General features: G+C 44.4%; 2 protein-coding genes across 3 annotated transcripts; both read left to right on the plus strand.

The window, feature by feature from the left end:
* Positions 1–20,576: 20,576 nt before the first annotated feature.
* palmdb (palmdelphin b) lies at positions 20,577–105,061 on the plus strand. 2 transcript variants are annotated; one of them, XM_079575916.1, is made up of 8 exons: positions 20,577–20,684; positions 38,738–38,788; positions 46,085–46,165; positions 46,684–46,808; positions 48,975–49,089; positions 95,253–97,509; positions 100,166–100,251; positions 104,164–105,061. In XM_079575916.1, exons 2-8 carry the CDS (start codon positions 38,744–38,746, stop codon positions 104,242–104,244), a joined length of 2,790 nt encoding a protein of 929 aa, XP_079432042.1. In that variant the 5' UTR covers positions 20,577–20,684; positions 38,738–38,743; the 3' UTR covers positions 104,245–105,061. The 2 variants fall into 2 exon arrangements, with proteins under 2 accessions (XP_079432042.1, XP_079432043.1); XM_079575917.1 differs by lacking the exons at positions 20,577–20,684; positions 38,738–38,788; positions 46,085–46,165; positions 46,684–46,808; positions 48,975–49,089 and adding an exon at positions 70,609–70,708.
* Positions 105,062–112,120: 7,059 nt separating this feature from the next.
* LOC306977834 (CBY1-interacting BAR domain-containing protein 2-like) lies at positions 112,121–137,946 on the plus strand. Its single transcript, XM_079576274.1, has 9 exons — positions 112,121–112,310; positions 113,093–113,327; positions 113,431–113,499; positions 118,210–118,311; positions 121,704–121,745; positions 121,807–121,911; positions 129,740–129,853; positions 134,997–135,167; positions 137,710–137,946. The coding sequence occupies exons 1-9, from the start codon at positions 112,150–112,152 to the stop codon at positions 137,866–137,868; spliced, it is 1,158 nt and encodes a 385-aa protein (XP_079432400.1). The 5' UTR covers positions 112,121–112,149; the 3' UTR covers positions 137,869–137,946.
* The last annotated feature ends 6,233 nt before the right edge of the window (positions 137,947–144,179 follow it).

Below are 144,179 nucleotides of genomic sequence, written 5' to 3' on the forward strand. Positions count from 1 at the left end.
CTGTTCCACCAGCACTGTTCCACCAGCACTGTTCCACCAGCACTGTTCCACCAGCACTGTTCCACTGTTCCACTAGCACTGTTCCACCAGCACTGTTCCACTAGCACTGTTCCACTAGCACTGTTCCACCAGCACTGTTCCACTAGCACTGTTCCACTAGCACTGTTCCACTAGCACTGATACACCAGCACTGTTCCACTAGCATTGTTCCACCAGCACTGTTCCACTAGCACTGTTCCACTAGCACTGTTCCACTAGCACTGTTCCACTAGCACCGTTGTTCCACTAGCACTGATACACCAGCACTGTTCCACTAGCACTGTTCCACCAGCACTGTTCCACTAGCACTGTTCCACCAGCACTGTTCCACTAGCACTGATACACCAGTACTGTTCCACTAGCACTGTTCCACCAGCACTGTTCCACTAGCACTGTTCCACCAGCACTGTTCCACTAGCACTGTTCCACTAGCACTGTTCCACCAGCACTGTTCCACTAGCACTGTTCCACCAGCACTGTTCCACTAGCACTGATACACCAGTACTGTTCCACTAGCACTGTTCCACCAGCATTGTTCCACTAGCACTGTTCCACTAGCACTGTTCCACCAGCACTGTTCCACTAGCACTGTTCCACTAGCACTGTTCCACCAGCACTGTTCCACTAGCACTGTTCCACCAGCACTGTTCCACTAGCACTGATACACCAGTACTGTTCCACTAGCACTGTTCCACTAGCACTGTTCCACCAGCACTGTTCCACTAGCACTGTTCCACCAGCACTGTTCCACTAGCACTGATACACCAGTACTGTTCCACTAGCACTGTTCCACCAGCACTGTTCCACTAGCACTGTTCCACCAGCACTGTTCCACCAGCACTGTTCCACCAGCACTGTTCCACTAGCATTGTTCCACTAGCACTGTTCCACTAGCACTGTTCCACTAGCATTGGTCCACTAGCACTGTTCCACTAGCACTGTTCCACTAGCACTGATACACCAGTACTGTTCCACTAGCATTGTTCCACCAGCACTGTTCCACCAGCACTGTTCCACCAGCATTGTTCCACCAGCATTGTTCCACCAGCACTGTTCCACTAGCATTGTTCCACTAGCACTGTTCCACCAGCACTGTTCCACCAGCACTGTTCCACTAGCACTGTTCCACTAGCATTGTTCCACCAGCACTGTTCCACTAGCACTGTTCCACTAGCATTGTTCCACCAGCACTGTTCCACCAGCACTGTTCCACTAGCATTGTTCCACCAGCACTGTTCCACCAGCACTGTTCCACTAGCACTGTTCCACTAGCATTGTTCCACCAGCACTGTTCCACCAGCACTGTTCCACCAGCACTGTTCCACCAGCACTGTTCCACTAGCACTGTTCCACTAGCATTGTTCCACCAGCACTGTTCCACTAGCACTGTTCCACTAGCATTGTTCCACCAGCACTGTTCCACCAGCACTGTTCCACTAGCATTGTTCCACCAGCACTGTTCCACCAGCACTGTTCCACCAGCACTGTTCCACTAGCACTGTTCCACTAGCATTGTTCCACCAGCACTGTTCCACCAGCACTGTTCCACTAGCACTGTTCCACTAGCACTGTTTCACTAGCACTGTTTCACTAGCACTGTTCCACCAGCACTGTTCCACCAGCACTGTTCCACTAGCATTGTTCCACTAGCACTGTTCCACTAGCACTGTTCCACTAGCACTAATACACCAGCACTGTTCCACTAGCATTGTTCCACCAGCACTGTTCCACTAGCACTGTTCCACCAGCACTGTTCCACCAGCACTGTTCCACTAGCACTGTTCCACTAGCACTGTTCCACTAGCACTGTTCCACTAGCACTGATACACCAGCACTGTTCCACTAGCACTGTTCCACTAGCATTGTTCCACCAGCACTGTTCCACCAGCACTGTTCCACTAGCATTGTTCCACCAGCACTGATACACCAGCACTGTTCCACTAGCACTGTTCCACTAGCATTGTTCCACCAGCACTGTTCCACCAGCATTGTTCCACTAGCATTGTTCCACCAGCACTGTTCCACTAGCACTGATACACCAGCACTGTTCCACTAGCACTGTTCCACTAGCATTGTTCCACCAGCACTGTTCCACTAGCATTGTTCCACCAGCACTGTTCCAACAGCACTGTTCCACCAGCACTGTTCCACTAGCACTGTTCCACTAGCACTGTTCCACCAGCACTGTTCCACCAGCATTGTTCCACTAGCACTGTTCCACTAGCACTGTTCCACTAGCACTGTTCCACTAGCATTGTTCCACCAGCACTGTTCCACTAGCATTGTTCCACCAGCACTGTTCCACTAGCACTGTTCCACTAGCACTGATACACCAGCACTGTTCCACTAGCATTGTTCCACCAGCATTGTTCCACTAGCACTGTTCCACTAGCATTGTTCCACTAGCACTGATACACCAGCACTGTTCCACTAGCATTGTTCCACCAGCACTGTTCCACCAGCACTGTTCCACTAGCACTGTTCCACTAGCACTGTTCCACTAGCACTGATACACCAGCACTGTTCCACTAGCACTGTTCCACTAGCATTGTTCCACCAGCACTGTTCCACTAGCATTGTTCCACCAGCACTGTTCCAACAGCACTGTTCCACCAGCACTGTTCCACTAGCACTGTTCCACTAGCACTGTTCCACCAGCACTGTTCCACCAGCATTGTTCCACTAGCATTGTTCCACTAGCACTGTTCCACTAGCACTGTTCCACTAGCACTGTTCCACCAGCACTGTTCCACTAGCATTGTTCCACCAGCACTGTTCCACTAGCAATGATACACCAGCACTGTTCCACTAGCACTGTTCCACTAGCACTGTTCCACTAGCATTGTTCCACTAGCATTGTTCCACCAGCATTGTTCCACCAGCACTGTTCCACTAGCACTGTTCCACTAGCACTGATACACCAGCACTGTTCCACTAGCATTGTTCCACCAGCATTGTTCCACTAGCACTGTTCCACTAGCATTGTTCCACTAGCACTGATACACCAGCACTGTTCCACTAGCATTGTTCCACCAGCACTGTTCCACTAGCACTGTTCCACTAGCACTGTTCCACTAGCACTGTTCCACTAGCATTGTTCCACCAGCACTGTTCCACCAGCACTGTTCCACTAGCACTGTTCCACCAGCACTGTTCCACTAGCATTGTTCCACTAGCATTGTTCCACCAGCACTGTTCCACTAGCACTGTTCCACTAGCACTGTTCAACTAGCATTGTTCCACTAGCATTGTTCCACCAGCACTGTTCCATTAGCACTGTTCCACCAGCACTGTTCCACTAGCACTGTTCCACTAGCACTGATACACCAGCACTGTTCCACTAGCACTGTTCCACTAGCATTGTTCCACCAGCACTGTTCCACTAGCATTGTTCCACCAGCACTGTTCCAACAGCACTGTTCCACCAGCATTGTTCCACTAGCACTGTTCCACTAGCATTGTTCCACCAGCACTGTTCCACTAGCATTGTTCCACCAGCACTGTTCCAACAGCACTGTTCCACCAGCACTGTTCCACTAGCACTGTTCCACTAGCACAGTTCCACCAGCACTGTTCCACCAGCATTGTTCCACTAGCACTGTTCCACTAGCACTGTTCCACTAGCACTGTTCCACTAGCACTGTTCCACTAGCATTGTTCCACCAGCACTGTTCCACTAGCATTGTTCCACCAGCACTGTTCCACTAGCACTGTTCCACTAGCATTGTTCCACTAGCACTGATACACCAGCACTGTTCCACTAGCATTGTTCCACCAGCACTGTTCCACCAGCACTGATACACCAGCACTGTTCCACTAGCATTGTTCCACCAGCACTGTTCCACTAGCACTGATACACCAGCACTGTTCCACTAGCACTGTTCCACTAGCATTGTTCCACCAGCACTGCTCCACTAGCATTGTTCCACCAGCACTGTTCCAACAGCACTGTTCCACCAGCACTGTTCCACTAGCACTGTTCCACTAGCACTGTTCCACCAGCACTGTTCCACCAGCATTGTTCCACTAGCACTGTTCCACTAGCACGGTTCCACTAGCACTGTTCCACTAGCATTGTTCCACCAGCACTGTTCCACTAGCATTGTTCCACCAGCACTGTTCCACTAGCACTGTTCCACTAGCACTGATACACCAGCACTGTTCCACTAGCATTGTTCCACCAGCATTGTTCCACTAGCACTGTTCCACTAGCATTGTTCCACTAGCACTGATACACCAGCACTGTTCCACTAGCATTGTTCCACCAGCACTGTTCCACTAGCACTGTTCCACTAGCACTGTTCCACTAGCACTGATACACCAGCACTGTTCCACTAGCACTGTTCCACTAGCATTGTTCCACCAGCACTGTTCCACTAGCATTGTTCCACCAGCACTGTTCCAACAGCACTGTTCCACCAGCACTGTTCCACTAGCACTGTTCCACTAGCACTGTTCCACCAGCACTGTTCCACCAGCATTGTTCCACTAGCACTGTTCCACTAGCACTGTTCCACTAGCACTGTTCCACTAGCACTGTTCCACCAGCACTGTTCCACTAGCATTGTTCCACCAGCACTGTTCCACTAGCACTGATACACCAGCACTGTTCCACTAGCACTGTTCCACTAGCACTGTTCCACTAGCATTGTTCCACTAGCATTGTTCCACCAGCATTGTTCCACCAGCACTGTTCCACTAGCATTGTTCCACCAGCACTGTTCCACTAGCACTGTTCCACTAGCACTGATACACCAGCACTGTTCCACTAGCATTGTTCCACCAGCATTGTTCCACTAGCACTGTTCCACTAGCATTGTTCCACTAGCACTGATACACCAGCACTGTTCCACTAGCATTGTTCCACCAGCACTGTTCCACTAGCACTGTTCCACTAGCACTGTTCCACTAGCACTGTTCCACTAGCATTGTTCCACCAGCACTGTTCCACCAGCACTGTTCCACTAGCACTGTTCCACCAGCACTGTTCCACTAGCATTGTTCCACTAGCATTGTTCCACCAGCACTGTTCCACTAGCACTGTTCCACTAGCACTGTTCCACTAGCATTGTTCCACTAGCATTGTTCCACCAGCACTGTTCCATTAGCACTGTTCCACCAGCACTGTTCCACTAGCACTGTTCCACTAGCACTGATACACCAGCACTGTTCCACTAGCACTGTTCCACTAGCATTGTTCCACCAGCACTGTTCCACTAGCATTGTTCCACCAGCACTGTTCCAACAGCACTGTTCCACCAGCATTGTTCCACTAGCACTGTTCCACTAGCATTGTTCCACCAGCACTGTTCCACTAGCATTGTTCCACCAGCACTGTTCCAACAGCACTGTTCCACCAGCACTGTTCCACTAGCACTGTTCCACTAGCACTGTTCCACCAGCACTGTTCCACCAGCATTGTTCCACTAGCACTGTTCCACTAGCACTGTTCCACTAGCACTGTTCCACTAGCACTGTTCCACTAGCACTGTTCCACTAGCATTGTTCCACCAGCACTGTTCCACCAGCACTGTTCCACTAGCACTGTTCCACCAGCACTGTTCCACTAGCATTGTTCCACTAGCATTGTTCCACCAGCACTGTTCCACTAGCACTGTTCCACTAGCACTGTTCCACTAGCATTGTTCCACTAGCATTGTTCCACCAGCACTGTTCCATTAGCACTGTTCCACCAGCACTGTTCCACTAGCACTGTTCCACTAGCACTGATACACCAGCACTGTTCCACTAGCACTGTTCCACTAGCATTGTTCCACCAGCACTGTTCCACTAGCATTGTTCCACCAGCACTGTTCCAACAGCACTGTTCCACCAGCATTGTTCCACTAGCACTGTTCCACTAGCATTGTTCCACCAGCACTGTTCCACTAGCATTGTTCCACCAGCACTGTTCCAACAGCACTGTTCCACCAGCACTGTTCCACTAGCACTGTTCCACTAGCACTGTTCCACCAGCACTGTTCCACCAGCATTGTTCCACTAGCACTGTTCCACTAGCACTGTTCCACTAGCACTGTTCCACTAGCATTGTTCCACCAGCACTGTTCCACTAGCATTGTTCCACCAGCACTGTTCCACTAGCACTGTTCCACTAGCATTGTTCCACTAGCACTGATACACCAGCACTGTTCCACTAGCATTGTTCCACCAGCACTGTTCCACTAGCACTGTTCCACTAGCACTGTTCCACCAGCACTGTTCCACCAGCATTGTTCCACTAGCACTGTTCCACTAGCACTGTTCCACTAGCACTGTTCCACTAGCATTGTTCCACCAGCACTGTTCCACTAGCATTGTTCCACCAGCACTGTTCCACTAGCACTGTTCCACTAGCACTGATACACCAGCACTGTTCCACTAGCATTGTTCCACCAGCATTGTTCCACTAGCACTGTTCCACTAGCATTGTTCCACTAGCACTGATACACCAGCACTGTTCCACTAGCATTGTTCCACCAGCACTGTTCCACTAGCACTGTTCCACTAGCACTGTTCCACTAGCATTGTTCCACTAGCATTGTTCCACCAGCATTGTTCCACCAGCACTGTTCCACTAGCATTGTTCCACCAGCACTGTTCCACTAGCATTGTTCCACCAGCACTGTTCCAACAGCACTGTTCCACCAGCACTGTTCCACTAGCACTGTTCCACTAGCATTGTTCCACCAGCACTGTTCCACTAGCATTGTTCCACCAGCACTGTTCCACTAGCACTGTTCCACTAGCACTGTTCCACTAGCACTGTTCCACTAGCACCGTTGTTCCACTAGCACTGATACACCAGCACTGTTCCACTAGCACTGTTCCACCAGCACTGTTCCACTAGCACTGTTCCACCAGCACTGTTCCACTAGCACTGATACACCAGTACTGTTCCACTAGCACTGTTCCACCAGCACTGTTCCACTAGCACTGTTCCACCAGCACTGTTCCACTAGCACTGTTCCACTAGCACTGTTCCACCAGCACTGTTCCACTAGCACTGTTCCACCAGCACTGTTCCACTAGCACTGATACACCAGTACTGTTCCACTAGCACTGTTCCACCAGCATTGTTCCACTAGCACTGTTCCACTAGCACTGTTCCACCAGCACTGTTCCACTAGCACTGTTCCACTAGCACTGTTCCACCAGCACTGTTCCACTAGCACTGTTCCACCAGCACTGTTCCACTAGCACTGATACACCAGTACTGTTCCACTAGCACTGTTCCACTAGCACTGTTCCACCAGCACTGTTCCACTAGCACTGTTCCACCAGCACTGTTCCACTAGCACTGATACACCAGTACTGTTCCACTAGCACTGTTCCACCAGCACTGTTCCACTAGCACTGTTCCACCAGCACTGTTCCACCAGCACTGTTCCACCAGCACTGTTCCACTAGCATTGTTCCACTAGCACTGTTCCACTAGCACTGTTCCACTAGCATTGGTCCACTAGCACTGTTCCACTAGCACTGTTCCACTAGCACTGATACACCAGTACTGTTCCACTAGCATTGTTCCACCAGCACTGTTCCACCAGCACTGTTCCACCAGCATTGTTCCACCAGCATTGTTCCACCAGCACTGTTCCACTAGCATTGTTCCACTAGCACTGTTCCACCAGCACTGTTCCACCAGCACTGTTCCACTAGCACTGTTCCACTAGCATTGTTCCACCAGCACTGTTCCACTAGCACTGTTCCACTAGCATTGTTCCACCAGCACTGTTCCACCAGCACTGTTCCACTAGCATTGTTCCACCAGCACTGTTCCACCAGCACTGTTCCACTAGCACTGTTCCACTAGCATTGTTCCACCAGCACTGTTCCACCAGCACTGTTCCACCAGCACTGTTCCACCAGCACTGTTCCACTAGCACTGTTCCACTAGCATTGTTCCACCAGCACTGTTCCACTAGCACTGTTCCACTAGCATTGTTCCACCAGCACTGTTCCACCAGCACTGTTCCACTAGCATTGTTCCACCAGCACTGTTCCACCAGCACTGTTCCACCAGCACTGTTCCACTAGCACTGTTCCACTAGCATTGTTCCACCAGCACTGTTCCACCAGCACTGTTCCACTAGCACTGTTCCACTAGCACTGTTTCACTAGCACTGTTTCACTAGCACTGTTCCACCAGCACTGTTCCACCAGCACTGTTCCACTAGCATTGTTCCACTAGCACTGTTCCACTAGCACTGTTCCACTAGCACTAATACACCAGCACTGTTCCACTAGCATTGTTCCACCAGCACTGTTCCACTAGCACTGTTCCACCAGCACTGTTCCACCAGCACTGTTCCACTAGCACTGTTCCACTAGCACTGTTCCACTAGCACTGTTCCACTAGCACTGATACACCAGCACTGTTCCACTAGCACTGTTCCACTAGCATTGTTCCACCAGCACTGTTCCACCAGCACTGTTCCACTAGCATTGTTCCACCAGCACTGATACACCAGCACTGTTCCACTAGCACTGTTCCACTAGCATTGTTCCACCAGCACTGTTCCACCAGCATTGTTCCACTAGCATTGTTCCACCAGCACTGTTCCACTAGCACTGATACACCAGCACTGTTCCACTAGCACTGTTCCACTAGCATTGTTCCACCAGCACTGTTCCACTAGCATTGTTCCACCAGCACTGTTCCAACAGCACTGTTCCACCAGCACTGTTCCACTAGCACTGTTCCACTAGCACTGTTCCACCAGCACTGTTCCACCAGCATTGTTCCACTAGCACTGTTCCACTAGCACTGTTCCACTAGCACTGTTCCACTAGCATTGTTCCACCAGCACTGTTCCACTAGCATTGTTCCACCAGCACTGTTCCACTAGCACTGTTCCACTAGCACTGATACACCAGCACTGTTCCACTAGCATTGTTCCACCAGCATTGTTCCACTAGCACTGTTCCACTAGCATTGTTCCACTAGCACTGATACACCAGCACTGTTCCACTAGCATTGTTCCACCAGCACTGTTCCACCAGCACTGTTCCACTAGCACTGTTCCACTAGCACTGTTCCACTAGCACTGATACACCAGCACTGTTCCACTAGCACTGTTCCACTAGCATTGTTCCACCAGCACTGTTCCACTAGCATTGTTCCACCAGCACTGTTCCAACAGCACTGTTCCACCAGCACTGTTCCACTAGCACTGTTCCACTAGCACTGTTCCACCAGCACTGTTCCACCAGCATTGTTCCACTAGCATTGTTCCACTAGCACTGTTCCACTAGCACTGTTCCACTAGCACTGTTCCACCAGCACTGTTCCACTAGCATTGTTCCACCAGCACTGTTCCACTAGCAATGATACACCAGCACTGTTCCACTAGCACTGTTCCACTAGCACTGTTCCACTAGCATTGTTCCACTAGCATTGTTCCACCAGCATTGTTCCACCAGCACTGTTCCACTAGCACTGTTCCACTAGCACTGATACACCAGCACTGTTCCACTAGCATTGTTCCACCAGCATTGTTCCACTAGCACTGTTCCACTAGCATTGTTCCACTAGCACTGATACACCAGCACTGTTCCACTAGCATTGTTCCACCAGCACTGTTCCACTAGCACTGTTCCACTAGCACTGTTCCACTAGCACTGTTCCACTAGCATTGTTCCACCAGCACTGTTCCACCAGCACTGTTCCACTAGCACTGTTCCACCAGCACTGTTCCACTAGCATTGTTCCACTAGCATTGTTCCACCAGCACTGTTCCACTAGCACTGTTCCACTAGCACTGTTCAACTAGCATTGTTCCACTAGCATTGTTCCACCAGCACTGTTCCATTAGCACTGTTCCACCAGCACTGTTCCACTAGCACTGTTCCACTAGCACTGATACACCAGCACTGTTCCACTAGCACTGTTCCACTAGCATTGTTCCACCAGCACTGTTCCACTAGCATTGTTCCACCAGCACTGTTCCAACAGCACTGTTCCACCAGCATTGTTCCACTAGCACTGTTCCACTAGCATTGTTCCACCAGCACTGTTCCACTAGCATTGTTCCACCAGCACTGTTCCAACAGCACTGTTCCACCAGCACTGTTCCACTAGCACTGTTCCACTAGCACAGTTCCACCAGCACTGTTCCACCAGCATTGTTCCACTAGCACTGTTCCACTAGCACTGTTCCACTAGCACTGTTCCACTAGCACTGTTCCACTAGCATTGTTCCACCAGCACTGTTCCACTAGCATTGTTCCACCAGCACTGTTCCACTAGCACTGTTCCACTAGCATTGTTCCACTAGCACTGATACACCAGCACTGTTCCACTAGCATTGTTCCACCAGCACTGTTCCACCAGCACTGATACACCAGCACTGTTCCACTAGCATTGTTCCACCAGCACTGTTCCACTAGCACTGATACACCAGCACTGTTCCACTAGCACTGTTCCACTAGCATTGTTCCACCAGCACTGCTCCACTAGCATTGTTCCACCAGCACTGTTCCAACAGCACTGTTCCACCAGCACTGTTCCACTAGCACTGTTCCACTAGCACTGTTCCACCAGCACTGTTCCACCAGCATTGTTCCACTAGCACTGTTCCACTAGCACGGTTCCACTAGCACTGTTCCACTAGCATTGTTCCACCAGCACTGTTCCACTAGCATTGTTCCACCAGCACTGTTCCACTAGCACTGTTCCACTAGCACTGATACACCAGCACTGTTCCACTAGCATTGTTCCACCAGCATTGTTCCACTAGCACTGTTCCACTAGCATTGTTCCACTAGCACTGATACACCAGCACTGTTCCACTAGCATTGTTCCACCAGCACTGTTCCACTAGCACTGTTCCACTAGCACTGTTCCACTAGCACTGATACACCAGCACTGTTCCACTAGCACTGTTCCACTAGCATTGTTCCACCAGCACTGTTCCACTAGCATTGTTCCACCAGCACTGTTCCAACAGCACTGTTCCACCAGCACTGTTCCACTAGCACTGTTCCACTAGCACTGTTCCACCAGCACTGTTCCACCAGCATTGTTCCACTAGCACTGTTCCACTAGCACTGTTCCACTAGCACTGTTCCACTAGCACTGTTCCACCAGCACTGTTCCACTAGCATTGTTCCACCAGCACTGTTCCACTAGCACTGATACACCAGCACTGTTCCACTAGCACTGTTCCACTAGCACTGTTCCACTAGCATTGTTCCACTAGCATTGTTCCACCAGCATTGTTCCACCAGCACTGTTCCACTAGCATTGTTCCACCAGCACTGTTCCACTAGCACTGTTCCACTAGCACTGATACACCAGCACTGTTCCACTAGCATTGTTCCACCAGCATTGTTCCACTAGCACTGTTCCACTAGCATTGTTCCACTAGCACTGATACACCAGCACTGTTCCACTAGCATTGTTCCACCAGCACTGTTCCACTAGCACTGTTCCACTAGCACTGTTCCACTAGCACTGTTCCACTAGCATTGTTCCACCAGCACTGTTCCACCAGCACTGTTCCACTAGCACTGTTCCACCAGCACTGTTCCACTAGCATTGTTCCACTAGCATTGTTCCACCAGCACTGTTCCACTAGCACTGTTCCACTAGCACTGTTCCACTAGCATTGTTCCACTAGCATTGTTCCACCAGCACTGTTCCATTAGCACTGTTCCACCAGCACTGTTCCACTAGCACTGTTCCACTAGCACTGATACACCAGCACTGTTCCACTAGCACTGTTCCACTAGCATTGTTCCACCAGCACTGTTCCACTAGCATTGTTCCACCAGCACTGTTCCAACAGCACTGTTCCACCAGCATTGTTCCACTAGCACTGTTCCACTAGCATTGTTCCACCAGCACTGTTCCACTAGCATTGTTCCACCAGCACTGTTCCAACAGCACTGTTCCACCAGCACTGTTCCACTAGCACTGTTCCACTAGCACTGTTCCACCAGCACTGTTCCACCAGCATTGTTCCACTAGCACTGTTCCACTAGCACTGTTCCACTAGCACTGTTCCACTAGCACTGTTCCACTAGCACTGTTCCACTAGCATTGTTCCACCAGCACTGTTCCACCAGCACTGTTCCACTAGCACTGTTCCACCAGCACTGTTCCACTAGCATTGTTCCACTAGCATTGTTCCACCAGCACTGTTCCACTAGCACTGTTCCACTAGCACTGTTCCACTAGCATTGTTCCACTAGCATTGTTCCACCAGCACTGTTCCATTAGCACTGTTCCACCAGCACTGTTCCACTAGCACTGTTCCACTAGCACTGATACACCAGCACTGTTCCACTAGCACTGTTCCACTAGCATTGTTCCACCAGCACTGTTCCACTAGCATTGTTCCACCAGCACTGTTCCAACAGCACTGTTCCACCAGCATTGTTCCACTAGCACTGTTCCACTAGCATTGTTCCACCAGCACTGTTCCACTAGCATTGTTCCACCAGCACTGTTCCAACAGCACTGTTCCACCAGCACTGTTCCACTAGCACTGTTCCACTAGCACTGTTCCACCAGCACTGTTCCACCAGCATTGTTCCACTAGCACTGTTCCACTAGCACTGTTCCACTAGCACTGTTCCACTAGCATTGTTCCACCAGCACTGTTCCACTAGCATTGTTCCACCAGCACTGTTCCACTAGCACTGTTCCACTAGCATTGTTCCACTAGCACTGATACACCAGCACTGTTCCACTAGCATTGTTCCACCAGCACTGTTCCACTAGCACTGTTCCACTAGCACTGTTCCACCAGCACTGTTCCACCAGCATTGTTCCACTAGCACTGTTCCACTAGCACTGTTCCACTAGCACTGTTCCACTAGCATTGTTCCACCAGCACTGTTCCACTAGCATTGTTCCACCAGCACTGTTCCACTAGCACTGTTCCACTAGCACTGATACACCAGCACTGTTCCACTAGCATTGTTCCACCAGCATTGTTCCACTAGCACTGTTCCACTAGCATTGTTCCACTAGCACTGATACACCAGCACTGTTCCACTAGCATTGTTCCACCAGCACTGTTCCACTAGCACTGTTCCACTAGCACTGTTCCACTAGCATTGTTCCACTAGCATTGTTCCACCAGCATTGTTCCACCAGCACTGTTCCACTAGCATTGTTCCACCAGCACTGTTCCACTAGCATTGTTCCACCAGCACTGTTCCAACAGCACTGTTCCACCAGCACTGTTCCACTAGCACTGTTCCACTAGCATTGTTCCACCAGCACTGTTCCACTAGCATTGTTCCACCAGCACTGTTCCACTAGCACTGTTCCACTAGCATTGTTCCACTAGCACTGATACACCAGCACTGTTCCACTAGCATTGTTCCACCAGCACTGTTCCACTAGCACTGATACACCAGCACTGTTCCACTAGCATTGTTCCACCAGCACTGTTCCACTAGCACTGATACACCAGCACTGTTCCACTAGCACTGTTCCAGTAGCATTGTTCCACCAGCACTGTTCCACTAGCATTGTTCCACCAGCACTGTTCCAACAGCACTGTTCCACCAGCACTGTTCCACTAGCACTGTTCCACTAGCATTGTTCCACCAGCACTGTTCCACCAGCATTGTTCCACTAGCACTGTTCCACTAGCACTGTTCCACTAGCACTGTTCCACTAGCATTGTTCCACCAGCACTGTTCCACTAGCATTGTTCCACCAGCACTGTTCCACTAGCACTGTTCCACTAGCACTGATACACCAGCACTGTTCCACTAGCATTGTTCCACCAGCATTGTTCCACTAGCACTGTTCCACTAGCATTGTTCCACTAGCACTGATACACCAGCACTGTTCCACTAGCATTGTTCCACCAGCACTGTTCCACTAGCACTGTTCCACTAGCACTGTTCCACTAGCATTGTTCCACTAGCATTGTTCCACCAGCACTGTTCCACTAGCATTGTTCCACCAGCATTGTTCCACTAGCACTGTTCCACTAGCATTGTTCCACTAGCACTGATACACCAGCACTGTTCCAACAGCACTGTTCCACCAGCACTGTTCCACTAGCACTGTTCCACCAGCACTGTTCCACCAGCACTGTTCCACTAGCATTGTTCCACCAGCACTGTTCCACCAGCACTGTTCCACTAGCACTGATACACCAGCACTGTTCCACCAGCACTGTTCCACCAGCACTGTTCCACCAGCACTGTTCCACTAGCACTGTTCCACCAGCACTGTTCCACTAGCACTGTTCCACCAGCACTGTTCCACTAGCACTGTTCCACTAGCACTGTTCCACCAGCACTGTTCCACCAGCACTGTTCCACTAGCATTGTTCCACCAGCACTGTTCCACTAGCACTGTTCCACTAGCACTGTTCCACCAGCACTGTTCCACTAGCACTGTTCCACTAGCATTGTTCCACCAGCACTGTTCCACTAGCATTGTTCCACTAGCACTGTTCCAATTGGTGACGACAGATATTATTCCTAAATGCTGAAGTGCCCAATCACAAATACACGTTGAAATGTCAGCTGAACTACATTTTGACAACTGTATTTATATTGCATGTACACAGATTTTAAAGATAAATTATATGATTAAATCGCTTTGAATGTAAAATCAAACATCAGTCACTCCAGGGTGTCAAAACTAGGAAATCCAAATGATCCAATATGCAAATCCTCCACTGTGTCATCTCCACAGAACAGTGCTTTGTTTATTTCCACACCACTGTGCGGTGCTTCACTCTCCAGATTTGTGTAAACTGCCTGGTGCTAGTTCTATGTTTATCCAGAGCCCCGCACTGCTCTGGACCGGTTGTCATGGAAACCGCAGCGCAGCCTCTCAGTCAGCGCTGTGGTTCTCTCATAAAGAGCCCAACCACCCAAATGGCTTTCTCCCGTACCAGAGTGCACCTACATTTTGGGACATGCAGTCGACTGCCCTTCCACTCCGCCACCTGTGTGGAGTCAAACGAGGTCACATCCAGCGGGACAAACAGGACACTTCCTGTTGAGAGATAGGATTGAAACAATAATGAATTGCAAGGTTTTCAATAATCAGAGTCTGGTAAAAATGAATGAGGTGTAGTTTACTGTCTGTGTGAGGAGGAGTCCTCCACATTTGACCCATCCCTTGATGCCACTGGGGCAAAATCAGGAGCAAAATGCAGCGCCCAGGGACCCATCTTCCAGATCTTGAGCCAGGCTCATGGTCAAACATCACACTTGGAATATCCACCTTCATGTTCATGTTTTGGGTTGGAAGGAGGAAACCTACAAGACACCTGGAACTGAACCTGCTTGCTGTGAGGCATTAGTAAGTATTTGGATAATGGTTTAGGGGTTATCGCTGCTTCTGTGGGACAAAGGTAGCGCGCAGTTTGGTGCCGTATCTCCATAAATGTGGGACCATATCAAAGACGGGCCACCCATCTTTTTATTTACTGGCATTTAACACCAAGAAAGTAAATGGGATTTTGTTAAATCTAATTCCATCTCTAAAGCCAACGAAGCAGTGTGACCTTGTGTATGGATGAATAAATATCTGATGTAATGTACCTTGTAGAATGATAAGAGCCATTGTTAGTGTGGGCCAGTTTGGTAAATGGGTCAGACAAGCTGCTAAATCACATGTACCTCCCCCTTGTGCCACATTAATGACAATGAACAACCTGCAGTGAATTCTCATTTCAAAATATGTGCCCATTCACGGTCCTTCCATTTTGACTCATTGGTTTTGATGACAGAATCCCCCGTGTCTCCAGCTCTTCATCACACGGATCTGGAGTGAGAAGTGTTTCTATGGCAACGGGCTCTTTTAGCTGCAGCAGCAGTAATTCGGCCGCTCTGCAGAAACACTGGGATTTGCTGGTCACGGTGAACGGTGGAGATGAGTGAGGCCTGACCTGACCCAGCGAGAAGGGGATCACAGAGAAGCGTATCATATCTGACTGAAGTCTCGGCTCATAGTTATTATTATTAATATTAATATTAATATTAATATTATTGAAGGATCACAATGACTCAAGCAGGAACTGCATATGAATAAAACAAATCACAGATCAAGGAATGTTTTGCCTTAAAGGAGGCTTGGTGGTGTGGCATCATCCTCCGGAGCCGGGGAAGTGTGTAGGCAGGCACTTAAACTTAGGAATTGACATGCAAACCTTTGGGACATTGAGCTACTGCTGCCCAGATGTCTTATGTCACACGGTTATGGATGTGCTTGTCTCCTCTGACCTCCAGACGACGGAGGTGCCAATATTACCCAGATCCCGGAGGTGTAGGTTATAGGGCATCATGCGAGATGATTTAATGTAGCCCTCTGAGGAGCTTGAATTCCTGAGCATGTCAAAAAAATAAAGTAAATCTCTAACTCATTCCTGTGCGGAGTTATGGATTTTTAACAAAATAACCAGTTTGCTCACCCCAGCCACTAGGGGGCATCTTAAATTTAAAAAAAGGAAAGAATTCCACACATGCCCAGCAGAGGGCACTGACATAATAATAGATCAGGCTATAAACAGCATATTATGACCATGTGGTAAATGGTCAGTCTGCCCCAGGGCGGATGTGGCTACAATAGTAAGTAACTTACTGCCATTGAGTGTGGAGTGAATGAATAATGACTTTATGTAACACACGTGACACAGTCTGATGAAGTGCAAGCCGTTATTCATGAGGCCACAGTCCTTTACAATATATGCGGCCCGTGACCCGCCGTGGGGGCTGAATTTCGTCCCTCAACCCAAACGAGTTTGACACCCCTGTTATAGGGTGTTTCCACTGGCAGGCCCTACCCAACGCAGTGCCTGGTCTACACGGATAGGTGAGTTGGAATTGGCCACTGTCCAGGCCAGGTCTAATCCGGGCTGACCAGGTATGAGTTTTGGGACTGACCTCAGGTCGTAGCCAAAATGCGCTGGTACTAATGTGACGTGAACAGACTGCTGCCGTCTGATTGGCCAACACGAGAGCGAGGACAGCCCTCACTATGAACATGCAGATCATACAGATTTCATAACATACCACTGTTGAAAAAGGTGATTTTGCCGATGATAGCATTTAGCCGCTGTTAGCGCAACTTTCGCCGGTGTTAGCATAACATTAGCATATCTTACCTTCATACTTGTCTTTCAGCTGCTTCTTCCCTTGAGTATTTGCCTTGGCACCTCAATAATTTATTGTCAGTGTGGCTCTGGTGTTGATGAGCAGTGCATACCTGTCGCTATGGGCGGGCCATAGGGGGCCGTGCCCGCCCCCCAAGATGGTTGTGCCCCCCCCAGACACAGCTCTCAAAGAAAAAGAAAAAAAAATGTAATACTAATTCTAATTTTTTGTTAGGAAATTCTAATTTTGCATTCTTTATCACCAAAACATTAAACACATTAAAAAAAAAAAAAAAAAAAGGTGTGATTTTGTTTTAGGCTACGTAGTACGTTACTTATGTCAACGTCAACAGTTCCCGGCATTTTTTGAAAATCAAGTTTGAGTTGACGCCAGCTAGTTTCTGTACTTAGATTCATTCAGTATGGATATACGTAAATGGTTCAAAACCCCAACTTCAGTAACCTCAAAAAATAATCCGACACATTCTGAAGAAGGAGGAGGAGGTGAGGGAGACCCTGGGCCTGAACACATCTCTGCGGAGCCTGACCCAGGCCAGATCTGCAGCGACCACGTAGCAGAGGAGGCTAGCACGAGCAGGTCAACTGTGGCTATGGCAGGGCCACCGCCACCCCGTGTTGGATCTGTGTGTGACCTCGGCACAGATAAACTCAACCAGGTTGTGTTAAAAAAATACCCAGTAAGATCCTTTGGTTCGAAGAAACGATCATTCTCCTCTAGCTGGTATTTGAACAGGGACTGGCTTGAGCACTCAGTTGAAAAGGACGCTGCGTTTTGTTATGCCTGCAGAAAATTTAAATCTGTATCATCAGACGAGACCTTTTCCATTAAGGGATTTAATGACTGGAAACATGCAATCGAAACAGGCAAAGGCTTAAATAGGCATGCCGTTTCAAAGGAACATCCAGCCTGTGAAGCAATGTGACGAGATTCAAAAAAACGCAGAGAGACAGGAAAAGAGATTTCCACTCTTCTAAATTCAGAGCAACTGGCTCGCAACAGATACTACATGTCAGCCATTATTGATACCCTGGAATTTTTAGTGGTGAACCAACTCCCGTTACGTGGAGACAATGCTGGTTTCGCCAGTGTGCTAGATCCTAATAACAGTTCCATGCGGCTGTTCTTGTCTCTTTTCGAATACTCCATGCGCAAAGATCAAGAACTGACACGGATTATAAAAACAATCCCGCAGAATGCATGCTATACCAGCCCACAGATACAAAACGAGATAATCGAAATGATGAGCAAACTTGTGACAGAGGAGATAGTGAGACAAATCGGGGATAACTGGTATTCAATTAAAGTGGATGGAACAAGGGATCCTTTGGGCCACGAAAATATTTCCATAGTGGACGAAAACTACAGTGTGTTTGAGCGACTCTTGGTAATGGCCACATCTGAGAAAGGTGATGCGGAGGCTCTGACAGGCGTCATCATTGATGAGCTCACTTGCGCTGGACTCAGCACTGATAAAATCCTGAGTCAGGTTTATGACGGCGCATCACTGATGTCTGGTAGGCACGGTGGTGTGCAGAAATTGCTCCAAAACAAGCTTGGTCGTAATATACCACATATTCACTGCTTTAATCACCAACTACATCTGGTTGTGATCCACGCCATGTCCAGTGAAGCAGCTGTCAATGATTTTTTTGGTGTATGCAACATGCTCTACAATTTCATCAGGAAGCCAACTGTTGCCATGCTGTACAAAGGCGAGACGCTGAAACGTCTCTTGGACCAGCGATGGACTGGCCACTTGGCAACGGTCAAAGTTGTGGTCAAGAGTTTTCATGACATATGCACATTACTGAGCGAGGTGGAGAACACAGGAGGCTTTGGAGCGGATGTGCGTGTCGAGGCTACGGGCCTGCCTCGTGCCATTACGCAGCGCAGTTTTAATTTCATTGCACGCCTTGTTATGAAACTGTTGTTGCTTTTCGAGCCGCCTAACAGACTGCTACAAGCCGAAGATACTAGCTCACTGCGGTTACACTTATCAACAGCGCTTCCAACTGCGTGAAGACACTGCGCACAGAGAATGAATTTTTTGCACTGTGGGATCTCTGCGTTCCTCAAGACACGGCCACCGAGGCTGTGTCGGTGACAGGTCCCGGGCCAAGCAAGAGAAGACGCACAATTAACAAGAACCTCCGTGGATTTGCAATTGAGGAAACGGTCGGGCAGCTACAAAATGACATAGACGAAAAGACCGAGTTCAAGAGATTATTTCACAGTGTAATTGATGCTGTGCAAGAAGAGATGGATGTGCGTTTTGGGGAGCGCAGTAGCACGCTCATTAAAGGTGAACCCTCTACTGGCATTAGCTGGAACTGATGTGGTTGAATCTGAGTATACTGTAGCTTGTGAGTTCCTATTAAAGAAAATGACTGACACTCCGGTTCCCCCCGAAGATGGAAAATGGACAATGGCCAACATCCTTTGCGCATTCAACGGTGCGCTCCAGGCTATGCCGACTGTTGTCACTGCCTACACCCTTGCCCTAACTTTAGGAGCTTCCACAGCAATGTGTAACAATTCGTTTTCCACTCTGAAGAACGTGTTTTCGGAGCATCGGCGCAGTATGCTGCACAGACGCAAGGCCCAGCTCATTCAGCTTGCGTTTGAAAAGGACCTTACTCATGAATTCAAGTCTGAGTGGAAGGATCTGATGATGAGGAGGTTCAGCTCAGAGAAACGCCGCCTGCAACTGTACTGACGTTTCCGCCAGGAGGATGAAACCTGCAGACCTGCAATGGTAACTGGTAACGCAACACACACACTTCGCACGCTGTTGACCTTGTTCAGTTTGACAGATCTAATATGTTGTATACTCAACTATTTTGTGAACACATACATTGGTAACATTGCTTCAATGCAACTTATTGCTTTTAATTCTGAGGTCTGATGTTGCAGACTGTAGTTGGTCTGGTCATATTTGATATTTGATTTGCGATGATTAGTGTGCGCCAGGGATGTGCATAGCGTATGTACTGATATTGCTAATAGTAGTGGTGCCCCCTCGTGGATTTCATATGCCCCCCTTAAGACTGACGTCTGGCGACGGGACTGGAGCAGTGGACACAAAAAGTGTGACAACAAGCCCCCGGTCTGCCCTAAACACATCATGAGAAAGTGACAGCCAAAACGATGACAGTTGTGGGTAAGTTGTCAACACATCTTATAAATAATCTACCTTCATTCCAAATCACTTGTAGCTGATTAAACCTAGCGTTAGCAGCGAGGGGAACACTTGTCCTTTGTCCGGCACTCTGCCCTTCCTCCTGCACTTCTCAGATGTCAGTCCACGAGCGCGCGCCGCACTGATCCCGCCAACTGTTTGTGGAGGTATTCTGAGCTCCTACAGTAGACACACCGAGGAAGGGAGGGAGGAGGGAGGAGGGAGAGCAGGGAGAGCAGGAGGGAGGAGGGAGGGAGGAGAGCGAGTGCCGGTCTGCCTACACACTTCCCCGGCTCCGGAGGATAACGCCACACCGCCGAGCCTCCTCAGCACAGCGCGCTTTGGACCTATAGGAAAGCACAAAGCAGTAAGTCATTTCTGATTTATTAGCCCGCTTGTTTCGGATTCTGTCGTGGTTGGTGAAGCGCACGACGGGTCAGTGACAGGGTAATCTTTTAATCTGCCGGATAAGTGGCTGTCGGCCCAGTGTCAGCGGGGGGCTAGCTTTAACTAAGTACTTTCACTCACTGAGGGACTTACGCTTGGGACTGTCCTCCAGACCCTGCTGTATCCCTCTGGTTAGCATTCTGGGCACAACCCACACACATAAAAGGAGACATTTTGGTTTGAGATCCTCACTACATACATTATTTTATTATTTTTATTATTAATGTTGAAACATCACTGCTAAGATACTCAGAAGAAGCCTCCAGAATGCACAGTATGTCCACTTTAAGGAGGAGGAAGGACATTGAGACATCTTGTAACTTCGTCATTGTAATCCGGGGTTCCCAAACTTTCAGACCAGAACCCCCGAAACTACGAACAATCCAGGACCTATCTGTTATGCTTTTACATTATTCACTTGTCTGTTAGCATCAATTCATATCTATGCAGCTTGGGTTTGTGTGTGGTCCTCTTTCAAACGCTTGATTGTAAAATTGCTCTGTTGGTGTCAAGTTGAACTTAAGGAGCTTGTTTCGTTGTTTAGGTTTGGAGTTTTAGGACAGTTAGTAGCAGTGTATGACCTGAGAATGTTTCAGTGTGCCTTTAACTACTCTATACCATCGGGTCCTGACAACACCATTCTTCCGCCCCCAAAAAAAGATCATCATTTTGCAGCCTCGTTTTCAATCATTTTTTTACTGCATAGAAATCACAGAAAGCTATCTGTACTTGTTCCTACTAATACGCACATTTGTTAGCCAACGGCTCACAATTGTATTCTCCATCCCCATACAAATGAATAGGGAAGCCTGGTGTCAGCACAGAACATATTCATGGCATTTATATCATTTCTGTGTTTACTTTATCCTTAACGTCTTATAGGATGATGTTTAGTGGCCACTGGATGTGTATCCAACCAAACAAAAAGCATAAACCTAACTGAATTTGAGTCATCATTTAGCTCAGAGGACACTTTTAAACACTAATTTGTAGGGCTGACCCCGACCAAAGATTTTCTTGGTCGACCAAAAACGTGCCCTGAGGAGCGATTAGTCGACTAAAAGGGGGCGTGGCATGACACTGACGAAACTACAACTTGTCTGACCAAAACTGCACTCATAAGAACTTTGGGAGCTTGTGCAGCAACAGAAGCAACGTCAACGGCGCATTTATGTGTAAAAAGTCACATTAATCTCAACTTTAATGTCAGACTCCAGCTCCCTGCCTCACTCCTGCACCTGCTGCTGTACATGTGCTGTCCATACATCCATATAATCCAAATAAAGCAGTAGATGTCTTCTTTCATCATCCCTGTTCTCAAATGTCCTCCGGGTCAGGCATCTCCGTGTGACACTTGTCTCCGTTTCGCCGTAATGCAAACACGAGCCATGTGCTCGTGTTCATGTTAAGCGGAGCTCTTCATCTTATTTATCTCGGGAAAAAAACAGAATGAAGCGAAGAAAGACACGGTGGGTCCATGAGCTGCGCCTGACGTTATAGGCTACTTTCAGTTTCGTTCTCCCGTGTGTTTCAGTAGAGCCACTGACAGAGGAGGCGTCAGACTCACGTATAAGCTATTTCACAAGAACCAGGGTATTCCAGGGTTTAAGTCTGGCCTATTGAAGGCAACATCTAGCCAAGACACAGAGCCCCTGATTTTTGTTTTTTTGACCTCACCTAAATGTAGACAACAGCTGAAAACATCTGGATCGTTCATAATTTCATTGTTCAAAATTCCTTGAGTAGGCTAATGCTAACAGTCTACCGGACTAGCCGACTTGTTATTTGTCCGCATGCGTTAGGATTGAACGCCCCTTCTCCTTTTTATGTCTATGATTTACAGCCCTCACAGATGGCTATGGGACAGGGGTGCCCAAAGCGGGGCCCGCGGGCCAAATTTGGCCCGCTGAAACAATTCTGTTGGCCCGCAAGAGAGTGACCTACTTTTGCGCTGCATGTGGTTAAAACTAATTCTCTTCCGTTCATGCTCAATGGTAAATATGGGTGCAGTACACTTTTTGACCACCAGCGTCTAATTGGGGGCTGTTTTAATCCTTTCACAAAGTTAAGGAGTGTCTCGGTATTATCAATCACAGAGCGTTGTAGCATCAACTTTCACAGTTTTCCTTCTTTTATTGCAAAGGTTGTTGACGTCAACATCAGTACATGTTAAAAAATGATTTAAAAAAAAGAATTGATGCTCAACTGCCGACACTTTCAAAATAATCTAATGTGGCATTTTCTTTGAGTTAACGAATGAATGAGGAAGTCACTCTAAGTGCTGCAGATACACGTGTTTTTTGTTGTTATTTTTTTTACATTTTGCACTATATTGCTACAATTGTTGATTTTCTACTAAAGCTAGGCTTTTGCCATAGTCACCATTTGTTTTAATATAGCTTGTTATTTGCATGGATAGAATTAAATGCAAATGTTGGCTATCGAAAAAATAAAAAGTAAATAAAATAAAGTAACTATTATTATTTGCAGTTATATGTGTGTCGTGCTTGACATCACCGTGTTTGACTCACAGGACCTTTTTTATTTTGGCCCTCGGAGACAAAAAGTTTGGGCACCCCTGCTATAGGGTCATAATAGGTTTCCATCGTGACAACTGCATCAACAGAGCCAAATGACTAACAAGTCTGCATTGTTCATATTTGATTTGACACTCCGTACGGAATGTTGAGGCTTCTGTGTAGAATGAAAAGAACGCATGTGTACAGGTCACGTTCACGCTCTACAATTTGATGATGTATGATCTTAAATGGAGCTGGGGCCAAGTCGTTTCCAAACAGAATGAGGCTCCCAAGCCTGCCATATTTACATCATTTGGCTGAAAGGACTTTTAGCCACTAAGCAATATCACACCGCTTTTGAATATTGTCACCACTTTTGGAGACTATTTTGAGAAAAAAGTGATGATAAGAATGTGTCATTTGTGCCAACAGAGCAGACATTAAACTTTGCCAGTTTTCTCTCATGTGGATAAGCCCGGGAATTACAGAGAATTAAGAGATTAAGAGATAATTTTGACAGTTACTATAGTTACTTAGTTTTGCTAATGCCAGACTCAAATCACATGTGATATTTAGTCTAGGGACCACCAATTCATTTGCTCATAGGAGAGGTGTGGTTTACAATTGTCCATATTCGTTTATTGGGCGCTACGAATGTCTATCATGCGTCTTCACGTCGCCACAGCCAATCGCATCATCGCATCCGATGACGTATGACGCACCTGCCGTAAACTTTCGAGCTAAACTATTTAGAACACGGCCTGAAGCTAAAAATAGAGTCGCGTCTGCTGCTGTCATGCTGGATCCGTAAATAAACTTTTGGTTTTTTATACGTAAACAAACTGCAAGCTTACGTTTATCGAATAGCTCGTCATCATCTTGCCGTCCCTCCTCGTTCTGATTGGTTCCCAAATCCATGCGAAAATTTCGGTCATGGTCCCCAGACAAATAGTTAGTTACTACCACGTCACGTGAACGCAACCTATTCTTTAAAACAACAGGTGTATGAGCTGTTTCCATGTGTAATTACCATTTATTATTATTTGTTATTACACTTTTAGGTGCCATGCTATTACCATGTTATCACTGTGTCGCAAGGTGCTCCTTTTTGATTGGTCTGGACTCTGGTGTAATCTGCGTCCCAGGTGATGGCGATGTTTGCAATGAGAGGAAGTGTGGCCAAAGCAGGTCCATGATCTGGATCAGGGGCAAAAGTATGCAGCCAGTTTCCCTCACACAAGGGTCGTAAGAAGTGATTTGACAGACTCAAAGTAACGGTCAAATATTGAATTAATGCCATTTTCAGCAACTGTAACTGACCTGAAGTGTCCAGAAGTACAAGGTGTTCAGTGCTTAGAGACTCTCCCGACGTGGGAAAAGTGTAAATCCGACCTCTATTGATCAATGCACTTACGATAAAATGTGTAGACTTTTGAGTCTAGTTTAGAAAAGTTTAGCTGAGAGAAAGCGGTGTCCTCATGTGGATCTGGTCTTTCCCTGCAGCTCAGGTGGTAATAATGTCCTTTCTCTCTTTTTATCGCTGCTTAAGTGGGAATTCTTCTCAAAACACAAAGTTACAGGTGAAGCTTCTGTGGCCTGTGTTCTTTCTGGGGGGGGGGCGGACGGTACCCAGCCCTAGTAACGTTACAAACATGTCCATCACCTAACAGTTTAAAGACATTTAATTCTACTATAGAGGGTATGCAGATGATGTCATAGCATGGCAACAGAAGCCAGATGATGTTGTCATTTGTTTTTGAAAGTTGAGAGTCCTGTTTAGAATGCGCTCTTCACCTGAGCGCTGAACTCTGGGCTCGGTAGAATGTTGTGATATCATGGGAGTGAAACGTGGAGTGTTTGTACAGTAATGTGGCGAGGATGCTATAACTCCGTCAGACACACTCCACACAATCCTTCCCTGCTTTCGGCCTCACACTGTAGCTGCATTATGATAGCACATTAATATTCCTACGACACCCACCCACCCAGCATTCCACGGCTGCGTGACCCATGACCTTCTGACACACACATCAACATCAGTCAACACCTACAGTCCAAATTATCCACTGCTTTAAAGCCACACCGTGTTATATATTTCACCCAATAATCATACCAAAACAAGCAGGCGAGACACTGTAGGTCATGCAAACATCAAACTGTACTTCTATGCTTAAGGCCTGATTTTAATTTGTAAAACAGCGTTTTCATTATTTCTGTCGTAAGAGAGAAACAAAAAGAAAAAAATAAATAAATAAAATAATTAAAAAAATAAAAAGGATGTGCCCGAGGTGCTTCCAGGTCAGCTGTGGCCAAAACAAACACCCCTGAGCGTCTGAACAGATCAGTCATGTTTGCGCTGCAGCTAAAGATGGAGCTCGTTATAACTGGACACACCTTATTCTTAACTAACGATAATGTCACGGAGAAAGAGAAGCGCGTTTGGCTACGGAGTTTATTCAACCTTTTTCAGGAAGAGGCCACTCTCTCAGAAGCTGTTTTTTTCTCCGGGATTCAGCGACTATCAGCCAAAATTGTGTTTTTCTGTGACTGTCACTGATGGATGTTTGGTGAACCTTCACCAGAACCAAAGTGGATTAACTTTTATAACCAACGCGAGTCCCACAATGTAAACAGCGATGGACCAGAGCGGTGAGTCAATCCAAACGCGGGTTAGCTTGTGTGTTAGCATATTAGCATGTGTGTTAGCCATTTATGAAACTGTGTTGCAGATGTCAACTCCGTATAACTGCATCGTGAAGTAATTTCACTTATTGCTGTTTATTTATATTACGGTAAAGTTGTATGTGCGGAGAGAGGGGGCGGAGTTAACTGAATCGAAGCGTTGTGTCTTCCGGGTTCGAAAAATACCTCCAGAAAACACTTATATTTATCACAAAAATGAGTGCTCCATAGTGGTAGAGGTACAATATATCATATAAATGCCTATACTTAACTTTGGAATGGCTAAAATAGCATGATATAGCTCCTTTAAGGGTTCAAATCTCAGGCAGGAATTACAAAAAAAAAAAGAAAAAACTTCATAATATTATTAAATATTGACTAAAGTTTGGAGTCTGTAGGGACTACTAAAGTGGAACCTCTTTTGGAGAAAACAGGCCCTAAAGTTTTGGAATGTGTGCCTATAGCCGCATGTACATCTCTCGTGGATTTTGGCGGCTGGTATCTTCCATATTCGGATTACAGTGTTGATGGGGGGATTCCGTGCATCACATGGATACTAAACATGTACGTATTTGTGAATGGATAAGTGTGGGAAACACAGCCATGTTGGAGTGATTTCAGAAAAGTCCGACATGCACGTGGACAGAATGTCATCAAACAAACCTGGTCAAACAGAGAGTTTGGTCTATCGTTGACTTTGTCATTAAAACTAAGAGGGAGAAAACTTGACAAAACAAAAACAACTCCACCTCCCTGCGCTCATGCAGCGGTCTCCAGGCGCTGGTCCGAGCACATGTCAGATGCTGTGCTTACGGAGCACAGGCCATGGTCGCCGGTAACGTGTACTTCCTTTATAACTCCGCACACCATTAAAACAACCCAGTTATTATCTTTGTAAATGAGCCAGATGCAAACATATGTAAATGTTTAGAGCTCCACACTGGTGCTAGCCTGGCCTTAAAGGGACTATACGGAGTTTAAAAATGTCAAAATTATGTATTTTCCTCCCTGTACATGTTCCAACAATGTCCTAAAGTGTAGAATGAGCCCACACCTGTTCACCACAACTGCCTCTAAAATCCTGCACTGTCACTCAAAAAGGAGTTAATTCTGGTCCGAAGCGCCGTCCTGCACAAGCTTAATATAGAAGTTGCAGTTACACGTATGACCTAAGGTGGCAGTAGTGAGCATAAAATGGTAAACTTGCATCTAGTCTCTTTAACCATCTGTAAACTCTGGTCAATTATAATTTCCCTACATGTACGTCTGGGTCTGATCTCAGTGGCCGCGTTACATCGGTTGAATTTCAACCTACCATTCAGCGAGCGGGGGAGGCGGGGCTTGTAGGCGACGTCAGGCCTTTGCGCTGCAGTTGCTGGTTGTAGTTTGACAATGGCGGCGGAAAAGAAGGTAATGGAAGCTCTTCAATCCAATCTGGCTCAGCTCCCAAATATCAAGAAATTAAAATTGAAGCCTTGAAATGCACAAGGAATGTCCCCAAGAGTTATGATAGAGTTATGATAGAGCTATGATTGGCAAGGCAAGTTTATTTGTAGAGCACAATTCATACACAAGGCAATTCAAAGTGCTTCACAGTTGCATAAATACAAAAAAGAAAATAGAATCAATAAAAACATCAACATAAAATTAATCAATTACAGATAAAATACTTTCAGTCATATGCATGGGCAAAAAGAACTGTTTTCATCCTGGATTTGAACATTGTCAGAGTTGAGGCCTGTCTCACATCCTCATGAAGTCTGTTCCAGATTTTAGCTGCATGAAACTGAAACGCAGCCTCACCGTGTTTATTATTGACTCTGGGAACCACCAGGAGGCCCCTCCCTGAAGTTCTCAGGGCCCGAGATGGTTCATACAGCTGTAACATGTCAGAGATGGACTTTGGTGCTAAACCACGAAAATACTTGTAACAAGCAGAGCTGTTTTACATTCTATTATCTGAGTGACAGGAAGCCAGTGCAGAGACCAGAGCACTGGACTAATATGGTCGTATTTCCTGGTTCTTGTCAGGACTCGAGCAGCAGCGTTCTGGATGTTCTGCAGCTCTGACAGCTCCTTTAGAGAGGCCAGTGAGCAGCCGTTACAGTCGTCTAACCTGCTGGAGACAAACACATGGATAAGTCTTTCTTAATCTGGTTTTGACACTATTCCTCTGATCTTAGCAATGTTTTTCAGATGGTAAAAAGCTGCTGATGTTATTGCTTTGATGTGGCTGTTTAAGTTCAGGTCTGAGTCCATGATTACTCCTAGATTTCTAACCTGATTTTTTGGTTTTAGAGAGAGAGACTCAAGGTGACGGATAACACTTTGTCTTTGTGTCTGTGGGCCAAAAACAATGATCTCAGTTTTGTCTGAGTTTAGTTGGAGAAAATTGTTTTGCATAGAGCTATGATAGAGCTATGATAGAGTTATGATAGAGTTATGATAGAGCTATGATAGAGTTATGATAGAGCTATGATAGAGCTATGATAGAGCTATGATAGAGTTATGATAGAGTTATGATAGAGCTATGATAGAGTTATGATAGAGCTATGATAGAGCTATGATAGAGCTATGATAAAGTTATGATAGAGTTATGATTGAGCTATGATAGAGCTATGATAGAGCTATGATAGAGCGATGATAGAGTTATAATAGAGCTATGTTAGAGTTATCAGATCCGTGAGCTGCTACCTTAACGTGGTGGGGTTGTTTGAGTGCCCGAATGATCCGAGGAGCTATGTTGTCCGGGGCTTTATGCCCCTGGTAGGGTCTCCCATGGCAAACAGGTACAAGGTGACGGGTCAGACGAAGAGCAGCTCACAAGACTCTATGGACTATGAAAGATCAAGGACCATGACGTCGCCCGGCATGGCGCAGCCGGGGCCCCACCCTGGAGCCAGGCCTGGGGTTGGGGCTCGAACTTGACCCCCTGATGGCCGGGCCTCTGCCCACGGGCACAGCCCGAAGAGACGCGTGGGCCCGCCCTCCTGTGGACTCACCACCCGCAGAGGGATCCATAGGGGTCGGGTGCCAAGAGGACTGGGTGGCAGTCGAGGCCGGGAGCCTCGACGACTTGGTCCGTGTGCACAGCTTCTGGCGTTCGGGACATGGAACGTCACTTCGCTGGGGGGGAAGGAGCCTGAGCTTGTGCGGGAGGTTGAGAGATACCTAAATATAGTCGGGCTCACCTCCACGCACAGCTTGGGTTCCGGATCCCAAGTCCTGGAGAGAGGCTGGACTCTCCATTTTTCTGGAGTTGCCCGCGGGGAGAGGCGGCGGGCTGGGGTGGGTTTGCTCATATCCCCCCAGCTCAGCCGTCACGTGTTGGAGTTCACCCCGGTGAACGAGAGGGTCACGTCCCTACGCCTTCGGGTCAGGGACAGGTCTCTCACCGTTGTCTCGGCCTATGGGCCCAACATCGGTGCAGAGTACCCGGCCTTCTTGGAGTCCCTGGGAGGGGTACCAGATGGTGCTCCGACTGGGGACTCCATTGTTCTACTGGGGGACTCAGTTTACTTTACTCCCGCGTCTCACAGAGATGGGCTGTACCATCTTCTCAAACGGGGGAAACACGGGGAAAGCACAGCTGCCCTTTATTGATCAGGAGCAGCAGCGCCGCCTCGGCTCGAGAGGCAGAGGAGGAAGGAAGCGCGATTTGAAGTTGCTGAACATTAAAACTGTATTTTCAGCACATGTTGGCTCAGTAGGGCAAACATCTAAGAACAATAAAATGAACAATACTTAATATTGGGTAGGAAAAAAAACTGGTCTTGAGAAGGGCACTTAAAGGGCGCAGGGCAAAGGGGCAGGTGTTTGAGCACCACCTGGGGTCTATCTGTGCACGTTACTAACCAGGATAGCTCCAGCTCTGGCCTAATGAAATGTAAGACTTTTTTATTTCAAAAAGTACAATTTGTTCTCAATCTATTAAATAAATGACATGCTAAATAAAATCAAAAAATCAAAATGAAAGGACAGTTTGACACATTTATTTCAAGCATTTTTAGACCATAATGGTTGGATGAAGTAGTTTATAAAGATCCAGTCAGTCTCAGAATACTAAACTGATCAATCAGTAAATCAGTCCTGCAGAAGGATTATGAGCTCCATCTAAAGTTAGTGCAGTGTTGTGTCTGTCATTGTATCTTTAGAGGTCAGCCGTAATGCTAGCTAAAATTAGCTTGGTCCTGGAGCAGCAAGCTCACTATTCAAGACAGCTTAGCCCTAATAGTAAACAACTGAATAAGTTATAATAAGCCCAAAGAAGACAAGACACAACCAATCAAAGACGTGATTTTTCACTAAGATCTTATGGATGAAGAGACGAACCTTAACACAAGCTCTCCTTCAGCACATCCCACTGTCCACAAGCTCAAAGTGTATTTAACAGACATAATTGTAGCTTATAGGCCACCTTAGCATCATTCATTTATGTTTCATCATTTGTAATAATGACTAAAAGACTAGTTATGAGTGAGGACCATGTTGGTCTGCATTTGAAAGTGGAAGGGGCGGCAGAGGGAACTGTTCAAACCTTCCTGGCTGAAGTGAACTACTACTCCAGGTCTATTTTTATTAAGCGTTGCCATTCATTGTGCTCTCAGCAACTGCTTCAACCGAAACCACACAATAATCTTTTCAATAATCCCTCTTTCCTCCACAGGTTTACATGAAAACTTGTAACCTGAAAAGCCATGTTTCTCAAACTGCAACATTTACACCATTAGTATAAATAACATTTTCTACTCTTGCACTTACAAATACTATGTATTGAAGCTAATAATATTAATATTAAGGTATACTATAATGTCCCAACCCCGCGAACTGCTACCTTAACGTGGTGGGGTTGTTTGAGTGCCCGAATGATCCGAAGAGCTATGTTGTCTGGGGCTTTATGCCCCTGGTAGGGTCTCCCATGGCAAACAGGTCCGAGGTGACGGGTCAGACGAAGAGCAGTTCAAAAGACTTCTATGGACTGTATAATATCAAGGACCGTGACGTCGCCCGGCATGGCGGAGCCGGGGCCCCACCCTGGAGCCAGACCTGGGGTTGGGGCCCAAACGCGAGCGTCTGGTGGCCGGGTCTCTGCCCACGGGGCCCGGCCGGGCCCAGCCCGAAGGGACGACGTGGGCCCGCCCTCCTGTGGACCCACCACCCGCAGAGGGATCCGTAGGGGTCGGTTGCGGAGAGGACTGGGTGGCAGTCAGAGGCGGGTGCCTCGGCGACCTGGTCCACATGCACAGCTTCTGGCGTTCAGGACATGGAACGTCACTTCGCTGGGGGGGAAGGAGCCTGAGCTTGTGCGGGAGGTTGAGAGATACCTAGATATAGTCGGGCTCACCTCCATGCACAGCTTGGGTTCCGGATCCCAACTCCTGGAGAGAGGCTGGACTCTCCATTTTTCTGGAGTTGCCCGCGGGGAGAGTTGGCGGGCTGGGGTGGGTTTGCTCATATCCCCCCAGCTCAGCCGTCATGTGTTGGAGTTCACCCCGGTGGACGAGAGGGTCGCGTCCCTACGCCTTCGGGTTGGGGACAGGTCTCTCACCGTTGTCTCGGCCTATGGGCCCAACATCGGTGCAGAGTACCCGGCCTTCTTGGAGTCCCTGGGAGGGGTACTAGATGGTGCTCCGACTGGGGACTCCATTGTTCTACTGGGGGACTTCAACGCCCACGTGGGTAACGACAGTGAGACCTGGGAGGGAGTGATTGGGAAGAACGGCCTCCCCGATCTGAACCACAAGGGTGTCCACAAGTGCACGTGGCACCAGGACACCCTAGGCAGGAGGTCGATGATCGACTTTGTAGTTGTGTCGTCTGATCTGCGGCCGCGTGTCTCGGACACTCGGGTGAAGAGAAGGGCTGAGCTGTCAACCGATCACCACCTGGTGGTGAGCTGGATCCGCTGGCAGGGGAGGAAGCCGGTCAGACCTGGCAGGCCCAAGCGTGTTGTGAGGGTCTGCTGGGAACGTCTGGCGGATCCCTCTGTCAGTGGGGTCTTCAACTCCCACCTCCGGAAGAGCTTCTCCCGGATTCCGAGGGGGGCTGGGGACATGGAGTGTGAGTGGACCATGTTCTCCTCCTCTATTGTCGATCCGGCTGCTTGTAGTTGTTGCCGTAAGGTCTCTGGTGCCTGTCGCGGCGGCAATCCCCGAACCCGGTGGTGGCGCCCGGAAGTAAGGGATGCTGTCAAGCTGAAGAAGGAGTCCTACCTGGCCTTGTTGGCTTGTGGGACTCCGGAGGCAGCTGAGAGGTACCGGCAGGCCAAGCGTGCAGCAGCTCGGTTGGTCACAGAGGCAAAAACTCGGGTCTGGGAGGAGTTCGGAGAAGCCATGGAGGAGGACTATCGGTCGGCCTCGAGGAGATTCTGGCAAACCATCGGGCTCAGGAGGGGGAAGCAGTGCTTCACCAACACTGTTTACAGTGCGGGTGGGGGGCTGTGGAAGGAGTACTTCGAGGACCTCCTCAATCCCACCGTCACGTCTTCCGAGGTGGAAGCAGAGGCATCGGAGGTGGGCTCGCCCATCACCGGGGCTGAAGTCACCGAGGTGGTGAGAAAGCTCCTCGGTGGCAAGGCTCCGGGGGTGGATGAGATTCGTCCTGAGTACCTTAAGTCTCTGGATGTTGTAGGACTGTCTTTGCTGACACGTCTCTGCAACATCGCGTGGCGGTCAGGGACAGTGCCCCTGGATTGGCAGACCGGGGTGGTGGTCCCTGTCTTTAAGAAGGGAGGTGTGTTCCAATTACAGGGGTTCACCCTCCTCAGCCTCCCTGGTAAGGTCTACTCCAGGGTGCTGGAGAGGAGGATCTGGCCGATAGTTGAACCTTGGATCCAGGAGGAACAATGCAGTTTTCGTCCTGGTCGTGGCACACTGGACCAGCTCTATACCCTTCATCGGGTGCTCGAGGGTTCGTGGGAGTTCGCCCAACCAGTCCACATGTGTTTTGTGGATCTGGAGAAAGCGTTCGACCGTGTCCCTCGTGGTGCCCTGTGGGGGGTGCTCCGGGAAAATGGGGTACGGGGCCCTCTGCTAAGGGCTGTCCGTTCCCTGTATGACCGCAGCAGGAGCTTGGTTCGCATTGCCGGCAATAAGTCAGACCTGTTCCCGGTGCATGTTGGTCTCCGCCAGGGCTGCCCTTTGTCACCGGTTCTGTTTACTACTTTATGGACAGAATTTCTAGGCGCAGCCAGGGGCCAGAGGGTGTCCGGTTTGGGAGCCTCAGAATCTCATCTCTGCTGTTTGCAGATGATGTTGTTCTGTTGGCTTCAACGAACAGGGACCTTCAGCTGCTCTGGGGCGGTTTGCAGCCGAGTGTGTAGCGGCCGGGATGAGGATCAGCACCTCCAAATCTGAGGCCATGGTTCTCCACCGGAAAAAGGGGGCTTCCCCTCTACAGGTCGGGGGGGAGTCCTTACCTCAAGTGGAGGAGTTCAAGTATCTCGGGGTCTTGTTCACGAGTGAGGGGCGGATGGAGCATGAGATCGACAGACGGATCGGTGCGGCGTCAGCAGTGATGCGGTCGCTGTATCGGTCTGTCGTGGTGAAGAGGGAGCTGAGTCGGGTGGCAAAGAACTCGATTTACCGATCGATCTACGTTCCCAACCTCACCTATGGTCATGAGATTTGGGTCATGACCGAAAGGACAAGATCGCGAATACAAGCGGCCGAAATGAGTTTCCTTCGCAGGGTGGCTGGGTGCACTTCGACATCGGGTGAGGAGCTCAGTTACCCGGGAGGAGCTCGGAGTAGAGTCGCTGCTCCTTCACGTCGAAAGGAGCCAGCTGAGGTGGCTAGGGCATCTGTTTCGGATGCCTCCTGGTCGCCTCCCGTGGTGGGACTATGTCTCCGAGCTGGCCTGGTGTCGCCTCGGGGTCCCCCCAGAACAGCTGGAGGAGGTGTGTGTGGATCGGGAAGTCTGGGCATCCCTGCTGAGACTGCTGCCCCCACGCCCCCGGCCCCGGATAAAGCGGAAGAAAATGGATGAATGGATAATGTCCCCGTTAGGAAATTTGTCCTCTGCATTTGACCCATCCTTTGATCCCACTGGGGCGACCCATCAGGAGCAGGACCCATCTTCAGGTGTGAAGCCAGGCAGATGGTATCACCTAGCTAGAAGATTCACCTATTGTGCATGTTCTTGGTTGATAGGGGACACTGAAGCAACCGGAGGAAACCTATCCAGTCATGGGGAGAGAAACAAGCTCTACACCAAAGGCCTAAAAGAATATCTGGTAATTGTTATACTCACTACTGCCACCTCAGGTCTTATGTGTAACTGCTGTCTCTATATTAAGCTCGTGCATGACGGCACTTCGGACTCGAAGTAACAACTTTCTGAGTGACAGGGCAGGATTTTAGAGGCAGTTGTGGTGAACAGATCTGAGCTCATTAGGACATTAGGACATGGCTGGAACATGTAGAGGGAAGAAAATACTTTGTTGTAACATGTTTAAACTCTGTATGGTCCCTTTAAGTTTAGGGTTTGGAAAACTTTCTATACCATCAAAACAAAATGGTGCAAAACTATTGGAGACGATGATTGGGGGTCAAGCCCTGGCGTGTGAACTGGACAAACACTGCTGTGGTCTGCCGAAGTGTCGCTCTAATCTGTCCCAATGAGATTAGCAACCAGGGATTAGACCGGACCGAGAGCAGACAGCTGACACGGTCATCAGATCATAGACCGAGCCCAGGACCAGACTACAACCCAGACCGTAGACCTTAGGCGGAGCATGCCGGGACACCATTCACAATAGAATCACATAAACTTTGCTTCCTCTGAAACACAACATGCATCTACGAACTGGATTTGGTACATATGAGACAGTACTCAAAGAAAAGGAGAAAATATTGAAAGCATTTGGTGAGCTGCTGAGTGAGGGACTGCAGAGGGAATAGTGTGTCCAAAGGCACAGGTTGGTGACCCTTGTCATAGACTGAGCCCAGTGGGGAACTTTAAATGTGCAGCTGATGTCCCCAAAGAACCTTCAGCGGTATTTGGAGGATTTTTAAACGAGATGTTTCATGATCTTAGAAATATACTTAGTCTTTTATTTATTCATTTTACTTATTTGGCCAAGACTCTGCATGTTAATGAACATACATGACGCTAAGACTCATGCATGTAAACACATTTGATGAATGATTGTATCGTTCCATGTGTTGTCCCACATTCGCTCTCTCAAACACGCTCCACGACTCCACACAGAACGGCCCCTTCCGCCCTCTCACCTGCTGTGGAGCTGTACGGCTGAGATTGAGGAGTTGAGAGTGTGTAATGTCACTGTGGATTATTAGATGTAATAAACTGTGGGTGTGGCATCACCCCCTCCACCCCACAGCTCTGCTCTGTCTCTCTCTCCTCTAGTCTCTATATCTCTCCCCCCCTCCCCCTCTCTGAGTAGGCGAGTGGTTGTAGACAGCTGTGTGTGTGGGCGCTCCTCTTCCTCTCCATTGGCTGATAGCTCTGTGTTGGATGTGGAGCAGCAATGTGTGAGCTTCCAGTCACAGTGTGTCTATATACTCTGATTTGAGAATGTGTTCTCATGTAGTATTTGACCCACATGTACTTCTCAAAGCAGTGGGGCAACTGTGAGGACTGTTCTCAAACACTGTGAACCCACAAATACAAATTGCAACTTAATAAAATGCTGACTGGCTTTTTTCTCTCACTCTTATTCCTTCTGTTTTGCATTTTCAAATTCTACTCACCTTTTAAGATCCACCTGTGCAGAATTTTATTTTTTGCAATTTTTCAACTTGTCTTAAAATGTTGATCAGTACAAAAGAGATTAAATCAAGTGAATGTGTTTTCTAGATTGTGTTGGCCATTGAGGGAAAGTGAATCTCAAAGCCGGTGCGCGCCTTTCTGGGCCCCTAAGCTACATTTTGTGACGGACACTGATGTACTGTCAAAACACAATTACTTAAGCACTTCAGAAGCAAAACATTGTGACGGTTTATAGGTTTCCTTTAACTCTCCTGTTATGTTCATTTGTCAGGAACATCAGTGGTGTTCCGGGTCAGTTTGGTACATGTTTAGTTATCAACGATGTCTGAAACCAAAGAAATCCTAACAAGCAGTGTGAATATGTTATTACTAACTCCATTACTAATCATTGTATCAATTGTTATTGAATCTGGCATGACCAGCTCAAAAGCTGACTTGATGTCAGTCACACGACTCACTGCCATCCGAGCAGCACCGGCTCAGAACGAACTGACTGAGGGTGTATTCGAGTTACAAAAATTTGCCACTACAGATTCATCTATTGAAATATATTGTATAGCCACTAAAACTGAGGGTGCAAACATTTCAAAGTGAGGTTGCAATGCACCCTTGTGCACCTCTGTAGATCTGGGCCTGCATCCTGGTGGGCCCTGGTGTTTTCTGCAGACAGTTATGCCTGACTCATATTTGGGGATGAAAACTGTATTTCACCATTTTTGACGTGAATGTTTGCTTGGAGGGATAGGAATACCAATTCCCTCATCTGGTTCAAAATCATAATCATTAGAATCAGAATTTAGCTCAAGATAGTCTTCTTCTTCAGACACATCCTCCTCTATTTCACTGTCATCATCAATGAAGAGTCCCGGAGCCTCCAGGGGCCTCATTTATCAAGCTTGCTGCGCACAAAATGAGGCCAAAAGTTTGCGTAGCCGCTCCTCTGTACCGAAGGTGGTATTTATAGAAAACAAACTGAACGTGAAACATTGTGCTCCTCCACGCGGGGACTATTTGAAGTGTTTCCCCAAGCTCCTCCCACAGCTCTCTGTAACCAGGAAGTGACATAGAGCTGTGGATCCAGAGCAGCACGGCTTCACAGAGCAACAAGAGGCATGTCATGCTGTGAAGAGAATGTGTTGACAGGTTTTTCCCACGTGTATATCCACATGCACTACAGCCCATGTGTCAGAGAACATGATACTGTATGAAGGTGCTCATGTAGTGTCAAGTGTAGCCCATGTCAAGGTCAGGTCAGGTCCCAGAGGCCTGGAGTCCAACTCAGAGTTCTGACTGGTTGGAGTACATGCCAGTCAATCTGTAAAGTGTAACTACCTAACAGCCTATCAGTGACTTTATGTGACAATAACCAACCTGTTGATAAAAACAAAATGTCAATGTCCAATAAAAATGATAAAAATAATAATTTTAAAATATAAAATAAGAACTACATATCAGCAAATACCCACATAACTTATGTTACAGAGAACTCTCATTCAGACATGTGACGGCATGTTTTTCTTCTGTCACCAGCCAAAAGTCCAGTTGCAAAGAGTCGCCAATAAACCAGAGAATGTCCATGTAATCCACCGGTCTTTAGCCAGTTTCTCCAGTGTCTTGAGAAACCGCGTATGAGTGAACGTGGCCACATGTTTTACTCATGTTTGTATGTGTGGAAGCACACGGCTAATATAAGCTAGTCCATTTTCTGTTCTTTGTGGCAAACATCGATCATCACCCACATGCTGCACATTTCAACATAAACCAGTGAGCGTACCTACTAACACCAGGTTCGCTTCCACCAATTAAAACAGCTGAGCTTACTTAAATCCCTATCCAGGGATATGGAAGGTCCAGTGTTTGAATATGTTGTTTGTTTGTTTGTATACTTTATTGTCCCCGTAGGGAAATATGTCCTCTGCATTTAACCCATCCTTCGATGCGACTGAGGTGAACCCGTAAGGAGCAGTGGGCGACGGCAGTGCCGCACCCGGGGACCCATCTCCATGATGTGGAGCCAGGCTGGAGGATTCACCTATTGTACATGTTTTTTAGTGGTAGGGGAAACCGGAGTTCCTGGAGGAAACCTACGCAGACACGGAGAGAACATGCAAACTCCACACAGAAAGGCCCCATCCTGGTGGGAATTGAACCCGGGTTCTTCTAGCTGTGAAGCGGAGGCACTAACCGCTGCGCTACCATGCCGCCTGGCTGACTGAATAGACTGGCTGGATGACTGATACTATACATTGTTTTCAAACTAGGCTAATCTTTTTACTATTTTATGCTCTCATGCCATTGCATTTCATAGTACTTCAAGTACTCGCCACCATGAGGCAGCAACTTAGACCCTACATATTTATATTTGTATACAAATGTTCTTGATTGCTTGATGTCTCTTGATTTGGCACTGGCTTCGTTTACATGCTCAGAATAATCAGATAACCCAATAATCCGATCTGATACGTTTACATTCTCTTTAGAGAATCCGGTTTCAACATGAGTCAGAGCAGATTTGTATTTTTTTCAAACATATGTTCAATCTTCTCATAATATCTTTCAATCTTCTCATTGTTACATTAGTTTGGCCTCTTTGCTGTATTCTCCTTGTTTGTTTATACACGTGTGACGGATCAGAAAGAAATCAGATTATGTGAATATCAGATAAATGCTGTTTACATGCCATCTCAATAATCAGATCATGATCCGATTTTTACTCTGCATTGAAATGTATAGCAGTGTCCCCAGGAGCAGAAATGGTATAGTGTTGGTCTGAGTTCACAGAAGAACATGGTCAAGTTTAACTTTAATCATGCCAGAACACGTACAACACTGTAGCTCTGTGGGCTCACGGGAAAAACAACTCTCCGAGACTGATGCTGTTTATGTGAAAAGCCTCATCTCCAAACCTTCACCGAGGAGCTGATAGTCTGGCCCCTGGCTTGGAAAAAAGAGAACATACTCCTCCAAAAGTCCAAAGCACTCACATGTTCTCATGATGAGCAGAAGTGTTCCATGGGACTGACTTTGTGCTGTTTTCCAGGTGAAGATGGAGGAGGAGAGCCTGCTGAAGGAGAGGCTGCAGGCCATCACGGTGAGCTCCATCTCAACACTTCCTCCTTGATGTGTACTGTATTCAGAGATGAAAGCTGCACAGTGATATGTAGCTTACCACCACGAGAATGGAGTGAATGTAAAAGTGTCCCATGTAAAGCACTTAGTGACCATGTCTGTGAAAGGCGTTACACAAATGAAGTCCTTCCTTCCTTCCTGGCCTGATGTAGGTTAGTTGTTGTTTGCTCAGATCCCTGACAGGTGTGAATCATGTGCCGGGGTTTTAGTCCTTATCAACATGATCATTATGGTTCTTTGTTCTAGATCACTGGTTCTCTGTGCTTGGTGTCCTCGCAGGTACTTGGACTTCCTCAGGTTGTGTCAGTGGTTGCTTTTATATCGGCCAAACCAAGCGTAAACTCAAAGAAAGTAAACATTGATTAACCTTACACATATTTAGTCCTGTGCAAGTCTTAACTCTTTAGACCTGGTTTAGCTCTGATTTTATTATGATCCAGGCCCGTGGTATTTGGAAGGCAAATATTTCATGAGGTGGTACTTAGTGTAAAAGCTTTGAGAACCCCTGCATAGTCAAATTAGGAAGGAGTTTTAAACATAAGTTCCCTCACTGTTTGAAAACAGGGCCTTTAAAAACACAATAAAGTTCGGTTTCCGTGTACGAGGCAAATAGTCTCTAGATTAGAACTATAAGGCAAAAACAATTTAAGCACTTCCTGGTACTCATCACAGGAAGCGACATCACGGGGTTAGCGAGGAAATACTTCAAAATAACTATTCATTAGGGCTGGGTACTGTTAAACAATACCAAAAGTAGTAGTGTAGTAGTAGTTTATTTCTTTGTCGTTAACATTTAGAATACATGTCACATGTTTTCAATGATCTTGAACATTATACAATAAGAATACATGTACTTTAAGTACATTAAGTGCTAAATGATGCCTGACCATAAGGGTTTATGCTGAAGACAGCTGTGACACTACGACCAAAGGGGCACAAATACAGTTCCTCTAATACCAATGATGGTAACACGTCAACACAAATCCTACACTTCAAGAATCAAAAGTAGCGGCTGCTGTTAACTTCTTTTCTGATGATCTTCATTCTTTTTCCTATTTAATGAGTAGATTTGTTTAAAATGTATTAATAGTTTTGAAGCCCTTAAGTTGTTCATGTAAACTGTTCCATAGATCGACCCTTTTGACTGATATACACCTCCTCTTGTATTAGTCCTCGCCGTGGGTCTTTGTAGCAGATCAGCTCCTCTGAGGTTGTATCTACATTGGATCTCTTTTTTGTCAGTTTATGCCCTCGTCAGATCAGTGAGGTCTGTGAAGCAGCTTTGAACGTGCCCAGATGATCCCGTTTAAAGACGCGAGGAGATCGGGCGTTTAGTGTGGCTGCTCCAAAACTCTGGAACAGTCTCCCCCTAAACGTCAGAGCTGCTCCAACCTTTGAAACGTTTAAGACTGCCCTTAAAACACATCTGTTTGAGTTGGCGTTCAATTCAAGTTGAGCTGCATTATGACTCTCTTGTGTGTGTTTCTCTTGTTGTTGTTTTCTACTCTATTTTTATATCGTTTATATCGTGTATAATAATGACCTGTATGTGAAGCACTTTGGGCACCCACTGTTGGAAGCATGAGGTGCATGATGCTGTTGGCCCTGGGACAGCATTAAAAGATGTGACTTGATTGTTTCAGCTCAAATGAATGATAGACGATTTAAAACAAACCGTCTTTTATGAAGAAGAAAAGAAGAAGAAGAAGAAGAAGAAGAAGAAGAAGAAGAAGAAGAAGAAGAAGAAGAAGAAGAAGAACTTTATTCATGCAGCGCCTTTCACAGACAAAGTCACCAAGTGCATTAACTCCAGGCACATTTTCTGTTACTCTTGATAGATAATGTGCTTAAGGTCCTTGGTTAAACCTGTCAGGAGCAGCTGAGGACCCGTCTCCAGATCTTGAGCAGAGTTTGTGACCAGGAGTACCTAGCTGTAGGTTGATAGGAGAAACCAAAGCACCTGGAGTCCTTCCCAGAGAACCGCGTCGTAGTGAGATGGTATTCACACCGTGTCTGGTGCTTGTTATTGTCAGCATGTATTTGCCCCGGTGTCAAACGTCGGGATGGGGACGAGAGTGATGTATGCTGTGCAGTTATGAGCGTGTTGACCGGTGCATGTGAAGTGCTAACACAGACCTGTGGACTTAAACACCCCACCACCACTCACCGCAACACGCTCTCTGTCCCTGTTACAGCAGCACACGTCATGGAGGAGATCCCCTTTCACTGAGCTCCAACTGGATTGTCACGCTAAATCTGGCAACGCTCTGCCATGCCCACATACTGCCTCACGGCGTTGAGTGCCCAGGGGAGGGTTGTTATGAGGCTTCAGGTGGGCTGCAGCAGGAGCCTGGGCTGCTGCTTAGAATAGCTGAGACGTGAAGAAAGTCATTTCAACCTTTTTGTCCTCCAAATACTCTATATCAAATGACTGAGGTATTGAAAGAACATTCACTTTGCCTTTTTTCTTCCATTAGTTTGCAACTGGGAGACAAGAGCTTTTCGAGAAAAGAGTCAAAATGGCGGCGTAAATGTATGAAAAGCAACAAAAAAGTTACAAAAACATAAGAATAAAGGCTACAAAAACATGACAAAACATAACCAAAAAGTCACAAACAGGTGACAAAAAGTTTAAAAAATGTAGATTTGTGTAATGCTGAACTGAAGAAAATGTGCTCGTTAAGGTGGGGGTTAAGAGGTTAAAGGTCTGTTTCTCTCCCCAATATAAACTTTAGGTGAGAGTCTCCTTTGTTTGGGTCAGTGTCGCTAAGCTCTGTGTATGGAGTAATTATACACGGTGATGTATGTCTGTGTGATGATATTTATTGAATCTATGTCTTTTATCACATGTGGTCATTGAACTGTCCATGACGTTTGTTTGATCTGAAGGCCTTGCGGCATTGGGCACTTCATGGTTGTCTTCCGCTCTCTTCAATCAAAGATTTGGACTTTGTTTTAAATGAGACTCAGTCAGAATTTGGTTGCACATTCAGAACATGTCAAACAAATGGACTATCTGAGCAAAAGGATTCAAATCAAGACAGGGTTGGGAGTGTTAAGGGGGGAGGTAAAAACCACACGACATTATTCCATACTATGGACCATAAACATGAATATATTTAATTGAACTTTTATGTGAAAGACACACAGTTGTGCATAAATTTAAAAGAAAGTTCCGTTTTCAGTTCACCAGAAGCCACCGTGTGGCCTCCATGTGGCTTCTGGAAAACAGAAAAACGGGACTTCTTATGATTTTCTTTAAAAATGCCACTCTGCCATAAAGGCCAGATTTGTGCAGTGTGCGACTAATAGTTGTTCAGGGTACAGTTTCCCCACCTGAGCTGTCGCTCTCTGCAGTTCATCCAGGGTCATCATAGGCTTCTTGGTAACCGCTGTGGTCAGTGCTGTCCTTGTTCGGTCAGTAAGTTTAGGACGACGGTCGGGTCTTGGTAGGTTTGCAGTGATGTTATACTCTTTCCATTCCTGGATGGTTTATTTAACTGTACTTTTGGAAATATTTTTTATAGCCTATTGTAGGGTATGAGGGTTTATTAATCAATTAATAGGTTGTAGATTAGCCTTAAAATTTTACTGGGCACCAGTTCGAAAAGCGAACAAAATAAAAATAAGAATAGGAGGCTAAACTACAGATTTATCTGAAGGAAGTAAGGTCTTTAACGTACACATGGACTCTTAGTCTGAAATAATAAACACAGATATAACCAAAGCAAACTGTGGTTTATGGAGGTTTAATGATCAAAATCAATTAAATATTAAAGTGCAAACAGGATAACCTAGAAGGCTAACAGGATGAATAATCAGATAAAATGTTCTAAAATTGTATCTGAAAGTCAGTAAGGTGGTTTGCGTAGAAGTTATGTGAGTCTTATTGAGCCAGGTCTGTGAGATGCGCTTACGACCGTGAGAGAAAGGTTTTCCACGCCAACTGTGGTCCGGCGTTCCAAAGTCCTGGTGTCGGCCTTCTGGTCGTGGTCTCTCGGGTGTCGATCTCAAGCTCATGCAGGCGAGGCTGGTGTCTCTCTCCAGCTCCTCGGGGCCTTGGGCGTTTGGATTGACCAGCTAGACTCAAAATGCTTGCGCTGAAAGCTCAGCGATCAAAAATGTTGTTGTCTTGTAGGAAAAATGCAAATGTTCTTAAAAGAAGTAACAGATAGTTACAAATCACGTCAATTGACGGGCTCAAACTTAAAATTTCTTGTGGTCCTTCTGAGACAAAGAGAGGTCAGAGTTCAGCGGGGGATGTCAGGCATGTGCTCCCTTCTGGCCTCTCCTTCTCCTTCTCCTGTCCAGCTCCAACTCTCACAAGAAGCTTTTTTTCTATGTACCCTTCCTTTAATACCGGGGGCGGTCCCTTTGTCTCCGCGGGACTCGACCAATCGATTCAGTCCGTAACCCGATATGACTGGGACCCAAGTCACGGTGGGAGGAAGGCTTATCTTGGGGAGAATTCAGGAAATACATTTCTATTGCGATAAACACATTAACAACTTCACAAACTTTCCAAATGCATTACCAACATTTGGACAGTATGTATGTACATTGCATCTTTGTTGACCTGGGGAAGAATTCATCATTAGAACAGATTGGTTGAGTTCATTCTCACTGTTCATGAATTAAAGAATTGGCTTATTACTCAAATCGGATGTTTGAGATTCAGTCTTTAGTCCAATTCGAAGGTCAATAAAGAGTTCTCGTCTCTGGTTGTGAAGGTTAAAGGATAAGATCATCAGTTCTTCATTTTCATCTGATCAGCCATTCACAAGACAGGAAGTGAAGACATTCCGAAGCCATAAAATGGCCTGGGGGTTTTGGAGTGGGGGTTTTGCTCATCTCCGGTATGTGGTAACCATGGCGATAGGGCATAGGTCACCTTCACACGCAACACTATAGTATAAAGCTATTGTGGAGCTTTATGCTTCTCAATAACTTTATCCCAGACCTGTCTGGTGTGTTCTTGGACTTCATGATGCTTCTGCTCCACAATAGTCTCTAACAGACCTGAGACCATCACAGAGCAGCTGTATTTGAACTGACATTAGATTACACACAGGTTGACTCGATTTAGTCATAAGGTCAACATGTGATCATTCAGAAGGCTTCTGAAGGCAATTGGTGCACTAAAAGGAAAGGGGGGGCGGTACTTTTGCACATCACACTTTTCTTTTTTTTTCTTTTATTACATTCATTATGTCTTCTTGAGTAATACACTTTAGTTTTCCGTCTTCGTCAGAGGCGTCTCCCGACGTGCCTGATGCATCTCTTATTGGGATGTAAAGATAGTAGATAGAAAGTAGAGATGAGGGCGCCTTTACCCTGGCGCACACATGGGACGCACTTCTCCACTAACCAGCACTCGGCGGGAGGCGTGGCCACACTGACAGGTTTATTGCTTATGTCAGTGTGGCCACGCCTGGGAACAACAACATCCCAATAAGAGACGCATCATGCACGTCGGGAGACGCCTCTGACGAAGACGGAAGTAGTTCCTTGTCCGTCGAAACCAGTGGGGGGGTCCGCCCCTTTACAGCCGTCTCCAGTACGTGCTAGTGGCAGGCCGTGGTATTGCAGCCAGCAGCCCAAAAAGCCCTTTTTGTCATAGACACTCATGTAAAAGGAGCAGCCTGTAAAATGGTCCACAGGGCATCTGGAGTTTCAGACTGGGGCAAATATATTTCTTTAAAATTACTATTTTTAGGGCATGGACTTTTTTTCTTAGTAAAAAAATTGTAAAGCATCAAAAATACATTTTTAAAAGTTTTCTAATGACGTGACGTCACCAGGGCCGCAGACGTGCGCGAGCGTGTGCGTGATGACTCATGAACGAGCAGATTCTCCCTCGTGTGATTTAGCGGCTGAAGTCTGAGCAAAACAAATGAACTGGACTAAAAACAAGGATAAACGCGAAATAACAAACATCTCAAGTAAGTTTATGTTTATCTAAGTCTTTAGCCAAAAACTAAATACGAAATGTATGATGAATATAGCATGTGTTTATAGCATTGGATTATGGTTAATAAGAAACAACTAGTCTACATGTTATTAAACTCATTTCTGAAAATTAAATAATGGCACTAATAACCTGTAACTGTTTTATTAATTAAAAAAATACTAGCAGCATTTAATGTACACCATTATTTGTGTAAGTAGAATGAAACACAAAAAAATGCATGATTTCCGCATCTGTCCTGGATCCAGTACAGTACAGGACAGTACAGATAAATGCTATATAAAAAACAATATCTCACATTTTACCAATGAAAATGTAATATAAAACACTTTTGCAGCGCTCATTCTTTGTATTTCAGCCAAACAATTCTAGTTGTGATGTTATACTAGCAAATACAGTGAAGTAACAACTCGATTTTTATCAATTCTATCACAATATCAAGACTTCCAGCACTTACGAAACTTCCCAGAAAAGTGACCGAGCGGAAGTTCATGAGCGCGGCTACGTACGTTCGAAGGGCCGCTAAGCGCCCGGTTGTTCCAAGAGCGGCTAAACTAGCTTTTTAAGCCCCGCACTGACAAACTAACCCCCTAAGTCATCGTAGCATAGCAGTTTATTCGCCTGAAATGGCCTTAAAAAAACATTTTGTATTTAAAGAACGATGATATTAAGAGATTTGACTTTTTGCCTAATGGCGTCCGCTCGGCTCTGAGGCTTCGTCGGCAGCCGTGCGCTCTCACGCTGCTTTCACCCACTTGGGCCGTGGGGAGCATAGATACAGGTGACGCGTCATACGGGTACTTTGGGCCGTTATGGCGGACGAAACTGGAGTCATGCGCCACTGAGCACCGCTATGTAAAGAGATAGGAGCTGGGACAACATGCCTCTTCCATGTATATATTTCTATGGTCGAAACACGTAAGGTATTTGAACAGCTTTGTTTGTTTCTACCTAGTGACTTTCAAAAAGAAACCAAAAAACTAGTTTTATTTTTTTTATTTATAAAAAAAATCTAAATCATGTATACATTTCATTTCACTTCACAATTGTGTGTCACTTTGTGTGTGTCTTTCACATAAAATGTGGTCCATAATATGGCAAAATGTCTAAAAGTTAAAGGGCCCATATTCTGCATACATTATATTTTTTATTTATTTATCAACCAGTTAAATAATTATCACTTTAACTATGGCATTGTAGGATTCATTCATTTATTTACATTTACAACAAAATAAATGTGTTGCAATGTATTATCAAGCCCCATTGAAGAGTTTGTGCATGTGTGTCCAGGACAAGAGGAGGATCCGAGAGGACATCAGACACAAGAGGAGGGACATCGAGGAGGAGAAACTCAAACTGCAGTACATCAAGGTACTACCAAACTGTAGTACATCTAGGTATTCTCCAATTACAGTACACTAAGATACTCTCAAACTGCAGTAAATTAATGTAGTACTCACTATATTTTTATACAAATAAACACAGACATTTTGTCCCATATTCTTGTCTGGATTCCTTTTTTCCACACTATAAAGACAGTTATTTACAATAGACTCAGCCTTTAATGCAGCCACCAGAGGGCAGCATACCCTCACATACACCTACCACACTGAAGTACAGTAGGCAAGGCAAGGCAACTTTATTTATACCGCGCATTTCGTACACAAGGCAACTCAATGCGCCTTACAAAAGAAAGTATACAAACATAGTAAACTGTGAGGGTGAATGGTAGTCTTTATGAGGCACTATCAGACTTCCACTATAGGTTTACAAATGTCTCCTTATTAGCCAGTTACTCCACTGTAGCTTTACCTTCTTCTGTAAATTCAGCCTTTATGCTCATGTTCTCTCTGAGCTGAACATAGGTATGTGTGATTTGTGTCCCGCAGAAGAAGTCTCTGAGGGAGCAGTGGCTGATGGAGGGGCTCCAGTCTGAGGAGGAGCAGGAGACCATGAAGCTCCAAGCCCAGGATGAGCTTCAGCGGACTACCCAGTTACAGAGCAATATACTCAGGTCAAAACCTGTATACACTACCCAGTTACAGAGCAATATACTCAGGTCAAAACCTGTACACACTACCCAGTTACAGAGCAATATACTCAGGTCAAAACCTGTACACACTACCCAGTTACAGAGCAATATACTCAGGTCAAAACCTGTACACAACATCCAGCTACAGAACATTTAAGTTAATATTGCAAGAATTGAGAACATTTGACCATAAATTGTGTCATTCCAATGAAATAAGATGATTTTTGTCTTTTTGCAGTGCGGTCAGATATTCATATTTTTCCCCCTCTGGGCAATGAGATGTTTTTCTTGTTTTGACTAAAATCAAGGTTGATTTGATGTGCATACCATCTACACATTTTCTATAGTGAGCGACATCCAGGTCATGTTCAAATGTCTGAACTTAATTCAAGTGCAGTCACTTTCAGCCTATCTCTATAGCACACAGTGGAGACAGTGTTGGTGCTGGATATGGAAAGACTGAAAGAATAATTACTCTGTGGGTCTCCGTGAGCCTTTGTCAGGTCTATTGACTGACATTTCAAAGATTATAGAATATAATTGTAGTCTATTCAAATTAATAAAAGACATTTGTGCAGCTGTGAAACAATGGGAGTCCCAATCAAGCATGTCTACAAAGTGAGTCCCTATAATCAGCCGCATGTGTGGGTCTGATCCCAGTCTGAGACCCTCTTTAACATAGTGGACTGAGACCAGATGGGTGTTGTGTAACCACCTGTCCCATGTTTAGTAGCAGTGCGCAGCTACTTTTGCCTTTGTCCAGCTCTATTTAGGCCTGAAGTGTGTGCTCTCCAACCAAAATTGCAATTTGAATTAAAATGATGAACAAAAAACAAATGTTTCTTTGCAATGATCACGGCGTGCATGATTATAAACAACAAACATGTTCTGGAAGGCCACTGGGAAGGGTTTCAGAGCTCAGTCGTTTCTCCATCTATTTTTTAGCTTCCGTGTTACATGTCTGCCTTGCTTGCCCCATCACACGTCACACATTTGTCCAACATTGACTTTACAGTTGAGTAAGGATTGAGTAAGGACCTGTTAGACATTAACAGAGCATAGAGCAAAGAAGGACAACTGCTTTGGGTTTTTTTCTTTTCCCCTTTCTCATCTGAGTCCCAGACAGTTGTAGAGAGAGCAGGTTTCATATGTTATTTACTTGCTACAATAACAAAATGTTTCCCTTAGTTTTGGGGTCACTGGGCGATAGTGGCTCAGATGGTAGAGCAGATCGTCAAATAAGGGAGAGGTTGGCGGTTCAAATCACTGCTACTGCAAATGTTGACCATTGTTGTATCCTTCACCCACTGCCCTTGTGATGGTGGTGGTGATGGGCGGAGTTGGCACACAAAAGATGGTCATTTTTTACTGCAAATGTTTGAATTACACTCTATTATGACCTCAAGAACAAACATTTTCGTCTCAGGAAGAGCTACATTAAGGTTTGGAGCCTAAAAAAAGTTGTAGTGCACGCTAAAAAAAAAACTTGTGAATGAATAATGACTACAGTGTGGCGCTTTGAGAAACTTGGTAAAACAGACTTGTAAAGCGCAAAACAAGTGTAAACACAAAGGCCTGTTCTATGCTACTGTCAGGTCCATAAATATTGAGATATTTTAATTTTAATTTTATTCTATTTGGTCAAGACAGTGCATGTTAATGAACATACATGGGTCTCATGCATGTAAACACGCCACACTGGATTGTAGCCTCGGGCTAATTTCCATCCGTAGTTTTTATGTTTTTGGCTCTATAAGCCACCACAATGGATTTCAAATGAAACACCTAATTGGATGAACGCTGTAGGAACTACAAGCGTTTTTATGTGAGCCTCCCACTTTTTAAAGGACCAAAAGTAATGGACACAGACGTCACCGGACGTAGACTGTACAGTCAATTACAGTCAAATAGGCTGTAATTGACTGTAAAGGGTTTACATCCAAATATTAAAAAGGAAAATGTTTGGCTCATAATTGTTGCTTTGTCCCATTTTGATCACATGGAGGTTCAGTTCTTAGCCTCTGTGACTGCTGCCGCACCACTACAGGCCAAACAGCGAATATCCAGGAAAACCTTACACAGACACAGAACAACCTCATCAAGCCCAGAAATACGATATGAAAATGACTGATGTGTTTATGTGTCCAGGATGGAGAAGGAGATGGAGGAGCTGGAGGCTGAGGAGCTGAACATCTCGGCCAACGAGGAGGCCATTCTGAGGAGGCTAAAGGAAGTGGAGCGGACCACGGAGGACATCATCAAGGTACCACAGCCGGGTCACATGTACCTCCACCACACAGCCGGGTCACACGTACCTCCACCACACAGCCGGGTCACATGTACGTCCAGCACACAGCCGGGTCACACGCCCCACCAGCACACAGCCGGGTCACACGTACGTCCAGCACACAGCCGGGTCACACGTAACACCAGCACACAGCCGGGTCACACGTACCTCCAGCACACAGCCGGGTCACATGCCCCACCAGCACACAGCCGGGTCACACGTAACACCAGCACACAGCCGGGTCACACGTAACACCAGCACACAGCCGGGTCACACGTACCTCCAGCACACAGCCGGGTCACATGCCCCACCAGCACACAGCCGGGTCACACGTAACACCAGCACACAGCCGGGTCACACGCCCCACCAGCACACAGCCGGGTCACACGTACGTCCAGCACACAGCCGGGTCACACGTAACACCAGCACACAGCCGGGTCACACGTAACACCAGCACACAGCCGGGTCACACATAACACCAGCACACAGCCGGGTCACATGCCCCACCAGCACACAGCCGGGTCACACGTAACACCAGCACACAGCCGGGTCACATGTACCTCCAGCACACAGCCGGGTCACATGTACCTCCAGCACACAGCCGGGTCACACGTAACACCAGCACACAGCCGGGTCACACGTAACACCAGCACACAGCCGGGTCACACGTAACACCAGCACACAGCCGGGTCACATGTACCTCCAGCACACAGCCGAGTCACATGTACCTCCAGCACACAGCCGGGTCACATGTACCTCCAGCACACAGCCGGGTCACACGTACCTCCAGCACACAGCCGGGTCACACGTAACACCAGCACACAGCCGGGTCACATGTACCTCCAGCACACAGCCGGGTCACACGTAACACCAGCACACAGCCGGGTCACACGTAACACCAGCACACAGCCGGGTCACACGTAACACCAGCACACAGCCGGGTCACACGTAACACCAGCACACAGCCGGGTCACATGTACCTCCAGCACACAGCCGGGTCACACGTACGTCCAGCACACAGCCGGGTCACACGTAACACCAGCACACAGCCGGGTCACACGTAACACCAGCACACAGCCGGGTCACATGTACCTCCAGCACACAGCCGGGTCACATGTACCTCCAGCACACAGCTGGATCACATGTACCTCCAGCACACAGCTGGATCACATGTACGTCCAGCACACAGCCGGGTCACATGTACGTCCAGCACACAGCTGGGTCACATGTATGTCCAGCACACAGCTGGATCACATGTATGTCCAGCACACAGCCGGGTCACATGTACGTCCAGCACACAGCTGGATCACATGTACGTCCAGCACACAGCCGGGTCACATGTACGTCCAGCACACAGCTGGATCACATGTACGTCCAGCACACAGCCCAGTCACATGTACGTCCAGCACACAGCCCAGTCACATGTACATCCAGCACACAGCCGGGTCACATGTACGTCCAGCACACAGCCGGGTCACATGTACGTCCAGCACACAGCTGGGTCACATGTACGTCCAGCACACAGCCGGGTCACATGTACGTCCAGCACACAGCCGGGTCACATGTACGTCCAGCACACAGCTGGGTCACATGTACGTCCAGCACACAGCCGGGTCACATGTTTCTGTGACCCTGCTGATATACAGTGGTTGTATCTTGTCTGAATGGCAGTTATGTGAGTTTTTCAGTAGCATTTGTAAATTGGTAAACTGTGCCCTCTGCTGGCCATCCATCAATAGTCCACCAGTAAGAGAAAATCATAGTTTTTATGGTTTCTATTATTGTAATAATAATAATAATAATAATAATAATAATAATAATAATAATAATAATAATAATAATAATAATAATAATAATAATAATAAAACCACAACAACTATCACTACTACCACCTGTACTACTTTCTTCATTGCCCTTGTTTGCATTTGCATTTTTAATCAGAGTATTAAGTATTTAGCAAGTAAACAACCTCAACCAAGAGTATTTTTCCATACAATCAAAAGTGCAATTGACAAAACCCACTACTGTTACTATTACTGTTACTATTACTATTACTACTACTACTACTACTACTACTACTACTACTACTACTACTACTACTACTACTACTACTACTACTAACTACTACTACTAGTACTAGTACTAGTAGTAGTGCTACAACTAGCCTACTTTATTCTACTACTATACTGCAACGACCACTGCTACAAGATTTTTTTTCATCAGAATGTTGTATGATAGTACTTTTAGCTCAGAGCCTCACGGCTGAGGTTGATGTTTTTTGCCCGCAAATATTTTCTAGTGCGCTCCAGGCCTTTTATTTCCTGTAGGCTAATATACAGGGAATACAGTTGTGCTCAAAAGTTTTCTTACCCTGGCAGAAACTTTATCACTCATAGTAAGTGGTTATGTGAAGCCATTTATGGTGAAATAACTGAGTTTGCTCTTTTTAAATCTTAATGAAAAAAGAAAGTACCAACAAGACCCTGATCCAAAGTTTACATAGCCCCGTTCTGTGTATTGCCTCCTTTAACATCAATGACAGCTTGGTGTCTTTTGTGGTCATTGTGGAGAAGGTTCTGTTTATAATCTGATGGTAAAGCGGCCCGGTCTTCTTGATCATAAACTTTTGATCAGGGTCATTTTGGTATTTTGTTTTTTGATTGTGATTTAAAAAGAGTAAACTTAGTTATTTCACCACAAATGGCTTCACACATCCACAAACTACGAGTAAAAAAAAACTGTCTGTGTTATCATTCATATTCTCTGAAAAACAGTCAAAAAATCTAAAATTACTGCCAGGGTAATTAAACTTTTGAGCATGACTGAATTAGACTGGGGTCTGATCAGTACGTCATCATTCCATTGTAGCAGTTTTGTTTACGATGGAAAACTCCTGTTTGCTATATTATACAGTACTACCACTACTATGAATACTATTACTATTATTACTGCTACAACTAACAGGGTTGCAGAGTGTGAGCGGTGTGTTCTTGATGTAACCCTGTAACATCTTGCTGCGCGTAAATGTCACGTTGTGCTGCACTCACACTGAAGGACTGAGTGGGCTGCACAGAACTCACTGTAAAAGCATCTGAAGTACACAGGTTCACACAGAGACGTAGTGAGCTCCGGGCTCTTTGTGAGCGCCCTCTGACCCTGCGCATTGATTATGTCAGTTTGTGTTGACACCCAGTGCTCTTTTTGACCTGCAGGAGCTCAACGTGGACCCACTCTCAGGTAAACCCTTTAACTCTGGATTAGACATGCAGATAAACTAAGAGGTGAAGTACAGGTATGACCCATATGACCAGAGCCGTTTTCAGCTTTTCACGCTTTGGAAAGTAGGACACCTTTGCCCTGACACTACTCCAGGTCTGTTGCTGTCAAAAGCGCAAGTTATTAAAGTCAATTTTACACAATGCATCCCCTTTAAAGAAATGTTTTTAAAATGATCCCAAACATAGATGATCAAATGCAGTTATGCATAGCATCAGCAAAGGGGGCACTGCTGTGCTCCTCTGGGGTATAAAGTTTACTGTACTGAACTATCATTGCTGCCCCAGAAACAGATTTACAAGTCACAATTATGCATGATATCATGTCCACTTTAACAGACTGAGACTTAAAAAGACAAAAAGAAGCACCAAAGAGCTGGAAACGGCCCGGCATATGATCAGAGAAGATCAGATATTTTAAGAGCTGAGTATGAGCTAATGAAATGCTAATGAAATGCTAATGAAACTAATTTACAAAGCAGTGAATGTGTGGTAATCATTAACCTTCAAAGTACTAAAATAAACAGCACATGTAGCTGTTTAGAATGGCTTGACTGTGTGGTACTGTGTTAAGGGAAAGACTGCTTATACGATTAACAAAAGGAAAGGAGCAAAGCAACACTATGCAGGACAGCATTTCAAAAAGTATCACTGTATCACAGTAAACCTCAGCAATAGAAGGTATGCGGATGACATTCCATCATGGCAACAGCATAGCAACAGAGGCCACATGAGACAAGTCTGTGTTTATATTTGACACTCACACGTGGCCACTCTCAGTGGGATTGTTAAGTGATGATGTCATCTCTCTACATCCGGGTCCCTACTCTCTATAATGGGAGTTTGCTGATTTGAACTAGCTATAGAGAGAAACATCTGATCGCACAGAAATAAGACTTTTCCCTGAGTAAGGCCGTTCTGACATTAATGATCACATTTTTTTTTTTTCATACACACAGTGAAGGCCTATTATGAATATAATCATATATTCATTTTTCCTTGAGCTATGGTGATATATTATTCTAATTGGGTGTAAAACAGTTTTTGGCCTTTTATTTGCTGTTATTTCAGCAGATTAGGAAGTAGCTTGGTTATTTTGTGTGATGTCACACCTAACAGATCAAACTGTATTACTCGGTTGTTTTGGTCGTTTTAGTCGCCATGTTTATGTTTTGCAATATTTGGAAATGTTGCACGTTTTGACTCCAACATGGCAACAGCAACTATAGTCTGACTAACTATAGACACACCATTTCCTGACTCACTCATTTGGCTTCTGTTGCCATGGGAACATTTTTTGGTTTTGGAGAGTAAGAGACAAAATGAATAAATGCTTTTTCTGTGCTTAATTCCTATTTATAAATATTGCCCAGGATGTGCAAGCTACCCACCACTCAGCAGCACCCCGGGTTCCCACAGCCTCGGTCGCCATGCTGTGACATCACCTGCATACTCTCTACCCTCTTTCAAAGCTATTGGCTCTGGGAGAATCAAGAACCTAAAACCCAAGAACCCAAATGACAGTCAGCATTATAAAAATAAGAAAAATGCTCTAAAATCAATCCTAACCCTGTACATATTCATGACTTGTATGTCAAAGGGCTCTTATATAGTGTTGCTTTTGAAAATGCTCGCAGTTAATCCACACTAACCTGCTTTTGTCCTGTGGTGAGCCCTGGAGTGTATGTCTGTCTGGTTCCTCTGCAGAAATGTCCTGGCCCTGCCCTCTGCCTGAAGACGACCTGTCAGACATCTTCATAGAACCTTTTCCTCAGACCTCGGCTCTGGACCAGGGACCGCAGGAGCCAAAGAGAGGTGACAAACGACCCCTACAGCACTCAACAATATGACAAATAATGATGCCACATGAAGGTCAGCATTACTCAGACGATGCTCAAATGGAATTAGCAGTTCTCAGACCTGCCATTGGAGGTGGGAGTGGAAGTTCACTAACAACAGGCCATACTGCAAATCCACCTCATCCACATTGGTTTCTTGAACATCTTTGGAATGTTCTGTATTGACGTGTCCGTGTCCATGCTGTTTTTTTACGTAGTTCTTTGTAAAACTATTGCCCTGGTAAGCTACTCCTTCTGAGGTCCCTCTTCACAGCTCATAATTTTTGTTTACTCAGTGTAATTCATTCTGAAATGGTACAAATATCCCCAAATCAAAAATTGTAACTTCTCTCACGGCTGATCAGTGGTGTTTAGTGCTCTGTCAATTCTGCAGAAGCCATTTGTGTCTTACTGACTTCATACCTGTGTAATCCTCCATGTTTGCTTTAACAGAAACCAATCATGCTTTTCCCTGTCCACGCAGGGAAGGTTCCTCTGTTTGTATAGAATAGGAAAAGAGTTGGCTGGCCAGGCTATGAAGTAAAAGGTGTCGATATCTTGGGCATAGAAACATAAAACTGCACAACAGAAAGCAAACATATAAAAGAACAAAACAAAAATCTTCGAAAACATCTTTATTATAAAGACACTGACAGAGGGTTTGCTATAGATAAAGAAAACATCTTTAAAATGACAATTCCTTTGTCATGTAATTAAGCCTTTGCTCATTTTGATGGTGGCTGAGTTACTTCATCTAGAGGGAGAATCCGGCTGCTAATTTTAGCCTTCATGTAGTGATTTGGCTAATCCTGAAACTTTGTCTGAACAAAGATGTTTTCAGCTTTGTGGATTTATAGGACTTTGTTAAGTTCCTTCAAATTGATTGTGCCCATTTTATGATCAGATTGAAATAGGCTTTGCGGAACAGAACCTCCCGGTGTTAATGGTGGGAGAATAACAACTTCATAAAGACTTTTATACAACAGTAAATGAAGTAAAACATTTGGCGTAACTATGCCACTTTCTGCATTTGTTAGCTCCACAGCTCTGCCTCTGACACTTAAGTTTTCTGCTGTAATTGTTTCTTTTGTCTGAGGAGAAGTAAATAGGGCTAATGTGGTGTTGGCGGACGTGGCTGTCGTCACAAAGCCTCTTGGAAATGCGCTCTTAACAGCCTTTCCATCTGCATAAATCACTCCTCCATTAGCCTGCGCGGCCTTCAAGTGCCGCCACACAAGTCTGTAAATCGGAGCGCTGGTCGTCATGGTGACCGAGCGAACACTAGGTTGGAAGCTGTGCTTAACAGCCACAGAAGCACACCTCTGTCTGTCAGAACACATCATGCTTTCAAGGCCAGCTCTGACTGAGATGGAAAATGGTCCGTGACACATTCTTTTCACGGTTTGTTTTGCAATTGGAAAGGATTTGCCTTTACAGCAGAGGACTGGGCCTCGATTTGTGATTTCATCTATTCTGTTAAGTTTTCTTACTGCAGATATGTTAGGCTAGTTTTTTCCAAAACAGTGGTACAAGGACAACAAGCAGTACATGAGCACTTAGCAGAGGGGACTCAGTGTTCCTTGCTTTGATTACTTTCTATGCTAATTCCCAACACCCGAGACACAGGGTATGACACAAACCTTAATTCAGAGTAGGAAGGCTTGGACTGCTTTAGTCTGTGAACAAATGAATGGGCAAATACTACATGACAGATTGATTACAGATTCACCTTTGCTAACCAAGTCCCTCCTCTGTTTCAGCCACCTTCGCCATGGAGATCAGCGTAGAGCTCGACAAACGAACCGGGAAAGCTCAGGTCATCTCCACCGCCACCGTTACTCCGGACATCATGCAGGGGAAAGGCCTGAAGGTTTATGAGGATGGGCGGAAATCTGTGTATGCGCTGCCCCCCGGTGGTGGTGGTGGTGATGGAGCTCAAGAGGTGTCTGAGATGACTCCCACGGACGTAGAAGAGCTGCTCCTTCAGGCCATAGATTGGAACGGAGACGTCCAATACCACCAGCCCGTGTACGCAGCCCCCTTCACCGGGACAAGCAGACCTTCAACTCCCCAGGCCTCCAGCAAGACCACAAGTCCCAGTTTGGTCCACAACAGAGGAATTGGAACACCAAATGTGTCCCATAGTCGAGCCGAGTCCAGACTAGAAGTGTGTGATGAGTTGGAAGAGTCCAATGGTGTGAATTACAACATACAAACAATGGATGACATAAGTGATGGTTCTTATGCCATGTTTGGTTCCATCAAAACCAGTTCAGAGTCTGCGACAGTTCCAACCCAGCCAAACCACAAGAACGTGGAAACAAGCCCTCTCAGGGCTACACAAAGATGCCAACTGGATGTCATCACAAAGTCTATGAATCGCAACCGACTCTCACCCTCATACATCAGTTCTTCAACGATGGACAAATACGCCAAAAGCAAAACTCCAAGCCCTTCCATTAGTTACTCTGAGTCAGTAATTGAAGATTTCCAAAAAGACATGGAATTTGATGTAATTCAAGCAAATAATCTGCAGAAGAATGTTGGTCAAACTTTGCTCCACGTCAATGATTATCGTAATTTGTCATCAGATGAAATGTCTCCAATTCAGACACCATTCCAGGTCAAAGAGAGTTCTCTCCGGGCTACTCACAGATATGAATTGGACCTAATTGAAAGATCTATGAACAAGAACAGAACCTCCCCCACGGAGACTGCAAAGCATCCTCTCAGCCAAAGCAAAACGCCAAGTCCTCCCCCTAGTCACAGAGAGCCCAGAATTGAATTAAAATCAAAAACAACTCCAACAAAGTCCGCAAACACCATAGAAGTATACTCGGACGTCCAAAGCGCACGCAGTGACCAAGAAGCAGCTTTGGTTTCTGTCAGGGAGAGCTCAAACAGGATGCCCACCCCAACCCAGCCGGTCTACAGGAACATAGAGACCAGTCGTCCATCTCCTCAAGAATACGGAACAGATGAGATCAATCTTGATAGAAACTCACCGACCTGTACGGAGAGTACAGCCTACAGTCTTTTGGAGGAGCTGGACCCTGGCGCAGTCACGATGATCTTCATGGGCTACGAAAACGTAGATGATGATGAGGAAGACTCCGTCCAGGCTGAGGTGGTGGTGATAGGAGACAGTGACGAAGAAGAAGGTTTAAACATGGAAGAGAACCCATCAACGATCTACCACCCGAACGGATGTACGAGCCGAGTCTACCAACCTTCGGCGAGGGACGGGAGGGGCTACGGCGAGGAGTTGCACAAGCCCACGTTCAGGCACAGAGCTTGCAAGAGCGCCCTCGGTTTGAAGGGTTCGCCACTGCAACAGAGCCAGAAGAATTTTGACATGTGTGTGACTGATAGATAGTGCTGATACTGTCCTCCTTGGGTCCTTTATGACCATATTAGAGCAGCACTTCAAGTATAACTGTAAATAGTTCATAATAAATAATGATGTGTTCTCATTTTGCCATCCTAACTTTGATAGAGAATATTGTCCTTGCAGGACTACGCTTCACATTTTAAGATATGCTTGTGATGCTTTGACAACTTAACTGCAACTTGTATCTGATCTTCCACATGGTGTACATTGTTCTTGGCCTGGAGTTAACATTTTACTTCCGTAGGCTGTTTGCAATAATTTGTTTAATTTGCTTATTGTGTGTCAAGTTGAAGAATTGACAATAAAACTAACTTTTATTCACTTTGAATGAGTTCTTTTGTTGTATGAGTGAAGTGGTGACTGAATGAATACGAACTTATGATTGAAGTCGATAAGGCATTGTTGTACAAATGTTGCTTATACTGGTCGGTTAAAGGCTGGCTTTATCAGTCTTGAGACAATTTTTCCTTGTCAAAGGGAGGAAAATGGAGACGCCCAAACGTGCCTTGGGCACCAAACTGACGAGCCAGCCCTGAATAAAATGGTTGATGTGGTACAGAATATGTAAGTTAGTAAGTGCTCTATTTGTCATTGGTGTTGGGTTAGTCCTTAGCCGCTGCGACTGAGCGCCCCGCCATTGTGGGCCGACCTGACCAGCATGTTTTTGGAGGTAGGGGAACCGGAGTACTGCCTTCAAAGCTTCGGTGCACCACCTCCTGGGTTTGTCCATTTCAGAGCGTGGTGCCCTGCACTGGTCAGCTCCTCCTTCCTCTTTGTCCTGTGCCGCTCCCTCCGTTCCACAACAGTCTTTCACCATCTTCTGATAAGAACGTAGCGGACAAATATAATCCGTCTGATGAAAATTAGTCAGAACAATTGTAGGGATAGAAGGCATGTGTGGTTTAGCTGCGAGTCTTGACCGGATAACTCCTTGTTTGTCCCTTTTTTGTTTCCTGTAGCTCCTCTGGTGATAACTCCACTGTGCTGCAGGTGTGGGGGGCTTTTGGTGCCTCTTCAGTGTTTCAGAAGAAGACATTTTTAGGTCTCAAATGTGTTTAGCTCATAAGCTAGCTGTTTGTTTACTTTAAAATAAAAGCTGTTTTCTTCATGTCTGGTGTGCACGGTAAACACCCACTGAACCTTCACAAAAACTCGGCAAAGATGTATAAAAGCATCCAGTATAACAATGTGGAACACAGAAACTACAAATGCAGCTCACAGAAAAAGGCAAAAATGGCGCTGTGCCAATCGAGAGGGAAGTCGCCGCTTGTTTACGCGTTGCCATGGACACATCGACAAAAATAAAAGTCCTCCATCATTGCCTCAGCCTAAACACCCCATGCACTTCTTGCTTGCGTGCTCATTAGGGTGGCCTTTCAAAAAGTAGTGACATTTGCGTCCGGATGCTTTTACAGCCATTAAATATCTTCCTCATCAAATCCGTGTGTGATTATGCTCCTTCTCAGAAAAAAAATGACTCACTCTCACGGAACAGCGAGCCCGCAGCCGCAGAACAAAAACAGGCTTATCTAACTGTGACTGAACAATGTTGTCGCCCAGAGCTTTACAAATGTGCAGGTACAGAATGAATCTCTCGCCAAGTGAATGTTCGTGCTAATAGAAATGTTTACAACAGGGATTTTCGATGTGATGAGCACAACACACAGAGAAGCGGCTTTTTGTCGCCTCTTAACCTCTATAGGAGCCTTATACTGTGACTGTATTTATGCTCTTTAACAATGTTATAAAATTGTTCAGTCGTCAAAAACATTTCTAGGGGAGGTTTTTGTGTCTGTTTTGCTGTAGGCCTATTCTAGTCTTGTTCAAATGTGTCTTTATTTCCCGCATCTACAGCTAAAGCCTACTCAAGGGTCACTGTTCTCCGCATTTGCAAAGCCCTTAAACCATCACTGGACCTGTTCTGAGCTGTTTATTGTGGCGCCACGGAGTTGTTGCCATGCCATTGGCCAAAATGGTGGCTTGTGTCTTGTGCTTTCTTAGGGTTATTGTCCCTGTTGCCAGTGAAGGGCACTCCAAAGCAACTCAGAGACACTTAGAAAGAGCAGTTCCTACACAGTTAATGTATTTCCACACACATGCATTTAAATGGTTACAAGTGAAATGTCAAAGCTAAGGCACCCAAAAGCACAGATGTATACAGCATGGCCTAAAGTGCACTGTTTTGACTTGGATTAATAAATCTCTTTATTTAGCACAAACAAAACATATTCTGTATGTTGCAGGATTTTCAGAAAGACTCTTGATGTTAATGTGAAGAGGCTAAATGTGTATAATTTCAAGGAAAACATTGTTGACGCCGTGTGATGCCGATTATCGATCGCTGTCGCTAATTATCGTGTGTGCATTAGAAAAGCTCATTAACCTGTTTCTCAGACTGAAGACTTAAACAGGAGGGTTTTCAGCCGTCCATGGGCCAATCCAGTCAACCCAATGAAAATCAGAGAAATATTAAACTGTTTCCAATGTTCCATGAGAACTCGCTGCTTTGTTGGCTCATCACTGCGTAGCGCCACACCCCCTTGGACTAAATGCTTTATTACAAAGTAAATCTTTGAATTAGGCTAACTATTTTAATTCATGGTGAACTCAACTTAAACTGATATCTTTTTGGGTTACAGATGACAGATAACCAACAATTAAATTGAATGATTTTTTGTCATTTTTCCCCATTTAGATTGGTCATATAAATCAGCCCAAAACATACTTAAAGATATATATTTGAAACATCTATGATTACTGACATAATTATGAGAATGCATGTATTGCAAAATTGCCATTTTACAGTATAATTACAATTATACTGTAAAACAAGACACATTTTGGTCTTGTTTTGGGGGGTTAAAAGCTCAACTATATCAGGCGAGGAATAAGAAATCCACAAATCTTTCTATACATAAATAAATAATTCATAAAATAGGATTACATTTTGTTGAGTGTCTATCTTTATACTCAGCGGGAGAGTGTTGGCATTGTGAGAAATGGAGAAATCAGGCCAGAAGCAGCATGTCTTTATTCTTACATAAGTCACTCAGGTGTTGATGTTCCAGAGACTCAGGACGACCACAGACCCAAGGACAGATGACTCACAGGCTCCAGCACACCACGGCACAGACCATTTTCTAAAACTAAATCATAATAATTAGTCTTATATAGCGCTTTTCGTGCATTATTCATTCACTCCAATACTCAGTGGTTGCTATTGTAGCCACACCTCCACTGGGGTAGACTGACTGAAGCGAGGCAGCCAATCTGTGCCATCGGCCCCTCTAACTACCACCAACCACTCACTCACACACAGCAGCCCAGGCTTCCTATTGTTTCCCAAATTCCTGCTGAGCTCTGAGGTCTGACGGGCTTGGACAGAGCAAAGGCGTATGGTCCAGATGTATTCACTGTGGAAATGTAGGATCTGATACTGCTGCAGGACCAGGTCAAAAGGAGCAGGCGTTTGTATAGAAACTTCAGAATTTGTGAATGTGGCTAAACTTAGCCTAGTAAAGCTTAGTAACACATTCATTCTTATGGAGTAGCTTAGCATAGCGGCATCCATTAGTTTACATGTATCAGTTAGCATTGGATATTAAGCTGTTTCTCTTAAAAAATCTTTACAAAATGAAATGATCTCAAAGCCAACTGCACAGCCACTTGTTTACTTTTTTTGCCCCAGGTCAAGCAACAGTTGCACCGTGAAGCTGTAAATCCCAAAATGGCAATCAGAGCATGAGATCATAGATAATTATATAAATAACCCTATAGGGTAGTGGTAATTACAGTGGTTCTTCTTGGTACTTATTGTGGTGCTAAAAGTGGTAATTACTAGTAATTGGGGTTAGGCTTACGGAGTCACAGAGTTACCACTGTATCTCTCATTACTAAGAGATACAGTGGTAACTCTTAGTAATGAAGTACTTCTATTTACTTTGGTATTTTAAGTGATAGTTTCTAGTAGTTACAATGATATATCTATGGTACTTACTGGTAATTCAAGGATGCTACAGCAGCAATTTATAGGTAGTAAATGAGGTACTTCTACAAACAGAAGTAATTTCTAGGATTGTGTGACTATAAAACATGAATAAGCATGAGGGAAAACAAGAACAACCTTCATTACTAAGAGTTACCACTGTATCTAGAAGTACATACTTTGTAATTCCCACTATAGTATCCTTTAAGTACCACAATGAGTACCTAGAAGTACCACTATTATTACTAGTATTTACCACTGTAAGTACCAAGGACTTACCGGCCCGTAATGTAAAGTGTTACCCAATATGGTTTATTGGATTATAAAAGCATTATGAAGGATTAAAGGTGATTAATGGTCATTCGGTCTAAAGTGCTTAATAAGTCAGTGGTAAATATTTCAATGGAACGTTTCCTTTGGGGTGTGGCATGTCGTGATTGATTGATGATGGACCACAAAACTGCACCCATCACTCACTCATGTTAAGGTGCTTCACATTAAACAAAAGAAAAAGAGATTGAGCGACAGGGCTGGACTGGCCATCGGAAAAACTGAGTTTTCCTGGTCGGCCGACATACTTTTGGGCCGGTCAGGCCTGTCAGATCGAGAGATAAGCCCCGTAATACCTTACACCGGCCCACAGTTAGCGCCAAAAGCTATTGGACTGTTTATCATTACATAGATGCAATTACACAATTCCTCCACTACAGGGATGCAGCATCTTTTAAACCACGGGTGTCAAACTCATTGTGGGCCGCGGGCCGAAATTGAGGCCGCATATAATAGAGAAAATGTTTCCAACAAATTAATAATAATGAGCTGTGATTTGGTCAAAGCCCCAACTTGACTCTGGCTTCATTAATAACAACGTCTTACATTTGTATTGTACTTTACAAGCCTGTGTCACAAGTTCCTCAAAGTACTACATAGTCATTATTCATTAACTCCACACTCAGTGGTGGTAAGTTGTTATTGAAGCCACAGCCGCCCTGGGGCAGACTGTCCATTTACCAAGTGGCTATATAATGTGTTGTTCATATTCTGAGCTCTTATGTCAGTGCCCTCTGCTGGACACGTGTGGAACTCTTTCCTTTTTGTAAATGTAATGCCCCCTAGTGGCTTGAATGAGCATTCTGGTTATTCTTTAAAAAATCATAACTCCGCACAGGAATGGGCTAGAGACTTACTTTTTTTTTTTTTGACATACTCTGGAATTTATGCTCTACAGGGCAGGGGCCGGATTAAATCATCTCGCGGGCCGGATCAGGCATGTTTGACACCCCTGTTTTAAACCCTTCTGGTGGCACGCTTTTTTGAGTTATGGTTCACAGATAATCCCGTATAATGACCAACGGGCCTCTCGGACATAACACTCATGCCCCTCACAGTTTATTGTAACTCCCTCCAGGACCTACAGCACCTCAGACCTCTATTTGTTATACATTTTAGACAAATGTTTACAAAGAAGTTCATGTTGGGAGTTGTCAGGTGACTCCATCTTGCCCCTCCTCTTCAGTTTGCGCAGTTTGGAAATCTTCTAGTTTCCATTGAAAGGTTTTACAATGTTTGGGCCTTTATAGGCGTTGGTAAATGGTAAATGGTCTCAACTTATATAACAACAAGATTAAAGTGTTGAGTGCTCTGAGTGGTTAGCTTGAATTCAGCAGAACTCAAATATTGCATTGAATATGTTGACTTTTTTTTTTTAGAGGGCCAGTCTTGACCAATGGCCGCTGGCTGCCCTGCTTTTTGACCACAAACGTGGGGGCCGCCATTGCTCCGCCGTTGCTGCAGTACCTCCATATCGCCACTAGGCCCCCATTGAAAAGCATTGGACTTTAGACACGTTAAAAACTACTTTAAAGCCTGGTTTCAATTGTTTCAACGCTAGACTAGGCTAGATCTTCCTCCTGAGATAACGCTGGGTTAATAACAATATATGAAACCAGGCTGGTTTTCGTAATATGATTTTTTGAAATCTCGTATTTAATGAGGCTCGGACTGTTAGCATTGGAGCAGCGCGAGCTACACGTCACGCAAGGGCCGAGTCTACGGTGAAAATCCCGCCCGTATGTCCTTTTTAGGAACATGCTTCGTCAGAGCTGGGGAGGGGGAGCCTGTAAATCCGCCATGAATTGCCCCACGGCCGTGGTTATTCTGGTAAACGGGGAGGAGTGAGCATAAGACGTCCATTATTTTCTACAGTCTATGGTCTTGACCTAAAAATCCCGGGCCGTTTTTTTCTGCCAGTCCAGCCCTGCTGAGCGACGTGTGCCAGAGGAAGCACATTGTTGACTGGATGTGAATGTCTACAGCGTGGGCAGGTCTGAATGAATTACACAACACTCAGCAGCTCCCACCTGAGAGCTCCGTCTGTCTCTGGCTTCATCCCTGTGAGGATACTCTTCAGCAGAGGAGCCCACACAAGCGCCAGCTCCTTCAGTTTCACCTGCACTTTCAGCTTGGCAATAGACGCAAATTATGGCAACTCCACCACTGAAATCAGAACTAGACTCTTGCGTAAAAGTTTCCATGTTTGCTTCAGCATGCAAAAAAGTGCTAATAAGACTTTCAGTTTCAGCTGCCTTAAAAACGTTTATGGCAGTGGAGGAAGTCATCCCCGGAACATGAGGAGATGATAGATTTAAGATCTGACATTAGTCAGAGCCTTATGGTGCCTCCACACTGAACCGCACGCATCGTGAGGGTGCTTCTATTTGGACGCTTGAAAGGCTTATGAAAACTGTTTCTTTACTTGTGCTTTGGTGACAGTGGAATAGTTTCACTAGCCTACATTTCTCTGACACTTGAGGCAAATCTCTCAGGCACTCCTCTCTCTCCCGGATATTGTAGTACCTGTTTGTCCAGCGATCATATCGCGATAAAATCCCTTTAAAACATGTTTGTAATCCAGTGCGTCCTTTAATGCGTCCGGGTTTTTGAAGCGTATGATTGTCTGATCTGAATGCCTGGGCTCGGGAAAGGCATTTCAAACCACAACTGCTGCTTGACATGAAGCTTTTCCTCCTCTTTCCAGACGGTGTCTCCGTTTCACTTGTTTCTAATTTGGAACAACATAGGTGGTTATGTTGTTCCAAATTAAGATGATCTATAGATTATTCTTGAATGTGTGTGTTTGCCTCCTCCCGTTGCGTTCATGTCGCTGATGCGCATTGCTGTTAACTCTCACCGCTTTTTCACACCTGCCGCCATGCACACTCATCACCTGCACATTTCACATTGACAACACACAGGAACCAACCGCACCTGCCATGAGATCCGCATAAGGTCTGAAAGCACCTTTAGGACAATGGGCCTCATTCATGAACATCTTCTTAAAGGAACAGGCCACCGTTTTACCATACTGTGATATGTTCTTACCTGAGCTTAGACGAGTTGATATGTACCTGTCTGGTCTTTGTGCGTGCTCGTGGAGGAGCGTGGTAGCTTACAACTTCACCCCCGTTTGGAGCTATGGGAATATGCTGGAAGAGGCCCAACAACATCTTTGGTCGTTTTGCGTTACTGAGCACACGCACACGCACATGCACACAGACCAGACAGGTATGCATCAAGTCGTTTAAGCTCAGGTAAGAACTAGGGATGCACCGATACCGATACCAGTATCGGGTATCGGGCCGATACCACAGGCTTGTACTCATACTCGTACTCATTCATGAGGTCCCGATACCAGAAACCGATACCATTTGACGTGCGGCCAGCGCACCTACGAGGCGCAGCTCTCAGCTGAGGAGAGAAGAAGCAACAAACTGGAGAATTGTTTAGTGTAAACACAATAATCCACATAGATCTGACTTTATTACAGACTGCGCTCTCTAAACCAGAGTCTGAGCTGGATTTAACCAGAGCTAAATGTTGTTTGTGCTGCAGCGTCTGCAGTGTTTACAACATACAGGCTAACGTTGCTAACTCGCGGCTAGCGCACTTTTGGCCATTCTGACGCCGTTTTATGCCATGGGGTTTATTCTTCTGAAAAACTAACCCAGCGACTAAAAAGTCCTCAGAAAATCCAACTAAAAGAGATACAGCATGTCCATATTGAGCGAAAATGAGCTGCAGCAGAACAATGAAAACGCTGTAGCTACTCGCTAAGTTACTACAAAACACACGAGAAAATCCACACGGAGCTGAAGTAAAGACGAAAAGAGACCATTTAAGCAACATTTCAATACTATTGTTAAATAAAAATATATGAATAAAGCACAGGAATTGGGGAGCTTTTGGACATGGGCTTTTCTGTCTATGATGGACAGTGCAATAAAAATTAAAAATTATATTGAATGAAAATAAAAATAAATAAATAAATAAATCATCAGCACAATTCTAATATAACTGCTCTTAAATGTGTAGCCTACTTAAGGAAATGTAAATGAGTAAATTTGCCAACCTGCAGTGGAAAAAAGTAAGAATGTTGAAGAAAATGCCTTGTACTCGTATCGGTATTCGGTATCGGCGAGTACGTAAATCCAAGTACTCGTACTCGTATCGGTTTTAGAAAAAGTGGTATCGGTGCATCCCTAGTAAGAACATATCTCTGCATGGCAAAACAGTGGCCTGTTCCTTTAAGAAACTTAAAATCCGTACTTACGAAGGCAGTGTTTGGAAACTGCACCAGATTCATGGTGTGTTCTTAAGTAGGGAAAATACTTCGCACCTGTGTTCTGAAGTTGGTGAATTACGTGCATGTGAGGACTTATTAGCATGTGTCATATGTCACTGCCTATGATTCACCATATTAGGACAAAGTGCTGTGCAGCACAGGCAAGCACAGGAGGAAATGAATGGCACAACACAAATCCAAAACTAATAACCAACAAAACCCCAAAAAGAAAATATCTCAGTCATTGGCGCTACGTGCTCAAGGAGCCTCCTAAACCTAAGGGCAACTTTGCTCTCATTACAAAATGTTTAAATAGACATAACCTGTACAGAGCCAAAGGGTTTTGCTTCTCTTCTCGCGGGTCAGTCCTTTAAATAGATGCGGTTGCAGTGACATGCTGCTCGCCTAGCTCAGTGAGTGGAGCCCACGCCTTTGTAGTCACAAGGTTGTAGGATCAAGGCCGACGTTCGTCTTTATCACATAACATCCAATCTGTGAACGCCAGCTTTCAAAAGTTTAAGTAGTAATACATTGGTACTTTACTTGACATTAACAAAAGTACAAGGGATATTACTATTACTAATATTACTTATTTCTGAAAAAAACAAAGTATCTCTCATATAATACAATTATATTTACGTACATGCTTTCTGGAATTAATTAAGATTTAATACACAAATGATGACTCAGAAATGTTGGGTCCCATCAGGAGCATGATTGTAAACAGAACTTGAGATTTTTGTGTGCATAGGTCCTCCAGACTGTTATTAGGATTTGTTCTTACAGAGGAACGTTTTCAGCTAAGAACAAGTTTTGTGAAAGCTAAAAATGTTCCAAAGAAAGCCCTAAGAATAAATTTGCCCGAATGATGGGCCTTATTCATTTGTTCTTAAGAATCGAAATCTCCCTCCCCTCATGATAATAAACACCCCCCTCATTATCTGTCTGTGTAGGCTCGTACAGGAGTACACAAACTCTTATGGTCAGGATCTCACATAATAGCTTTATAAATAAATGTATATATAAAAACCATAAGAGTTTGTGCAAACAGTATTCAAACCTCAAATGATTGTGATAAAACTCTCTGTACTTATGATCTTCCTTGGTTACTCGTGGAGCAGAAATCTGTGCATATGACCTCTCTGCACGCATCTATTTTACCATAAAAGAACAATACAAAGAAACATTTTCTAAACATGAGGTGATAATGAGAGGGTTTTACCAAGAGGGAAGAAACAGGCTGTGGATCTGCTGCTTCTCTGATCATAAGTACTGGCACAGTGCATTGTGTCATCAATAAAACTTTTGAAATAATAATAATAATACATTTAATTCATCCTCTGCACCTGTCACTATACATCGCTCTGCAAAGTCCCATGTACCTAATCATAAAGGCTCACACTGTATCCCACAAACATTTAGACAAGCCTTGAGAGACCCCTGATCTACAGCTGATTCAAACGGACGAGGAGAGCAGTGTCTGTGCCCTCATCGCAGAGAGTGATTTTCTTTGTTTTGTTTTGTTGTTTGCCAGTGGGCCACAGCGCAGGGTGAAATGGTTTGAAGACTGAGGAGAGACATTCACTAAGTTGTGGCTGTGTGTGCAGCATAGAACAGAGAACAAATGTCGTAACAATCGTGACGGACTTTACACCAGTGGTTCCCAACCTTTAACCTGTAGTCTTTTCAGTTATATTGACCAGGCAAAGTTCTGCCCCCTTATATTCAGTATGTATGGATCAACACAAAGTACATCATTAGAACTAGCTCCGGAGCATGCATGAAGCAGATTGCTTTGAAACACGGTTTCAGTAACAGCTGGTCACATGACTGTGCTTCATTCTGTGAGTGGTGTATCAGTGTCTCAGAGCGTTTCACTGCTGCCTGAGCGGCGAGGTGCTAAGCCACACATGCTTTCTGGTTCATATAGCCATGTAAATTGTAAGGATTATAACAAAATCTGAACAAGCCTCTGACTCACGCTTTGCTCACACGCTACAGAACAAGAAGACCATGTCAGTGAGATTAGCTGATAGCCAATGGTCAACACCATAATCACTCTGAACATAACGTAAAGTACAGATAATATACAAACACATAGACACAAACAACTGACTCACAGATAGGCAGTCACCCTCTCTACGCAGAGGTGTTCAAGACTAGGATAAAAGGGGGCTGTCAACGGAGGTCTGGACTTCACTTCTTCTTTTTCTTTGAAGTCACCAGCTGATTATACTGCTTTGTAACTAGGAACCATGGCAATAAAAGCCTTATCTTTGAGACAACTTCTACCTCCAGTGTATGCTTTGGCTATTTCCAAATATCTGTTCTTGCGTGATACAAAAGAACCAGGTCCTAACAAAATCATAAGTGATAAATAAATGTCTCTATTTCCCATTTAACCGCGTTCATGTGGTGAAAGTGTCTGCGCTTTTCCTATTCTTTCCAATGTCCTGTTTTTGAAGTGGATGACTGACCAGGGGAGGGAAACGTCTACAGTAAATAGTGGCAAAATTAGCTCTGACTGAATGAAATAAAACATTGCACTGCAGGCTCCGCCCACTGGAGCTCCGTGAAGCACAGACCCACATTACTGAGAAAATGACCGATTTATCGGCCTGTGATTATGAGAAGTCAGAATACGTTGTCCAAAGAGGTCATTGTTCAAACAGAATGAAACAGCTCAGAGACTTCGACACCGCGCTCACACCAACAGCGGCGGAAGTGAATAGAGCAACAAGCTTCCATTCATTCCCAGTGCCGCCGGGCGAACGGAAGGAAGCGGCGAGATACGGGCGGCTGGAGCGGTCCCGGCATTTGTAAAGCGTTGAAATCAATCCAACTCTATGTAGAACAGAGCCATTTCCGGCAGTGACCACCAACCACAGAAGATCTGACAGACACTTCAGCGGCGTCTCAAACCCCGCCTCCACGTGCTCCTGCACAGGGGTCCTGGTGAAGGAAGTTGAACAAGCTGAGCGACGGAAAGCCCTTTTTTCCCTGCTTGGTGTGAACCATACCAGAGTTTTTTTGACCAGGAAAGCCTCTGTAAGTGTCACTCGCCCATCACTAATTGATTGACTGTGGAATTCTTCCGCAGTCAATTATTGGTTTTCATGTTCTTTATTATTATTTCTCTTCCATCTTTTTCCCGATTTTCTCCAGCTTTCAGCACCTTCATGCTTTGTGCAATTTATGCAAGTTATGCATCAAAACGTTCCGCATGTTGAGGAGAAGGGTGCTATTACTTTTGGGACTTCTGCACCTTACAGTTTTTCCGCAATCGGCCGAAATGTTGGAGATTTTTCCCATTGACTTATAATGGGGCTGCCGCAAATCCATGCTTTTCTGCACTTTTTTCTGCATTTTATGCAATTTCTGCACTTTGTGCATGTTCAGCTTCTGCAACTTGTGGGTTTTGAGAAAAAATTGTCCTTCTGCAGATTTCCAGTTTTTTTATACGGGAGTTTGAAATTTTTGCATTAGTGTGTATTTGGATCTGTCCCATTAGTGTGTATGGGGGGAATCCAGCCAATCGAGAGACTCCAGGCCTTTCAGCCAGTTGTGCAGCTTCTGCCAATCAAGCACTGAGGCCATTTCAACAGTTTGACCAGTTTATGGAATTTAAAAAGTTTATGCAATATTAATAATTTATGCAAAGCAACCACTTTATGGAATTTAATCAGTTAATGCATTTTAAAGCGTTTATGCAATTTACATAATTTATGCAAATTAACCCATTCATGCATTCGACCACTTTATGCAGTTTATGCAACATAACATTTTATGCATTTTACCAGTTTATGCAAATTTGATTATGCAATTTGAAGAGTTTATGCAATTTCTGCATTCGCTTCCCGCATTTCCGCAGTCAATCGCAATGGCGCAGCATGTCTAGTTAGAACTGTTACCACGTGCAAGTCATTTCCTAGTCAGTCGAAGACACCGTTTGAAGACACTTGCCCATGGCCCACTGCAGGCACTAAACATGTGACAGCGTGGGCTTCTTGTGCCAGAAATCTGCCGACTCACCGTGCGGCTGGTTCACTGTGACCACTTTGATTGAGAGCTTGAATAGAGATAAAAATAAGACACATTTCTTGGTGTAACCATACATCATCACGGTGCAAATGTGATGTCTGAAATACTGTAATGGACCTCTTACTTCCTCTCCCTAGTTTGATTTGAAAAGAACAAAGTTTATCAGTGTAATCCTGGCACAAACGCACAAACCGGCGCTGCGTTCTGCTTCCTCCCTCGAAGCACGTCCCTCTCTCTCCTCATTCTGTGCCGCAGTCCTTCCACCACACGCCGACTCTTTTAGGAAGCCCAGCGCGCTCCCCATTGGCTCCCTCCTGGCCCTCGCGTCCCGCCCCTCCTCTGCTCAGCGTCCAATGAGCGCGCGCGACTCGGGTGCCTGTCGTCGGTGAGCTGCATCCCTCAGAAACAGTCCCTGCTCCCCGCGCGCTGGCTGCACTGGCTCAGGTAGGTCCAGACTCAGAGAGGGGGTGGGATGTTGTTGTAGCACGGCTTTCTGAACTAAACGTGGAGATATTCAGTTAAAAACAATATCTCCACATGGGGGGAGGGGGGGGGGGGCCTGACGTAGCACAGATTCTGCAGCTTGAAGGTGATGATTAGGAGGAGAGGACAGTGGAGAGGGATTCAATGATAATAGAGGCAGAGCGCTGTGTGTGATGCTGGAGTTGTGGTGCGTCTAAGGAAACTTAACCTTGTCAAGAAGCTGGATGGTGACTCATGACGACAGGCTCCCATTGTGAATCAGCGCAGTATCACACTGACTTCAAAAATAACTATTTTCATTGCTACTTTTTGAGGAAATATTTCATTTGAAGTAGTGATGACAGTCTGTGATGACAGGTTTACTAATGTCTGTCTTCAAATTAGTTTTGATTTACATTTAGATTCATCGATCGTCCATTTGAAACGTCTTGAGTGGATTAATGATGGACAACATACTGTCGAATAACAACATGTATTGGATGCTTTCAGTCATTTCAGGAAACAGAGCAAATATTAAAAGTGTAAAAATGAACAAAAATTGCAATTATTTCCAGGAACAAAAATGACAAATGGATAGAAATAATTAGTTGAAATGTTAGCTCAAAAGATTGGTTTATTGTTCTGTGTGTTTCTTCTGCTGCTGTGTTTTGAGGATTAAAAGTTTTATGAATATAGTTATATACAAGACAGATAAAAGGTGTATTTCTGCTGTGTTCCAAGAAGGTGAGAAAATGCCTTTTGAAGGAAAAAGCAGTTCCCAAATGAAGTTCCCAAATGTATCTACGGAGGAAAGTGTCCCGTCGACGTCTTCAGAGCCAAATCAAGGGCAGATATCCTCCGTGTGCGGCTGTGATTCTTGGGCCTTGGAGTCTGATGAATTGTGCAGCTGCTCAGTGAGTTGGTGAACATATTATTATCATCAATAAATGAATGCGGAGGAGGTCAGCGGAGGTCAGCGGAGGCCAGCGGAGGTCAGCTCCGTGGCGCTCTTGTTAGAGATACATTGAAAAGCAACGGTCTCCGTCCTTCAGCTCCTTTGTAGAACCCGGTGACACTACAACGTGACAAATACATCTGCGATAACTACTACCATAGTGCACAAGAGAGGTGTCTGCAGATGGACTGTTGATTATCAGTGTTTGCAAGTACTGCCTGTTTTAAAGGCGAGACGCTGCAGGTTAATGGGGAAAAAATAAATAGACTGAATATGCCAGCACGGTAGCCCAGTGGTTAGTGCTAGAAGCACACATCTAGAAGGTCCGGGTTCGATTCCCACCTGGACGGGGCCTTTCTGTGGAGTTTGCATGTTCCCCCCGTGTCCGTGTAGGTTTCCCCTACCACAAAAAACATGTACAATAGGCCAGGATGACTGATGTGAGTGAATGTATGGTGGTGTTCAGAGGGACCGTTGGCACAGACGTGTGCAGTCGTGACAGCGCTTTTCCTTCAGGGGAAACTGAAGCTACAAACGTAGTTTACCACCATGAGTGTGGAGTGAATGTACAATTGTCTCATGTAAAGTGCTTTGTGACTATGTCTGTGAAAGGAGCTATAGAAATAAAGATCTTCTTCTTCACACAAATTTCTTCTTCTTCTTCACACATATTGTAATTTATTCTGTTCTAGCAAATACTTTAAATGTTTATATGTTTATAAGTTCTATATTATTTAACGTTTTTTGTTTGTTTTCCGTGTATTTTTGTAGCTGTTGCATTTTTTATTTTATAACTATTGTATGAACATTTATGGTTAAAACAATGTAGCGGGCCATGATTGGAATATGTTGTGAAGATTATTGACATGGTGCATTTGTTTGTTTTTTCTTTTGAAGGCATAAGGCTCAAAAATGTTTTGTTTCCTCAGTGTTGCCCACTGGTTGTTGTGACGAGGCCATGAAATCCTTTCCGTCATGGATTTTGTTGTTTTGTGCCTCAGTCTCCGCTCCTATAGTCTCCTGATAAAAACATTCAAAGTATGTGAAGGTCCGTATTTGACGTTACAGCCGTGGAGGAAAGCTGCGCAGGAGCGTCTCTGTGGACGTGTTGTGAGCGTCGGGCAGAAACAGGAATGTCCATCATGGCGTGTAATTGCAGAGCCTCTTCATTAATAACTTCATGTCATGCTCATTTAAGCGGGACCGGACAGGGCCATGCTCCCACAGACTGGATCACGGTGTTCTTGCTGCTTTTCTTTACAGTACAGAGTACAGAAATGAGACTCGCACTTGACTATGTTTGTAAGGGCTCTCATTCATCGTCGTGAAGCTTCATTCCTCGACTGCACTGGTCTCAGGTACAGGAAGTCGCCAGTTCAAGTACGGTTTTGACACTTTTCTAACTTTTCACATGGGCCGCTGCACACAGTCTGATACAACTCCACAATCAGCACCAACTTATGTAGATCCAAATATTTATTTTGTTCACTTTTCTACCTTTCACTGCCTTTTTTCCCTTTATTTGTGCGGACACTTGTCTCCGCTGGATTGGACTGCATCAACCTGAACTAAATCAGAGGGGTGTTCCACTTAAAAACCCTTAAACACCCCTCTGAGTTAGTTCTGCGTCTAATGGTATCTCCCTGCCACAAGAATGAAAAGTTTAAGCAAAAGTAAAAGCAAATTTTTTTCTGATTTTGATACATCAGTTGTTATTTTGATAGATTTACCTGACAGTTTCGCTTGTGTTACTTGGTTTATATGTGGAGCAGCAGCCCAGGCTCCTGTTGCAGCCCAATTAAAGCCTTTAGGCCTGGAATGGCACAACGGTGTGTTTGATATTAATTAGTTATATTATTCTGTCAGCCCAAAAGCACCGCAACCGAGCAGCCCACCGGGAAACATCCCAACTCTCCCAGTTACCCAGCACGTCACTGATGCAGTGGTTTTGTTAGTTTTATCATTAGCTGCTCCACCACTGGGGGCCGCCATTACTGTCTCCATCTCACATTCAAACTCGTAGCAGTCTTGAGGTCGCAGAGTTTACAAGTTGTCATCACCCCTTTGAGGCCCAGTTGCAAATCTGTTCATAACAATGGCAATAAAACCTATTGGAAAATCCATGAACAAATGGAACTAAAGTCCTCTGGTATTTGAAAAACTGCAAAAACCTTATTTTCTTGCCAGATCTGACAGTGTCAGTCACAATGATCAAAGAGTCATGAAATAACTCAAAACAGATCAGAACAGTGTAAAGGAAATAAGGGGAGTTTCCATTTGGTTTCACTGGGTTAGAAGGGCCACTCACAAGATGGCCACCAGAATTGCCATTTGTTCCATCGTAATTACTATGGCAGTGTCCAATCTAGAGTTTTAAAGATGTTTGAAAAATACACTGAGCATGCTAATGCTAACAGACGGAAAAGTCTTTGGGACTAGCCTACTTGTTAACTGTCCGCAGCTTCTCCTTTTTATTACTATGGGCTGGAGTGGACCATAGTTTGTGACCGCAGGTGGAAGTAGAGGAAGGGGAGAGTTCAGCTTCCTGACCGCCTGGTGGATGTAGACTCCGTAGTACATGGCTGTGTTGAAGAGACGGATGGAGTGGATGCCCTGATGGCTGTTTGGGGTCAGGGGGAACATTCAGACACAGCATGTCAGTCCATAGGAGTGGGTACATAAATGTACCCATGGATTGTATGTCATCCATTTGTACAAACTGTTGTTGAGTCAAAGAGCGAGATGATTGACACCCTCGAAGTGCCATTCTTGTTGTGTGATTGTTGGAGCGTCCTCAGATGAGCTGGCTGTGGTCAGTGCCAATGCAATCTGGACTCCCCTCTCTGCTGCTACTGTCACTGTCACTGAGCGAAAAGAAAAAAGACCAGAAAAAGAAAAAGAAAAAAACGAGGATTGCAAAGTAGAGGTAAAGAGCGTGTGAGTGGTAGAAAAGGGGTGCAACAGTGACCAAGTGTCCTGAATTAAACATTTAGCTGAGATTCCTCTTTTACACACTAAATATTTAAAGCTAGGTCTGCACATTCAGTAATGACTTCAGCCAGGCTTTGACGGGTTGACAAAAGCGAAGAACATTTTGATTACACACTCACATTCTGGAATGTGATCAGACAGAGGGCAGGGACCAATACAACTCTATGGTAGAAAGACAGTTTTTGTAAGAAATCTCCAAAAAGATTGGATGTAACTGGATTCACAAACCCGCCGGATTATTATATTATTATTATGGCTGAAAATCCTTTCTACTGACCAACATGTCACTTATATTTTTGGACACCTTTCAGGGAAATAATTTGACCTTACTTTAGACACGCTTACAGAGAAGACGATGAACTTTGAGAGTTTTTGTTTTATGTAAATGTTCTCAATAACAGCAAAGATATAAGAAAAAAACATTTGTCGTAGACAACACCATGGAATTTTCAGTTGCCCATTGCCTCAATTCTAAACTATGGGCTCTTTAGAATGTTGTGACTTGTTGAAGTTTGATGGCTAATAATGGCTTCAGAAAGTAAAATCGTCTCAGAATCCTACAGAGCACAGAGTTCTCTGGAATAGCCAGCTTGCTAATGGTGATGGAGCCATCAAATGTTCCATTTAATCTGACCAAGCAGGAATACACAGAATACTGACCACTGATGGGTCAGAGTGCTTTCGGCATCCACAGTATCGATAGGTTGCGTTCATTGAAGTGGTGGGCAGGTGATAACTATGGTAACTGTGAAAATGCTGATGTTTTTTATGTGGTTTATGGTCAATACTGTATCTGTGTAATTAACTTGTTGACGGCCAATGACGTCTATAGATGTCAATTGAAATTTTGGGTGATTTCACCTATTTTCTACGGACGATTACTAAAGAATGGAAAGAGGTACAAACAAACTTTTCTTAGATGAAGGAAGAGAGTCTAATCTTTCTTTTGGTGGGTTTCATGTTGACATAGACCTAGACCTAAATTTTCTGTGGGTCTTGAAAAAACAGTCCAAAAAACCTCCGGCATTGGGGAGCTCTCTGATTTGAAAATGGCTGTCAGTCAATGAGTTAAAAGCAGCAAATTCATCTGAAGCTGAGCACCCTATTTTTTTTTGCCCAATTTCGCTATAATTATCAGTCACGGTGAGTCTTCCCAAGTCATGATTAGTTGAAGACAGTCGCATAGAGTCATGTCTCTGGACAAAACTGGGTAGAGTGTGGTCAACTCAACTTCTCTTAATAAACTCTTGCTAAAATAACAACAAATAAAAGGTCAAAAACTCTTTTACACCTAGTTCGAATAATACATGTCACCATTTCTCCAGGCAAAAAGAAGATATTTATATATTGAGACTAAGACTTCATTGTGCACAAAAAGAATCCTATGGTAAATGTCATTGCAAAAGAAAATCCAGAGTAAATGTATGATTTCAGTGTGATCAAACGTTTGAAAAGAGCCTTGTACAAAACTCTCTGGCAAGTTTAAAATCAGCAAATAGCAGTGATGACATCATCGCTTAACAACTTTCTAGAATGTCTTGTCATAATTTCAGATGGAGGTCAGGTGCCAGTGTACTTGGGGAAAAACCTTTTTGAGAGTAATTTCCAAACAGAAAATGCACAAATGCTGAACCTGATTTAAATTTCAAAGTGGAATCATAATTGGAATCAATCCTGCCATCAAGACCATCAAGAGCAAATAATTGGACCTTAATTATTTTGTGCAACCAGAGATGTTGGACTTTGTAACTGTTTACGTTTCATGTGGGTAGGCTCTGGAATGACAGACATATTTGCCATAATCTAACTAGAAAAATCCATTTTTTGACAGTTACCATAGTTACAGCCATACTCTTAGCTGCCCACAACCGTCATACTAAACTATAGGATCTTTAGAATGATGTGATGTCACCTGAAAACAACCTGCATGAACATCGATCTGTGAGTGTGTCAATGTGACCATCAATGGTAGTGAGCTGCTAGCTGTCTATTTTAACAAATGAGTTTTTGTCCCGGTTTGGGTTTATGGGACGCTGACTTTTTAAAAGACGTCCTATCATTGCCTTCTTTCATCCTGCACATAAGCTCATGCAAGAGCACCTTTCCAAACAGGCATCATGTATACCGATGATACAGCTCTGGTGAGTCTCTTGTACTGGATGAGGGTGAGGAGAAGCATTGACCAGTAGTTGATCCTGGGAGTGTCAATTTACTTCAGGGGGGTGCCGTTGCCCCCACCCTGATCCACCTTTAGCCATGGAGAGAAGATCGAAGCAGTCTCTTATAAATACCTGTGGGTGGTTCAGTAGACTGCAACAGGTTTTCTGTCTAAAAGGCTATTTCAAGTGCCTGTTGCGTCATGATTATGAATAAACACTACACTGTTACTGTGCCAAGTTGCTAACATTAGCTTGCTATCAGCTTGGGCTATTAATTGAAGTATTTATTCTTAAAGGGACTATACAGTGTTTAAAAATGTTAAAATTATGTATTTTCCTCCCCTACATGTTCCAGCCATGTCCTATTGTGTAGAATGAGCCCAGACCTGTTCGCCACAACTGCCTCTAAAATCCTGCACTGTCACTCAGAAAGGTGTTACTTTGGGTCTGAAGTGCCGTCATGCACGAGCTTAATATAGAAGCTGCAGTTACGCATAAGGCCTGAGATGACAGTAGTGAGTATGAAGTCACAAACTTGTATCTAGCCTCTTTAAATCTGAAGGTCGCTTGAAGTGGGACGATCTATATTGCAGAAATAACTTTTCACTTTTTGCTGTTTTTCACAATAGTGAGTTTATGCTTCACAACTTTCAGTGAGCAACACTGTGGCAGCAACAACAACAACGAGCTGCTAGTTCACCGGCCAGTCTTCCTTTCTTTAGTTAGCAAACCCTTTACTTACATCCATTGAGTTCTAGCAGTTACAGCCTTGCCTACACACAGTTTTGAAGAAGTTCGCAGTTGGGTTAAATAATACTTCTGCTGGCTATTCCATTCAAGAAATAGCACTTGGAAAATAAAAAAATAGTTATCATACTGGGTCGTGTTGGGTCTTACAGTTCAACATTTAAATGAGTGGTTAAATCTAGTTCTGTGGTCGGCTGAGATGAGGTGGGTCTGTGGCACTGCTGCCTGCTGATTTGTATAACTTTACATCTACACCAGAGCTGTATCATCAGTATGCGTGATGCCTGTTTGGAAAGCTGCTTGTGCATGAGCTTATGTGCAGGATGAAAAAAGGTGATGATAGGACGCACCCTTGAGGAGACCCTGAATTTGACACTATTCACTCTGAGAGAGAAGGGCCCACTCTGACCTGCCACACTCTTTTAAAAAGTCAGCATCCTATAAACCCAAATCAATGCAGGACTAAAAACCCTTTTGTTAAAATAGACGGCTGCAGCCCAGTTAAAGCCTTAAGGCCTGTAATGGTAAACCACTAAATTGGCTGTCACTGCACACATTGCTAATGTTAGCTTACCATTAGCTTGGGCTATTAAATGGTCGAGTAGTGTCCCATGGGAAGAATTACTAATATGCATTACACATTTCTAATATTTATCTTAAATACTGAAGGTTGCTTGAAGCTGGACGATCTTTATTGCAGAAATTCCTTTTATATACCATAGTTGTTGTTGCCCAAGTGCCGGAGTCATGTGATCTGCAGTGAGTGTTGGAATCAACATCTGAACGTGTCCGTTATCCAGTCCTCTACAGAGCAGCAGAGTTTAGTAACTGAGGGGCTGGGGGCTCCGGGCGGACGTTCGGACATCAGACTCTGCAGAGTAATGTTACGCAGGAGCATTTTGGAGATTGAGGTCAGAGTTGTGGGACTGGATGCTGTGTTTTGGAGGAAACAGGGTTAATGGAGCACAGCCTACTTAATCTTTTTGCCCGGAGCAGTTACATGGTAATTATATGGTCTACCTTATTTCACTGCAGTTGGAAGCAAAAGTATTCCAAAGATCTCAAAAATCAGTATGGATCGGGGCTGGACATGCACCCTGGCTACCAAAGTCAGTCTGGTGCTTGGGCTGAATGGAATTTCAAGGTGTGATCAGAGAAATGACCAATGTGATGTCTAGAAGCTTATTTATATACTCAAGACCAAAATATGTATGAAATTACTATAAACCACAGAGCCCTGGACTTGATTTTTACCATCAGCTCCTCCTCAGATCCTTCAGCATCAAAAAGGTATAACTCAGTACACTGACAACTGACTATAGACAATACCAACAAATCAATCTGGTCCATAATCATCATACAATGCAGACTGCACAGTTTTTACTATACACTCTACAAAGTCAGATGCAGGGCTTTCAAAATCTTAATTCCCCTCTCTGCTATGCATCAGAAAAGTATAATGGGGAACATAATATTGTACCTCATGTACATGGCAGCAGCCTCAGCCACTCAATTCCTGGCCGTCTACTTTCCCTCAATACTCAAGGCTCTTTAGAATGTTCTGTTGTCATCACATAAACGCTATCGATTCACCGTGAGACTTCTGTATGAACGTCCAGACACATGCGGAGAGCAAGAAAACCTCCTCCAATGTGTTCTCCGATAATGGCACACATTCAGAGTGTCTCCAATCACTTCAATAAAGCAAATAAAGAACTGAAGAACACCTTCATTTGTAATAAGTCCTCTGAGTACTTTTTGAAAACTTTTACTGGCATGTGTGTGAGCGAGTGGCTGACTGTGCTGCCCGAGGGTTTTCTCTGACTGACAGTTCTGTATCTATCTGCATACTGCAGCGTGCACAGAAGTGAGCGGTGGCTGTGTGACAGGAGTGTGAAGCTGCTTCCCTCATGAAGAACAGTGTGACAGACTTGGAAATGGGTTAGCAGCGCAGCTGTAAACTTGGTGAACATCAGGCTCATGAGGCCTGTTCTGTGGGGTGAGTGTCTGAGTGTGTTCTAACAGGGTCTGCGTAGGCTTCCTCTGGGTACTCGGGCTTCCCCTAACACTAATAACATGTACAATAGGCCATGATTGAGAGTGTGTTTGAGAGAGCGAGTGTGGAACAACGGATGGAAATGATACCCTAGGTTCCAATCAGGTGTGGCGTGTCTACATGCATGTCCCAGGTGTGTTTATTAATATGCACATTCCTGTCCAAATAAACAAACAGGCTTATCATCAGTGTGAGCTCTCAGTCATACAGGACTTTGTTCTTGTTTTTTCAGTTCTTGTTTTCGAGCTGTTTCTGTCAGCGCAAATTATTTTGATGATGCAGCTGAATATACGCCCTGCAGGCCCAAAATACAGCTGCCCCACGACCTGGGAACAGAAAAGTGGAATAAAATGGATGGATGGATGGATGGATGGATGGATGGATGGATGGATGGATGGATGGATGGATGAACTTTCCTAATGCATTTCCAACATTCTGTTCTTCACTGTGAGAAGTTTATGCTTCACAACTTTCAGTGAGCAGCACTGTCACAGTAAACGACAATGAGCTCCTAGTTCACCATTCATTCTTCTTCTTTTCTTCAGTTAGTAAACCCCTAACTTACATCCACTGATGGGGGTGAGTGCCTGTAGTTACAGCCTTGCCTACACACTTTTGAAGATATTCACTGTTGGGCTCCAGAGTACTTCTGCACGTAGGCTATTTTATTCAGGAATGGTACAGAAATTGTACGTCCTCATACTGGGTCGTGTTGGGTCTTACAGTTAAATAGGTTGTTAAGGGATGAAGTGGGTTGATTTCATAGATTTACATCAGACAAACATTTGTGTAACTTTTTCATTCATTCAAACCTTTATTTAACCAGGAAATATCTCATCTCACGAGGTTAAAAGTGCCCTGGGCACTTTATTTATGTCTTGAACAGGCTCCTACTCCAGCCCAGTTAAAGCCTTTAGGCCTATGGCACATCTAGAATTGATCTAGAATATAGAATATATATCATTCCAGTGCCGTGAACGAGTGAGACGGTAAAACAGTTTCAGCCCATGGTAGTGACGGATCGTCCGAGTGCAGGAGAAAGGGAGGACTGGGTGACAGCTTGTGCCCAGCGTCGGGCCGGCTGCTGGTTGTCATGGCGATGGTGTGGGTGTTTGGCTGAAGACTTCCATGCGAGGAGGAGACTGCCAACGCAACGACACTATCAATTACCCAGCGACCCAAACAGGCAGCAAATTACACACAACTGAGGGGAGAGAGGGCGACGCAGGGCTTTCTCCATTCACTGCAACTGTGTTCAAACATCACCCCAACAGCTCTCTCACAACGGTTAGGATTTGATCAAACGCTAATCAAACAGTGCAACAGAATGTACAAGGAAGAAAATACTGTCTTTGCTGAGGGATTTGTGAAGAAGAGCCGTCCTGGCGTTTCCCGGTAACAGACTGTCGTACGAGACAAGAGCGAGTGACTTTGGATGTTTGTTTACGTGTTTTCCAACGCTGCTATGTTGAGTGGAATTCATTCAAAAATACTGTTTATACATTTAAGACTGTTCAGTCTGGGACTGTGGCTGAGAGGGGGCGCTGTAAGCTTTGAGGACGGAGATGAGAGCTGCTGTAAAGAGGCCGAAAGAAAACTACAAAAGTTCCAGAGCTGGAAATGATATCATATGTATGTATATATTACTGTGGGGCTTTACCCACTCATCTGTTAAAACACTTCAAACACGGCCCTGCTTGTGTTGAAGCCTTTAAAAGAGTGCCCTGCTATGTGCAGACGGTTTGCTGACTCTGTGCATACAGACAGTGGTTTCCGTTTTTTGTTTGGTGCATCCTAGTGTCTACTCTGTTCTTTAGGCTGTGCATTTAATACAAATTCAATTATGATTTTGATGATTACACTAAACGATTACAAAAAGAACAAAAGTCCCTCCTGTACGGTTCGCCGTCCACATGCTAATGAGAAATGATTTGGTCCGACATAAAAACAAACAGCGCATTATGATGATGTCATCAGGCTTTTGAATTATTTTGATATATATTGCATAGATTTTTAATTAGGGATGGGAATCGAGAACCGGTTCTACAAGTAGACCCGGTTATATTTGAGCAAAGCATCGGAACCGTATGTCTACTTCATTATTGCTCCCTCTTATCGATGCTCCCCTTCTGAAAACGGGGGGAAAAGAATGTAGCGCCAGATGAAGCAGAAATAGATGAAAATCTGAGAGCCAGTCCTTTTGTTTAGGTGTTGCAAAACAGCATCAGTCTGTTTCAAGTTACTGATGAACTGGCCATGCTTTTGGCCAGTTATGTTGATGATGCAGCTGAATATACACCCTTAAGGCCCAACATATGAAATATATATATGTGATATATATCATACAATCTAGATTTACAATCTATGAAAGAGGGAATTTTTATTTTTTATTTTGAACTCCATCTGAATCTTCGGAGGCCAGCTTGCTTTTCCCCAACACACAGAGAGAATCGATAAAGAATCTAATCGATAGGTAAAATTATGGCATTGATATCAATAAAATCTTATCCCCTAATTCTAATTCCTATCCCTATTTTTAATTAATCTATAGATAAAAGATTGTTTTAAAGGCACCAAATAATCGTTGGAATAATTGTGATTTAAATTATGAATACATTTATTGTGATTATTAGGTTGTGTTTAACCGAGCAGCCCTAGTATGCATCAAAGCGCTGTGCACTCGTGCCCCCAGCCAAGTCAAACTGCAGTAGGTGCAGCGATCGTCTGATTATTGTCTCCTTTTGATTGTTAAAGGAATAGGCCACCGTTTTTACATACTGAGATATGTTCTTCCCCCGTGCCTTCAATCACGTAAACACAGCGCAGACGGCGTTAGCATTTAGCCTCTCCCACTCTCCTCTATAGCTCCTTCTCTGCCTCAATGCACAAAAAGTAGGCCAATGATATGTTTTAGCGAGTGCTGTTGTTTTTATATCGCGACAAGAGAGGTAACACTGCGAAATAAGGGGGGTATTATGCAAAATTTACTTTTTCAAGTTTTAACATCATGTTATTATGTCACTCCCTCATTAAAACATGCCTGAAGTGTTGCCTTGGCACATTCACTTATTTTTGAGTAATCTGTAAAAACTCTGATGGCGGCCATTTTAGGGATAGGTTTGCCTGAGTCCTCCTAGGAACGCCCCCACCTCCTGGAGACGCCTCCGACCTTTCGTCACCAGCCGAGTAACCAACCACTGCTCGGGCTTGTTGATTTGGAAGTTTATTGCTCATATTTTATCTACAATGGGTCGTAGCCGAGTGGTTTTCTCCCGGAGCTAACAATCTAGCCGGGAGGTGTTAACAGCTAGGTCGGAAAATTCACTGAAAACAAGCAGCATATTATGCACTAAAAACGTCACAAAAACAGACAAATACTTGAAGCAGCCTTTACGATGATCACACACTGAGCCTGGCTTTACATATTTGTGGTTTATTGCAGACTTTTCATCAACAATGAGCTGTAGTGGATTATAACAAGCTAACGGGGGTAACCTCGAATAACCATTGTCCACCTGCACAGATAATGTTCGTCTTTTGAGGCATATGAGCTCCTGCAGATCCTGGTGTCGTCCATGGGGGTATAGTTAGAGATCCACAGGGCATGGCAGTAGCAAAGAGCGACTAGAGCCTCCAAACAGCAGTTATTTTTCAGGCAAAAGCTTCTTAGCGTGCGGTGTGGAAGGTTTGTCTCCAAAGTCACTTTCCGGGTCAGACGCTGGATCAAATAATATCCTGTGTGGCCATTGTTCACATAGTGATAACGCGTAGCTCCTTTCCAACAATAAAAATTAAAATGCACCGAAAATCGATCGTAGTTTGAATACGTGTGGAGACAACGAGCAAGTGTTGTGATGATGTCACAGACTGCGTGTGGAGGGGGCGTGTCGGAAAGGGTCAGACGTTCTTAAAGAGACAGAGGCCTATTTCAAGCCATTCGTGCAGCCATTTGAGAGAGACATTTTATACAAGGCAGTTATTTTAATTTAGTGCATTTACAGACCAACAGAAGGTTTGGTCATCATCGTAGTGTGATATAGACTGGTGTCATGTGATTGAAAAAAGCATAATACCCCTTCTTTAACACAGGTGTAAAGTTTTGCACAGGACAGAATAGTTGTCTGTTTGCCCTGCCATTGTGCTAATATTTTAATTGCATGATAAAAACAATGAAAAAAGAAAAAAAAAAGAAAAAGTGGACCAAAACTTTCAAAAGGATCTGAATCAGTGTATTAACAATGGAGGCCAACATTTAAAAGATATTATTTCCAAAACTGTGTAAAATGAAATCTAAAATGTTGTGTGATAAACAAAAAATAAGACTGAAAAAAAAAAAAAAAAAAAAAAAAAAAACATTTATAACGGCTTAGCCCTTCCGCATTTAAAAAGCTACTACTGGGCAGCCCAACTTAAAGCTTTGGTCACATGGATTAGGATGGACACAGACAGAAAATGGTTCCAGTTAGATCAGGGCTCAGTGCCAGGTAGACCAATATCAGCACTATTATTTATGGACATTAAACAGAGACAAAACTGTAAATACAAAATGAATATGTTTAATTCACATTGAATGTTTGGGGGAAGATCAGGAAACAATTTAAATTACCCCGTTTTTTTTATCAAGAGCATCTAAAATAACAACCATAGCTGATTTTCTTCCTGCGAGGCTCGATAGTGGCTTCAACAGGTGGGCTGACAATGGTTTAATAACAATAAACCAATTGTTTATTGGATCAAACCTGAAGTCTTTTACCCAGATTCAAGAAGAATTTGAATGACCTAAAAGTGACCTATTTTGTTTTCTTCAGATTCAACATTATTTAGAGAAGCACAAAGATTTTGCGGTGGAGAGTAAAAAGGTATTAAAAAAGATCATTTCTTCTCTATACAAAATTATTCGCATAGAACAAGATGAAAACACATTTGATGTCAAGAATAAATGGGAATTAGAGCTCAACACAGTAATTCATGATTCAGATTGGGAACAATAATGGGACGAGTGGCATAAATGTCTCAATAGTCCAAATTGGAAAGAATTTAGTTAAGAATAAGATTTTTTAGAACCCCAGTCATCGTGGCCAGTTACAATAATAATACAAGCGCCCTCTGTTGGTGAAAGTGTGGAGAAATAGGTGACTTCTCTCATATTTTCTGGGAATGCCCCATGGTAATTGTGTATTGGGAAAAGGTGAAGGAAGAGATAAACAAGATTTTACATATAAAGATATCAAATCACATCTTCCAGGTAATACTTAGTGGCAATACACCTGAAGTCAGGGAAAAGGGAAAAGTGTATTTGTTAAAAGTTATGGTGGTGGTCGCCCACAAAGTAATAACAACTAACTGGCTCAAACCGCATTCACCCACTTTGGACCAATGGACTCAAAGATTGAAATCTGTGAGCTGTATGGAGGAAATCACCGCAACATTACGATTGAAGAAGGACATATATTTGAAAACACCTATAAACTCATACTTGACAAAATACAAAAGTGTTATTTTATAATCTTTTTTGTCCTCTCCTCTAGAATGTGCTGTTGTATTTATTTGGCTTGAACAGATTTTGATGCTGTTTCTTTCTATTTGTAAACACAATGCCTTTATTAGACATGTCGAACAATGTGTGCAACAATGACCATAAAAGTAAAAAAAAAAAAAAGTTTCTAACGATGGAAGATAATTGTGTTGTTTTGAGGGTATATAGAGTTATATACAGAAAGTACCTACACCATTGGGGCCTTGGCTTTCGTCTATATTCCACTGAACTGGAGCAATTCCAGGGACTACAGATAGAAACTGTCATACACTTTTAAGTGAAGTAAGTACAGCAGCTGTCCATCAAACACTTCTGGAGTCTCCACAGCCTTTAAAAGTCCTTCTCAAGGTTGTTTGAGGGGAAATTCATAATCAATGAAAAATCTGCCTTTGTCTATTTTGTTTTTGGAAAAACTTGAGTTTCATACAGAACTCATTAAGTGAACAGTGTTTAGTGTTTTGCAGCAGTGTCTGTGTGTGTGCACGTTTTGATGACGAAGTTCACGTGTTCATGACAAAGTGCAGCACTTTGTGAACCTGATGAAGAAAGCGGCGCAGTATTTAGGAAAATGTGGAAACTTTTGCTGCAGATTACATAGGTGTGTTATGTATTTATTTTTCTCATTTACAGTAATAGTATTTGTATCCAGAAATATAAACAGACCTTCAAATACTGTTCGGACTTTCCCCTTTAAACTCCTTTGTTTAAGTGGACACAGTGGCCTAGTGGTTAAGGCTTCAGCACTTGAGCCACAGCCAACAGAGTGCCCGGGATGTCCTTATTTGTCGGCTCTAGTTTTTCCCAGAGCAGCACGTCCACTGTCCCTGTCACTGTGGTCCTGTGACTCGGACTGTTTGAACTGCCAATGCCCCGTCGTCACGCCGCTCTGTTCTCCACCTTTTGGGACTCAAGACTCTTAAAGCACTTGAGAAATGTTCATCAGAAACCTGCTTCTTAACTAAATATTTTAAATATGGACATGTTGCAGCTCTGCTTTGACTAATAGTAACCAAACATGAGGTTCAAAGGCTCTACACCTAATTTCTTTGTATATATTCTATTTATTCTATGTATACATTTATTACTAGCTGAGACCCGGCCACATTTGATATTCAGAGATTATGAGTTAATGCAAAGAAATGTCCAGTAGAGTCCCTATAACCCGTCACTCAGTATAGCTGTAGACCCGCACTAAGTAGACCAGTGGTTCCCAACCCATTCCAAAAACTATGGCTACAAATTTTTTATTTTACTACAAATGTGTAAAATAATGAATGCAAAAAAATAAATGAATAAAATAATTTCAAACAAACTGCAATTGGAGTGTTTGATGCACCCATACTTCTTTCTTAAGATAAGATAAGATGATACTTTATTGATCTCACAGATGGAGAAATTGCATTCGATGAGAGAGCATCCGGCAGCAGCACCCATTCAGTGCGCACCACTCTTTTTTTTTTCTTTGGTGAAAGATGGTTGTGTCGCCGCCGCCATCTTCACTGTTTTGCTCACAGGAGGAGCACTGGTTGATGGGAAATCCGTAGACGATGACCACGGCGGTGGAGCTCTTGCGCTTGGCCACGATGTTCTTGGCCACACAGGTGTAGTTGGCCGTGTGGGACAGCCTGCTTGATGATCAGGTTGTGGTCCACGGTGATGTAGAAGTTCTCGTTGTCCTTCAGCCACTCCACCTGCATGACCTTGAAGGATGGAGAAACTGTAGCTGCCCTCTGTCTCCTCTGATCATCTGAAACGGTGCACCGCCTCCTGGGCTTGTCCCCGTCTCAGAGCGTGGTGTCCTGCACTGGTCAGCTCCACCTCGTCCTTCCTCTTCCTCCTGCACAGCTCCCTCCACAGTCTATCACCATCTCCTGGTTGGTCCCTTTTGTTGTTTCCTGTAGCTCCTCTTGTGACGCCTCCTCCGTGCTGCAGGTGTGGGGGCTCTTGGTGCCTCTTCACTGTTCAGTGTCTCAGAAGAAGATGTTTGTAGATCTCAAATGGGTTTAGCTGATAAGCTAGCAGTTTGTTTACCTTCAAAAAGCTGCTTTCATCAGGACCATTTTGGACTCTCAAAGTAAACAAATCCACCAAACCTCCACAAAACACGGTAAAGACGTACAAAAGTATCCAGAAAAACAACGTGGTTCGCTGAAAAAGGCAAACAATTCACTGAAAAAGGCAAACAATTCAGCTGGACCTCACCAGGAGAGAGGGAGGTCACTATACACTATATACTACATCGACAATATGTTAAACTCGGGGAATAGAATTCAAGAAACAGTGGAATATTTATGGATAAATATTAGGGGTTCAGCTCTCACGGTTCGGTTCACGGTGCAGGACCCGTGGTGTGGTGCATCACGGTGCAAGTGCAATCTAAAAAATAATAAGTTGTTTTTTATTAGACAGTATTTATAGCCTTAGAATACAATTGGCAATGCTTTCAAAGCCGCTTTATAAAATGTATGGTACAGCAGCAAAGTTGAAAAAAAAGAAACGCTACAGTGCAGGCCATGCGCCCGTTAAGTGGTAGTTTCATTTTCGCTTTCCACACACGGAGGCTGAAGCACTCGGAGCAGCGCGTTTCATTAGAAGCTCGTGTTTCTGCGTGTACTTTTTTTCGGAGACAAAGCCTTGGAGACGGAATATGGCCAGGATTGGATCTTACGCATTGGTCTGCACCTCTGACATTACGCAGCACTGGATCTATAAGGAACCACAGCCTCGGTCACCGCCACGTGGAGGCTGCCCGCGGATTTTTGGGAAATAAACATGGCAAGTCTTATATAGCGCTTTTCCAGACGCTCAAAGTTGGTGTACAATTTGGTGTACAATGATAAGCGAGGCAACCAGTCTGCGCACATCAGCCCCCACCACCAACCACGCACACACCCACTACTGTCGCCAGGCTTCCTGGGGTTCCCAAACGGTCTCCCATCCCAGTCCTAACCAGGCCCTTCCCTGCTTAGCTTCCAAGGAATGGTCTCCCATCCCAGTCCTAACCAGGCCCTTCCCTGCTTAGCTTCAAAGTCGGTATGGGAAATAAGCATGGCGGCGCCCATGGAGCTTATGGCGGTGGCCATTGAGTTTGTGGTTTCTATTATAGATTTGGAGTTTTATACCAGTGCAGTTCTTGTGACGTAGCGACACATAATAGTGGCCACATCTTGGCATATTTTGTCAAACTTTGCCGAGTGCAGTGAGTGTGACCCATCGCAGTTGTAACTGTAACTACAGCGTGTCGGCTCTCGATGAAGGTGTGAAATCATCCTCTGGCTCACAGAAGACCTGAGCATCTTTAAAAGTGCCCGTGTGTTTGTGTGCTGGTGGCGGTGATTAGCTGCGCGGTGCTGCCAGTGCGTGGGAGTGGGACTGCAGTCTTACATAACGGCACACAATGGCTCTGCAGCAGCCCGTCTCAGCTCCACCGGGGGACACTTCTCCTTCACTTTTATATGCTCTCCATTAGACATTGAGGGTGTTGTTTCCATTGGATTCTCCTCTACCATCACTCCAAAGAGGAGTAAAGAAATGGACAGCAAGTGACAAGAAAAGACAAAGGCAGATCTGTGCAAGATGACCGACTAATATGACTTGTTTGTGACAGACTTTCATGAGACGACAGCAGCTCAGGTGGTTACAGACAGAACGACCATTATTTCATATGTCATCATTAACACTGTGCATTAAACAGTAATAGTATCTAAAGTCATTCTGAAGCGCTCAGACCTGCTCTTTGGTGCCTCAGTCTGTGGTCACAGACAGTGTTGCCGGTGATCACCTCCAGGGTGTGAGTAAAAGTAGTTTTATCTGGTCATTTTGTTGTTGTTCATGTTTCCCTTTTTTAATTGCACCTGTTTTTAGTGTAAATAAATACAGAACTGTGCGGCCCAGTTGCTTTCAGACCGCCCTCGGTCCAGACGAAAAACTAGAGCAGAATAAAGGTTTGCTGTTTGCTGGCTCTGAACTTTGGAATTCCCTCCCTCGAAAAGTCGGCGCTGCCTCGTCTGTGGAGAACTTCGACACTCTTCACATTGGATTTTAATTCAAGCAGGGACATTCAAATTAAACAGCAGGTTTATTTTGAGGTATCTTAAATTGTTTTAATATTTTGATTCCCATTTTATTTTATTGTATTAAGTGTCTGTGTGTTTTTTCTATTCTGCATTGAATGTGGAAAGCACATTGTACTGTTTTTAAATGTGCTATCAGAAGAAACTTGTCCTCTAGCCTTGGTCTAGAAGGCATTTTTTAAAATTGTGTTTCTTATTAATTGAGTAAAAAGCATAAATGCAAAGGGTCACACAAGGGTCTGGACTAGGGTTGGGCGATGTCCCCTTATTTGGCCATTGACAATGATTACAGTGAACCATCGTCTAATTTTTAAAGATATTTTAAAAATATCTTTAAAATATCGTTAAAATATTTTAAGATATTTTAAAGATATTTACATAGCCTATATATATGCTGCATATTATTTATGTTAGGAAAAATGTGAGATTGCAGGATAAATGATCGAAACTAAACATGATCTGAACAGAGTCACGGAACACAAATGTGTTAAAACTAGTGGGTAAAAGTCTGACAGGAGAACGACATATTCAGAGTATCAACTCCTCCTCAACACCAGTGCCCTTATCACACTAATACAAATGTAAATCAAAGCTTATTATTTGCATTTGCTCAGTTTTAACGCAATGTTTAAGAAACAGTGGGTGAACCGGACAATATTTAGAAGTTTGCGTTGTAGCTACGTTTTTGAAGCCGCTCCACGCACCGCCCGGTCCATGTGCCCGTAACCTCGTACCTCCTGCACCGCTTCTTTCGCTCTTCTCTCTCCTCTCTCTCGGGCCTTCGTGAGAATAATCCAAACCCATGCACGCTCAGCTAGCTCCAATGTGAGATTCATCACGTTTAGTTTCCGTACGAAGCAAAGCAAAGCGAGACCACATGGTGTCAAACTCTGAGCTGCATAGAGAGAGAGAGCCCCGCGCATCAGAAACAGAGCAGCTGCGTCTTTACTTTAATCATTACGGCTAACACATCATCGCTTCTGGCTTCTGACAGGCTACTGAAACTAGCGTGCATATTAGTTATATTCGTGATTTAATTTACAGTGCAATCCCTGCAAAGTTTGTAGGTTTACAAAGCCTATAGAAGATCAGTGCGTGTTTCTGACAGGAGGGGGCGTGGCATCACGATGGTGGCTCTCCATCGTGATGTTGCTCATCCATCATGATGGACGAACCAACCAACTAGTCTAGACAATTGAGCTCCATTATTAGGTGGGAGGGGTGAACTCCTCGAACGATTGGATCGGATTTTCGCTAGCGTTTGGTTGTGACATATGTAATGCGCCCGAGTGAAACAGCTATCATAGCTCTATCATAACTCTATCATAGCTCTATCATAGCTCTATCATAACTCTATCATAGCTCTATCATAACTCTATCATAACTCTATCATAACTCTATCATGACTCTATCATAGCTCTATCATAACTCTATCATAGCTCTATCATAACTCTATCATAACTCTATCATAGCTCTATCATAACTCTATCATAGCTCTATCATAACTCTATCATAACTCTATCATAACTCTATCATGACTCTATCATAGCTCTATCATAACTCTATAATAACTCTATCATAACTCTATCATAGCTCTATCATAGCTCTATCATAACTCTATCATAACTCTATCATAACTCTATCATAACTCTATCATGACTCTATCATAACTCTATCATGACTCTATCATAACTCTATCATAGCTCTATCATAACTCTATCATAACTCTATCATAACTCTATCATAGCTCTATCATAACGCTATCATAGCTCTATCATGACTCTATCATAACTCTATCATGACTCTATCATAACTCTATCATAACTCTATCATAGCTCTATCATAGCTCTATCATAACTCTATCATGACTCTATCATAACTCTATCATAACTCTATCATGACTCTATCATAACTCTATCATGACTCTATCATAACTCTATCATAGCTCTATCATAGCTCTATCATAACTCTATCATAGCTCTATCATAACGCTATCATAGCTCTATCATAACTCTATCATAACTCTATCATAGCTCTATCATAACTCTATCATAACTCTATCATAACTCTATCATAACTCTATCATAGCTCTATCATAACTCTATCATAACTCTATCATAACTCTATCATAGCTCTATCATAACTCTATCATAACTCTATCATAACGCTATCATAGCTCTATCATAGCTCTATCATAACTCTATCATAACTCTATCATAACTCTATCATGACTCTATCATAACTCTATCATAACTCTATCATAGCTATATCATAACTCTATCATGACTCTATCATAACTCTATCATAACTCTATCATAACTCTATCATAGCTCTATCATAACTCTATCATAGCTCTATCATAACTCTATCATAGCTCTATCATGACTCTATCATAGCTCTATCATGACTCTATCATAGCTCTATCATAACTCTATCATAGCTCTATCATAACTCTATCATAGCTCTATCATAACTCTATCATAGCTCTATCATAACTCTATCATAACTCTATCATAACTCTATCATAGCTCTATCATAACTCTATCATAGCTCTATCATAGCTCTATCATAACTCTATCATAGCTCTATCATAACTCTATCATAGCTCTATCATAACTCTATCATAACTCTATCATAACTCTATCATAACTCTATCATAACTCTATCATAACTCTATCATAACTCTATCATAGCTCTATCATAACTCTATCATAACTCTATCATAGCTCTATCATAACTCTATCATAACTCTATCATAACTCTATCATAACTCTATCATAACTCTATCATAGCTCTATCATAACTCTATCATAACTCTATCATAACTCTATCATAACTCTATCATAACTCTATCATAACTCTTGGGGACATTCCTTGCACATTCCGAGGCTTCAGTTTAAATTTCTGGATAATTTGGAGCTGAGCCAGAACGAATTGAAGAGCTTCCATTACCTTCTTTTCCGCCGCCATTGTCAAACTACAACCAGCAAATGCGGCGCAAAGGCCTGACGTCGCCTACAAGCCCCGCCTCCCCCGCTCGGTGAATGGTAGGTTGAAATTCAACCGATGTAACACGGCCACTGAGATCAGACTCAGACGTACATGTAGGGAAATCATAATTGACCGGAGTTTACAGATGGCTAAGGCCAGGCTAATGTGGATCTAAAATAGGCCTGTATGTTGTCAGGCTGTAGCTCTGAGTGTTCCGTTTTGCTCTGACCATGTCTGACCTGGGTCTGAGGAGGTGGGCCGGACCTCCGTCAGACCTAAACCTGCTCTTTCTGCAACAGCACGGCAGCCAAACAGCCTGTTACTTCACCTGTAGTGAGCGCTTCATTTCTTAGCGATGGAGGCTGTTCCTCGTTCTTGCGGCTCTGGCCGTGTAACCAGCGCTCTGAGGAGTGGAAGCCGTTTGGTGTGGCTGATGAGTGGAATGAAAGTCTGAAGTCTGGGCCTGGTTAAAGGTCATCCTTGCCCATTGCGGTCCAGCAGATCATCACTGGCACTGCACACTCAGGCACCTTTAATTGAGACCCATTTGGGTGCCCTGAAGTTAAAGCCTTGGTTTTTTGTGGTGTTGAGGACGAGAGGATTGTGCTCACTCTAGTCTAGTCCGCTATACTCTGCTGCTGCACAGGCCTGTCACTTGGTCAGATCAAGAAGCTCTTGATCTGGACACAGTGCAAACGAAAAGAGAATTGCGGCTTTGATGATTTTAAAGTTGTCATAGCTTATTTTTATCTAAAATTCTGTGTTATATGTTTTATGTTGCATGAGTGTACCGAGAAAAAAAATCAGAGTTTGTAAACTTTTTCACAAACAATGGCAATAAATACAATTCTGAATATTATTCTAACATGACAGAATTGAGACTCTAGTACGAGAGGTAATCATAGTGCAGCTATATGTGCAGCTGAAATAATAAACAGTGACTAAAATATCCACTGCCTTCTTAACATCAAACAGGATAACTCTGCCTACACAGATTTTAATCCAATCTTGATCTTATCATTTATACTTACTGGAAAACCAAAACACATAGCATGTAGATTACCCAGAGTGCAGTGCGTGGGTGGCGACACTTGTGAATGAATGACAGTGAATCAGAGGCGTTTTATCCACGATTCCAGAGTGTGGAAACACCACTGAGACCAATTAAGACTATTATGGAAATATAAGGAGGCTGATATTCGTTTGCAAGACGAATGATTTGCTGCATTGACCTTAAAATTGAAAAATCCCAAATCTTCATATAGCTAAACTATACTACTAAGTCAATTTAAATCATTAAGGACAAAGATCTCATCATTACAAGGGGACATATGCTTAATTGGGGCCAATAAAAGTACTTTTGGGCATTGACATTCTGTGTCTTGTTATATAAATGAATGTATGTGTATATGGAACTTGACACTTGCTGAGTGAGAGCTGAAATGTGACCACAAAAACAACAATAAATTGATTTTGTAAAATGCTCTTTTCAAATATACAATTACACTATATATGTGGTCTTTTTACACATCATATACAAAATAGATGTAATTGTCCCATTAGAAGTCAATTTACATACATAAGCCTCTGTAATTATGTCATAACTTAACTTACTGTCATAACTGTCACTGTCACTTAACTGTCATAACTAATATATTCTGGACTGACTTCTACCACTATGTTATAGACTATACACGGGACCTTTAATATTACATACACCTCAATGGGAACAGAGCAAACGTCTGGATAACTCATGTGAACTCTTATCTGAGTGAACAAAGCTTGCTCTAATATGGACCATAGAATGTACAGTATATGAATTAGCTTTGGCTGGACAATACAGTATTTCTATGTAACAAACCAAAAATATTACTGCTGCTTATATGTTCTGTGTATTATTTCATGACCGTATCGGCCTAACTGATCACTTCACAGCATAACTTCATCAGAGGTGATGTTGCTGTGATGTGTCTGGTCAGCTGATTTAAACAGTTTGTGTCTTCTTGCTTGTAGTAGCTTGTAGGTTAACAGCACCACCTGTAGTCTGACTTCTTCAGAACTCTGTCTGGCTATAACAACATATTATTTTCACTACTTAAAGACCTACTGGACCTAATTTGACAACAATAATGTTCCTGTCGTTACATTAGCTAAACAAATACATACGGGTTCTTTTGACAAATAAACATCATGAAGCTACTGGAATACATGTGGGCCTAGTGCAAAAGATGACAATATACGAGAAATATATTTTGCGCAAGCTAACAGGCTGTCTATCCAACAAGTAACTGAAACTGGTGCGAGAACCAAACCTAGTTGCACATACAGTATTTGGGTACATCATACAGCCTACATGTACAGGTATATTTGTGTTTCGAAACTGCCACAGAATACTCTGGAAGTATTGTTTATCTGATGTGCATGTAAAAGTAATGTCTAACTGTAACATCATGAAATGCAAATGTAATTTACATGACCAGGGGGTAGGCACTTATAAGCTTCATCCTTCAGTCTACTCCCTTCCATAAACCGTATGATTGTAAAACTTTGGAGAAAGAGAAAAATGTTAACTGCTCAAATAAACTAAACTACTACTTCTACATGTTTTCCTCCAACCGAAATCTTAAGTAATTATAAGGAATGTACATTTTAAAGTAATTTAACAACTAAAGAAATCATCACTGTTTCGGAGATACCATCTCATAAAAATAGGATATGACTGGACATAACATTTACCGCAAGCACATTTTCTTATGTTGGTGATGTTGGTATTCTGCTGGCAAAATCGGCATGTTTGTAACATTAACGACTTGCACACAAAATGAAATACAATGCACAGAATCATGTGCTAAATAGAAAACAAGGTTTGGCAAACCAATGACACAAAGTGGTTTCATAAGCACGTCACAGCATTCCTATTTGAAAAACCTTCACTAAATCCGTATGTTTTCAGCATGCTCAATAACTATGAATTTGTGCTGAACTCTAATAAAACACTTTCTTCTCCTCTCTCCCCAGACGGCTGCCCTGGTGGACACAGCAGCAGATGGAGGAGAACTGAACCAAGGTTGCGGCATAACTGAAAACCACAACTCAATTTGCGTCGCCATGGAGACCGCTGAACAATCAAATGCGGCGCTAGGCTTGGAGGGAAATGAAATGCCGTCTGGTCCGTTTGAACAAGACGGGGGCTCGAGCGTACTTGAAGACTTGAGGGTTTGCTTGCAGAGTGATTCACCAAATTCCCCGGGGTGTGAAGCGTCACAAGAGCTATTACTGCCTGAACCACCTGTTGAGACAGAAATGTCTGACGCTCCAGAAGGTGGAAAGATGAAGAATCCGAAAGTTCCTTCAACAGACGAGGGCCATGACGGGCTGAATCGAAACGAATCCACCAATTCATCCGTTTCAGACACGCTGTCCAGTCCTGACAGTGTATGCGAGAAGAAGGAACCGCCACAGCAAGTTCCTGAAGACCCCCCTGAGATGGGACTTGAAGAACTGCAAAAGTTTGAAGAGGAGCAGGAGGAAGTCCAAGAAAATTGCGGACTGCGTCAAGTTCCAACTGAGGAACAATTCCCAGAACCAGACTTCGAACCTCCTCTGGATTGTGGGTTGGAACCACACGAGGAGGAGTTCCCAGATCCGGAAGATCTCCAAGACCCAGATTTTGACCAAGAACTAAAGCAATACCAAGCGGCCACCTTATACACAGACTCCATTCTGGACCTTGAACCGGATTTGGACCCAGAGGCAGAGCAATACCTGGATCTGGAGATGTACCCGGGCCACGAGGCGCAAGAGCTGGACCCAGATGACATGCCAGACTTCCTGAAGGACGACCAGGATGAGTGCGAGATACTGTTCCCCCCCAGCCGAGACGAATCGGAGTTGGAGCAGCGCATTCGCGAAGAAGTAGCATCGGACACCTCCAATGGGTCCTGCCACGAGCTGGATCCAGAAGACATGGAGGACTGCGAGACAGCTGACAAATGGCGGTCAATATTCTCCTCCTCAATAAATAAAGAAGACGATGACTCCTACTTGGATAGCCTGAACTTGAGTGCTCAGGATCTCTTTGTGAAAAAAGTGGAAGTGAATGACCTCGTGGAAGAAGATCAGGGAGATGTGGAAGTGTGCCTGGAAGTGCCGCCAATGGAGGAGATTCTTGAGCAGCCGGATGAAGTGCTGTCTATCCCGGTGCCTTCTCAAGAAGTCAAATACAATCCGCTGGGCATTCAGAGCCTGTCCAAAATAGCTGAAGATGATGGAGAAAACGGAAGAGTTGCAAATCAAGATGTGTCTTTCACCCTTGAACAAGTAGAGAACAATAACAACAGCATGGAATCGGGCAAAAAGGTCCCCAAAGATTTCTGCGTCATCCAGGAGACCAAGAGCGAGAACGTAAGCACAGAACATGTGGACTTCCAGCTGGCTCGCAAACAGTGGCGCGACATGGAGGAGCAGACCAAGAACATGGTCTTCCAACCGACCACCAGGAAGTCTACACTCCAGACCAGCCATAGCTTTATGTACACTCCAGTCCGCCACATCGAACGCCCCAACAAGAAGGGACACAATCTGGAGAATTTGAATCTATTCGGAGAGTACCCAAACACCCAGTTCAGTCCATGCTCAGAAGATTCCGGCCTGGGTGACTCCAGCTACAGATCTCCTTATGAAGATGTAGAAACGCCTGTGGAGAAGGAGATTCGCTTGTCCATGGAGCGCGAGGAGAACTTCAGGAGAGAGCGAGGGCTGTCCCGGATGGGGAAATCCACAGACTGCGCCCCATCACGTGGTATGCCCAGGTCCATAAGCACCCCTCTGACACCATCCTTCATTATCACATCTTCACCAACTAAGGAGCCGCTCAAACGCGATGTTTCGGCGCAGAATGTCATCATAGTGGACCCTGCCAGTGACTCCAATCCGAGACTTGGCAAAGACCTGGGTGCCTGTTCGGCAGAGTGGCGTTCCGAGGACCACAGCAGCTCCAATCTCATCATTTTGGAAACCTCAAACCTGATCATCCGGAGCGCCTCTGAGTACTCCCTCAACAAGGCGTGCGAACAGCCTGAGGAGAAGATGTTCCTCAACAACCCTTTCTTCAAACTGCGCTCTCGAAGCACCATCTCACTGGTGGATGAGGAGATCAAGCAGGCCAAGCAGAGAGAGGAGGAGCTGCGGAAGGAGCGTGAGGACAGGGCTGAGGTTTTTGACAAGGACAGGTTCTTGTCAAGTCACAAGGACACACTCTCCTTTGACATATCAGGTATGTTTGATATTCTGACTATAGACAATAGTTATAATAATGTTATGCTCACATGGCTAGAAGTTCTTCTTTGCTCATAAGTTTAAACTCAGGTGGGCCCACGACGCAAAGCAAGACAACTGAAGTGACAGAAGTGGTCACTACACATTAGTTTCAATTCAAAAGCCTCTAATTAGTAATACAATTTATTTTTTGTTGACAAGTATTACATCTATTAGAGTAAACACTGTTCATTAGTAGACTTGATTGCATTTCAGATGAACAACAATGGAAACAGTCAAATCTCTGTCAGCGATGGCATTCATGTCTCTTTAATGAGAGCCACATCTTTGGGGGCTGTACATTGCAAAGCGTTATTCAAAAGACTGACTAATTTTAAGTCAATATTTTTCAAGGTGTCATATTATTTGAGGCCTAATTGCTGTGAGGTAGACCTTTTTATTTAAAAAGGTCCACCCTTTGAAAAGAGTGTATATAAACAAAACTTTGTGCCTGGATTAATAAAAAGTGGTTTCAAATACTAAAAAAAATAAATCAGTACTTTTTTAGTGCAAAAATCTTTCACATGTGTTCCCTGCTCTGCTGATTCTTGAGTTTGTTCTCGGGAAATCAGATCAGCTTCGAAGTATTCACCTCAGAGCTGTTAGGAAGAGCTGATTTGGTCATAAACATAAGTTGATTAGATCAGTGGTTTCCAACTCTTTTCCCTTGAAGCCCGGCTCTGTGCCTGCTGTAAAATGGAATATTTATATGGTGCCTACATTATGAGATTAAAGTCCTTAACATTCATACACCAAAGTCAGACAGTGTGGACACAACCACAGTGTGAGTATTGAACGATCACAAGACCCCGCACTACTGTCTGCACCCTTGTAGTCAGGTTGCGCCCCCAAAATATCAAAACAAAAGGATTAATCCCATTAAGCATTTCAAACATGAAAACTGCAATTGGACTGTTTTATGAGCCTGTCCCCCTTTATCGGTCGCATTTGATGATTTCTAACCATTTCATTTGCTCAAATAACATCACTTATGACCTGACCTGTGACCAGACAAAGCTTGTATGTGCCTTCCTGCACCTGCCCGATGGGAGTAGCATGAAGGAGGTGTGAAGTGGATGTGTGGGGTCCTCAGTGATCTGGGTGCCCTTCCTCGGCAGTCAGTGACAGACACAGGAGTTTGAGCTGTACCAGTGATTTTAGACGCCTGTCTGATGATGTGGGAGAGTTTGGATTTGGACTTAACTATCAGGAAGTTGAACCGTGAAGTGATGCTCTTAAGCCGGGATAGGCAGGTTTGCGTAGAGGAGGGCCCATTTTCTTCATCATCAAAAGAAACTGAAGTAAAGCATCACTTTTCACAAGTGTTGAACAATGTATATATGGCCTAAATGTGTGTTCTGCTACAACAATTTAAAGGAATTAAGTGTATTTTTCACATATGTAGAGTACTTTAAGGGCCCGGCCTGACGTTACCTTCCCCTGCTCTAAGGATTATGAACTCAGTGATTCTTTGAATCATAATATGGTGTAAAATGAACAAAAATATGAGCAATAGGAATAAAACCCACCATGTCAGCAGGTGGAGGCGCTGTTGTGCTGGTTTACTTGTTATTTATTTCATGTATTTGACCTTTAACCATATTGACTGGAGAGCTTACAGCCTATATGCCAGTGTAATATCTCATATGAAAGCCAAGACTTCTTGGCTTCTTCAAGTTTCTAAAACTATTAGATCTGTGTGAGTGAAACACGACTTACATTTGCTGTTCCTACCCCTAACCCTAACCCCTGACCCTAAACCTAGCCCTAACCCCATATCAGGCCTTTTCACCTTGAAGCCTCACCTAAAGTTTATCTCATCTTTTCTGTGTGTGCTATAATCAGGTCCAAGCCCGCGGCCCCACAAATGTATCAAAACATAGAAATAATTTCAAATAAGCATTTATTTCAAACAAACATCTCTCCACCTGGACACTTTTCTAGACTCTCGGACTAAACTTCTATAGCGCTTTTCTGCCTCAGGCTAAAGCACTTTACAGTGAGGAACCAATCAAGCTTTAGACTGTGTTCTAAATAGTAAAGCTGGATGGATGGATGGATGGATGGATGGATGGATGGATGGATGGATGGATGGATGGATGGATGGATGGATGGATGGATGGATGGATGGATGGATGGATGGATGGATGGATGGATGGATAGATAGATAGATAGATGGGTCGTGTGCCACATATAATAGAGAAAAATGTTACAATAGATGAATAATAATAATCTGTGATTTGGTCAAAGCCCCAACTTACATAGTAGTCATTATTCATTCACTCCACACTTGGTGGTGTTAAGGTGTTATTGAAGCCACAGCCGCCCTGGGGCACACTGTCCATTTACCACATGGCTATAATGTGTTGTTCATATCCTGAGCTCTTATTATGTCAGTGCCCTCTGCTGGACATGTGTGGAACTCTTTCCTTTTTTTAAATTTAATGCCCCCTAGTGGCTAGAATGAGCATTCTGGTTATTCTTTAAAAAATCATAACTCCACACAGGAATGGGTAAGAGATTAAATCATCTCGCGGGCCGGCTCAGGTATGTTTGCATGCAGACTTAAAGGCAGTGGATAATGGCCAATTGCACTGTGGTGTTCTTTCTTACAGAGCCAGTCAAATGCAAGTCCTCTCCATCGTCCCCCATGAAGACTGCCAACAAGATGGACCGCTCCGTTCTCTCCTGTGACCACAGAGTAAGTCCACTTTTAGTTGCATTCATCGTTTTCATCGCCAGCGCCACACTGAGAGTCACACCAGTTCAGTCAATTTGTAGATTTGTGGCAAGTTTTCTCCCTTAACAGCTTCATCTTCATCCGTTTTAATATAAGTGAAAAAATACACCAAACACCTAGCCTGGCTATCTGCAGACAAAATATCACAAGTTATATTTAGTCTGGGGACCACCAATTCATTTTCTCGTAGGTGTGGTTTACGATCGTTCATAGCCGTTTATTGGGCGCTACGAATGTCTACCTATGTGTCTGCATGTAGCCATAGAACTACAAGCTTCGGTATATGACGAATAGTGCGTCATCGTCTTGCCGTCCCTCCTCGTTCTGTGATTGGTTCCCAAATCCATGCGAGGATTTCGACCATGGTCTCCAGACTGATGTGCAGTTTGAAATGATTTGGGCGCACACAGCAGCATGGGTATTCCCAGGTGACCAAACTCCCCCTTGACAATGTTTATTTGATGCTGTTTGTCGACTTGCACCACACATTTGGTCTGAAATCGCTCCAACAGTCAGCACAGTTGTGGTGTGTCCACACCAAACGCGGCCGGCGCCTCCAAAGCGTCAGGTTTACATTTAAAATACATGGAGGACGCGCCTCGAGGGGGTGTCAAGAGGTCCCGCAGCATGTCACGAGCCTCCTGTGCGGCACGTTTTGAAGCTTTTCGCGCTTGGAAAACTTTTGACGCGCCTCCAGGGCGTCGAGCGCGGCCGACGCTCGATTTGGGAAATGTTGAACTTTTTGGAGAAATTCGCGAGCGTCGACCAATCAGGAGCTTTCACTGTGGGAGCTTTTCCCCCCACAGTGACTTACGTTGTAGCTGAGCCACCGGCCCACAGATGTAAACAAGTCACAAGTCACGGAGGTTTAGCTTAATTGTGAACCGGAGCTACAGCAGCTCTGTAACTTTTATAAAGACACACATCAGTGTTTCTTTATCTAAACACCCAGGATTAAAAGCGGCGACAAGAAAACATATTTCACTGGCTGAATCTGTGCTGGGAATGTGTTTGAGCCTCGAGGATGCCTGTTGTAGCATTAGCACCGGAGAAAGCTAATGCTAAGCTAAACCTCCGGTGCTCACGTGAAAATGAAAAATATGCACAAATAAAGTCAATAAAGATCAATGATCACACACTGAGCTGGGCTGATGTTGTAGTTTATTACTCACATCATCTACAATTAGCTCCGGGAGAAAACCAGCTTGTTAGCTCAGTTAGCTCAGTTAGCTCAGTTAGCTCGCATTGAGGTCCGGTTTTCTCCCATGAAATCAAGCATTATGCACTAACGATATAGAGCAGGCTTTATGACGATCATACACTGCCTTCACGCATTTGTGCTTTATTGCAGACTTTTAATCAACAATGAACTGTAGCAGGTATATTTCAGGCAAGAGCTACTTCCAAGATGGCTACAAACACACTCCGAGCTGAAGCGCGGCCAGAGCGTCTGACGCTCGGTGACATTTGTGACAAGCGTCTGACTTTAGTAAGCACAAGCGTCCAACTACGGGCTTTAGGCGCGTTTTTGACGCCCAAAACGCGTTTGGTGTGGACGCAGCATTACACGGAGAGTCTAGGCCAACTATGCCAAAGAATGGGAGTCAACTTTCCATAAAAACCTGCCAAACCAGTCCTGTATCGATTTACATGCGAGAAAGCCCTTGTTAGCAGCATGACCTTTTCTAGGACGATCAGGACGTACAGACTGAGCGCGCCAAAATCACGCCAAAATCACGCCAAAATCACGCCAAAATCACGCCAAAATCCTCCAGTTGGATCCTGTCTATTTTCAATCAGCTCTGATGCTTTTCTGCACAAAGTGTGTCCAGAAGCGTAGAAGCGTCTTGGAAGGAGCCCTTTCCTGGAAAATCCAAACCAATGTTCTGGGGCTAACTGCCATGTCCTACTGATCTTTAACAATACATCTATGGTCTGCGCTAGGGTGTCCAGTATTTAAGTCTTTAACCTGCTGATACACTTGAATAGAGGGCAAATATTTGTGATTAGCGCTGGTGGCTAGTGGCTAAAGGCTAGGTCATTATGCTACAATATCGGCTACGGCTTGTTGTTGAGAAGGGGGCATGTGCTCCTACTCAACACACAGCGCCGGGCGGCTCCTCATTGACTACAAGGGAAGCTAAGTTTCCTGTAAAATTTCATTAATGAAAAAAATGTTTTTAAGTTACTGTATTTATAATTATAAGTCTGCTATAATGTGCTTCATTTCATGAGAAGGTCACTTGATCATCAGCTGTCCCAGAGTGGTCTTCAATATGATTTCCCTATCACATTAGAGCTGCTTGGACGTGCGAAAAACCATGGAAGCCGGGATAAGCTCATTATGGAAAATGCTGGCAAAAAGCAGGCTGTGATTCGCTTGGTCCAATGATCTTTGAAGGCAGAGATTGGCTGCTCCTCTCCCCACCCTCCTGCCCCACACCCCAGCCCCCTCCCCCCTCCACATAAAGTGTGGGAAGACTCATGGCTCTGGAGGAGTCTCCTCTGTCAACGCCACCTTCCCTGTACATTCGTGCACTGAGAGTCCTCCATGTTGGTCCATCTATGCACATTTCTCTGTCCCTCGTGAGACCGGCTTTGGGCAAAGGCAGTGACAGGTGCGGGCCAGAGACTGGAGACTTAACAGGAGCAAAGAAGAAGACAACAGGAGACTGGAGACTTAAGAGGAGCAGAGAAGAAGACAGGAGGAGACTGGAGACTTAAGAGGAGCAGAGAAGAAGACAGGAGGAGACTGGAGACTTAAGAGGAGCAGAGAAGAAGACAAGAGGAGACTGGAGACTTAAAAGGAGCAGAGAAGAAGACAGGAGGAGACTGGAGACTTAAAGGAATAGGTCACCGTTTTTACATACTGAGATATGTTCTTACCTAACCTCAGCCGAGTTAATATATCCCCGTCTGGTCTTTGTCCGTGCGCTCTGTCACGCAAACGGAGCACATACGCAGCCTCTCCCACATGTCATATAGCTCCACTATATTGTGAGGCGTAATGATATCAGGAGCACAACGTCCACGCAGTAACTCCTAAAGGTTATTGACGGAAGTGAGCGGGGGGAAGTCTTTAGGAGTTACTACGCGGACGTTTTGCTCCTCGTATCATTACGCCTCACAATATAGTCCCCCTTTTTATCTGCTTATAAAATCGACATGTTACATTTCTGTGTAAATATACTTCACTTGAAAACACTTCACGTAACTTTATTTAAATAGGGAACACGTGGAAGAGCTTGGTAGCTTCTATCGTGAGCTTTTTTGGAGCTATGTGACATGTGGGAGAGGCTGCGTATGTGCTCCGTTTGCCTGACAGAGCGCACGGACAAAGACCAGACGGGGATATATTAACTGGTCTAAGGTTAGGTAAGAACATATCTCAGTATGTAAAAACAGTGGCCTATTCCTTTAAGAGGAGCAGCGAAGAAGACAGGAGGAGACTGGAGACTTAAGAGGAGCAGAGACGATGACAGGAGGAGACTGGAGACTTAAGAGGAGCAGAGACGATGACAGGAGGAGACTGGAGACTTAAGAGGAGCAGAGACAATGACAGGAGGAGACTGGAGACTTAAGAGGAGCAGAGACTTTACAGTCTTGGACTCAACTATATGACGTTTGTTTTTAGATTCTTTTCAACATCTATTTTCTGGCCTGATTCATTTTGCAGATTTCGTGTCACTACTACCGAGCATATTCATAAACCAAACAAGATCCAAACCTCAGAGCGACTAATATATTAACATAATCAAACTCTAAATCTGGCTCTTTCCTTTATTAATATGTGGTCGTCAGAAAGAGCCCCGTGCTGTGTTTTCTTTCCTATTGTGCAGCCCTGTCTGGCAGTAACCACATGTGTGTGTGCAGTTCCCAGAGGACTTCAGCGGAGTGAGGCGTAAGAGCGCCATGGCCCTGCGCTGGGAGGCCGGAGAGTTCAACAAGGACTAACACGTCGCCCTCTACAGGACACCCACGGAACACTGCCCACTCTCCATGTGTTTTGTATTTGTTGTTGCGCTGCGGTTTCCTATCGTGAGCTGAATTCTGTGACGTTTTCTTCATGAAGTCGCCCTGTTCCTCCTCAGACAGTGAATGTGCTTTACTCCAGTATACAGACTAAATGAATGTCCCACTGAGGGCAGGGGGCAGCTTCACACCAGGGTCATCAGTATTGTGCCAATGCTTTTTGTATTTAAAAAAGACAACTATGAATGTTTTGCTATGTCTACTCTTAGATTGTTACATTATTTTTTTCCTAAAATGTAGTTTAGTTATGTCTTACTATAAAGTTATGTTATTTAAATGAAGAATATATTATAGATCCATATGATACTAATCATAATATTAATAATGAATGATATCTTTAAGCGTTCTTACTTATTATTATTGCAACCAGATTCATATATTTTACTTTTGAATGAATAGCAATAGTCAATCTGCAACTTTCTAGATGAGCACAAAAGCATATTGTGTATATTTAATGACTTTATTTAGGAAAGACATTATTATGGTCTGTATAGTTAAGAGAAAAAGAGATTTAGTCCATAAAGTTATTTAATCAGTCTTCATCCAGAGGTGTACGGACGACGGCTCAGAGGTTAGTCCATGGAGTTTCACACTAAAAACATGAAAGGCCTCACAGGTTGGAATGTGAGCGTCTGCAAACAGATACTGTGCTACCGGGACACCTTCACAACCGCCTGAAGGTGTCACTGTAGAGCTCCACAGTCCCACAGACGTGCTGGGATTTTTCGAAATATTCACATATGATGAAAAAAAAACAACGCTGGCTAATCAGCTCATGTGCTAGCTACCGACCATTATACAAGGAAGAAAACACTCAATACTTGAACATATGGCTGATTAGTCGGCGTTATGCTTTTAATTTGAATTTTTCAAAAAATGAAAGGGATTTTTATTTTATTTTGGACCCCGGCTCGTGACCGGTCTGTCCAGGGATGGTGCACCGCCCACAGATCCACCACTAGGGGGCCGTGTACAGTGGGTGCCCATGCACATTTTATATATTACATACATCATTTCTACAGAAGCATGTTTGCCTGAGTGTAAAGTTTACAGTTTTGTCATCACACCAACAGTCTGTACAAAATGTCCAAGGTCTTTGCCCTCCAAAGACAGGGAAGACATTTTATTACTCTGTTATGCTCTTCAGCTCTCTGTTCACCCAGAGAGTATGACACTATATTCATAATAATGGCTTACACTTGTATTGCGCTTTTCAAGCCTGTGTTACTCAGTTTCTCAAAGTGCCACACTGTCGTCATTAGTCATTCACGCCACACTGGCTGCCCTGGGGTAGACTGACGGAGGCGAGGCAACCAGTCTTTGCCATAGCTCCTCCCACCTCCACCAACTCACACTCTCCTTCACTCTGGCCAATTGTACATGTTTTTAGTGGTAGGGGAGAACATGCAAACTCCACAGAAAGGCCTCCTCCGGCTGTGAAGCACAAGCGCTAATCGCTGTGCCACCGTGCTGCCCAGCACGGGAGTCCTAACACCAGAGCAGGACATGAGTGAAGCGCTGAGACACGACTGCACACAGCAGAACGAGACTAAACTTCTAAAAAGTGATTTGAACTGTTTGCAACATACAATCACAGCTTTACTTCTTATCCAAACTATTCCTCAAGTAAGGGATAATGTAATGTAGAGCGCTAGTCATTATCGGGAAAATAAGTACCGACATGTCTGTGCTTATAATGACGAGCGTTCTATACATTATCTCGCTCAAGGCCATTTGCCAGCTGAACACACACAACATAAAGTCCATATACCTTTATGAAGGCCGAACAGTTTATTTCATGATTTCCGCGGCAAATAGTTCCCAAAGGCTTGCTAGGCTAGTAGCAGCAAGCTAGTAGCTACTTAGTTGAAGGTGCAGTTGGAGGAATGGTGGTGAATCTCAGGGTAAGATGACTCTCGCTAACTTCACGAGAGATTCCCCCAACTTCTCTCGCAGTGACGGGGACAGAGATACTGTCCTTTACAACTATGTGCGGAGTGATATCAAAGACCTGTATTACAAGCCATTGGCAGTGGTCATGTTGACCGGTAGAATGTTGGAAAATCTCATTCAAGTAGCGAAGAGCTGTATAATAATAACTGGAATAAAGAACATGGAGGGAGGCGTCATACTGTGTTGGTACATTTTCGCTCTTCGATTATGTTTAGAAGATCTATTACAGTGTGAAACGGGAGCATAAATAAGCTTTTAATGGGACTATACATTATATCATGTTCTTTTCGTTTTCTAAGAGTTTCATGGTCTCATGTTAAATCTGACCTTGAAAGTTACACTTGGGTGTTGGGCACAGAGTGGTCACAGGTTCTAAGTTTCATAATAACTTTAGTCAGAAGTTCACTCTGCTCTTGTAGGTTTAGAAAGCTAACTAACTTCACTTCAACGTTCACATTTGACCAAAACCAGATTCACAAAAGAAGAGAACTGACCTGGTAGAGCCAGAGCAGGACGAGTCCACATGATGGTTACATTTAAGATGGCTTTCCTTTCACACTGATGCTTTAGCCTCCATGGTTGTAGTGCCGCTTCATTGCAAATTTTATATAAAATCTCTCTCTCCCGTGTGTCGTCTGTAGATGAGTAGATTGAGGGACTTGAGTGACGCTGTTCACGAACAACACGTGACGGTAAATAAACTGATCTGATGTGGCGATCGAGGGCGTCCTGCCCAGACTGATGTCCCTGTGTATAAAAACAACAGAGGGGGGCCATTCTGGACTGGCCAGGCTGTTTATTATCCACCTGTGTTGACACATGTGGCCGGTCTTCAGACAGTTCCAGTTGTTTATAACAGCAGTGCCATCCACAGCCAGCATAGATCCCATGTTATACCTAAAAGAGGTGTGGGCAGATCCAGAGAGTGTTTCCTGCACTCCCTTCTTTTCACCACTGCACAGAAAGAAAACGTATGAGCCATAAACTTACAAAGAAACACTAAGCAATGATAATAAGGCCGGATCAAACCCGTCTGCTGCTATGGAAGTCCAAAGTCATTTATTTATTTATTTATGAAATTCTATTTATAGTATTATATGATGAACTAATACTTGAGTATTACAGCGAGCGATCCCTTTAGACGGTAGACTTTCTGTGTGACTGCACTTGTGAATACGTCGCTGTGTTTGCAATGTTTGGCTGTCAGCGAGGTCCAACATGTTTGACTGTGGACAATAATAACTGTTTTCAGGGTGAACTCACTGTTTTACATTTCAATTTTGAGGAAGGAAGTGTTTCTATGAATGTGCCTATATATATTAGCTATAAATATGACTGTATATCATTGTAACAAGATCATAAGGATTTAAGGTGATTTCAAACTGAGAAAGATTTAGTATTTTATTTCATGACGAAATAACAAAGATGGGAGGATTATTAAAAATGGGTTTAGGCAAATTTTTGGCGTCTTGACTTGTTGGTTTCGTAACCCTCTGTATCCATGCTGACACGAGCCTGCAGGTGGCGCTCTTGTCCGTGTCATCGCTGTGAGCCTCATGTTCTGTGTTTCTACTGCATATGAAATTATTGATAATATTCATGTAACAATAAACAATGAATGTATGAACTTTCCTTTGGCGTCCATGTTTTTCATGGATATAAAACCTGCCTAACAGCTCGGGTTTCAGGTGCAGCAGCTCAGCGGATGGACACGGATGTAACTTCCTGCTTGACCTGCACTTATACATACTGGCCTGTTTGTTCTGTACATCAGTTTATCCAGAGGAAGGTTCGGTGGAGTGGCATTAAACCCACTGTTCCGCCAAAATCCTTTGGAAGTTGACATAAAAGTTGCACAGGATCTTATGATTCTGAAATGAACCAAGATCCAAGAAGATTTGTTCAGTCCAGTCTTTCTTCGAGAGCAGCTTCACTCAAAGAACTATGTGGTCATACTCACAGAGACCTACAGGATTACAAAACTAAATATCCTGAGAAGGAAAAAAAAGCATTAATGGGTCTGCTGCTTTTAAGTTTTCTAATTTCACACAATTTTAGGCACATTTTTGGAATGTTGGTCATACTGAGTCTTTGGCACTAACAGCCTTTTAGGGAGGAGTAGGATCCATGCGTATTACAAAGTGACCTGTCCTGTCTGCTCCACTGTGGCCTCAGCTCTGCAGTTTATACATGAGTGTGTGCCTGCGCCCCTGTGTGGCCTTGCTCTGGACTTGTGTTATTACTTCTACACTACAGTACTGATGCTGCTGCCTACTACATCCAGTATGGTGGCTGAGTGGATAGAACACCCCTCACAATATAAAACCCAATGTTACGCTGCAAAAAGTACCCTACTAAAAACAAGGATATAAAAAAATAAGACATTTTGTCTTGTTTTAAGGGAAAAAAATCTCCCAATGGGGTAAGTATTTTTTTCTTGCTAAGAATTCTTATTTCTAGAGATATTTTTCTTATTATAATTGTATATAATTTTTACATGTACACATTTAATACAATGTGATGTGCTCTGTAACAATGTGTAATAACTTATACCTTGTGTTAGTTGAGATTTTCTTTAAATGCAACATACATGTAACTGTGGACTAAATGTTTATTTTGGGCACACTAACTTCTTTTATCTTGTTGCAATTGCTGTAATGTCAGAACAGTGTTAATAGATATAGTTGGGAATTGACACACTTTAATTTTGAGCATAAAAATAAAGAATGGAATGTATTATCTATCTGTGAGAATCAGTTCTTAAATTAAGAGTTGTTGTGATCTTATTTTTTTCCTTAAAATAAGAAAAAAATATTCTTTGTCTAATGCTGAAGAAGATTCAAGACGTCTTTCTTTCTTGTTACAAGAAAACATAGCATGTTTTTAGCAAATATATCTGAACAAAAAGATTTTTTCCCTCAAGAAAACTTTGACAAGACATTATTACTTTTTAGGGAAAAAAATGAGAACTTATTTCTTAAAGTAAGACATTTTCTACTTGCTTAGAATCCACTTTTTGCAGAGTAGAGTGGTTTGAACAGCTCCGACCTGCACAGGCAGCGGGGCAGTGGTTCTCTGATCAAATCAGACTGAGCCAGATCCAACATGTATCTAAACTGTGAGTGTCTAATAACAGTTTATGGGATGATCGGAGGGTCTGTCGTCTCCCTCTTCTCTCCAAACAAAGCCTGTATGTTTCACTGCCAGCGACGCAGTACACACTAATGTAAGACCTTACCCCACTCCTCCACTAAAACACTTTCATTTCTGAGGTTTGTGTCATGGCTGAGCCAGCAATAAACGACTTCAGTTCGAGGACGAGGAAAAGGAAACGTGAATCTGAACAGGGGAGGGCGCTCATGAGTCAACCCGAGGAAAGGTGTGAGCGCAAAGATAGAGAAGGATGTAAAGGGATGCAGACCTGGCCATGTATGTGTTAATGTCGTGTGTCACTGGGACGTTATGACTTTTGAGTGATTGTTTGCTCTGCAATTCATCAACAATAGTCTTTATAGCATGATACTGACTCCAGCAGATACACCTGACGTGTTTTAATAATTAAATGCTTTAACAATATTAGCTACTGGATGGTCAAGTTTAGCTTGTGTTGTATATTTGAACTGGTGCAAGGTTTCCAGGCCATGGTACAGGTACATTAGAATTAGTAGAATTAGTAGCAACTGGTTTGTGTGACACTTCCACGGAAAACCAATGTTTGCATCTATGGGAATCAGGGTTGCTAAGTTATGTCAGCAAAACACGGTCAAAAATATGTGAAAAAGTGCCTATGGGACCTTCTAGCTGTGAAGCACAAATGCTAACAGAGCCCATGTGTTCCTCTGATGACACTGACCCTTTTTCCCATGGCCTCGGGTTTGCGTAACTTCCTGTTTGTCCTGCACTTAAACATACTGGCCTGTTTGTTTTGTACATCAGTTTATCCAGAGGCAGAGGTGTATCCAGGAGATTTAGTCATAGTGATTTTGATGCTCGAAATAAAAAATGATGTTAGTAATGCTACATCTGAGGGTCTAATATACGCGATCCAGTTTTCTTCTCATCTCAAAATTCAGAGGCTGCTTTCAAAAACAATGCCCTGTGGACATTTCATGGGCACAACATTGGAACATGCTGTTCAACCCCATCAAAACAGAGGCACTGTACAATCATGTTGATGAACCATCCAGTACATCCAGTACAGTACAATCACACAAGCACCTCAGAGTATAGAACGGATCAACGATAATCTAAAACATGACAGACAGGTCGACCATGTGTGCTGCCAAGTGTCAACGCAGACGTTTTTGCTCCGAAGGTTGTTGGTCTTGGTGCGTGACAGAGACTTACTAGTTTGTGTCCACAAATACATTCTTCCCCACTTTGAATAAGCTGCTCCTGCCTGGGCCTCCCAAAAGCTGTCGTTCCACATAGCGCGACCCGGCCACGCACGCCACGATCTACATGCACGCATCGACTCTACCCCGCAGACCTTTCTGTTTCCACCGCACACACACACACATTTGTTGTGGGCAGCGCCCCCAGAGGAGCACGCTGTGCAGATCATCATTTAAAGTTTTTAGAGCCGCGATGAGAGCAAATGTGGACAAACACTGCCTTCTGGTGTTACTTATGGAATCATTCAGAGGAGCCAGGCTGAATTAATATAGAAAATAAAACAGCCGTATGATGTTGTGAAATATCAAATCGTATGACCTGCGTGTCAATAGTGAGGGCTGTTCACTCTCTCGTTGTCAATCAGGTCAGCGTCTGTTCACGTCACATCAGACGCAGGTCAGTGCTTTGGTCACAGCTAGAGGTCGGTCGCTAGCGTTTGGTCGTGACGCTTGTAATGCGCCCGAGTGAATGAAGCTGTCATCATAACTCTTGGGGACAGCAGCCTTCAATTTCAACTTCTAGATATTTGGGAGTCGAAATCCGTTCTGGAGTCGAGCCTGAACGGATTGAAGAGCTTCCTTTACTTTTGCATCCGCCGCCGTTGCCACTACAACCAGCAAATCCGGTGTGAATGCTTGACGTGACTTACAATACCCGCCTCCCCAAGACGGAACATATCGGGAAATGATCATCGACCGGAGTTTGCTGATGGCTAAGGCCAGGCTAATATTATTCCCTATAAAACTGTGGAATTCTTCATCAGTTCAGGATTTCAAATTATCATTATGGAACAACAGCTATCTCATTGATGTTTTTGTCAATGCCCTTTTTCTATTTTACGTTGCAAATAGCATGGCACAAAACTGCGTACATGGCAAAGCTTATACCTGGTAATTCTATTTTCTCTGCCTGTAACTATGAGTGTAGTGGGTGTGTTTGCAACAGTGCTATCCTCAAAGTGAGGGCTCTCCAATTTACTAAGTTACATTAAACTGTGCAAAAATAAATGTCAGTAAAAGGCGCTAAACTGGATTCAAACTGACATTGCATCTAAATTTCTTGGAAAATAACGACATTGCTCAACTCTTTTCAGTTAGTATATGGTCCAAAAGTCATTCAGCTGCAGTTTGGACTGAACATGCACACATTTCTCTTTGCCTGTTGCGTTACATTTGCTTTTGGATGACCCTTTATTTCTTTGTGTGAAAGAAATGAAATGTGCCGATTTTATGCATGTGTGACATTAAAAATATAGATTTGGGGCATTACGTTTGCTGCCTGAAACACTGGGCCTATTTCTGGTACAGCTAGAAAAGCACTTCCATCCAAGCTCACTTTTTATTTATTTTTTTGCTTTAGAAGAGCTGTGTATCTGTGGTCATAAATCCTTCTGACATTCACATTTGGACAATTGCATTCAGGTGACATTTCTCCCAGACACACACACACACACAGCACTGGTGGAGTTGTGTTGCCCCCATGTGGCCATCTGCCCGCTCTGCGCCTGCTCTGGGGAGGATCTGTTGTCCCAGTCTCCATGGAAACGGCCCCGCGTTGTCCTGGTGTTACCTGGCGAAGGTGAGGAGCACAAACACCCGGCGCAGAGGAAGGACAGCAGCCATGACAGGGCTCTTCTCCAGGTAAATACGACAAGCAAAGATCTTTAATACAACTCTAGATCGGACGTAGTAGCCATAGTAGTGCGATGGAACAAATGGCAATTCTGGTGGCCATCTTGTGACTGGGTCTTTCTAACCCAGCGCAATGTAATCAAATGGAAACTCCACTTATTTCCTTGATACTGATCTGATCTGTTTTGAGTTATTTCATGACTCTTCGATCATTGTGACTAACCTCATGTCAGATCTGGCAAGAAAATGACAGTGGCAATGTTATCCCAGTTTTATAGGAGGCACAGACTTTTTTTTTTCCTCTGTCAAAGACACATTTCCATAAAAACCCAAGGCACATATAAAATCCACATAATAATGAATAACAGGACAATTATTTACTAGAAACGATCTCCCATTCTGCTATTGGATCAATGAAAATGTTGCTCCTGTTTTTGCATTGGTGGCATAGGGGTTAGCCTCGCCATGTTTGCCACGTCAACGAGTGTCATGTCTGATCAGGAGTTTATGAAATATCTTTGACTAGAGGACTGCTATGATAATCTTTTGTCCCTTTGACTTCTTCAGTATGGTTACACGTAGGCTCCACTTGAAGGACTGGTCGGTTTAGTTGGCTATAGAATCTTTAAAAGTACTTCACTTTTATAATATCAGAATCTTTAAGTAGACATAAAAAGTATAAGTGACAAACTACCCAGATCAAATCAAGTTGTTTCGTACAATCCCTTCATTCAACTATTGTTAATACATTTTTTTAAATTTCACCCTCTTACCCTCCCCGTCCCGCGTAGGGATGTGCAGGTGCGCAGCATGGAGCAGACCGTGTCCCAGGCGGAGAAGCACCTGGGCCTGCTGTGCTCGGTGCTGGCTGGGTACACGCGGAAGACGGCCGGGCTGAGGGACAAGGGCGACCAGCTGGTGGGTCAACTCTACGAGCTGGCCCAATCTGAGGACCCTGAGCTCCAACTGGGGCTCAAGAACATGGCGGAGGACCTGGCTATGGTGCAGGACTACAGACAGGCGCAGGTCACATGCAACTACTACTACTATGACTATGACTACTGCTACTACTACGACTGTATGTTTGTGAACTGTGTGGGTAGTGGACTGACCGTGGAAGTGTGTGCAGGTGGACAGGATGGAGAGCAGAGTGGTGGCCCCTCTCAAAGCCTACGGAGACATCATCAAGAACAAGAGAGTAAGTGCTTTGAGTGGGCGTGGCCAGGTGGGGTCTGAGCAGGTCTCCTCTGGGGGCTACAATCTTTTCCTACCAGATAAATAGCGTTCCACAGTGAGTAAATCTTTAACTCTTTGAGCTTAACCAAGTCCAGTTTCTCCAGTTCAGCATTACCCAAATCTAAAAGCTTCCGGACGAGAGTCTTGAAACCAGTGTGAAACTATTTAGAAGCTAAGACCTACAAACCTTTTTCGCTTTTTTGGGTTACATTTTCATTGCTTTTAAGAGGCTTTTAAGCGGTTTTGTCACATTTTTGTGTAAGCCACATGACATACTGTAACTGGGAAGCTTTTTTTGTTGCTCTTTTGCAGCTTTTTGCCACATTTTGTCACATTTCCGTTGATGTTTTTAAATTTGAGTGATAGCAAATTGGAGAAAAAGTGCTCGTACATGTACCTTGTATATTTTTCTGGCATTTCCTTTAGAAATACGAGGATTTTTACATAATTTACTGTTTGTTTACTCCTCATTAATGTCACAACTGAAACATAAATCAGACTTCTATAATAACAATAATGAATTTTATTTGTAATGCACTTTACATTTGACACCAAATCTCAGAGTGCTACAGTGGACAGCATAGTTAAAAACAAAACAGTATAGAATATAACACAACATGTATTAAAAGACAGGACTAAAAAACAAACAAGCATTAGCTGTTAAAATAAGCTTCTGTAAAAAGGTGGGTTTTAAGTCCTTTTTTAAATGCGTCCACCGTCTGTGGGGCCCTGAGGTGATCTGGGAGGGCGTTCCAGCAGCAGGGAGCAGCTCTTTTGCCCATAGTTTTGAGCCGTGTCCTGGGCATGACCAGACGGTGCTGCTGGCCTGACGGTAAAGGTGAGGTGAGGTAAGTGGGGGCCACACTGTGCAGACAGTTATGGGTGTGCAAGAGGACCTTGTATTGTATGCGGGACTGAATGGGGAGCCAGTGCAGTGTACGGAGCATGGGGGTGATGTGCTCGTGTTTTCTCACCCTCATCAGGATCCTGGCAGCGCTGTTTTGAACATACTGGAGCTTTTGGAGGCTCCTGCCAGGGATCCCGATGAGGAGTGCGTTACAGTAGTCCAGCCTAGAAGAGACAAAAGCATAAATGAGCTTTGCTGCAGCAGGAAGGGAGAGGGAGGGGCACACTTTGGAAATATTACGGAGGTGAAAGAATGCAGTTTTGATAAGATAAGATAAGAGATAAGATAAGATAAACCTTTATTGATCTCACAAAGGAGAAATTCACTTGTTACAGTCGGCGTTACTTCACAGTCTTATTGTACAGTCTGACAGCAGTGGGGATGAAGGCTTTGCGGTAGCGCTCCGTCCTGCACTGAGGGTGTCTCAGTCTGCCACTGAGAGAGATGGAGGTGACATGATTGTCAAAGGAAAGGTTGGGGTCAAACTTAACCCCTAGGTTAGTGACACAGGGAGAGAGGGGAATGGTGTGTCCAAAGAATGAAACAGTGGTAATTGGAGAGGAGCAGAGTTGATGAGAGGTTCCAGTTTGAATGGCTTCTGTTTTAGAGCCATTTAGCTGCGGGAAGTTTTGACTCATCCACGCCTCTATCTCCTCCAGGCAGGGCAGCCGTGGCAGAGGGGGAGCTAGAGGGAGCGACTCGGAGGTAGAGTTGTGTGTCGTCAGCATAGCAGTGGAAATTAATTCCAAGCTTGCTGACGACACGACCCAGGGGAAGCATGTAAATGGTGAAGAGGGTTGGACCGAGTACGGACCCCACAGGTGACAGTGTGGGGTCTGGATTTTGCGTCCCCCAGAGCTACATACTCGGTTCTGTCAGTGAGGTAGGAGTGAAACCATTGAAGGGCGGTACCAGAAAGACCAGTGTAGTGTTGGAGTCGGTGCAGGAGGATGTGGTGGACTACAGTGTCATACGCAGCAAAGAGGTCGAGAAGAATGAGGAGGGATGTGGAACCGGAGTCAGAAGCCATCAGCAGGTCGCTGGTGACTCTGATGAGAGCTGTTTCTGTGGGAGGGACGGAAACCAGATTGAAATTTCTCATATAGCCTGTTAGTTTTCAGATGATTATGGAGCTGGGTGGAAATGACTTTTTCGAGGAGTTTGGAAATGAATGGGAGATTTGAAATTGGTCTGTAATTTGACAGGGGTATAGGGTCCAAGGTGGGTTTTTCTGAGGAGGGGTTTGATGAGAGCAGTTTTGAGTGAGGTAGGAACATGGCCGGTTTCTAGGGACAGGGTTATTATTTTGGTTATCAGGGGACTGATGGAGTTGTTGTGAGTTTTAAGCAGAGGAGATGGGAAGGGGTCAAGGCGGCAAGTGGATGGTTTGGATTTCTGGATGATGTTCTCGACCTCCTGCTGCGTTGTGAGGTAGAATTGTGATAGAGTTTGTGCGATGGGTGTTTCGGGCAGGTCTAGTGAGGTGCTATTGAGAAGTGGGAATGAGAACGGATGTTGTTAATTTTTTAAGTGAAAAAATCAAGAAACCGGTTGCAATTTGTATCTGTGTGACTGTTAGTGGTGGGCCGTTATCGGCGTTAATGTGCTGTGTTAACGCGAGACTCTTATCGCGCGATAAAAAAAATATCGCCGTTAATCTATTCTCAAAGCTGGGTTGGGAGCTGGGCTTATACTCTGCAAGCTATGATGACTTTCACCGTGATATTTTATTCAGGCCTTAAAGTATTCCGGCCTGAGGCCTCTGGCGCAAGCAAAGTGTATCAGACTGCAAATTATTTGTCCGTTTAGTGCGCATTTGTGAAAAACTTGCGTTTCCCGCACTTCTTACGGTCCATGAATGCATCTCACACGCAGCCTCGCTGTTACGTGATTCCTCTGAAACCAAAACAACTGCCACGCGGATGCTGGAGCTACTTTTGTTATGGATTAAGTTTTGCCAAATGGACGCTATTATCAGACGAGTGAGAATCGGATAAAGAGTTGAAGAGCAGCAGGTTCTACGTCTGATCCACAGTGAGTTTATTTACTTATTCTGTGAGAACAGTCGGGCTAACGGGGTCGCATCACCCGCGCTAAAATAATAAATAAGCACTAAAAGCCCCGCACGAGAGCGCGGTGTCGGACCTGCCCCGCTCCGCACCTCCTTCTGCAGCCGCGCGCGCGGTGAGACAGGTGCGCGGTGAGACAGGTGCGCGGTGAGACAGGTGCGCGGTGAGACAGGTGCGCGCGGTGAGACAGGTGTGCACGGTGAGACAGGTGTGCGCGGGAACGACACGCTGCGTAACCCCCCCCGAGCTGCTGCCGCTGACCCGCTGTTAAAAGCGAAACGTAACGCCTTCATACTGAACAGAGCCTCGCACTGTCACAAATACCCGATTCGAGTGGAGTCTATGTTCCGCAAACGCGCACACAGTGGCGTGAACGCGCACACGTGTCAGTGCGGCCGGTGTTGACCCGCTGGACACAAGCTGAAAGTGGCTCCAGGTCATTATTTTCCCAATAGCTCCAGCCAAATCTAACCAACATTTTGATTAACAAACATGTATGACACTTAATCCTTTACTTACTAGATTATTTTCAAAAATATTGAACTTTACATTTTGGTCTATACTTGTATTTTACCTCCCATATATTAAGTGTTTGCACAAATTGGGAATACATTAGGTCCAAGTGCAGAGTAAATGTGTAATAAAAAAGTTTAATAAAAAATATTGGCCTAGGCTACATTGCCTATATACATTAGCCTCTATCTAACGTTTTTCTTTTTTCTTTTAAAGCACCGATAAGAGTACCATTAAAGTCCCGGATCTTTTTTCTGTAGCAGGTCAGTGTGCAGAAGAGGAGATTTAGTTTGTCACCAGAAAATTGATTGACACAAAGCTACTGACTGTAAACAGTTCATCAGGACCTCTAATGTCGGCCTACAGTTCAAAATTAATGTTTAACTGAATAAACAGTTAGTAAACACAAGTGCATCTTCTTGAACATGAATTATTTTCATCACCAATTATCACAGTAGAACGTTCTCAAGCAGTTTGTGATGCATTTTGGAAACAGGAGATGAGCCCCTGGTCTAACGCACCACCTGACTTGAGAAACTCGTTCTCAAAGACTTACTTTTTGTCATTATTTGGGTAGCACACATATTCTGAATGGCTTCGGCAGAATTCAAGCGAGACATTTTAATCTAGATTAATCTATATTAATTTCAGAATTAATCTAGATTAATCTAGATTTTAAAAAAAATCTATGCCCACCTCTAGTGACTGTAGAATGATGAGATCTGTGGTTTGAGGATGTGATTTACTGTGGAGAACTGTTTTTTGGAGTTGTTGGGTTGTTGTTTATGAGTGTTGAGTAGTGTTCTGACCTAGCCTTGGAGAGTGCTTTGACATAAGCCCTACGATATTAGGCCAATTTATGCACCGTCAGGCCAGATGTTTTGCAGGCACGCTCCAGGACACGGCCAGTCCTCTTCATCCCTCTCAGCTCGTTTGTAAACCAGGGGGCAGGCGGGTAAATGTGACTGTCCGGGTTTTTATTGGAGCAAGACAGTCTAGAATAGAGGTGAGGCTGGTGTTGTCGTCAGCTTCCTCAGAGCTCACTGTAGTAGCATTTTCCTCAGGTACTTTTTAACTTTTACTTGGGTCATTATTTTGGTCACTACTTTTTATTTCTTCTATATTAAAATGATTTCAAGTAAAGTTATCTTGAGTAAATATTTGACCCCCCTCTGGCTCTCAGGCTGAGCTGAAGAAGTTTGGTGCGGACCGCAGTAGAGAGATGAAGGAGATCCAAAAACTGGAGAAGATCCGTCTGAAGAACCCAGCTGACCGACAGAGCATTGTATCCTTCAAGGACTGTGAGTCCCCTCTCCGTCCAGTAGGGGCGCTGTGGGTGGGAGGAATGATACAAATCATCTTTCTCTGTGTTCAGAGGGCGTGGCCCCTCCAGCCACTATTGTACGGCAAAATCAGAGAGTGTATGAGGTGTGAGGGAAAATCAGCACAAATCAATCTGTGCGCTTAAACCCTACACCAGGTCAGGAGGTGTTGTACAGATACAGTTGTGCTTGGAAGTTTACAGAATTATTATTATTATTATTTTAGAGAATCTGAATGATGATGAAGTTCACTCACAGTTAGTGGTTGTAAGAAGCCATTTGACTGAGTTTAAACTGAGTTTACTCTTTTTAAATCATAATGAAAAAAGAAAGTACCAAAATGACCCTGATCAAACGTTTACACACCCTAGTGATCTTGGTCTGATACACACAAGTTGACATAACAGGTTTGAATGACTACTAAAGGTAAGCCTCCTCACCTGTGACCTGTGTTTGTAATTATTGTGTGTATAAAATATGAAGTGAGTTTTTGGGCCTGACAGACCCTTCATCTGTCTGCCAGTGTGCACTGACATTTCTGGTTTCTGAGTCACGAGGAAAGCAAAATAATTGTCAGAGGATCTATAAAGAAAAGGTGGTTATTAAAAAAAGATATCCAAGGCACTGAGAGTATAAATCAGCAGTGTTTTAAAAAGTGGAAAAGGCGGGATTCTGTTGAAAGCAAACCACGCCCAGGTCATGGGTGAAATACAGGATCCTCGAGAAGAAAAAGAGGTGTAGCTGTTTCAAGATGCAACATGGGCTGTATGACCAAGTCGCCGGAAGAAAGACATTATTTTGCAAATGTCACTAAGTATCCACCTACAATATGCCAAACAGCACAGAGACAAGGCTCTACATTTCTGAAACAATGTCATTTGGAAAGATAAAACCGAAATGGGACTTTTTGGCCTTAAAGAGGGGGTATTATGCTTTTTTCAGCCACATAGCACCAGTCTATAGCACACTACAATGATGACCAAACCTTCTGTTGGTCTGTAAATGCAGTAAATTAAAATAACTGCCTTGTATAAAATTGCTCTTTCAAAATCGCCGTAGCAAATGGCTTGAAATAGGCCCCTGTCTCTTTAAGAACCTCTGACCCTTTCCGACACGCCCCCTCCACACGCTGTCTGTGGCATCACAACACTCCGCTCGTTGTCTCAACAGTATTGAAACTACGATCGGTGCATTTTAATTTTTATTGTTGGAAAGGAGCTACTGTTTATCACTTTGTGAACAATGGCCACACAGGATATTATTTGGAGGCGAACCTTCCACACCGGACGCTTGGACGGGGCTCTTGCCTGAAAAATAACTGCTGTTTGGAGGCTCTCTCTTTGCTACTGCCATGCCCTATGGATCTCTAACTATACCCCCATGGACGACACCAGGATCTGCAGGAGCCCATACCATTCAAAAGACGGACATTCTCTGTGCAGGTGGACAATGGTTTTTCGAGGTTACCCGTTAGCTTGTTATAATTGACTACAGCTCATTGTTGATGAAAAGTCTGCAATAAACCACAAATGTGTAAAGCCAGGCTCATTGTGTGATCATCGTAAAGGCTGCTTCAGTGAAGATGGCCGCGACACAACCATCTTTCACCAAAGAAAAAAAAAAAGAGTGGTGCGCACTGAATGGGTGCTGCTGCCGGATGATCTCTCATCGAACGCAATTTCTGCATCTGTGAGATCAATACAGTACCATCTTATCTTATCTTATCTTATCTTATCTTATCTTATCTTATCTTATCTTATCTTATCTTATCTTATCTTATCTTATCTTATCTTATCTTATCTTATCTTATCTTATCTTATCTTAAGTAGTTGCCTGCTTTGTTGACGTTATTTGTGCATAATATGCTGCCTGTTTTCAATGAATGTTGTGAAGGTTGTTAGCTTGTCGCTAATAGTGCCTTAGCTCCGGGAGAAAACCACTCGGCTACGACCCATTGTAGATGAAATATGAGCAATAAACTGCAAAATCAACAAGCCCGGCTCCGTGTGTGATCATTGTTAAACGGTTCTTTATGTGTGTGGTGGTTTTATTGACTTTATTTGTGCATATTTCTCGTTTTCACGTGATGACTCGAGGTTTAGCTTAGCATTAGCTTTCTCCGGAGGCTCTGTGCATCATCAAGGCCAGTCACCAGTCACTGAAATAAGCTTTCTTGTCACCGGTTTTAATCCTGGGTGTTTCGGTAACAGAAACACTGATGTGTGTCTTTGTAAAAGTCTCCAGGCAGTCGAGGCGTTCCCAGAAGGAATCAGGCGTTTTATCCCTAAAATGGCTGCCACCAGAGTTTTTACAGATCACTCGAAAATACGTGAATGTGCCAAGGCAACACTTCAGGCATGTTTTTAATGAGGGAATGACTTAATAACATGATGTAAAGCTTGAAAAAGTCGATTTTGCATAATACCCCCCCTTTAACCATAAACATTACATTTGGAGGATCAACAAAGCCTGTGATGAACGGTGAACATTCCTCCAGTGAAACACAGAGCTGGATCACTGATGGTTTAGGGATGTGTGAGCTTCAGGGAACTGGTCCAAACTGACTTCAGTCAATGCAGCCTGTTATTAAAGAATACTGGAGGAAAAGTGTCATCAGCCTGGAAGCTGCACATGAGACGCACTTGGACGTTCCAACATGACAACGATCCAAAGCACAAGGCCATGTGGACCTGTCATTGGCTACAGCAGAATACAGTGAAGGTTCTGGAATGTCCATCTCAGTCTCCAGACCTCAATATCATTGAGCCACTCTGGGGACATCTCAAATGTGCAGTTCATGCAAGACAGCCCAGAAATGTACAGAAACTGGAGGCTTTTTACCAAAAAGAACAGACAGTTTTATCATCCGAGGAAATAAAGAGGTGCCCTAAATGTCCATCCATCTGTCTGTCCGTCCGTCCGTCCATCCATCCATCCATTTTCTTCCACTTTTCCGTTGCCGAGTCGTGGGGCAGCTGTTGGAGCTGCCCCAATCACATTGCACCAGCCCCCTATGGCTCCTCCTGCAGGTGGTGGGTCCACAGAAGGACGGCCTCATGTTTCTAACCGGGCCTGTTGGTCTCTCATAAGGGGCTTCTGAACCGCTCTTTGTCTGACCCGTCACTTAGGACCTGTTTGCCATAGGAGACCCTACCAGGGCCACGGAGCCCCCAACAACAGAGCCCCCGGGATCATTTGGGCGCTCAAACCCCTCCACCACGTTAAGGTGGTGGTTCCAGGAGGGGACCTAAATGTCAATGGAGAAAATTTGCTAAAAATCTCAACATTAAAGATCATGTATATGTGTTGTTGTGGCCCTAATATGCCACTGCGTTTCCTTGACCAAAGCTGTTAGTCTCAGGTAAGGTGCATTGGCTGTAATGCTGCAGTCGTACAGTAGGGGGACTGACTGTGAGTCCAGTGTGTGTGTGTGTGTGTGTGTGTATGTGTGTGTGCAGGCAGAGGTGAGTGCGCAGAAGGCCTCAAACAACGCCCAGCGCAGTAGCAGACTCATGGAGGAGACCATCATGGACTTCCAGAAGAATAGGCAGGAGGACATCAAGGTAACACACACCCACACCCCATATTTAGTCCTTTAGTACTCAACATTTATTTAAGGGCGAGTCATTTTTTTTATGATACTGTATTGTGCTTCTAAGAGTGATTTCTGTTGATTCCCTTCCCCACTTTTGACTTCTACTTGTCTTTTCGTTTTTGTTTCTTTTTTTGTTTAGTTTATTAGTTTTTTGGTGTCATGCACCATTAGTCCAGCACACATGGACTTATCAGACACAAAAAAAAAAACAGTATCAGAAATCTAAATAACAAATAAGAAAAGCGCTTCACAACAGACTGACACAATTAAAATGGCTTCTACTTGAACAAACACTTGGGCCTGTCCTTATCCAACTATTCACTATTAGATGGAATGTACAGCTACATCAGATAAGTCATGATGTGTTTGCGATATTTTGATGAACCTATTCCATAAATGCACCACATCACAAACATGTCTCACTTTACATGGTTCCAAACCCATGTCTCTGTACAGAGCCAGCTTAATAACATGCGTGTGCACTTAGGAAATACCTTACAGCTCTGCACTGAACCTTTTCACAGTGGTTTGTTTACGATAACCCCAGAACTCTGCACCACAGTCCAACACGGGTCAAACAAAAGACCCGTTCAGTGTTGGTCTTAGAGCAGGGGTGGGCCCGTGGGCCAAATGCAGCCCGGCAAAATAAGAGGGAAATCACCAATGCCTTCATTGGCATACAGAGATAATGCATAACTGCTGCAGTTTGCTTTTTTTTCATGTGTTAAGGCGATTGCACTCACAACCCACTTCGCAACTGGTCGAGTCCTTGTGGCACGTTCAGAAATCCAATCAGAAAGTTTACCCACACCTGTCTTACAGCAAGATCCTGATGCGCCTTGACTTTGTTTATAACAGCGCCGGTACCTAACTGACCTGCCTGTAACTCTGACAGCGATTTAATCACTTCATGGGTGTGTTCATGTACAGTATAATGTTGGGTCTGTCGTGAATGAGTCGGTACAAAGAGCCGGCTCTTTTAAGTGAACCATGAGAGCCGAGTCTCACCCAGTGGCGGTTTTTGATATGGGCGACATGGGTGGTCGCCCAAAGCGCCGTTGTCCGAGCGGCGGCTTTACTTCCAGCAGAATCACTGTGCGCCGCTGCTGCCTCTTTAAAACACAACAATTATAAAGCTGCAAAGCGGAGCCGCTGCAGATCCACAACAGCAGATACACGTCCTCTCGTTACTAAAGGCTCCATGTCTGCAAAATTATGCTACATGCGGCGAGTTGGCTACACATGCGCCAATACACATGGCACCAAATAACCATAACAACGGCCATATCATGTTCTGCTACACATGCTTCTGCTCATGCCCGCGTGGATATCAGCGCAGAAACAAGAGGAGCTGAGGCGCTCCCTCATAACAGCCTGTTCGCCTGTTCAGTGCCTTTGGTCTGGTATAGACTTGGAGAACAGCACTATGAGCACAGCCTGCTGTGATCCAGCCTTTTGAGCCTTTTATTCAATTAAATCTGTATCTCCTGCTTCTCTGAAATAGTTGAGCATAAAATCCTATTGATTCAAACATCATTTTTGCAACAGCATTTAAAAAAAGGAAATTTGGTCAGAATTTAATTTACACTATCAAAGTGCAAAATATATTTAAATATTAAAAGTACATGCATATGGCTATCACATTATGCCAGAGATTTGATCTGTTAAAGGCCCTATACCTGTTTGTTTGTAGTTTTTTTTGTCAAACAATGAACCTTTCCTAACTTTCCTGACACTTAGTTAGTGTCACAATTTTTTTTTACAGGGATGAGGTTATTAGTGCATTTCACAAAAGGATCACCTTTCAGGGTCACTTTCACTGCAATGGTAGAAAACTCACTTGCAAGGTTGAAAAAATGATATAAATGCTTTATAACTAGCTGCACAGTGGTGTTTTTTCCCCCCACAAATGCATACGTTTGCAATATACTAAAGGACAAATTTGGGTCCATTATTAGAAAAAATATCCAGTATATAGTGCCTTTAAGTAGGCTTCGAAATTTGACAATTGAAAAGGAGGGGAGTCAGATTAACTCTCATCAAAATTGTTGGCCAGAACCGCCACTGGTCTGTTTTTTAAAATGTATTATATAAATAAACTCTTCCCCACCCTCCGCAGGCGGTCTCTTTTTCCTCCAAGCTCGGGTCCTCTACCAGAGGCCTGGGAGCTTGAGGGTTCTACACAGTATCTTTGCAGTTCCTAGAACTGCACTTTTCTGGACAGAGATGTCTGATGTATTTCCTGGGAACTGCTGGAGCCACTCCTCCAGTTTGGGGGTCTCTGCCCCGAGTGCCCCAACAACCACGGGCACCACAGATGTCTTCACCCTCCGGGTTTTCTCCAGCTCTTCTCTGAGCCCCTGGTATTTCTCTAGTTTCTCGTGTTCCTTTGTCCTGATGTTGAAATCGCTTGGTATTGCTATGTCGACCACAACGGCTTTCCTCTGCTCTTTGTCCACCACCACAATGTCCGGTTGGTTCGCCATTACCATTCTGTCCGTCTGTATCTGGAAGTCCCACAGGATCTTGGCTCGGTCATTCTCCACCACCTTTGGAGGTGTTTCCCACTTTGACCTTGGGGTTTCCAGCCCATACTCTGCACAGATGTTCCTGTACACTATACCAGCCACTTGGTTATGGCGCTCCATGTAAGCTTTCCCTGCAGCATCTTACACCCTGCAGTTATGTGCTGGATTGTCTCATTGGCTTCTTTGCACAGTCTACACCTGGGGTCTGGTGCTCAATGCCTGCTCCTGTGCAGCCATGATGAGCCTCTGTGCTGTCCTTTAGTCCGGCTCTGTCTAGCTATTGGTAGGATTTCTGTATATCAGCCACTTCAGTTATGTTTCGGTGGTACATGCCGTGTAGGGGCTTGCCATGCCGGGACCTCCAGCACCTCATCTTCTGTTCCCCATTGTCTGAGACATTCACTGAGCACGTCATCTGTTGGAGCCTTGTCCTTGATGTACTTATGGATCTTGCATATTTCATCCTGGATAGTGGCTCTCACACTCACTAGTCCTCGGCCTCGGCCTACAGTCTCAAAGTGCTGGATTTGGATTGGAACCTTCCGTGCATGGTTAGGAGCTTTCGCGTCTTAACATCTGTGGTCTGTATCTCATTCTTTGGCCAGCTTATTATTCCTGCAGGGTATCTGATTACTGGCAGGGCGTAGCTGTTTATTGCCCGGGACTTGTTCTTGCCATTGAGCTGCTTCTTAGGACTTGCCTTACTCGTTGCAGGTATTTGGCCGTAGCCGCTTTCCCTGTCACCTCTTCGAGGTTGCCATTTGCTTGTGGGATTCCGAGGTACTTGTAACTGCCCTCAATGTCTGCTATTGTTCCTTCTGGGAGTGAGACCCCTTCTGTGTGGACTACCTTTCCTCTCTTAGTCACCATCCGACCACACTTCTCTAGTCCGAATGACATCCCAATGTCTGCACTGTATATCCGGGTGGTCTGGATCAGTGAGTCGATGTCTCGCTCATTCTTAGCGTACATCTTGATGTCATCCATGTAGAGAAGGTGACTGATGGTGGCCCCGTTCCTGAGTTGGTATCCATAGCCAGTCTTGTTGATTATTTGGCTGACGGGGTTCAGACTCATGCAGAACAGCAGTGGGGACAGGGCGTCTCCTTGGAATATGCCACATTTGATGGAGACTTGTGCAAGTGACTTGCCATTGGCTTCAAGGGTGGTTTTCCACAACCTCATCGAGTTTGCAATGACGGCTCTTAGAGTCCTGTTGATGTTGTATAGCTCCAGGCTTTCAATGATCCAAGTATGTGGCATTGAGTCGTAGGCTTTCTTGTAATCAATCCAGGCAGTGCTCAGGTTAGTGTGTCGGGTTCTGCAGTCTTGAGCGACTGTTCTGTCTACCAGGTGCTGGTATTTGGCACCTCTGGTATCTTTACCAAGAATCCATGTGCCCACTTATCTTAGCCGCTATGGTGCCGGACATGAGCTTCCACGTTGTGGAGAGGCAGGCGATAGTTGGATGGGACTGTACCCTTTGAGGGATCCTTCAGGATCAGGATTGTGCGCCCTGCGGTCAACCATTCAGGGTGATTCCCATCCCTCAGCAGCTGGTTCATTTGTGCTGCCAAGCGCTCATGGAGTGCCGAGAGTTTCTTAAGCCAGTAGGCGTGTATCGTGTCAGGGCCTGGTGCTGTCCAGTTTTTCATACCTGAAGCTCTTTCTTGGATGTCTGCCACTGTGATGGTAACTGGATTCTGTTCAGGGAGGTTGCTGTGGTCCTCTCTCAGAGCCACCAGCCACTGTGCATCACTGTTGTGTGCTGCCTCCTTCTCCCATATGCCTTTCCAGTACTGTTCAGTTTCCAGCCTTGGTGGGTCTGCTCTGTTATTGTTACCCTGTCACTGAGCGTGCACTTTCGCTGGTTGAGTTGGTGGCTGGCCAAGGCTTGGAGCCTTTGTTTGGCAGTTTCCAATGCTTCAGGTATGGGCATCTGGCGGTACCTTTTGGGTACTTGCTTTTCACTTCTCTTCGTGCTGCCATGATGTTATTCTCCAGCCTTCTTTTCCATGGTGGGTATTTCATCTCATGGTTGCTCTTACGATAGCCAAGCGTCTCTAGGATCACTGCTGCTGTGGAGTATATCAGCTCATTGGTTTCAGTGATGGTTGATGTAGGAATTGCTCTCAGAGCTGCATTCACATCTTCTAGGAGACTTTCTGACAGTACTTCTCTTAGCCTCTGTAATTGGCCTCGGGGTTTTTGCTATGATCTTATTTTTCAGGTCAGTCGCTGCCTCGTTCAGCGTGATGGCGCTAATTGGGGCTTCGTACCCAATCTCCATTGGGAGGGCTGGTGTTAACTCCCCTCTGACCTGGTGTCCTGGCTCCCCGTTGCCGGAGCATTGGTGTTGTACCTCATCAATCTCAAGTTGTGATAGCTGTTGCTGTTTGTGGATGTTGGATCACTGAGCTACTAGTTGTTTCGCCGTGAGTTTGGACTGTGGGTTTCGAAATAACCATTTCTCCCACATCCTCTGCATGTAGCCCCTCTGACTAGGGTTACTGGAGTAGTAGCATTCCATCAGAGCCCTGTTCTCGCATCTCGTCCATTTCCGCCTTGTTCCAGTAGCCCATTTTACATCGAGGTGCTCTGGTTCCCCAGCACCTGACGCAGACCTTGTTTGGCCGGGCGACGTCTGAGCCGGCATGTCATTCATATATATATGATCCATATACTTGGATCATTGAATGCCTGGAGCTATACAACATCAACAGGACTCTAAGAGCCTTCATTGCAAACTCGATGAAGTTGTGGAAAACCACCCTTGAAGCCAATGGTAAGCCACTTGCACAAGTCTCCATCAAATGTAGCATATTCCAAGGAGACGCCCTGTCCCCACTGCTGTTCTGCATAGGTCTGAACCCCCTCAGTCAAATAATCAACAAGACTGGCTATGGATACCGACTCAGGAATGGGTCAGTCACCTCCTCTACATGGATGACATCAAGCTGTATGCTAAGAATGAGCGAGACATCGACTCACTGATCCATACAACCCGGATATACAGTGCAGACATTGGGATGTCATTCGGACTAGAGAAGTGTGGTCGGATGGTGACTCAGAGAGGGAAGGTAGTCCACACAGAAGGGGTCTCACTCCCAGAAGGAACAATGGCAGACATTGAGGACAGTTACAAGTACCTCGGAATCCCACAAGCAAATGGCAACCTCGAAGAGGTGACAAGGAAAGTTGCTACGGCCAAATACCTCCAAAGAGTAAGGCAGGTCCTAAGAGGCCAGCTCAATGGCAAGAACAAGTCCCGGGCAATAAACAGCTACGCCCTGCCAGTAATCAGATACCCTGCAGGAATAATAAGCTGCCAAAGGATGAGATACAGACCACAGATGTTAAGACACGAAAGCTCCTAACTATTCACGGAGGGTTCCACCCCAAATCCAGCACTCTGAGACTGTACGCTAGCCGTAAGGAAGGAGGCCGAGGACTAGTGAGTGTGAGAGCCACTATCCAGGATGAAACATCCAAGATCCATAAGTAAATCAAGGACAAGGGTCCAACAGATGACGTGCTCAGTGTATGTCTCAGACAATGGGGAACAGAAGATGAGGTGCTGGAGGTTCCGTCATGGGAGGACAAGCCCCTACACGGCATGTACCACCGAAACATAACTGAAGTGGCGGATATACAGAAATCCTACCAATGGCTAGACAGAGCCGGGCTAGCACAGAGGCTCATCATGGCTGCACAGGAGCCTCGAGCACCAGAGCAATAGAGGCCCAGATCTATCACACCAGACAAACCCCAGGTGTAGACTGTGCAAAGAAGCCAATGAGACAATCCAGCACATAACTGCAGGGTGTAAGATGCTAGCAGGGAAAGCTTACATGGAACGCCATAACCAAGTGGCTGGTATAGTGTACAGGAACATCTGTGCAGAGTATGGGCTGGAAACCCCAAGGTCAAAGTGGGAAACACCTCCAAAGGTGGTGGAGAATGACCGAGCCAAGATCCTGTGGGACTTCCAAATACAGACGGACAGAATGGTAATGGCGAACCAACTGGACATAGTGGTGGTGGACAAAGAGCAGAGGAAAGCCGTTGTGGTCAACATAGCAATACCAAATGACTTCAACATCAAAAGGAACACGAGAAACTAGAGAAATACCAGAGGCTCAGAGAAGAGCTGGAGAAAATCTGGAGGGTGAGGGCATCAGTGGTGCCTGTGGTCGTTGGGGCACTCGGGGCAGTGACCCCCAAACTGGAGGAGTGGCTCCAGCAGATTCCAGGAAATACATCAGACATCTCGGTCCAGAAAAGTGCAGTTCTAGGAACAGCAAAGGTACTGTGCAGAACCCTCAAGCCCCCAGGCCTCTGGTAGAGGACCAGCTTGGATGAAAAAGAGAGATCGCCCGCGGAGGGTGAGGAAGAGTTTTTATATATGTATATATTCTAACTTTTCTACATAAATCAATGTATTGCAGTCTCTTTTCTTCAAAAGTTGTTAATAATAGGAGGGAATACTTGATACTTCTACATGCCTTTTTTGAGATTTTTACTTGGGCTTCACACGAGATCACCAAAACGTCACTGACAATAGTCTATAAAGTACTCCCTAGTAACTGACAATTTTCAAAAGTTCCATTTTAACCCTGATTTTCTTGATATAGCTCCATTTGAGGCTTGTTATGGTCCTTGTTATGGTCCTATTTTGTCTAAATTGAATGGAACATATTGTTGAAACAGTTGACTAAAATATCACAATGATATGGTCATCACTATGTTGAAGACAATTATCAAACAGTGCAGTTGCAGACCTGTGGAACAAGACAAAGAGTGAAAAGAACACATGTCACTGTTACGTTCCCTTTTAATCTGGGCCTGAAAATATATTCAACCTAGAATTCCCAAGCTGCACTTGAAGCAAAATTATTGAAATCAAGAGAATTGATTGAGTAGGCTACAAGTCTGGTATAAGAACAAATGCTGTTGTCACTGAATGTTTTTTTCCTACTGAAAAAGAGAAAAAGATACATGAATAAAATGCTTTGAACATTATGACATTGGTCCTAACTTATGGAAATTAAAGTCAAGTTAAATCAGTAATTTCATTTGAGTTTGTCACATTTGTAAGGTATTATTTTCAGTGTGACACTCTGTAATACATACTGAAGCTGAGGTCTGTCTGAGTGTAGTTATGAATAGTTATGTTGCAGGTTCCCCCAGACCCAAAGTAGCCCTGCATTAAATGTAGATAATGTCTGTGGAATCTCTCACATTTAGAGAAAACTTGCTATTCTGCAGCAAATCTTCACTGACTTTGTGACTGTGGAGATGCTGTTCCACGCGAAGGCTCTGGAGATCTACACTCACACCTTCCACAACCTGGAGGCCATGGACCTACACAGAGACCTGGAGGTACTTAAAGAACACCTAACATGCTTCAGTCTGGAGGTACTTACAGAACACCTAACATGCTCCAGTCTGGAAGTAAACAAAGAACAGCTAACATGCTTCAGTCTGGAAGTACTTACAGAACGCCTAACATGCTTCAGTCTGGAAGTACTTACAGAACGCCTAACATGCTTCAGTCTGGAGGTACTTACAGAACACCTAACATGTTTCAGTCTGGAAGTACAGAACACCTTACATGCTTCAGTCTGGAGGTACTTATAGAACACCTAACATGCTTCAGTCTTGAAGTACACATAGTGCACACAGTGCAAGAAGGAGCTACCACAGGTCCTTCCTCCCCACCACTGTTAGGCTGTACAATACTGTACAGTGACTCATGTGCAATAACTTGGAACTAACTGTAAACCTGCACTGCATTGACATTTTTTCTTTTTCTTTAATATATTTTATAACTATTGATCTTCTCACCCCCTTATTTTATTTATTAGGCCCGAGCAACGGACACGCAGTGTCCCGCGAGGGACTAATTAATATCGTTAACGGGGACGAAAACGCAAGAATTCACGTAGCAAACGTGAACCGATATGCAAGTAACAGGGGTCAAAACTTAGTGCTCCGCAAGCTCTAATTTTGGGTGGGGTTTGCGAAAGAAAATAATTAAAGTTGGCTCTGTGGCGCCCCCTCAAACAGGCAGTTTACATTGAGTCAATGGAAGACCGGTCGCAAAAAAAAATCATCGTACAAAAGTAACATTGGCAAGGGACATAGACCACGTCAGGACATGTCCAAACCTATATTATGACCCCGCCCTAAATGCTACAGGAAGTCGGCCATCTTGGCCCGAACCTGAAACCTTCAAAATCGTACCTCTTGAACTTCTGGCCCCTGATCCCCGAGTTTTCAATGGAAAGCCTCCAATTTTGGCCAACATGTCCCAAACCCATGTAGCTTTCAAAATCATAATAATTTGTCAATTTTCCATATTTCCCCTTGTATTCACAGTTTTAGACTCGTACGGACTTATACTAACCCTCTGTCACCGAAATAAGTTTTACTTTGGACATTTTTGGCTGCAAATTCAGCTTTTTCTGGACTGTCCAATCACAGGAAGTTGAGTTAGGCTGTTTCCTGTCCGCCTCTCTGTGTGTTCCTCGTACTATATGGGTCTCACCAAAATATTGCTTCACATATCGAGGGTGCACCCTCTCAACAAATCTTTGGGCAACCAGGGGAATTTACACTAATTACAAAATGATTCAATATATTATTGCCCAAACAGCAATCCCGTTTTTTGCAAATACACAACTGCGGTCTTTCACAAGATTAATCCAAAATCAGCTACATTCACAGTCTGTGTGGCATAATTGGTGGCACAATTGGTTGCTGGGTTTCCATCTGTAAGGTTGCTGGATTGATCCCAACCTTGACTCTTTTTTTTTCTTCTTTTTTTTCTTTTGGACTCTGCACTTACTGGGAAGAGAATCAATCACCGCCTATGGTTCCACCCTCATTAAAAACAGGGAAATAACCCCTCTCCTCCAGTGGGGTGCTGGGACCAAATTTCGGCCCGTGAATTTAGAGAATCCTCACCCTCATCAGGCCCATGTTTGTATGGACTTATAGCTCAGTGATAGCGTGGTCGTCTGAGGTAAAGGAGGTAGCTAGTCCACACACAGCCATGACACTTTTCTAACGCTTTCTCCTTTTACATGGGCCGCCACACACTTGTCCAAGTCTAAAACACATGAGAGATATTTCATATATTTTTTCCAGGTCGGCTTGCATTTGCTGTCCCTGTGTAGTGTAATAGCTAGAGTGTTGGTTTCCCAACCGTGAGACTGCTGGATCAATTCTGACCCTTGATTCTTTTTTTTTCCTTTTTTTTTGGCTCAGCACCTAATGGATATAACATGAATCAACGCCTATGTTCCCACCCTCTTGAAAAACGTGGAAAGAACGCTTCCAGAATATGCGGAACTAAAGACAAAGAAATTGTGGGATAGTAGGGAAACAATTGAGGCAACACTGGGGACAATGTCGAAAACAATCGAAAAAATGTATAGGGGGGACACATGACCTGAATTGACCACTCTCCTCCAGTGGTGTACTGGGAACAAATTTCTAACCGGTATTTTAAAAACAAGTAGCCCACATCAGGGTTACATTAATATGGCGTTATAGCTCAGTGATAGTGTGCTGGTCTTTGGTGCAGGAGGTTGCCAGTTCAAATATGGCTTTGACACTTTTCTAATGCTTTCTCTTTTCTTGCCGACGCAAGAGTGAGGCCAGGTTTGGGCGAGAGAGAGTGGGGGCGGTCGCAAGGGGCAGCGCGCCCGGGGCTCGCAAGGGTCAAGAGCGAGTGGGGGTGGTCGCAAGGGGGGGAGTGCGCCAGGGGCGAGAGCCTTTATCGCCGCGCACGGCTTCAATTTTAAGATTCAAGATTCAAAGATTTTATTTGTCGATTCATTTCACAATGAATGAAAAGGAAATGGAAGGGAGGTCCGCTTCCTGACAGCCTTGTGTATGAAACTGTTCTTCAGTCGACTGGAACTGACCCGTGGATTCCGCAGTCTACTCCCTGAAGGCATAACCTTGAAGAGACTGTGTGATGGGTGCATAATGTCCCTGGTGATTCTGAAGGCTTTGCGGGTGAGAAGGGTGGAGTACATCTCCTTAATAGAGGGGAGAGGGGCTCTGCAGATCCTCTCACGATGCGCTGGAGGCTCCTTCTTTAGGAGGCAGTGCTGGCGCCATGCCACACAGTGATGGAGCTGGTCAGGATGCTCTCTATAGTCCCTCTGTAGAAGAACCACACAGTGATGGAGCTGGTCAGGATGCTCTCTATAGTCCCTCTGTAAAAGAACCACACAGTGATGGAGCTGGTCAGGATGCTCTCTATCGTCCCTCTGTAGAAGTTGGACATAATGGAGGCTGGGACTCTGGCTCGTCTCAACTTGCGGAGAATGTGTTGACCAGTGATGTAGTGTGCATAGTCCGGGGTCTCATTTATAAAACTGTCCGTGAAACTCTGCCGTACGAGCAAAACCTAAACTTTCCGTACAGAGAAAAATAAATGGGATTTATGAAACCCTCCGTATGTGCAGCACCAAGTAATCTCCCCTTCACTGATTCCACCTGGAGCAGAAATGTGCGCACATGACCCCTCCTCAGGACACGCCCTATGCACGCCTCCATTACACCATATAAGGACATGCAAAGTAACTTATGAATGAGATTTACCTAAACATGAGGCCATAATGAGAGGGTTTTACCGAGACACTGGGGGCAGAGAGGGAGGGGCCTCACGCTGCAGCAGTGACAGCAGACGCCGGGTGGATCTTTACTGACGTGTTACTGCTTTTTCTCTGAAAGTATTTGCAGAGTGCAGTGTCATCAATAAAACTTTTGCAGGAGATCAAACTATGGTTTAAATGGTTCTGTTCGGATCCTTCCTGCTTCCCGCTCTGAGGAGGCGGCAGCGCGCTCCGGTGTCCGTGCATGAGCGTACACGTCTTTGACAAATATTGTCGTGATCTGTGACGCTCCAAGTAGAAGAACAAAATATTTAAACTCTTTACTCAAAGCCTATGGTTTAATTCTTATATTTTTATGAGCAATCAATTCTGGTGAATAAGGTGATGATTAAATAAAGAAGAAAGCTCAGTGGTTTAAAATGTGCACAAAATATCATTTCCTTCCTACTTTCCCACGTCTGTGCAGCGATTCTGAAAAGTGCGGACTGCGTACGACAGGTACAAACCTAGTGTGGTGGTGCGTAATGTTTCACGTTCAGTTTGATTTCTATAAATACCACCTTTGGCGCAGAACAGTTCATACAAAAAGTTTTGGCCTCCTTTTGTCCGTACGTGAGCTTTATAAATGAGACCCCAGGAGAGGTTCTCTGTGATGTGCACACCCTGGAACTTAGTGCTGGTTGAGTCATACTTTGGAGTGCAGTCATGGGTCAGCAGAGTGAACATGAGGGGGCTCAGCACACAGCCTTGGGGGTTCAGTGTGATGGTTCTGGAGGACTTGCCGCGGACACGTACGTCTTGTGGTTTCCCCATCAGAAAGTCCAGCAGCCTGTGGTCTCCCCGTCAGAAAGTCCAGCAGCCAGTTGCACAGTGGTCCCCAGGTGGAGTGCTGCTTGTCATTAAAGCACGAGGGTGGTGACTTCTTTGGAACCGGAATGATGGTCGTTGCTTTGAGGCATGTTGGGACCACAGCCTGCTGCAGAGATGTGTTAAAAATGTCTGTGAAGACTTCAGTGAGTTCATCAGCGCAACCTTTCAGCACACGGCCTGGTATGTTGTCTGGACCCGGTGCTTTGCGTACATGGATCCTGCACAGAGATCTTCTCACACTCTCTGGAGATAGCTTCAGCAGCTGGTCTTCTGGAAGGGGGGTTGACTTTTGCGCCGGGTTCTGTTGAGTGCCTCGTAGTGAGCAAAGAATTCATTCAGCACATTCAACAGAGAGGTGTGACTGTCACAGATTTGTGGGGGAGTCCCGTAGTCTATGATGGTCTTTATGCCCTCCCACAGACTCTGAGTGTCTCTGCTGTCTCTGAAGTGTTATCTTTTTGGAGTACTGCTTCTTGGCTTTTTTGATACCGCAGGACAGGTTGGCCTCAGCTGTCCGCAGTTCCTCCTTGTCACTCGATTTGAAGGCAGCATCCAGAGCTCCAGAGCCTGAGGACTTCACTTGTAATCCAAGATTTCTGGTTGGACCTGATAATGATGGTCTTAGAATCTGTAACATCCTCAGTGCACATGGTGATGTAGCAGTGACAGTCTCTGTTTACTCCTGGAGAACAGTGATATTGTTGTGAGTGGCAGAATCCTTGAAAATATTCCAATCCGTTGTGTGGAAGCAGTCCCTGAGTTTCTCTAAAGAGTCTTTACCCCACACTTGAATCTGTTTCCGAACTGGTTTAGTGTCTTTAACCAGTGGCCTGTATGGCAGTAACAGAATCTATCTCATCCTACAGTAGACATGACCATCAGCATCAAGTAAGTGAGCCACACTAACTATGTCATTCCAATGAAAAGAAACACATGTTTTTATAAGAGCCATTAAATTGCCAGATCTTTCATCATGATGGTTTACAGATGACATTGCACTGCCCTTTATCTCTCTGTTGCAGCTCTTCAGTGGGCGTGTGCGCTTGTCTGACTTCCTGTCCTCTCGTGTGGACAGTCCCGTGAGTGGACATACCGGGCCTCTCATGTCCCTGTACCACAGTCCCCTGCAGAGCCCGAGCATTCGAGAGCCCCTCAGAGAGAAGTTGGGCCCTGACACCAACCCCATACCCAGGGTAAGAGCACAAACACAGATTTGTATTTTATATGCTTTTCGAACATTCTACAACACAAACCAGATCTAAGAGGTGGACTGCAGACATGAATGCCATATGTACGTCATGTTTTACAAAAAATATAATATAGCCAATAGCATTGTTACGGCCACTGGATAATGAGACATTCTTTATTAGATTATTGTTTTTTTAGTTTGTTATGCAGTGAGCTAATATGGGTATAAAAGATGTAGGCTGATGCAAGGAAGCTTATATTGGGGGTGTGTGAAATTGACAATTGACTCTTGAAATACCGATCGATCAACATTTCTACTCTCATGTACGGTCATTTTGCGTGGGTTTCCACTGCCCAAAGTGAACCGCTCCGCCCCCAAAGGGAGGTCCAGAGCGCTCCAACCCCAGACCATTCCAGCCCTGGGGTTTGGAGTGGTTTGCTTGTTGTAGCAGTTTGTGGGGGTGGGGGTGAGGAGAGACGCGACACACAGCTACTTTATGATGTAGATGAGGGAGAATTGTTATGGTAAACATTGAGACTATATCAAATGAAAACCGGAGAGAAGTTGTCATGAATCTAGCGTGCAGGTTTATTTAACATGCATATGGGGGGACACACCAAGTACCTGGATACAAGATGCTCTGAAGAACAGTTCACAACTCACAGTATAAGATAAGATAAGATAAGATAAGATAAGATAAGATAAGATAAGATAAGATAAGATAAGATAAGATAAGATAAGATAAGATAAGATAAGATAAGATAAGATAAGATAAGATAAGATAAGATAAAGGAGAAATTCACTTGTTACAGTCGGCGTTCAAGAAGATCACTCAGAGTTAATAAAGTGCAGCTGATACAGAGATTATTGCACATGTTACTTTACAGTCTTATTGTACAGTCTGACAGCAGTGGGGATGAAGGCTTTGCGGTAGCGCTCCATCCTGCACTGAGGGTGTCTCAGTCTGCCACTGAGAGAGCTGCTCAGCTCTTCTACAGTCCCATGCAGTGGGTGGGAGGTGTTGTCCATGATGGAGGTGAGCTTGGCTATCACCCTCCTGTCCCTCACCTCCTCCACAGAGTCCAGGGGGCAGCCCAGGACAGAGCTGTTCCTCCTGACCAGCTTGTTCAGTCTGTTCTTGTCCCGCTCTGTGCTGCCCAACACAAAGACACACACAAAGACAGCACAATGATCATACGATTATGGAATGCCCCAATGGTGTAACAGGTCAGATTGACCTAAGACATTCAGAGACACTGACGAAATGTATAAGACAAACGTCGCTACAGCAAGGACACAAACACCATATCTTAAATTCTAGATTAGATGCCCTGACCTCGGTCAAGCGGACCCAATGATGTAATGGTCAAAGGAGTCTTACATTGTTGAGATACATAAGGTGCCATGGACAGGTAAACAATTGCCAATGGCCATGAGTGAGAGAGATAAGCTGGATGTGAGAGCACGAGTGAGTGAGGACAGAAATCCTCCGCCCGATCGCACCAACTCATACACAAAAATGCACATGAACTCTAGTAAATGAGGTAATGCTCACTGAATATAGGTCACTCTATGTAATGGTCAAATGTCCATAAAGCATATGTGACATGATGAGAGGAATAAACAATTAATGGTTCAAATTTCCATAACAGATTTCACTTACACTTACAGTACACATATATGTTGTCATTTTTAATCAAGTTTTGACCTGTTTGTGATCAGTGTCATATTCTGAGAGAACTTAATGTTGAGCTAAATGTTTAGCAAAACCAGTTTTTAAGCAGCTGTTTCTGGTTGGGGATTATGAGGAGATGCATCTCTTGTTTGGAAACATTTAGAAAGCTCAACCACCTGTATAATCCACTGCTTTGCCTTATGAGTTATTAAAATGTAGTACAGAGAGGCAAAAAGCATCAAGTAGTCCTCACTTTGCATTAACCACAGAGTGAAGGTAGCCCACAGCACCTCTTCTTGGCCAATTCCATAGTGCTCCAGGACGGTTTCTCCTAAAGGCACTTTAAGGGACTGGATTGAAGTTGTCATTTTTATACTCGCTACTGGCACCTCAGGTCTTACTGCAGTTTCTATATTAAACTGTTGCATGATGGTACTTCGGCCCGAAGTAACAACTTTTTGAGTTACAGTGCAGGATTGTCTCATTCTACACATTAGGACATTGCAGGAGAAAGTATGAGGTAGAAAATACATAATTTTAACATTTTTAAACTCCGTCTAGTCCCTTTAAATGCAACCCTGTGTGGGACGACCCCCCTAAAAACCAACTGGTCTCAAGTGTCTGTCCTGTTCCTGTCCAATTGCGACCTTAGAGAGCGGTGCTGGTGAAAGAGGAACTCGGAGTAGTTTGTCCATCTGTTCTAGGTGCCTTGTGGACCCCTCTCTGAGGAGGTACAGAGGCCTGGGAAAGTGTTGGGATCTGGAAGAGATCCCTGGAAGAGACGGAGAAAATGTCTGGAGTGAAGGATGAGAGAGTGTTGGTCTTGAGTCGTATGAGTTGAATTGAACATATTTCTGTTATTTTTGCCCAGCCCCGCAGCACCTTCCGCCGACAAAGGCACATGGAGGAGGAGCCCCAAAGAGAGGAGGAAGAGGAGGAGGAGGAAGAAGAAGAGGAGTCAGATACTGAGGCCCCACCCACTAGACAGTCCTACGCTGCCCAGTACACTCAGGGGCGCAGATGGAACTAAACCAGGCACAGATGTTCCTCCATGAGGCACAGGCTCCTCCCATGTGACGGGACATTAACACCGGGTCCTAAAGCAGTCGCCTGAAGAATGAATCCAAATCGTTGTATACAGTTGTGCTCAAAGGTTTACACACCGTGGCAGAATTTCATCATAGGCCATCATTGGCCTTGTTGAAAACAAAGAAGTGCATGTCTGATCTGCTGATCTGCTGATGCCACTGGCTCCAGCAGAATAAAGTGAAGGTCCCATTAGGGACCATCTCAGTCTCACAACCTCAATATCATTGACCCACTGTGGGGAGAGCTCAAACGTGCAGTTCATGCAAGACAGCCCAGGAACTTATAGGAGGCTTCACACAACTCACTATGAGTGAAAAAAAACAAACAGAAAATGTAAAATTCTGCCTGGGTATGTAAACTTTAAGCACAACTCCATCTGTCTGCGATGTTAGAGCTCTCCAGTCCTGCCTGATGGAGCCAAAATCCCATTCAAACTATCCAGACTTATTGTGGAAAAAAGCAAAAAGCAAAATGTAGTGTTGACCGCTAATCAGCCTGTGGTAACTCATAGACATATAACACACAATGTTATATCAAAATTTATCTAAAACTTTATAAACCGAAAAGTTATATAATATGTAGGGCCTAATGTAAAATGTCAGACCGGATTAGCCTCGAAAAAGATTTCACATGGAGTTGTCTTTTATAATTTTCATCACCAAGGATGTAAGTGTCTGACTGATTTCAGATCTTTTGAACTGTTTGATTTTGGGACAGGATAGAGTGGATGTTTTCCACATTGTGTTTTACGGGCCCCAGTCCGTGCGGCTGCCGTAGCACTGATGATGTTATCTGAATAACAGGAATATGAAGACAGGAGGCAGTGAGTTTTGTTTTGACGCAGCCTCGCTTTGTTGTATATTTAATACAAAGATCGTATACATTTACATGTTGTTAAATTTGTGTTTTTATCTGTGTTTGCTACATGTCTGTAGCAACCTTGGTCTCATAACTTTAACACACACATTAGCAGAAAATAAGTACTCTACAATTGTATATACTTGCACTTGTAGCTTTCTACACTGTAAACAAGTCAATATACTTGAATATAAATTGAAATCGTGTTCTCATTGCTGCCTGGCCTGCTTTTTACACAACACTGAACCTTCAAAAGTCTTAAAATGTCTTAAAAATATCCCAATTCTTAACATTGAATCATTACAGAAACCATTTAACTCTGAACCAATGTGTGGGATAATACATACTTATGTAGACGCAAGTTCAAGTTAGAGGGGCGCTGCCATTACAAGATGTTCAGCCTAACTGGCAATAACCAACCACACCATTACACGTTTTTATCGTATTTGATTTAACATGTGCTTCAAACCGTACTCCCTGAATAACAGGAAAATGAAGACAGCGAGTTGTGGTTTGACAGAGCCTCGGTTTGTTGTATGAAACTAAGCTGCTAACATGCTGGCAGCAAGGCCCCGCACGACGGACTCACAGCCTGCCCACTATGATGCCCCATTGAGGCACACCACATAAATGCAATCACTTCAAAATGTTAATAAATCATTTCCAGGATATTATTTTTTAACATGTACATTTTAACATATACATTTTGTGTTCATCACAAATCCATTTATCTAGATCTGTCTTAAATTTGCACATGTTTTGTCCGGCTGCTCGACTTGCTTCAGGCCTATGGTTAACACAGAATTGGTCAGTTTAGACACTTATACACTAATAGTAATAATACATAGTACTGTACAATTCAACATACCTAAAAACTACCCTGTACTTTGTGAAGAGTCGAATCTGAGACAAATCCCATTCTTTCAAAGTGTTCTCTGGACCTTGACCTGACACATCATTGTGTTTGTGAGCCTTTGTTTACTCTTGGGCTGGGCTCTTGGGCGTGTGGGGCCACTCACATCAAGCTCAGCTCGCAAAAACATGACTCCCTGACTTTCAAGCCCCATATAGACAGGAAACTTCAACTCAAATTGGGCTTATCTTTTTCTTTTGAGGCAAAAAAGCACTTTGTCACTGCAAATTGTTTTTGAATTTATTTAGACTCTGGAGACCTGTTGTTCATGAATGCCTCTGCTCAATGTCAAAGATAGACATGGTTTATCTCTGGGGTTCATGACTAACGCCGTCCTCACATTAAATCCAGTCAAGGTCCAGTACGGCCTTCATGATCTTAGAAAGTCATTCAAACCAATGTTGTACACTCACACTGCTCCGCGAAGTCCGTGTCCGGTTACCGAGGCCGTCCGGCGGCAATGCAAAGAATCTGCAAGAAGTCTATTTTTGCCGGAGCCTGGAACACTGTGGATCAAGCTGACGGACAAACACAAGCGTCCACTTCACTGGGAGAGTCAGTGTACTGACAAATATACTGAGCTATTTATCACATCAAGAGCGTGATCCCACACGAACTTCTGTTCCCGTGAGTGCCATTTCTGTGTCTGGTGCCGGAGCCCTGGAGCTGGCAACAGTGTCAGCCGGACTCACTGTGAGTGGCACTTTTGGGGAAATCAGGACTGGATCAGGACCGAACCAGAGCCGGGGGTAACTGTAGCGCTGTGAACCGTATTCTCCACTGGGATGGCTTTCTTTGTCCTGCTGGATTATTGATATGCTTTTATAAGGCCATGCTTGGATTACTGTCCTCCTACATCTGTAACTTAAAGGCACACTGTGTAACATTTTGGATTATCATGTTGCTAGCAATACAAACCATGCTCCTAATGAGCAACTCGACACAGAAAATGCCACTTTTGCAGTTGGTCATCAAAGAAAGGATTTGGATGGAAATTTGCCTGCCTTTAGTCGACATATCCATGGAGACGAGCTGGAGACATCCCACTCCCAGAAAAGTTACAGTCAGGTCTTTGTTGAGCTGAGCCGCTCACAGCAAACACACAGGTTTGCTTGGTCAATACAAATATCTCGGTTGACCAGGATCAAAAGGACAATGCCGTGAAAAAGTTCCTTCCTGATTTCTTACACTTGTTTATATTTATCACACTTAAATGTTTCTGTTCATCAAGACCATTTTTATGTCACACAAGGACATTATCGGTGAATACAAAAAGCAATTTGTCAGTAATTATCACATTTATTATGACAAAGAAAAATCCAACCCTCCCTGTCCCTGTGTGAAAAAGTAAATTCCTCCTGAACTTAATTTGTTTATTTATTTATTTATTTGATAGGGACAATGCATATTAATGAACAGTTGCACATGAGCAGTGTAAATATGCCAGATTATAACAGGGATGCTAGTTTCCATCTGTAGTCCCTAGGCAGGCAACACATACACAATTTACAATTCACAAAATGTGACAACAAATCACTATAAATGCAATAACAACTAAACGTTTTTACAGGCCTGGTTTTCCTTTAGCCACTGTTTAAAACGTGCTTCAAAAGTGGCCAGAGTTGGAGTCTCTCTTACTGATAAAGGGAGACTATTCCATCACTTGGTGCCTTTTACAGAGAGCACAGTCTGTCCAAAGGAGGTTTGCCTGTATGGAACCTCACAGTCTCCTCGAGCTGATGCCCTGGTGCCCATCCCACTAACAGACTTTGGTTTAATGAAATCCTGCAATGGATGCGGAGCAAGTCCATGTATACTTTACCTGGCTACCTGGTAATACCTGGTGGTTTCGCCCTTTACAGCAATAATGAATTCAAGTGTTTGTGAACACGTGTGAACTGGTGGTGAGTTTGTCACATCGCTGAGGAGGGATTTTAGACCACTGTTCTTTGCAGAATTAGTTGAATCAGCCATATTGGAGGGTTTTTGTGCATGAACTGCCCTTTTGAGGTCACGCCACAGCATCTCACATGGATTTAAGTCTGGACTTTGACCTGGTCACTCCAGAACTTTCATTTGAGCCGTTCAGAAGTGGATTTGTTCATAATGGGATCCTTGTCCTGCTGATGGTCAAAGAGCGCTTGAGCTTGAGGGCTTAAACTAATCTCCTCTAGGAGTTCCTGGTAGAATTCATTATTCCATCAATGACAGCAGGTTGTCCAGGTCCTGAAGCAGCGAAGCCCCAGACCGTCGCACTGACACGTCCATGTTTAACTGTGGCATGGTCGTCTTTTATATCAAAGTCTGCGTTGTTTTCATGCTCGAACGAGTGGCAGACATGACAAAAGTTTAACTTTGGTCTCGTCAGTCCACGGATCATTTCTCTAAAAGTTTTAAGAATCATCCAGATGTTTTTTGGCACATGAGAGACGAGCTGTTGCGTTCTTATTTGTCAGCAGTAGTTTTCACCTCAGAACTCTCCGTAGATGCCATTTTTGCTCAGTGTCTCTCGTTAGCTCTCTAGTTACTGACTTTGACTGAGCCCAGAGAAGCTGCAGGTCTTCAGACGTCCTTATGGGTTCTTTGGTGACCTCCTGGATGAGTCGTTGTCACTCTCTTGGACTCATATCGTGGCGTTATAGGTTTTCTTATGAGACTTTATACACCGCATTCCAAATTTTTATGCAAATTGTATTTCAGTATCAAAAAGGTAAAAAAAAAAGTTGTTCAATGAAACTTGTGGATGGTATTGTGTCTTGGGGCTCTTTGAATCACTGACATTAATCTCAGAGACCTGGGATCAGTAGTTGTCAAGTTAAGGCCCAGTTCACAGAAAAACTACTGAAAAAGGATGATCCACTTTCTTAAAGAACAACTAAACACCAAATCCACTTTTTTTTAGCTGATAAACAGTGTATATGGGTGTGGAATAGAGTTAGCTAACTTTCCCAGTCAATAGTTTGACATTTTGTGCAAACTTGTTCAAAATCACACTTTTGTGTCCAAAACCGCATGGTTAACGCCTCTTGTGGTTGAACAGTAGCTTCTACATTTGAATTTCGCGGTTGTCCGTGACGGTGCCACATTTCGTCTCGGTACCATCCTTCGTCATCAGTTCTGCCTGTGTGCTCCCGCCCATGTCCTGCCCACAGGCCTCTGCCACTGCCCCTGTCACGTAGCAACAAGGAAATGCGCATTGGCCGCCTGGTCTGTCCGAGCAGCTTCTTGTCTGTTGTTAGCCGTCTAGTTTCTGCTTTTTGGTCGTTGTTGGATTATACTGGACAGTCAATGACATGTCATTTCTCCTGGAGGGTGTAACCAACAATGTACACAGAACTTTTCCTCCAAATGGGACGATTTTGTCATGTATTTTTCACTCAAGCCTATGGAGCTAGCATGCTGCTAGCTGGGAGCTAACACCAGCACCGCTCCGGATAACAGCGCTTTTCGAAGGTGAGTGAGCTGTCCTGTGCATTCATGAGCATAAGTTTGTGTTGGCAAAGTGCCTCTGCCAAAAGATAAAGCTATGTTAGCTCGTGTTGTAGCTTTGGTAAAAATAGTGCTAATGTTGTTAGCCAGGGTAGACACTATTATTGCAGCAAACGATCTGGTCTGTAAAGTAAAAATAATTTGAAAGGGATCAGAGTCAAATCTATAGCGTAGTTGGACAAGGCTATATGTTCAAGTTCTGAGGATTTGGAGACGTGATTGGAGTTGGGTACTGTAGGCAGTGAAACCTTATTCATCAGTTTGACTGACTCATATTTTTATCTGCACAGCTAATGAAACAATTGAGTAAATTACATTACATCAAATTAATTCCAAGTCAAAGTAATGTAGTGCAAAATCTATTTGACATGAAGTATTACTTTCAGACTTCATGGATTATGTAGAAATATAGTGGAGTCAAAGTAATACGTTCTCAACAAAAACACTGCTACACTGTCCCTGTGAGGAAATGTATTTCAAATAAAGTACAGAATAGTAAATTGACTTAGATACTGACGACTTGTGGAGCTGTAGAAATCTACTATATTCATGACTAACTTTATGTTTTATATTTGCCTCTTTCAGACTACAGCTGGCTTCACTGCACTCCAAGTCTAAATGAGAAGCTACAAGAATTGAAATGCATAAACTCAGAGCTTTCCCAGTGAGCCCGCTCAAGACTAATCAAACTTGAGGTAAACACATTGTACACTTTTACAGTTATCTGTGATTAAATGTTTATAGTAACTTCATTATATCTTTTATGCTTTTGTTCAACAGCCTGCTGTTTGCGTTGAGGAGGAAGACCTCAGCTTTGAAGGGTGTGCGTCCAGTTCTTTGACTACATCTGGATGACTTGACGTGAGGTGAGCAGCGGTTACCAATCTATAGGCTCTACGCACACAAATGACACGTGACTTCTGAGTGGATCCTCAGTCGGCACTTGCGTATCCTGTCTGTTTTTTTCCCGATAAGGTCTTGTCTAAAAGAAT

Source organism: Gobius niger (assembly GCF_951799975.1).
Source record: "Gobius niger genome assembly, chromosome: 18".
Taxonomy (NCBI): domain Eukaryota; kingdom Metazoa; phylum Chordata; class Actinopteri; order Gobiiformes; family Gobiidae; genus Gobius; species Gobius niger.

Coding starts and splice junctions, on each gene's coding strand:
- palmdb (XM_079575916.1), top strand. CDS start 38,744: ATGGAGGAGGAGAGCCTGCTGAAGGAGAGGCTGCAGGCCATCACG. Junction 46,809..48,974: donor TTACAGAGCAATATACTCAG/GTCAAAACCTGT, acceptor TTATGTGTCCAG/GATGGAGAAGGAGATGGAGG. Junction 100,252..104,163: donor TTCTCTCCTGTGACCACAGA/GTAAGTCCACTT, acceptor GTGTGTGTGCAG/TTCCCAGAGGACTTCAGCGG.
- LOC306977834 (XM_079576274.1), top strand. CDS start 112,150: ATGTGGCCATCTGCCCGCTCTGCGCCTGCTCTGGGGAGGATCTGTTGT. Junction 121,912..129,739: donor ATAGGCAGGAGGACATCAAG/GTAACACACACC, acceptor GCTATTCTGCAG/CAAATCTTCACTGACTTTGT. Junction 135,168..137,709: donor ACACCAACCCCATACCCAGG/GTAAGAGCACAA, acceptor ATTTTTGCCCAG/CCCCGCAGCACCTTCCGCCG.